The sequence below is a fragment of the Monodelphis domestica genome, chromosome 2, assembly GCF_027887165.1.
Source record: "Monodelphis domestica isolate mMonDom1 chromosome 2, mMonDom1.pri, whole genome shotgun sequence".
In the NCBI taxonomy this organism is placed as follows: Eukaryota; Metazoa; Chordata; class Mammalia; order Didelphimorphia; family Didelphidae; genus Monodelphis; species Monodelphis domestica.
Window position 1 is genome coordinate 479,947,081 of NC_077228.1, and position 144,179 is coordinate 480,091,259.

At 40.3% G+C, this 144,179-nt stretch overlaps 3 protein-coding genes and 2 long non-coding RNA genes across 9 annotated transcripts; 2 read left to right on the forward strand and 3 right to left on the reverse strand.

Annotated features, from left to right (window-relative positions):
- Nucleotides 1-34,415: 34,415 nt before the first annotated feature.
- On the forward strand, nt 34,416-42,302 carry RBM15 (RNA binding motif protein 15). The gene is made up of 2 exons (XM_056819186.1): nt 34,416-38,041; nt 41,932-42,302. The coding sequence occupies exons 1-2, from the start codon at nt 35,185-35,187 to the stop codon at nt 41,970-41,972; spliced, it is 2,898 nt and encodes a 965-aa protein (XP_056675164.1). The 5' UTR covers nt 34,416-35,184; the 3' UTR covers nt 41,973-42,302.
- An 11,423-nt stretch (nt 42,303-53,725) lies between these two features.
- On the reverse strand, nt 53,726-80,790 carry SLC16A4 (solute carrier family 16 member 4). Of its 4 annotated transcripts, none has more exons than XM_056819187.1 (10): nt 80,614-80,787; nt 79,562-79,685; nt 78,737-78,804; nt 70,525-70,657; nt 68,596-68,739; nt 68,286-68,447; nt 65,745-66,230; nt 62,486-62,697; nt 61,360-61,453; nt 53,726-54,165 (listed from the first exon to the last, which is right to left on the reverse strand). In XM_056819187.1, exons 2-10 carry the CDS (start codon nt 79,593-79,595, stop codon nt 54,011-54,013), a joined length of 1,488 nt encoding a protein of 495 aa, XP_056675165.1. In that variant the 5' UTR covers nt 79,596-79,685; nt 80,614-80,787; the 3' UTR covers nt 53,726-54,010. The 4 variants fall into 4 exon arrangements, with proteins under 4 accessions (XP_056675165.1, XP_056675166.1, XP_007485172.2 ...); XM_056819189.1 differs by having other exon boundaries at nt 54,035-54,165; nt 61,360-61,392; nt 80,614-80,790; XM_056819188.1 differs by lacking the exon at nt 78,737-78,804 and having other exon boundaries at nt 70,490-70,657; nt 80,614-80,786.
- On the forward strand, nt 61,448-63,211 carry LOC103106507 (uncharacterized). The gene is made up of 2 exons (XR_008916764.1): nt 61,448-61,745; nt 62,494-63,211. It is a non-coding gene; the product is annotated as an uncharacterized LOC103106507 (long non-coding RNA).
- Nucleotides 80,791-87,459: 6,669 nt separating the features above from the next.
- On the reverse strand, nt 87,460-101,692 carry LAMTOR5 (late endosomal/lysosomal adaptor, MAPK and MTOR activator 5). The gene is made up of 4 exons (XM_001381937.4): nt 101,152-101,692; nt 100,802-100,863; nt 89,457-89,574; nt 87,460-88,433 (listed from the first exon to the last, which is right to left on the reverse strand). The coding sequence occupies exons 1-4, from the start codon at nt 101,184-101,186 to the stop codon at nt 88,373-88,375; spliced, it is 276 nt and encodes a 91-aa protein (XP_001381974.1). The 5' UTR covers nt 101,187-101,692; the 3' UTR covers nt 87,460-88,372.
- Nucleotides 101,693-129,239: 27,547 nt separating this feature from the next.
- On the reverse strand, nt 129,240-137,194 carry LOC103106618 (uncharacterized). Of its 2 annotated transcripts, XR_463317.3 has the most exons (5): nt 136,749-137,192; nt 136,542-136,668; nt 134,246-134,872; nt 130,647-130,720; nt 129,240-129,939 (listed from the first exon to the last, which is right to left on the reverse strand). It is a non-coding gene; the product is annotated as an uncharacterized LOC103106618 (long non-coding RNA). The 2 variants fall into 2 exon arrangements; XR_008916765.1 differs by having other exon boundaries at nt 130,647-134,872; nt 136,749-137,194.
- Nucleotides 137,195-144,179: the final 6,985 nt, after the last annotated feature.

The window sequence follows — 144,179 nt, forward strand, 5'->3', positions numbered from 1 at the left end:
CTGGGTTCAAAGAGTTAGCAGACTTCTTTTCCTGAAATTCTTTCTCAAACAGAATTTTAAATATTGGATTTTTAAAAATAAAATACAATATAATCCCCTCGAAGAGGGTGTTCATCAACACCCGATTAACTCAAAATCATTGATTTATGGGGTGTATGAGTCAATTGTCAAAAGAAAAAATCAAAAACATAAAATAAAAATAAATACATGGGAAAAAATTAAACTTTGAGAGAAAAAAATTCAAAATTCAGAATCAAAATGTCAAAAACTATGTATACAAAATTTCTGAATAAAAGAATAAATTCATAATAGGCTCTTATTAGGGTCCAATTAAAGTAATTTTCTATCTTATCCCACACGATTGTAGGGGGAAAAAATTGCAGTAATGTTGTATTTACCCATTTATAAGTCAGGACTACAGGAAGTTGCCATATTTTAAAAGAGAAAAAAAGACTAGAATTTAGTGTAAAAAGGGAAATGTCATTTCCTGGTCTGATATTTTGTCATTTCTCAGGGATTGGGGAGCCAGAATAGCCAATTGTTAGGTACCTTCATAGAAAGTATTTTACAAGGAGTATAGTTCAAGGACTCCTGCATCTTAACATATGTCAAGCGCCTCAACCTTGAGTCTCACACTAGGTTCAAGTCATTTCATATTGGCATAGAAATTCATCAGTTCCACATGGATTGGTTTCCCTTTGACCTGTGTGCTCTTTTGGCACTTTTCTGGTTAAATCTGTGCTTCTATGGCACTATGTAGATAAAGTCTGTGCTCCATTTTTGATCCCCTTTCCTAGAATCAGACACAATCATAAATGACAGTCCCATAACATTTATCAATAAATGGCAGGTTTCTAAAGTGTAAAGCTTTTCAGGTATACATTTTTATGATAAGCAAATGGATGTCTTAGCTTATTGCAAAAATAAAAAATAGTTAAAAGAAAATCTTTTCAATATAATTAAATGTGCTTCAAATGCAAAAATGAGAGAAAGAAAAAAATAAAATACAGTATGGCACAAATAAAGTACAATAAAATAGTATAGATCCAACAATAGGGAATTCTTATCATAATCAAGTTAAGTACTATCAATATAGTAAATTATTCATTATCAACAGAATGTATAATCAGTCACAGAGGTACTGTATTAAAAAATCCATTTCTTCTTCTTTGCTACTATTTGGAGGGGAGACAAAACTGAAAGAGGTTAATATCAACAAAATCAATAGAGTCTAAGGGGAACCACCTTCTTCCCCATGTGGAGGGGCAGTAGTACCCTGAGTATTTTTGGATGGGCTCCATTTTTTAGATATTGTTTGGTATTTTGTTGTATATGCTCTTTTGTCTCAGTTTGAGCACTGTCATTTTCCCAGTTTCTATTTCTATAATTTTGATTTATAAAAATTTTATTCCTATAGTCATTATAGTTGTTTCTATCAGTTCTAAAGTTGTGATTTCTATGATCATTATCAGTCATTTCTATAGTTATTTCTAAAGTTATTATTTCATTTTTCCTGTAGCCAGTTCCTACAGACCATCATTATATGGCCTCTTTTTCCACAGTAAAGGCATGTTATTTATTTATCTGTGGATTCCTGTAAAGAGGTTATGGTCTCTCCATGATTTTTCAATTTTCTTTTTAACATTTCAATTTTTTTCTGTAAGTCTTCCACTGATTTACTGTTTTCCTCACATTGTTTTGTACGGCCCTTATAAATGTAGACTGCTACTTTCCTCAATTCTTCAAGGTCTATAGAGTCCCAGTTTGGGCAGCTAATTTTAAAATATTCTTTTACCACTGAGTAACAATTCTTAATGAATTGTCTACATATTTGACTAATGTCTCTTTCTCTGGTTAGATCAAAGTGTGAATCTTAAAACTGCTCAGACTGTACCTTGGAACATTTGGTTAAGGTTATTCCCTTATTGTAACAAATGAAGGTACTTAATCAGGAATGTATTGAGAACTTTACATTACTCCAAAATACTTAGGCATACCTTAGGGGAAGATAAAGTTGTAAACTCCTTACTGAACAATGAAAAGTCCCCAACTCATACTTATAGTGAGGCAAAAACCCTTAAGCTAGGTCTATTTTTAGATCTAATACAAAAGGGTGCTAAGTACCTATAAAGGTTAAATTAATCACTAAAATGTCAAGCATCTCACAAAAGGCAAGCTTAGCAAGAGGTGTGAAGTTTTAGTTTACTCAGGGAAGGCTTAACAAAAGAAGATGTGAATTAAGAATGGACAGTCCTGTGAAAAGTGTCTACTGTGATTGGTAGATGGGACAATTATGGGGAGGTGAAATAAGAGAAATTTCTCTTTAAAAGGAGGTGTCTGAACCCAGTTCAGGGGGTTGGAGTTTTTGGAGTTAGTGTGGAGCTGGTTTTCTGAACTTAGGGAGTTTGGAAGCTGAATTGAGAGACTAACTAGTCTCTCTTAAGGCTAAGGCCTAGGCCATTTGGCCTCTGTCTCTCTCCCTTCCCTTAATTCCTTCATTTGTATTAATTAAAATCTCCATAAAACCCAGCTGACTTGGGTATTCATATTTGGGAAATTTTCCCATGGCGACCACTTATTTTTTATTTAATTCAAGACTCTAAAATTATCTTTACAGTTTTGGAAATTCACAGTCTTGAAACCATATTTTTGCGGTCACAAAAGTCTCTCTCTCTCTCTCTCTCTCTCTCTCTCTATATATATATATATATATATATATATATATATTCCCCACATCAATAAAAGTCTGTCCATAAACTGAGATGGAGTCTCTTCTATTTCTTGTTTGATGCTTTCAAATTTAGGCCACGAATCTGGTCTATCAGAGCATACTCTCATGGCTGTCAATAATGCTTCTCTGGCCTGGTTTAGTTTTGTATAATCTGGTTCAACTTTGGGGTTTCAATGTGGATCTTCAGATTGCCAATAATTTGCTCCCCAACCTTGCTTCTGATTAGCCAAAGAGATGACTTTATTTTTCTCTGTCAGAAATTTTTCTAATACATTTTTGACATCTATACAAGTGGGGTTAAAAGTTTTGAATATGTTCTCCAATCTTTTTATAATTAATATTGGCTCTTTCTCAAATGAGGGAAGGTCTTCCTTGAACTTATTTAAATCCTCAGGACTGAAAGGTCTATGTTGTCTTATAGATACTAAGTTCCCATTTTTATTGAAAGTTGGAATTTCCCTTAAAGGGAACAAACTTCTATCTGAATTTTCTCGTGTTTCTGTCTCTAGGCTTCTTGCTACATTCTCAATCGGGTAGGTATGAGAAAGGGAAGGGTTGGGCATGCTGAGGGGAAGGGGTTGTTGTCCCATAGTGCCAGAAGGATGACAGGTAGGAGCAGTATGGGAAATGAATTGGGCAGGGTGGGAAGGAAGGACAAAGGAAGAAGGGTCAGTAGCTTGGGGAAAAGATGCAGAGGGGTTGGGGCACAAGGCATGGGCAGGGTGTGAAATTAGGGTGGAGGGGGTGGGGCGGTCAGTATGGGTGGGTGGAGGAATGGGTTGGATAGTAGTAAGTTGGGTGTGGGAGGGGATGCTTTGTGAACTAGGAGCCATATTGTCCAAAGCAGGGTGGGACAGAGATTCTGAAATGAGGAAGTATGGAGAAATAAGTCACTCCTATTCTGGGATGTTATTGAGTCCCTTTTAATGCTTTTCATAAAAGCTATGAGTTCCCCCATACTTTCTTGTAAAAACTCAAGCTAAGTATTTAGTTCCACATTTTGTTGAGTAGTAAAAGTAACAGTTGGTTGGTTTGACTGGGAAATGTTTTTTTTTAAGGGGAGACTGACCTGAATCTCTTATCTGATTCTCTAGCTTATGTATGGTATTTTCCAGGTTTCTCTTGGAGAAAAAGATACAATATTATAGCTCCAAAAATTAAAATCCCAATGAGGAGCAGTGTGGAGTGTAGCCATTGCCACACATACTCTGGGATTGTGAAATAGACAAAGAACAATGTTTGTCCAATTTTGGTCTTTTTACTGAAAAGCCATTTGTTCATTAATTTGGGTACTGGCTATAGCCAAGTTTTTAGGTGTTTGGGTGTGGTCCTTTTAAAAGTTTCAATCCAATTAACTCTTTTGTGTGAAAAGGTCAGAACAAGACAAGGCTAAAACTACACATAATCACTCTTTCTAGCAGGGCTACTTTTCTCCAGGTTTTTTCATAGATACTTTTTTTTAAAAATAACATTATTTTATTTGGTTATTTCCAAGCATTATTCATTGGAGACAAAGATCATTTTCTCCCACCCCCCCCCCCCCCATCCCATAGCTGACACGCGATTCCACTGGGTATCACATGTATTCTTGATTTGAACCCATTTCCATATTGTTGGTATTTGCATTTGAGTGTTCATTTAGAGTCTCTTCTCAGTCATATCCCCTCAACCCCTGTAGTTAAGCAGTTGCTTTTCCTTGGTGTTTTTACTCCTACAGTTTGTCCTCTGCTCGTGGATAGTGTTTTTTCTCCTAGATCACTGTAGATTGTTCAGGTACATTGCATTGCCACTAATGGAGAAGTCCATTATGTTTGATTGTACCACAGTGTGTCAGTCTCTGTATACAATGTTTTCCTGGTTCTGCTCCTTTCACTCTGCATCACTTCCTGGAGGTTGTTCCAGTCTCCATGGAATTTCTCCACTTTATTATTCCTTTTAGCACAATAGTATTCCATTACCAACATATACCACAATTTGTTCAGCCATTCTCCAATTGAAGGGCATCCCCTCATTTTCCAATTTTTGGCCACCACAAAGAGCGCAGCTTTGAATATTCTTGTACAAGTCTTTTTCCTTATTATCTCTTTGGGGTACAAACCCAGCAGAGCTATGGCTGGATCAAAGGGCAGACAGTCTTTTATCGCCCTTTGGGTATAGTTCCAAATTGCCCTCCAGAATGGGATCAGTTCACAACCCCACCAGCAGTGAATTAGTGTCTCTACTTTGCCACATCCCCTCCAGCATTCACTACTTTCCTCTGCTTTCATGTTAGCCAATCTGCTAGGTGTGAGGTGATACCTCAGAGTTGTTTTAATTTGCATCTCTCTGATTATAAAAGATTTAGAACACTTTCTCATGTGCTTATTAATAGTTTTGATTTCGTTAACTGAAAATTGTCTATTCATATCCCTTGCCCATTTATCAATTGGAGAATGGCTTGATTTTTTGTACAATTGATTTAGCTCTTTGTAAATTTGAGTAATGTAAACCTCAAATTTCCTTAGACTTATAAATGTTGGAAATTTCACCATTGGGATATTTCATACTTGGAAAATTTCTTACTGATAGTCTATTGGAATGGGAACCCCATTGGCATGGGAGGTTCCTTCTCTTCCCTTCTTAAGATTACTTTAGGACAGAAACCTTTTGCTGAACAATGGGAAGGACTTTGACCTATGCTTAAGCATAGAACAGGAATTTCTTTGAGTCTTGATTGATTTTAGAATTGATACAATGGAGATACTTGGAATAAATCTCCACCCTATTCAGTCCTAATAGGATTGAGTAAGGGCTGCAGCCTAGATCAAAATTTAATTATTCCAATCTCTACCATACTCAAGTTAACAGGATTTAGAAAGGGCTGTAACAAAGGAGTAAAGATTTAATCATTTGAAAAATATGACCTTCAACAGACATGTGCAAAAGCCAGAAACCTCTGGGCGGTCCTGGGTTAAGCGAGAGCCTCCATTGACAGGGAAATTGATGAAGAGTGATTGGTAGATGTGAGGACTGAGGGGAGGCAACTTGGATGGTGTCCTAAAAGATAGGAGGGTCTGGAGACTGGAGGGGTGGAGTTTTTGGTCGGTGTGGTTCCTGGGCTCTGAGAAGGCTTGCTCTGAAGGAAGCTGAAGGTGGGGGCCTCTGAGACTGTTTCTCCATTTTGGACACGTGAGTAATAGGGACTGATCTTTTTTCTTTGCCCCAGCTATCTAAGGGCTTGGGCCTTTTGGCCCAGCCTAAACAGAAGGGGTATTTAAGCCCTATTCCTTTCTCTCTATATATATATCTCTAATTCCTTTCTTGCTCCTATTGTAATTAAACTCCAAAAAAGGCTGACGGCTGACTTGAGTTTTTCATTTAGGAATTACATAGCTGATTCCTTGGCGACCTTAAATTAATATATATCAGTCTTTTGAAGTGATTCCCTTGTAACAGTAATTAAACCTTTGTCTGAGGTTTGTATGAAGATTGTTTTCCCAATTTGTTGCTTCCCTTCTGATTTTGGTTACATTGGTTTTGTTTGTACAAAAACTTTTTAATTTGATGTAATCAAAATTATTTATTTTGCATTTTGTGACTCTTTCTAAGTCTTGCTTGGTTTTAAAACCTTTCCCTTCCCAAAGGTCTGACATGTATACTATTTTGTGTTCGCCTAATTTACTTATAGTTTCCTTCTTTATGTTCAATGTGATAAACCATTTTGAATTTATCTTGGTGTAGGGTGTGAGGTGTTGATCTAAACCTAATCTTTCCCACACTGTCTTCCAACTTTCCCAGCAGTTTTTATGAAATAGTGGATTTTTGTCACAAAAGCTGGGATCTTTGGGTTTGTCATATACTGTCTTGCTGAGGTCACTTACCCCAAGTCTATTCCATTGATCTTCCTTTCTCTCTCTTAGCCAGTACCAAATTGTTTTGATGACCGCTGCTTTATAATATAGTCTGAGATCTGGGACTGCAAGGCCCCCTTCCTTTGTATTTTTTTTTCATTATTTCCCTGGATATCCTTGATCCTTTGTTCTTCCAAATGAACTTTGTTATGGTTTTTTCTAAATCAGTAAAAAAAAATTTTGGAAGTTCAATGGGTATGGCACTAAATAGATAAATAAGTTTGAGTAGGATGGTCATTTTTATTATATTGACTCGTCCTACCCATGAGCAGTTACTGTTTTTCCAATTGTTCAAGTCTAGTTTTAGTTGTGTGGAGAGTGTTTTGTAGATTCCTAAGTATTTTATTTTGTCTAAGGTGATTTTTAATTGGATTTCTCTTTCTAGTTCTTGCTGCTGAGCTGTGTTGGAAATATATAGAAATGCTGATGATTTATGCGGGTTTATATTGTATCCTGCAACTTTGCTAAAGTTGTTGATTATTTCGATTAGCTTTTTGGTTGAATCTATAGGATTCTTTAAGTAGACCATCATGTCATCTGCAAAGAGTGATAACTTGGTCTCCTCCTTGCCTATTTTAATGCCTTCAATTTCTTTTTCTTCTCTTAATTGCTACTGCTAGTGTTTCTAGTACAATGTCAAATAATAGAGGTGATAATGGGCATCCTTGTTTCACTCCTGATCTTATTGGGAATGCATCTATTTTATCCCCATTGCAGATGATATTAGCTGATGCTTTTAGATATATACTGTTTATTATTTTTAGGAATGACCCTTCTATTCCTATGCTTTCTAGTGTTTTTAATTGGAATAGGTGTTGTATTTTATCAAAGGCTTTTTCTGCGTCTATTGAAATAATCATGTGATTTTTGTTGGTTTGCTTGTTGATATGGTCAATTATGTGGATGGTTTTCCTATTATTGAACCAGCCCCGCATCCCCTGGTATAAATCCTACTTGATCATGGTGAATGACTCTTCTGATCACTTGCTGGAGTCTTTTTGCTAATATTTTTCATAGATACTTTAGAACACTTCAGTCAGTTACTATTGCCAGTGAGAATGGGCTAATTGGGTTGTTTGTTCCCTAAGGCAAGGGAGATTTAGAAACAGCTCTCCCAGCTAGGACCTTAGGGCCCTGCTGCTAAGATTAAAACAGCTGTATTCTATCTAATTTAAGGATAGAGAAGAAAAAAAATTACTTACCTCTACAGCTGATCAAAATAGACTATTAAAAGCTGACTTAGGGATAGTCACAGTAAAGAAAAATTTTAGGAAGTTAAGAAGTTTGAGGGTATTACATCACAACCGATGTGGTCAGCCAAAATATATGTTAAATTTAAAGTGTGGTTGGACTCTGAATATATATATATATGTTAATTAGGTGGTTTTATTATGTGGTCACCAGGGATTTAACTTCTAAATCCCAAAATGAATTACTAAAGTAAATGGAATTTATGGTAATTTATTTACAATATAAGGAAGATCTTAAGGAGAGAGAGAGAGAGAGAGAGAGAGAGAGAGAGAGAGAGAGAGAGAGAGAGAGAGAGAGAGAGAGAGAGAGGGAGAGTGAGGGAGAGAGAGAGGGAGAGAGAGAGAGAGAGAGAGAGAGAGAGAGAGAGAGGGAGAGAGAGAGAGAGAGAGAGAGAGAGAGAGAGAGAGAGAGAGAGAGAGAGAGAGAGAGAGAGAGAGAGAGAGAGAGAGAGAGAACGAACACTCTGGCTTCTTCTGATACCAGTTAGAAGCCCAGCCAGGGGAAGTTGGGTCTCAAGAAGTTGGGTCTTTCCTGGAGGCTTCATGCCTCCAGAAAGGCAGGGTCATTAAATCAGCTTTTCACTCACCACCGGTAACAGTCTAAAAGAAGTCTGGGTGTTGGTCTTCAGTTGCTCCTCTGAGTCAGTGCCTGAATCTCTGCATGCCTAAATGTCCAAATGTTCATCTTCCCTTCAGCTCTGAGTGATTGATCCTTCACTCCAAGCCCAGGTGACTCACTGTCCAAAACCCATCCAAATCCCTCTTCTGTATTTTTTTCCTCTTTTTAATAAAGACCTCTTTTTCTCTTGTGTTACCTCCTCTAATTTTCATGTCTACCAATCACAGCAGATGCTTTTCTCCAGGACTGTCCATTCTTTAGTTCTCACCTTCTTTCCTTAGATTATATCTTTTTTTGGGTTACTTAACTCCTCTTTTGTTAAGTTCACCCTTTTGTAGTTACTTAACACATTTTTGTGATTAATTCACCTTTTGTAGTTACTTAATACCTTTTTGTAGTTAAAATCTAGAAATAGATTGTAGCTTACAATTCTAGCTTCACTCTAAAGGAAGAGCTAAGTACCTTCATTGTTACACTCAGGAGAATACAATTTTATCTTCACAATAAAGAAAGAGCTAAGCATTTTCACTGTTACAATCAGGAGATAGCTAAATCCAGTCTTCACAAAACCTTTATCGTCCTTCTTAAAATTAATATTGTATATTGGTTCCAAGGCAGAAGAGTGGTGAGGGTTAGGCAATGGGGGTTAAGTGACTTGCCCAGGGTCATATAGCTGGAAAGTGTCTGAGGCCTTAGTCTAGGATCTCCCATCTCTAGGCCTAGCTCTCAATCCACTGAGCCATCTAGCTAGCTGCTTGCCTCCCCACCTTCTCCCCTTGAGAGTATATGCCAAATATTCTACTACTTTTCCATCCAAGTCTGGTAGAGAAATTGATTTTTTTGGCTGACTGATAAGGAAATCGAAGGCACTTCTCTTGTCACAAAACCTGCTTTACATCTCAGTGATAAGAAAAGGAAGCTTTTTAAATAATTCTCTCTAATCCTAGGGGAAGCTCTCTTTCTCCAGGGTTGTAGTGGGAAACTAAAAGTTTTGGGATCTCATTTTCCTATTCCCTGTTACATATCCATAACCAGGGGATAAAATCCTGAGTCATCATGGAAAAATAAAGGAAAAGAAGAAATAAGACCACAAGAAGACTGGTTTTTGTTTTTGTTTTTGTTTTTTAAACCCTTACCTTCCATCTTGGAGTCCATACTGTGTATTGGCTCCAAGGCAGAAGAGCAGTAAGGGCTAGGCAATGAGGGTTAAGTGACTTGCCCAGGGTCACATAGCTGGGAAGTATCTGAGACCAGATTTGAACCTAGGACCTCCCATCTCTAGGTCTGGCTCTCAATCCACTGAGCCACCCAGCTGCCCCCAAGAAGACTGGTTTTGTTCCCAGAATGCTGACCATTTCCTTCTCTAGCTGTCTTTTCTTTTGTTATTTCTGGGCTCTGTCCTATTCTGACTTTACTTCCTACTCCTCAGACCCTCTCTGGACCCAGGAGCTGTTATGAGGACCAAACCTTTACAAGGACAAGTAGCAAGGCCTTGTCCCTGCACAGGGCCACCTCACACAGAGCAAGTATTCAATATATGCCCACTTCAGGAGACAAGCAAGTTAAGCCAGGGATGTAGAGCTCATGAAGGAGCATAATGTGTGATAAGCCTGGAAGGGGAGACAATTGGATAGATTATGATGGTCTTTAAATTCAGAGCTTTAAATGGCTAGAACTGGGATACTTAAACTAGGGCTGTGAACTTGTTTAAAAAATCTTTTTAATAAATATATTTCAGTGTAATTCATTTCCTTTGTAATCTTTGGGGTTTTTGTACATTTAAGAACATTATTTTGAGAAAGGGTCCACAGACTTTTTTAGACTTCCAAAAGGGTCCCTGACACACACAAAGAAGTTAAGAATCCCTGGCCCAGAAGCAAAAGGGACCCACAAGAGCCTTTTAAGCAAGGGAATAAGATTAGACTGTGTTTTAGCCAATTATATTGGTGATGGATCTGAGAGGGAGAGGATGGGAACCAGGTGCCCAAACAGGAGGGTGTCACTATAGTCCAGGGAAGTAGAGATGAATTCCTAAATCTCAGGGCTTAGCTGAGTTGATGGAGAGAAGGGAATAGAAGTGAGAGATGTAATGGAAATAGTCCTGACAAGACTTTACAATGGATTAAGTATAGAGAGAGGATGAGACAAGGGAAAGCAAGAGGAAATGAAGCTGGTTCTTGGGTTAGGAATCTGGGTGGGTGGAAAGGTTGTGGTACCCTTACTGGAAGAGGTGTGAGTTTAGAGGGGACAATAATAAGTTCTGTTTTGGCCATGTGGCAGTTGAGAAATGAACCAGAAACATAGGCTTTAGAGATGGAAAGAATCTTAGAGACCATCTAATCCAATCTTTTCATTTGCTAAATAGGTAACCTGAGGTTCATAAGGGTGAAGTGACTTGTTCATTGTTATTATACAGGACCTATTTCTAGGATCAATAGTTCAAGCCCTTCCTGAGTAACTACTGGCTACCAAAAAGGAGTCTATAAAAAGATAAGTTCCAGATGCTATGAGCTCCCTTTCTATTTATGCCCCAGGTATAATAGAGCTATCCTTAGGTTTCAAACCCTCCAAGGACCAGAAAAATAACTCTGGCTTCCACATGGCTCCAGAAAGAACAAACTATAATTTATCTTTCTCCCTTGACAGTGGCCTAGATGCTTCCTCTCCAGGCAAAAATAATTTCTCATCATAATTATACTTGGCATTTATGTAACATTTTACTGTCACTAATTAGTTAAATCCACACTACACCCCAGTGAGGCATGTAAGCATCTAAGAATCATCAGCTCTGTTTTATAAAGGAGCAGAAGGACAAAGGGATGCAGGACAGAGCTCGGTCACATATCAATAGGTCCGTGGTCTAGTACCAATTTCTGTTTGGGTGATCTTGTCACAGACTTCTTTGGGTTTAGGAAATTCCTCATTTGTCAAACATAGGAGTTTGTCCTAAACTACTGGACATATTAACATTTTTTGTTAGGTAGTTTTCTTTCTTTTTCTTTAAAAAAACAAACAAACAAATCTTACCTTTCATCTTGGAGTCAATACTGTGTATTGGTTCTAAGGCAGAAGAGTCATAAGGACTATTATGAAGATGGGATTAACTCTCCCCTGCCCATTTTTAGATTTAATCACCAAAAACATATATACCCCACATCCTTAAGTGGGGGAGGCCTGTGACCCACATATGTGAAAGTGGGTGACAAATCAGAACCCACTGACTGCCCCCTGGGCAGTCCTAAGAAAATTTATAGACTATAATTGGTCCATGTAAAGTGGAAGGAGGTACTGGAAGTGACAAAAAGAATGGTCTTTAAAAGTGCCAATAACTTCCTGTGAAAGGTCTTGCTCCTTCAACTTGACCCTGGAGGAGCTCTGGCTGAGGACCTTGGACTGCTTCTATTTTCCCTTAGAACTACCACATGGGCTAGTAGAAAAAGCTGACTCTTTTTCCTTGGCTTTCCTGGAGATTCCTCCTGGAGGAGGCCTCCTGGCTAAAACCCTTGTTTAATTTACCTCTGGGCCCCCTTTGCTGGGGTCTCTTAAACCCTGCCTTGTTTGGACCAGGCTGGAGTATCTACTCTCTCTGATTTTCTTACTTTCACTTTCTCCTTTTGTAAATAAATTACCATAAAAATAATTTGGAATTGAATAATCATTTCTGGTGACCACCCTCTTAAATATCTTATCCAACACTCTAATTTTTAACTCCTTACACCAGGCAATGGGGGTTAAGTGACTAGCTTAAGGTCACACAGCTATGAAGTGTCTGAGGTCACACTTGAACCCAGACCCTACCATCTCTAGGTCTGGTCTTAATCCACTGAACCACCAAACTGCCCCATTTCAATATAATTGCTTTTCTTTGTTAATCCTACATATTTTATTTATTTCATGTATTTAAAGGCATCAATCATTCTGAGAAGAGCTCTCTAAGTTTTTCCAGACTGCCAGTGAGGTCCATGACACAAAAAAAGGTTAAGATTCCCTGGCCTGAATGAAATTCCAGGACCTTCCAGTGCTAAGTCTTTTAATCTCTTTGCCTTTAATGATGGCTCTAAGCTATTTCTTTGGAGCAAAGATAATGCTTTGGAAAGCTTTCAGAGTGAAAAAGACTGGGAGTCAGGAGACTCAGGTTCTATCAGGTCTTGCCTCTATCACTACCTATATGATCTAGAATAAGTTATTTCACAGTCCAATGGTAAGAACCTGTGTTCAAATTTCACCAATAATTTTTACTACCTGCATATTTGTCAAGTCATTTAACCCCCCCCCCCAGGCCTCAGTTTCCTCATCTATAAAGTAAAAATGTTTAATGAGAGGGCCCATGAGATTCCTTCTTGATCTATAATACTATGACCTTTATGGGTTTGTTTCCTTACCTATAAAATGAGAGAATTAAAAAAGATATTCTCTAAGGTTCTTTTTTATTTGAATTCTCTGATTCTAGGATTCTGTGGTGTCAACTCATACCACTAAGAAATAGGAAAGGGGAGGAAATTAACTAGTATGAGGAAAAAGATAGTGAATTCAGTATAAGGCATCAGAACAGGTCTCAGGTGTATAGCATATAACTATAGTTACAAAATGCTTTCTATACATTATCTCAACACTTCCGTAGAAGTACAAATAAAATTACAGACAAGGCTTAACTGAGGCTTAGGGAAAAGAAGGTCCCCCAGAATGACAGCTCTAGGACTCTGTCCCAGGTTGACTCAAAATCCAAAGGGCTTTTTCTACTACCACAATGGATGTTGAGTTGGAGATGACAGTAGGATATCTAAGTGGAGATGTTCTATAGGCAGTTGGATATGTTTCTCTTATTTCTCTTCATAATTGTCTGGTTGTTGTTTAATTATTTTAGTCACAACGACCTCTTCATCGTCTTGGTAAAATATTGGAGTAGTTTGCCATTTCCATCTCCAACACATTTTACAGATGAGGAAACTGAAGCAACCAGGGTTAAGAGACTTGCATTTATGTAAGATTTTCTTGTCATTAAATATCCAAGAATTGCCTGGATTTTAGAGAAACTGAGAGGTCAGGGCTGATGGGAATCATCATCAGAGAAGAAAACCTGGAAAGCACTATGGAGAGAAACTAATTCAAGAACAAGTGGGTTAAATGATGCAGGGAATCTCCAAGGTATTTGTCCTGACAAGAACAGAGGTTGCTGGACTTGGCAAGAAGTCTATATTGACTATCATTAGAACAAAAGAAATTATAAGGTGGGTTATCACCAAATTTGCAAACTTCAAAACCAGCATTTATTAGTATTTAAATTATATGACACTTTTTTTTGGAGGGGGGAGAACAGTTTTTTTATTAAGTGAATCTGGCAATATCTATAATCTACTTAGCTTTTGTGAGGATCAAATGGGAACTTGGAAATCATTTTGAAAATTAAGTCACATTTATTATTAAATATAATTTTACATGTAACATTTTATATAATGGTCATACTTCAAAATTTGCCCTCCACCAATATGTCTCTTCTATGCCTTTGTAGACATACTTTATCAGTGGCTCTGGGTGACAAAATTCTGCTGCTGCTACTGCCCAATCTTTTTCTAACCCTTATCTTTTGCCTTAGAATTGATATTTCCAAGACAGAAGAGCAGTGAGAGGCAGGAAAGGGGGGTTAAGTGACTTGCCCAGGGTCACAAAGACAGGAAGTATCTGAGGCCAGATCTGAATCCAGGACCTCCAGTCTCCAAGCCTGGGTCTCTATCTCCTGAGCCACCTAGCTGCCTTGCTGGGACACTTCTTTAAGCTCATTTAATAAGCAGACTTCAAGACTTCAAAGATTTCCGATTTCAGACAATATTTCTAGCTTGGTTAATATTAGCCAGCTAGTCTTTACATCTCCCATAAAAGAGCAGACTTAAAATCAGCATTTATTAGCACTTAAATTATATGACACCTCTTTAAAGCCCGTTTAATAAGCAGCTTCATTTTTCAAAGATTTACTATTGCCAAGACCTCTCTAGTTTAGCTAATGTTAACAAGCTTATCTTATCATTCCCCAGAGTTTGGACTTTAGGCTCAATTATATCGTACCTATCACTCTGGGATTCTATGACTATTCCTTCTATTAAAAGAGAGTGCCATTCACAATGTTGTCTGTTCACCTGGGATTCGACGATTGTTCCTTCTATTAAAAGACAGAACCACTGAAAATGTTTCTATTTGTGAATAGAGGAGTGAGGGCACTGCAGTCTTTTCCATGTGGTTTAAATAAAGCTTTGCTGATGAAGGTTGTTCCTCTCTGTGTAACCTGGTACTTGTAGCTCCATCCTTTGATCTCAAATACTGGGCCATGCAGGCATCAACTGATCCCAGTACTTTTTTTTTTGGAGGGGGGGCAAACTAAATTTCCCTTTGATGCTGCTGCCAACATTGGTAACAACCTGTCGTTAGAAAAAAGGTTTGCAGGGAAGCATCCCCAGACCCTATTGGATTTTGCATTTCCTTCCTTTCCATGAAACCTTCCAACACTCTCTATCCACTCAGCCACCTGGCTGCCCCTTAGAGTGGTTTTGCTGTTTCCTTCTCACTTTACAAATGAGGAAACTGAGGCAAACAAGGTTAGGGACTTGCTCAGGGTCACATAGCCAGGAAGTGTCTGAGGCTGGATTTGAATGCAGGAAGATGTGTTCCTGTCCCCAGGCCTGGTGACACTCTATGTTCCACTGCAGTCAGGTGGTAGAAGGGAGGTCTAGGAACAGAGGGACCCTCCTCTTCCTAGGCCAGAGAAAATGGGTGGCTTGAGTTCCTCAAGAATCATAGGACTCTATGAATCTTCCTTTTATTGGCTTCCCTCCTTCTTTGATCCCCTTTTTGCATGCCTTCTTTTGTTTCCTCCCAGGGCCCATCTTGTCCCACTGGTCCTTGGGACAAGGCAAGATCTTGGTTCCAGACCTCTTCTCCAAAGCTTAGTCCTGCCTTAAGTGTGACCCACCTTATCAGGGGTTATAATTTCTGAGACCTAGACCTGGGCCATTACAGCAGATCCCTTTCCCTGGGAGACAGATGGTAAATTCATGTATCTTCAACCTTCCTGGTTTGTCCCCCCATATGTAATATTTTTTACTTTTTTAATTTTAGACTTTTTAGTGATAACTGTTAGTTTTTATTACATCACTACACTCTCTAAGGTTAATCCTTTGATTCTCTTCCTCTTTCCTCTAGGATTTTGCTTTCTTAAAAGCTCCCCTCACACATATTTGATCTCTTCTTTCTCCCTTTGCTTCTTCCCAGTTGCTCAAGTCTCCACATTCCTAAATGAGCCCCCTTTGATCTCATTCCTCTTTCCTCCTGGCTAAAAGCTGCTTATACCTGATAGCCAAACTTCCTTACCACCCACTCTGTAACTGGCTCTTTGCAAGTGTAAAAATTAAATTTTTATCTCTAATAATAAAAATATTACATTTTATGAGGTTTATTAAATGATTATTAGAAATCAAGGAATAAAGAAGATACAACATAAAAACCATGTGCCCATTGCTAGTTAGCCATTTTCAAATTCTCCCCACCTTACCACAATCACTGCTGATGCTACATCATGCAAGAAGAAAGGACATGGGAGGCGTTACTACCAGTTAAAAACCAATAACGTCCAATAACGTGATGTTGCCAACCTGAAGACCTAGGATAGATTATAGAGAATTCTGGGAAATACCAAGGACTTCTGGGGAATGAAGACTAAGGTTCAACATCTCCATTTATACACAAGGGAATACTTTCATCACCAACTCTCCAAAAACTCTTCTCAAAGGTCACCAATGACCTCATAATCTCCAAATACCTTTGGAAGGTAGGAATTTCTTTTATGATTTTCTACAACTTTGGGCATAATTGTCCACCTTATTAATGGATATATTCTTCCTTAACTTTATTATTTTTATTTTTTGTAACCTTTACCTTCTGTCTTAGAATCGATACTCTATGTTGGTTCCAAGGTGGAAAAGTGGTAAGAGCTAGCAATGGGGGTTAAGTGATTTGCCCAGGGTCATGCAGCAAGGAAGTGTCTGAGGCTAGATTTGAATCCAGGACCTCCCATCTCCAGACCTGACTCTCTATCCACTGAGCCACCTAGCTGCCCCTTTCATTTAACTATAAGAATACCAAAATTTGCACCATCTCTTATTATTCTTTCCTTAGTTCTTAGTTCATTGGAGACCACTTAGAGACTGTACCTCAAGGTTCTGTCTGTGACCTCTTTTATTTTCCCTCTATAATCCATCCCTTGGCAAAAAATAAACTTCATCTGGTGTCCCCAAGACCAAGATCAGGTGATTGGCTATAATTAGGGAATACAGATAATGGTTACTTAGCAAAATATTTACTTGCCATCTCTAGGAAAGGAACACTGTGCCAACTCTTTTTGCCCACCTGGGTTGACTGCCAAGGAATTTCCTCTATCAACCTTTATTAATACTTGGTGAGTCAGGGAAACTCGACTTGTACTAAGCATGAATTCCACAAGCAATTCACTGCTCATTGCCCTGGTAGTCAACAAGCAATAGTAAGTGCTAAGTATAGAAGGGCAAGAGATAGTTCCTGCTCTCAAGGACCTTCTGGTCTAATGAGTGAGATAACGTCTAAGTAACTGTATAAAGACTAGCTTAGACACAGGAGAAATTAGAGATAATCAACAGAGAAAAGGACTGAGTGGCTTTCTTTTTAAACCCTTACCTTCCATCTTGGAATTAATACTGTGCATTGGATCTAAGGCAGAAGAGTGGTAAGGGCTAGGCAATGGGGGTCAAGTGACTTGCCCAGGGTCACACATCTGGGAAGTGTCTGAGGCCAGATTTGAACCTAGGACCTCCTGTCTCTAGGCCTGGTTCTCTATACACTGGGCTACCCAACTGCCCCCATTGGTTTTCTTATGGAAGATGAGATTAGAGCTGAGACTTGAAGCCAAGAAAGGCAGGAGGCAGAGATGAGGGTAAAGGCACAGTTGTTGTCCTCTGACCTGGGATTTTGAACTAAAATAAAAGACCACTTCAGCATCTCTGTCAAGGAAACTCCCAAAAAAGGGTCACAAAGAGCCTGATATGATGGAACCTACCTACAAAAAAGGGGGACCTAGTTACCCTGTCAGAATAAAGAAAGCATCAATGGCTCAAATTCCTTTTTCCAGGAGAGGTTTAATGATCACTTGGTTTCTATTTCCCTCAGAGTCTGCTTCCTCTACTACTAGTTTGCTAGCACAAGTCTCCTTGCTCTCTTCCCCAATTATAGGTTCTCTTAGGCCTACATGAGGCCCTATAAAAACCTATCATCAACCTCTGACAAAGGTTTAATTACTCATATTTATAAAGAGCTAAATCAATTGTACAAAAAATCAAGCCATTCTCCAATTGATAAATGGGCAAGGGACATGAACAGGCAGTTCTCAGATAAAGAAATGAAAACTATTAATAAGCACATGAAAAAGTGTTCTAAATCTCTTATAATCAGAGAGATGCAAATCAAAACAACTCTGAGGTATCACCTCACACCTAGCAGATTGGCTAACATGACAGCAAAGGAAAGTAATGAATGCTGGAGGGGATGTGGCAAAGTAGGGACATTAATTCATTGCTGGTGGAGTTGTGAACTGATCCAACCATTCTGGAGGGCAATTTGGAACTATGCCCAAAGGGCGACAAAAGAATATCTACCCTTTGACCCAGCCATAGCACTGCTGGGTCTGTACCCCAAAGAGATAATGGACACAAAGACTTGTACAAAAATATTCATAGCTGCGCTCTTTGTGGTGGCCAAAAACTGGAAAACGAGGGGATGCCCATCAATTGGGGAATGGCTGAACAAACTGTGGTATATGTTGGTGATGGAATACTATTGTGCTAAAAGGAATAATAAAGTGGAGGAATTCCATGGAGACTGGAACGACCTCCAGGAAGTGATGCAGAGTGAGAGGAACAGAACCAGGAGAACATTGTACACAGAGACTAATACACTGTGGTATAATCGAACGTAATGGACTTCTCCATTAGTGGCGGTGTAATGTCCCTGAACAACTTGCAGGGATCTAGGAGAAAAAAACACTATTCATAAGCAAAGGATAAACTATGGGAATGGAAACACTGAGAAAAAGCAACTGCCTGAATACAGAGGTTGAGGGGACATGACAGAGGACAGACTCTAAATGAACACTCTAATGCAAATATTATCAACATGGCAATGGGTTCAAATCAAGAAAACATGTAATGCCCAGTGGATTTATGTGTCAGCTATGGGGGGTGGGGAGAGGAAAAGAAAATGATCTATGTCTTTAATGAATAATGCTTGGAAATGATCAAATTAAAAAAAAAAAAAAACCTATCATCAGACTTCACTGGCTATAGGGAGAGGGCTCAGAATTGGGTGTCCAATTCCACCAGGGGGCACAGTGAACTGAATTCCAACATGCTCTCTGACTGCCCTTTGTTGTGGTATTGATTCTCAATGTAGCTGTCTCCCTTTACTCTGTTCTTATATGTTCCATGTTTTCTTGTATTGGGTTTTGGTATCTCCTAAATCTTCCTGAGCCTGTATAACAGCCCAATAACTAAGAATTCCCGAGTTCTTATTTTCTTGGCAGGAGATCTTCTTCCTTCAAGTTACATGCTATAATATGAAATCATCCCTTCATTATTTCTATAAATTCTTAGATTTAGGGCAAATTTTTTTGTTTTATTTTAATTTTTTGTAGTTGATCACAAGCCATTTATTCTCTTATACAAATCAGCCTCATACTCAGGACCTGGCCAAATGGTACACATACAAGTTAAGAAAGTGAGTCACATACTGCCTCCCATTTGTCTACCTACCCTAAAGCCACATCAAATAACCATTTGGTGTGTTAAGGCAAACTTCTTAAAGGAACCCTTTATGATGTTAACAGTCTGTGGAACAATCTAAATTGTTTCTATTTCTTCCCTGCATGAATATTGTACCCTTCCATTTATCTCACTAAATCTACTTCTCTGACCTTTTATTTACTATGTCAAGGTTTCTTCTATTCATTCTGAAGAATCCCAGAATTTAACAGCCAAAAGGGATTTCAGAAGTAGTCCTGGGGATTTTGTTTGTTTCAATTTTGGATTCTTAATCTCTAAAGGGTCATTGTTTAACCTTAATTCCTAGAAACAATCATCATTTCCAGAATGTCCTTCACTATCCTGCATCGTATTAGATGACAAAGTTCATTCTAGCTTAAAAAGCCCTTCCTCCGAAAACAACAAAAAGCTCTACTATCATTCAGACAAACAAATATTAAGTGCTCATAAATGTTCATATTATTACACAAGGAATGTATGATTACATACTTCTAATAAGGAGCAATCAATTTCAATGTAGATCTTTAAAATTTCATCTACCAATTAAATAGGGTGTTCTGAAATAAATACACTTAAGTTTGAGTTGATCTCACTTGGTGTTGGCTATTCTCTCATCTGCTTCAGTGACTGATTGAATCAGGAGCCATTTGGGATCTCAAAAGCCATCTCTAGGGCAATTTCTACATGAACCAGAATCTCCTCCACAGTCATACAGACTTTACTTAATTAAGAAAACAAAATATTTTTTAAAAACTTATTGTGAGAAGAGGGAAATATTACTTTCCAGGACAGGCTATGGTATTTTTGAATAGCTAAAATATTTAGAGAAGTTATTCCTTACTTGGAACCAAAATGTACATCTCTGTGACTTCCACTAATCTAATCCCTCTTTCACATGATAGCCCAAACAAATAAAGCCATCATATTTTCCATCCATTCCACCTCCAGAGGTCCTCCCTTCTCCAGGCTAAATGTCTCTTCTTCCTTTAAGTGGTCCTTGCATAGAATCTCTTCTAATCTTCTTGCCATTTTGGTTACCTTTCTCCAGACACATTTCGAGTTTCCAATATCCTTCCTAAAAAACAGTATCCAGAACTGAATAAAACAACCTCAGTAGTGATGATATTAAGTCAAAGGTAATGGGGGGAATAAAGTGCTGGACTTGGATTTAGAAAGACCTAAATTTTAATCCTGCCTCAGATCCTTTGTAGCAGTGAGACCCTGAGCAAGTCCCTTAACTTTTCTCAACCCTAGTTTCTTTCTGTGTAAAATGGAATACTAACAGCACCTGCCTCATTGGGTGTTGTTGAGGATCCAATAAGGTAATTTGTTAGTGTATTGCAAACATCAAAATGCTAAATATAGTTAGGTTCCAATTAGTGCAAATAAGGAATTCCACAAAGTGGATGCATTATTTGAACTTACACCCTTTAAAATAAACATATATATATAATATGGTCATTGGTTCTAGCTCAATGAAAAATTAAAAATGTTTTTCTCTATTAAGATAATATAACAAATAAGGGAAATCTGTTTCTGATCCGTATATTACAAAATAATCTGTAGTAAGTAAAAATTACTCAATATCTTACTAAAAGATAAAACTGCACTAATGATATCACTTTATTATTGCCACTTAAACTATATTAGCAGCAAAGACTGAACTGTCTTCACTTTCTTTAAATCTTCAAAACTTCCACTGGGAGGTGGAGAGTTTTAATCACATTTCAGAAAATTTGCATGTTCACATTTTTATACAATGCTTTAAAGGTGATACTTTTTTCCTTGAAATAGTTTTCAATAGCTAGTCTAAAATAACTTGAAAACAAGCCTTCAAAAACAGCTCTAGTCATCCATGATTTCCTTTTTGACCATCAAAGAACTGGAAGCAATTGATGGTTGTAGCCTCTGAGTTTGACTGATTCTGAGACTGATAAATCAGCACTGGTTTAATTGAGAGTTGTACTGCCCCCAAATCAAAATGCTAGGCAATCCTTGGGTGTTCTGAATCCAGATTAAGTTTCCTTTTTGTCAGAAATCTAAATTTTGGAAGGCATCTTTTCCTGGGACAAGCCTGTTTCATCTACATTAAAGATAGGTTGATCAGTGTATCCACCTTTTTAAAATGAGGGTATGGGGCAGCTGGGTGGCTCAGTGGATTGAGAGTCAGGCCCAGAGACAGGAGGTCTTGGGTTCAAATTTGATCTCAGATACTTCCTAGGTATGTGACCCTGGGCAAGTCACTTATTTACTGCTTTTCTGCATTGGAAGAATACACAGTATTGATTCTAAATAGAAAGGTAAAGGTTTAATTTTTTTTTATCAGGTTATTTAGCTACTGTGTCCTGATCTACACTGGCTGTCTCTATCGAAATTTTAACATTATATAACTGGACTTAATTTTTAAAGAGCTGGAACCCCAAGATGCTTGCAATAAAATTTTATTTATTGCTTTCTTCATTTCAGTTTTCTTTTACTGCCTTAAATAAACTTGAAGGTTTTGTTGAACAGCCGTTCTTCTACAAGGCATTAAAACCTTCTGTGTTAGAATCAATGGTCTTGGTTCTAAGGTAGAAGAGCAGTAAGGGTTTTGCAATGGAGGTTAAGTGACTTGCCCAGAGTCACATAGCTAGGAAGTATGTGAGGTCAAATTTGAACCCAGGATCTCCTGTCCCCAGGCCTGGCTTTCAATCAACTGGATTCTTTGGTCCTAATAACTACTTAGAGAAGGTCTCCTTTCTGTCACTGTCTCACTTCTATTCTTTGTTGTTGTTTGCAAACCTCAAGAGGCTGATGTAACTTTGCCTTTTATAATGTCTATATTATGTATGCATACATATAGATGTTATAAAATTTTATAATGTTCCCCACTGTAGATTCAGACACTTGTCACCTTGTTCTATTTTCACTAGTATGACCACATTCACATCATTCAATTACACCCCTTTTGTTTTTGTGCTAGCAAGTTTTCCATGTGAAGCATTCTTCCCTGTAATCATTTTTGCTAAGAGCTTATTAAAAAAAAATAAACCAGGGCTAGCTAGGCGGCTCAGTGGATGGAGAGCCAGGCCAAGGGATAGGAGGTCCTGCTTCAAATATGACCTCAGACACTTCCCAGCTCTGTGACCCTGGGCAATTCACTTAACCCCCACTGCCTAGCCCTTACTGCTTTTCTGCATTGGAAGAAGTATTGATTCTAAGATAGAAGATAAGGGTTTTAAAAATAAATTGAGTTTGTGATATACACACAAGTATAAAATGTCAAGAACATCCCCTTTACCAATCTGGGTTTTTTGTTGTTGTTTTTTTTTTTGGGGGGGGGAGCAGATTTATGAGGTCATTTGTATGAAGAACTCCCAGTGTGGAAACTACCTCCAAAACATCACTGAATAACTTCAGTAATTTCATCAATGCAGTGTCCAATCATGTCTTCAGAGAATCAATAATCATGTTCCTCCTGACTTTTAGTAGAGAGGTGATGGATAGGATCAGGATATGAAGCATACATTTTTAGGTATAATCACTGTATAATATCCTCTAAGTGAGGGCTCTATGGTGGAGGGAAGTGGGGATTTGTGAAAAATGGCAATAATATGTGTGTGTGTATAAAACATTAAAAAATCCTTTTTTTTTTTTTAAGGAACTCCCCTACAACAAAGCACAGAGTAACTTATCTGTGACTAGCTGAGAGTCATACAGCTAGAATTTGTAAGCAGCAGAACTTGAATCCTGATCTTCCAGACTCCAGGACAAGCTCTCACTATATGCTCTACACTATAATGCTTCTTGTCAAAAGTAATGTGTGTTTAGTCTACTATGATGGCTTTTAGTGATCATCGAGTCTTTTTCTAATAATACTTTCCAAAATTTTGCCAGGAATTAAAGTCAAGCTCATCGGTGTGATTAAAGCCAGAACATTTAAAATGGAACTCATATCTTGCTCTGTACTTGCTTCCAGGTTAAACTTAAGAGAGACATCAATCCCAGGGAAAAGTTGATCATTCTTCTTAGGCGCCTAATAAATGCTATGAAAAAATTGGGTTATTGCTTTCTTCCCTTAACGTGATTTCTTTGTCCAGTTGGCTGAGTGTGTAGGAAAGGTGACAATGGATTCTTTTCCTGTGATATAACATTAGAAAGTGGACTAAAAAAAATAGTTGGTCTTATGAATTAAACTCCAATATTTCAGTAGATTTGTGCTCTCTATGATGCATCCTCCAGTAGTGTAGACTGAAACCTATCCATGCCTGCCTGTTAAAAAAAAACACAATGAATGGTTCTTAACTTGTTTGTTCCTTTAGAGGCTTAAAAGATGCCAGTGAATAAAGGTGCACTTTCATTTTCAGACAACAAAATATATCCAGTGTCAAGAGAATATTCAGCTTATGGAGTGAGATGAGGTATAAAATTTAATCTACTGCTATAGGTAGGAAGTTTTTTTTTTTTCCAAATCCCTGTATGAACTCCTCCTACATCTGTTGGGAAATCAAATGATACACAGCTTCCAAGAGATATTTCACACTTCAATCATAACTGCCTTTATGCATATTGAAGATACTGTAATAATTTTTAAAATGCTGGAGTTTGTTGAGAAGGGAGCACACAGGGATTGAAAGTATGCTTTATTATTATTATATATTTGTCATGTTCCACACACATATTATTCAGAAAATTGTATATTGCTTTCTATGGAAACTAGAACTCACGAACCAGCAGGAATCATAGACCTAGTAGGAACCACACACTGTTTTTTTAATAGTTGAGGAAACTACAGCAATGGGAAGTTAAGAGAGTGGTAGAGGTCACGAGAGCAGTAAGCATCACTCATTCAGTCATCTGCATTTTTTTAAGCACCTACTATGTGCCAGGTATTGTAAATACAAAGAAATTCCAAAGACTTTTCCTGCTCTCTAGGTGCTTTCAGTCTAATGGGGAAAACAACATGTGTGGTTGGTTATGGTCATTTGCATTCAAAGAAGACCAAAATGACATCATTATGTAGAGGTCAATGTACAGCTGTCCAACTGTGTCTGATCACCTCAATATGAGCTTGGAAGAGTAGTCTCTAAATGTGCACATCTCATGTTTCTTTTGAACTGCAGTTCTGCTTTGCTCTTAGAGCACAGTACCTTCTTAGATGGAGGTATGCAAGGCTGGACAATCGTGTCATTGTCTCCCATCATAACTGATGCCAAAGGTCTTCAGAGAGACCTTAAGGGTGTCCTTATATTACTTTTTTTAGCTCTTGCCTTGTGTGAGTTCTCCAGTCTTTTAGGCAAATGTTAGTTTGGTATTTGAACAACATGGCCACCCATCAGAGTTGCCTTTCTGTGGTAGTTTGAATACTTGGCAGTTCAGCTGGAGGATGGACCTTGGTGTCCAGCACCTTATCTTGCCAGATGATCTTTAGAATCTTCCTAAAGAAATTCTAATGGCGGTGTCCTTTTTCTGGTATAGTACTGGCATACTGCTCAGATTTCAGAGGCATACTACAAGGTCAGCCCAACAGCTCTGTAGACCTTCAGTTTGGTGGGCAGCCTATTATTCCTTCTCTCCCACACTTTTCCTTGGACCCTCCAGACACTGAGCTAGCTCTGGCAATGCATACTTTGACCTCAGCATCTATGTGGACATTCCTGGAAGGTATACTGCCAAGAGCTAAGTGAGCAGAACCAGGGGAACACTGTACACAATAACAGCAATATTGTACAATGATCAACTGTGAAAGCCAACTATTCTCAGCAATACAATGATCTAAGACAATACTACAGGACTTAAGACAAAGAATGATGTCCATCTCCAGAGAAAGAACTGATGGAATCTGAATACAAATCAAAACCTTATTTTTCACTTTCATTTATTTGTTTTTGGGTTTTGATTTTATAAGTGTATTCTCTCACAACATGACCAATATGGAAATGTGTTTCTTACATGTATAACCCATATCAAATTGCTTACCATATCAGAGGAGGAAGGGAGCAATTTGAATCTTATAATTTTGGAAAATTTATGTTAAAAAGTGTTATTACATGTAATTAGGAAAATGAAATGTTAAAATGCATACTGCCAAGGTAAGTAAATATATCCATAGCATTCAAAATTTCTCCATTTGCTGTAACCAGTGGTTCCATATATAGGTATATGGTGGTGTCTGGTAGAGAACCTGTTTTCTTGGTGTTAATTGTCAGGCCAAAATTAGCACAAGCAGCTGAGAATTGATTTATATTCTATTGCATCTCAGCCTCATAGGCTATATTGATTGCATAAATAACTATGGTCAGACCTGAATATATATATATATGTATATATATATATATATTTATCATATAGATATGATAAATTGGAGATAATCCAGAGGGAAGTCAGTAGCATTAAGAGGGATCAGGAAAGGCTTCTCGCAGAAGGTGGGATTTTGTTCTGACTTGAAGGAAGCTGGGTAAGTTAAAAGTAAGAGATGGGAAGGGAGAGGGGGCAATGAAAAAAGCTAGGCCCTCCAAGTCCAAAGGCAGTTCTCTTTGCACTGTACCACACTGAAAACTGTATGTAGCATCTTTCTTCACATGAAAATATTTTCAGACTACACAGGGGTTTTTGCCAACATATAGCCTAGTATTTGGTAGGAGATTAAGCTGGGAGCCTAGCATACTGGTAGATTCAAAGTCCTAACCTTGACCTTATAAAGGAATATGTCAGATCTTTTGCTGTCTCTTAGAAAATGAGCGTATGTATATCAGATAGGTGGATAGTGTTAGGGCTGGAGTTGGGAAGACCCACGTTCATATATGGACCCAGATATTTACCAGCTATATGACATCAGGCAAGTCACTTCACCTTTATTTTCCCCAGTTTTCTCATCTGTAAAATGGGGATAATAATAGCATCTACTTCTCAGGGTTATTGTATGGATTAAATGAAATGTTTATAAAGTGCTCAGAACAATGCTCAACACATAGAAGGCATTTTTTAAACATCAGACATATTCATAACCACATAATGTGATTTCTCACAATAGACATGACCTGACCATATTTTTAAAATTTTAAAATATTGATTTCACATAGTGGCCATACACATTTGCACAGCAACATGATATGTTTTGGTAGGAATTATGTCCTTAATAAATGTTTACTGATAGAAAAAACTGTGGGAGTAGAAATATAGAAGAAAAACAACTGCTTGATCACATGGGTCGATGGAGACTTGATTGGGGACGTAGACTCTAAATGATCACCCTAGTGCAAATACTAATAATATGGAAATAGGTTTTGATCAATGACACATGTAAAACCCAGTGGAATTGTTCATTGGCTATGGAAGGTTGGTAAGAGGAGGGAAGGGAAAGATCATGATTCATGTAACTATGGAAAAATATTCTAAAGTAATTAAATTAATAAACCTTTAAAAATGTTTGCTTAACAAATGAAAAGGCATATTGGTGCTACCTGGTGCCTTAGGCACATACTGAGAAACTTAAGACGATATATTTAATGACAAGAAGGTGAAATAGATCATCTTGTTTCCCCCACTGCCACTGAATTAAGACTTTGAACCATTCTGTCTTGTTTTAAACTATTTATTTTGAGTTCTACTTTCTGCCTGCTCTTGGCATCAATCAGATACTCCCTGTTCAAAAAATATGAAGGTCCCAGGATCTTCTCTTTTCTTTCTAGCCATATCATCCACCACTCCATCAATTGGGAAATGGCTTAACAAGTTGTGGTACGTGTTGGTAATGGAACACTATTGTGCTCTAAGAAATGATAAGCAGGATGATTTCAAAAAAGCTGAAAAGATCTGTAAGAACTGATGCATAGCAAAATAAACACAACTGGGAGAACATTATACATAGTAACAGCAATATTGTATGATGATTATCAGTGAAAACTTGGCTACTCTCAGCAATGCAATGATCTGGGATAATCCTCAAAGACATGATGGGGAATGCTATCCATCTCCAGAGAAAGAACTATTGGAGTCATCTTTCCAGTGTGTTTATGGTTTTATTTTGAGGTGTACAATTAAAATTAATATCCAATAACTCTTAATTATTATATTTTATGAAATTTATTAATAATCACTCAAAGTAGAAGAAATAAAAAGAACAAAAGTAAAACCCTGAGTAAAGAAAAGTTTTCCCAGCCGCATTCATGGGAAAAGAAAGCAAGGGGTGGGGTTACACAAACTTTATCTCCAAAACATAAGGATATAACGTGAGAATGAAAGTGAGATGCTGGGATTTAGAGTCCTAGGGAGCGGATTCTAATTATACAGAGGTTTTGGTTATGTATGACTTTATTCTTACAACAATTGACTACTGTGGAAATGTTTTGTATGACAATAAAAATAAAAAAATATCTGACCCTCTGGCCTGGACAATACCTGCTTACTCTGAACACACTCCACTCTTTCTCATCCTAGGAGCTTTATTCTCAAGATTCAGTTGCCTCTACACTATGTTTAAAATGTTCTTTTTCACTTTTTCTTGCCCCAACTTCCTCATTTTGATTCTGCCTTTTGAAATTTTACCTATCCACAGCATCTAGTATTTTGCCTGGCATATAGCAGTTTTTTAACAAATGCTTATGGAACTGAACTCTTCAGGGCCCATAACAGTCAATAAAAATTCATTAAGCACCTACTATGTTCCAGACACTGTGCTCAGAGAAGGGCATATAAAGAAAGCAAAAGACAAACTTGTTCTTAAGGAGCTCACCGTCTAACAGGAGACAAGATGCAAACAACTATGTACAAACAAGATTGTGCTCTCTCCCTCCCCATATACATATAAATTTCCAATTTATCATACACACACACACACACACACACATAACATATGACAAATGAAGAACAATCAACAGAAGAAAGGTTAAATGTAGAAGGGGGATTCTGAAAAATACCAACTCCTCCATCCATTCAACAATAATTATGTATTGAATACCTATTATAAACAAGGGCACTGGAAATTCTGAGGTTATGAACTAAAGGTCTTTTCCAGCTCTGAAATTCCATGTGTCTATGAATACTTTCCTTTATCCTCCCAAATGCAAGGAATTTCTACTACTATGTATGTGAGCTCCTATAAGTTACAGTTAATTGTTTGACACTTAAATATTCTATGTTTACATATTTTTAAACAAATTGTAAAGAATGTGGAGTTGGTAGTCTTGCACAAAATCTTTTTAATGCATTTGTTTAGTTAAATGCTTTCTGGAGGGAGTGCTGGTGAATTAAAAAAAAAACCATTCTGCCTTTAACTATAATTACTTATGTATGTTATCTCTTATGCTAGATGGTAAGCGCTCTAAGGACAAGGATTATATTTTACTCATCTAAATGAGTATAAAATAATAAATTTAGATGAGTAAAATATAATCCTTGTCCTCAGAGCCATCTAGTAAAAGAGACATTTGAGAACCCTTCAAGTACATCTCAAATTTTCTGAGATTATTTTTTAACCACAAAAGAATGGGTTCTTTCAACATATATTTAGGACAATTTTGTAATAAGAAATGGACTTAACATTTCCAGAAAGAGGCAATTATACTTAGTATCAAGACAACTATTAGGATTTTCATTATGATGAACCTAGTAGATTATAAAAATTGGTTGGATACACACACATACACATATATATATATATATAGAATAGTCTTCATACATATTAATTTTAACATAGGCACCACTTCGTAGTTCATTTTGATGCATGTGTTGCTAGTGCTACTCCCCCAGGAATTAATTTTTCATGGGCATGTTGTTTTCTTCCAATCAAATGTAAGGTCTTTGAGAGCAAGACTTTGATCTTTCGTCTATCTAGCTATGTGACCAACGGCAAGTCACTTAACATCTTATCTGCTTAAGTTTCCTCATGTATAAAATGGAGATGATAGCAATTACATCACAAGGTTATTATGAGGATCATATCAAATAAGATAATTTGTAAAGTGCTTAGTACAGTTCCTGGCACATAGTAGACATTTAATACGTGTTGCTTCCCTTCCCCCACTGTGATGTTAGAGCTCATGGGGTTGTTCCGTTATTCTCAATGGAGAAAATAATTTGAGAGAGTTTTTGAAATATTTTTCCATTGTTATTTCAATTTTAATTATTCCATTTTTATCCTTGAATTCCTTTGATCTGACTTTGCTAAAATAGGATATCTTGCAATCGGTTTTAAAACCTGGCTTTACCCTCCACTGCTTCTCTCTGTAGGATGAGACAAGTGCATTTATAATCACTCATCAGTCTTAAGATTTTACAGACGAGTTTTTTGACCTTGGGCTCTAAAAAGCTACACCAGTGAAGCATAATGGCAGGATTTATCATGCTGGAAAGACTTGAACTATGGCCCTAGAAACAGGCCAATTCTATTTTATGAGGATTAAACTAGTTAATTATGGAGAGGTATATTACTAGTAGTAGGCTTGCCAGTAGGTGATAAAAAAATTTTTTTGGCCACAGCAAGCTATGAATATTATAATTTAAAATGCTAGATGCTTTTTTCTTTCTTTTCAGAGGGTTTTATGGGCAAGGTAAATTATTATCATTAATGTTTTGAATCTTTCTATTTACTTAAATTAGTTTAAAATGACAAATAATTGTGTATAACAAATGAAGACCTTTAAGAATATGCTGTAGACTATTTTAGAAACTTAATGAAATTTTAGATAAACTCCTATTGAGTTACATAATGGAATTTTTCTTTATTTGTGTGTTTACAGAGTGCCTCATAAACTGAGAAATTCTGATATATGAATATCCAGATTAATAAATAAGGTTAATTAGGAAGTGAATATAGTCTTCTTGCAAAAGAATTATTTGTAAAGTAAATCATGAACAACTTTTCAGGAGCACACCTATTATTATAGCTAACAATTATAAAACATTTTAAGGCTTGCAAAGTGGTTTGGATATGGTGTTTATTTTGACTCTCACAATAACCCTGGGGAGATAGGTGCCATTATTATCCCCATTTTACAGTTTAAAAGATTTGCCCAGGGGGCCCACAGTTAATAAATGCCCTTGGCTATTTTCAAACCCAGGTCTCCCAGACTGCAATTCCAGGCCTCTGTTCATTATGTGGGGCTGCTTCCCTATTATGTAAGATGTGCTGGCAAGCACATTCTGCTTTTGGGCACATCCTGTATTTTATTATATGCTGAACATATTTAAGTTTAAAAAAAAAGGTGCTGGAGTGGGGTTCAGTAGACCTAGCTTCTAATTTTGGCCCTGTGGTTAACTAGCTGTGTGACATTGGAGAAAGGAATTAAGGCCCAGTTAAGAAAAACTGGGTTCTGATCCTGCTTTTCCTAGCTATGCTATACCAAGTCACTTAATTTTTGATTCTCCATGAAACTTTCTGGGACCAAACATTTTCCATTTGGACCAGTGAGTTTTCATCTCAGAGCTTTTATCTCATATGAAATTACACGTTTGGAAAAAACCTTCAAAAGGTTCTAGTTTTTTAATGTCTCTGGAGTTAGAGGAGATAACATTTCATGTTCCTTTCAGGTCTCTCTCTTTCATCTGCCCTCCACCTAATCAATGAATCTTTTCTACCACAATTTTCCTCCTAATCTAGATTCTGACTAAATTCCTCTAGTAGTGGGAAACTGATTCCCTCCAGAGGCAAGTAATCATCTAATTTCCAGGCCTCAATAAATAGTAGGGTCCCTAATGAGTATTTAGCCTGATTATTTAGGTTTCATGTTAAAAAGATCTATTTCAATGATTTAACAAATTCATGTTCTTTTAATGAATGTTCTTTCCAAAAGGGAGAGCTTGTACACTTTTGTTAGTCTTCCCATAACTCTTTCATAAAGTTTACCCAACATGTCAGTGGTCTTTTAATATTCCACGAGGTATTCAGGCTTTCTATCAATAGATAGATAATAATCTCTCATTCTAATTACATGCTTAGAATCTTTCCTTTTCCACTCACATATTTCCTGAATAATATCTTGAACAGTCTTCACCAAGAGCCCACAATGAAACTTTACAGTGCTGTGCTGGTATCCATACCAGCAAAACATAAGCACTGGTGGCCACTATCAAGTTGGAAAGGTTTTTGTGAATGTAGCCCTAACTGAATCTAAGACATCATGTTGGACATGTGCACAAGGATGTCTCCCAGGCATTCCAACCTCAACATGTTCCCCATGTCCACTGAGGGCATCCCCATCTTTCCAGGAACCTCAGTTTGCAACCTGAGAGTCATTTTTCTTTCTTTTCCCCACCTCCCTCCATCTAATCCAGGACTATATCTTGCTGAGTCAACTTTCTTAACACCTCTAAAATTCATCTCTCTCTCTCTTAAAAAAACAAAACAAAACAATTCCTAGCTTCTGTCTCAGAATGGATACTAAGTACTGGTTTCAAGGCAAGAGTGGTAAAGGCTAGGCAACTAGGGTTAAGCAACCCAGAATCACACAGCTAGTTGGTATCTGAGGCTAAATTTGAACCCAGGACCTTGTTTCCAGGACTAGCTCTTTATCCACTGAACCATCTTGCTGCCTGTATCTATATCTCTTTACTCACAGTCACAGTCACTACATCATTACCTCTTGCCTTGACTATTTTAATACCTTCTTGAAGGGTCTCCTTGTTTCAGTCTCTTCCCTTTCCAATACATTCTTTCCTTGAAAAGAATCTTCCATGGTTTCTTAACTTGTAGGACAAAATACAAATTACTCAACACTTGCATTAAGAAAACCCCACAATCCACTGTACCCATGACAGTCCTCTCGTCCTCCTCCCTCCCTCTGGGATGTGTAAGCTTTTTAAAGGCAGGGAATCCCTCCCATTTTCATAGTTTTAGGATGTATTGTTGGCTTCTATCCTACTGATAATTCAGTGTTTGCTGAACTGATAGAAGTACAGTCAACAAAACAAACCAACACAATGTCTACACCAGAAAGCCTATGTCCTTTCTGTATTTCTAGTCCAGCATCTGACAAGGGATGTGGGGGGAAGCTTTTTTATCAGGCTGCTGAAGTCGTGATCTCCAGGTCTTTTTTCCAACACGCTGCCATTGACCATGTCTTCTTCAGCCTGTACTTCACAGCTGTATTTTAAAAGCCAATTATAATATATTTCTTATAAAATTTAATCTCTGTAGATTTCATCTCTCCATTACAGGGGTAGCTAGGGGACCACAGTGCACAGCAGACTGGGCCTGGGTGTCAGATAGAAATGAGCACATACCCTGCTTCACCATACTTTCTAGATGGATGACCCTGGGTAAGTCACCTAACCTGTCTGATTTAGTTTCTTCATCTGCAAAATGAGGATTATAATAGTAATTGCCTTATAGGGTTGTTGTGAAGATGAAATAAGATTATTTGTAAAATGCTTTGCAAACTTAAAGTACTTCTGAGATCTTTTTGTATCCTGTAGGCCATCAGTATGCTATTAGATAGTAAATGTCACACAGCTAGTGTCTATCTTATCTAAATTTCCTATATCTTCATGGAACTATGTTTTACAATCAGTAGATATGTAAGCCTGTGTCTACTGAATTGAACTAAATAGAATCAATATCTTCATCCAAGCTGTTGATAAAACGTTGAACAAAATATGGTCAAGGACAGAGTTCAACAAACTACTATGGTCTTCCCTTAAGACTGGCACATACTAAACAATACTTTGGATTTTCTTGTTCAATTACATGGGCACCTACCTAATTCCCAAGTAGTCTCATGTAATTCAAGTCAACATAAATTTATTCTGTGTCCATTATATGCAAGGTGTAGAGGATACAAAGAGAAAACCAAAATAATGTCTATTTTAAAGGAGCTTGCTGATTTACAGCATTATAGTTTATTTTACTGGTTTATAGCATTATCTTGGGCCAGTCTGATAACTATCAAAAAAAATAAAAGAATTAGGTTAGTTTATTATAATTTCTTAATTTGGCTCATCCATTTATTCAACACTGTGCAAAGGATTAGAAAAGGTCTGAAGATAATTCAGACATGATTCCTCTCCTTAAAGAGCTCAAAATCGATAGGGGGTAATGGTATACATCTATGAAGAGGCAATAACTATTATGCAAAAGAATGCAATAAGTGATAAAAATGTAAGAAAAGTACCAAGTGCCATGGGAGACCCAAGGATGATTTCATTTTGGATTGGTGAGATATTAACCGACTTTTATAAGTAATACTGCTAGGGCTTGTTCTGGGGAAATCCCAGGGTGGCAGTTAAGGACCTTTAGTCCTTGGTTACAAACTTTTATTTTAAACCCTTATCTTCTGTCTTAGAATGGATACTGAGTATTGGTTCCAAGGCAGAAGAGTGGTAAGGGTTAGGCAATGGAGGTTAAGTGCCTTGCTCAGGGTCACACAGTAGGGAAGCTACTTAGGCCATATTTGAACCCAGGTCCTTCTGTCTCCAGGCCTGGCTCTCAATCCTCTAAGCCACCTTACTATCCCCATATATGTTTGAAAAAATGGCTCTGATTTAAACTTCCTAATAATTTCATGTATAATAATCACCACCATTTTAAAGATGAGGTAACTGAGACTGGAAAGTAGTTTGTTCACCATCACATACCTAATCGATATTAGCGATGGAATTTGACCCCAAGTCGTTTTTATTTAAAGCTCAGCACTATATACGCTATAACATACTAATATAGTATTAGATATCATCAAGGAAGAGACTTTTGAAACTTTCCTTAAAATGCTACCGAGTTTCAACAGTCTAAGATGAGGGAAAAAGGCATGGGATTTACGATAGCATTAGGTATGTATGAAGAATATAGAAAAGATCAAATCTGGCTTCAGGATATTACAGAGGAAGAACTCAAAAGACAAAACTAGAAAGGTGAGGGGCTACCATTTACAAGGTTTCAGCAGATCAGTGCCAGGAGATCAGATTTGTGCATAAAGAAGATTCACCAGATAGTTCAAAAGAACTATCCACCTCCAAAACGAAGACAGAGGAATTCAGAGTGGTGTGCGGGGATCAGGATCGCCTCCCGGGACGCCAAAGGACGCGTGACAAGGGCCTCGGCCTGGAGCCGGCCTATTTCCGTTGGGAACTGGAGGTTCGGGAAACGACGTAAAGCGACCCTTCCTGCCCGGGTCAGGGACGTGGGGGCGGGGCGGTTGGGTCGAGAAGGCGCAGCGAGAACCCGAGAACCGGCGCAGCGGGGGGACCACGAAAGGCCCGGAACACCTTACCCAGAGACCGCGCGCCAAGGGCGGGGCCAAACGCGCTCAAAGCCCCAGGCGCTTGCAACGTCACCACGCAACCGCGCGCTCAGTTCTTCACCTTCAGTCTCCTCCTTCGGTCGCAGAGCCTTTCCCTTTAAGGTGGGAAATTGAAGGCTTCACATCTTGATTGACACGCCTTGAAGCCTATCAGGTTCCTTGTAGGCGCCCAACCAGATTTAAATTCTCTATTCAGACACCAGACGAGATGAAGGAAGAGTGAAGGAGGTGAAAGAATAGTTCCTCGCGAGATTTTCTCTTCAGCCGCGCCTCCGAAAATTGCCTTAACTGATGGTTCCACTTTCCAATTAGAGGCCAAGGGGAGGGGTTACAGACCAATGAAAAGGATGAAAAGGTGGGCTCGCTATTCTCCCCGCGCGAGATGAACCGTTACAGGACGGGCCTATTAGCCAATCAACCTCTCTAGGATTAAGGTCAGGTGACTGTTCAGCGCGGCCGGGGCGGAACTACAGACTGGCGCGAGGAACCGTTAATACAGACAACGGCAGCAGCCAATGGGATCCTTCCTCTAGGACATAGAGAATCCAATAAGAGAGGTTGGGCGGGATCCTTCGCTTGGCGCTGGGAGCTGGGAAGACGGGCAGAGGGAGCCCCCAATGACTTTGAGAAAAAGAGGCTCTCGCTGACCAATGAGGGCGGTGGGGCGGGGTCCATTGCCGCGGCGGTGTCCAAGATGGCGGCGTGGGATTCCGCTGTGTGAAACCAGCGCGGGCAGGCGAGTTACCCAGTTCCGAGGCGGCCCCGGACAGTCTTCAGCAATGAAGGGGAAAGAGCGCTCTCCCGCGAAGGCCAAGCGCTCCCGTGGCGGCGGAGAGGAGTCGAGCACCCGCGGGGAGCGGAGCAAGAAGCTCGGGGGCTCCGGCGGCAGCAACGGCAGTAGTAGCGGTAAGGCGGACAGCGGCGGCACCCGCCGGAGCCTGCATCTGGACAAGGGCAGCAGCCGGGGTGGCAGCCGCGAGTACGACACGCCGGGCGGCAGCTCCAGTAGCCGGCTGCATAGCTACAGTTCCCCGAGCACCAAGAACTCGTCGGGTGGGGGCGAGTCGCGCAGCAGCTCCCGCGGGGGCGGGGAGGCCCGCTCGGCCGCGGCCGCCCCCAGCTCCACAGGCGGCGACGGCGGCGGGGGTGGCGAGTACAAGACGCTCAAGATCAGCGAACTGGGCTCCCAGCTGAGCGACGAGGCAGTGGAGGACGGGCTGTTCCATGAGTTCAAGCGCTTTGGGGACGTGAGTGTCAAGATCAGCCGCCTTCCCGGGGGCTCGGGCGATGAGCGCGTGGCTTTTGTGAACTTCCGTCGGCCCGAGGACGCCCGGGCCGCAAAGCATGCCCGGGGCCGCCTGGTACTCTATGACCGGCCACTCAAGATTGAGGCTGTGTACGTGAACCGGCGCCGCAGCCGCTCCCCGCTGGACAAAGATGCGTACGTCCCTGCTGCTGGAGTGGTGGGTGCCACTGTGGGTGGCCACCGGCACCCTCCAGGGGGTGGTGGGCAGCGGGCGCTGTCCCCAGGGGGGGCGGCCCTGGGCTACCGAGACTACCGCTTGCAGCAGCTGGCCCTGGGCCGCCTGCCTCCTCCACCCCCACCTCCTCTGCCCCGGGAGCTGGAGCGTGAGAGAGACTATCCTTTCTATGAGCGGGTGCGCCCAGCCTACAGTCTAGAGCCCCGAGTGGGCGCTGGCGCCGGGGCAGCCCCTTTCCGAGAAGTGGATGAGCTTTCCCCTGAGGACGGGCAGCGGGCCAACCGGACTCTTTTCCTGGGCAACCTGGACATCACGGTAACTGAGAGCGACCTGCGCAGGGCCTTTGATCGGTTCGGGGTCATTACTGAGGTAGACATCAAACGGCCTACACGAGGCCAAACGAGTACCTACGGCTTTCTCAAGTTCGAGAACCTGGACATGTCCCACCGTGCCAAACTGGCCATGTCTGGCAAGGTGATAATCCGCAACCCCATTAAGATTGGTTATGGCAAGGCCACACCCACCACTCGGCTCTGGGTAGGAGGCCTGGGCCCCTGGGTGCCCCTGGCAGCCCTGGCCCGAGAATTTGACCGTTTTGGCACCATCCGCACCATCGACTACCGCAAAGGTGATAGTTGGGCCTACATCCAGTATGAAAGTCTGGATGCAGCCCACGCAGCCTGGACCCACATGCGGGGCTTTCCTTTGGGGGGGCCGGACCGCAGGTTGCGGGTGGACTTTGCGGACACGGAACACCGCTACCAGCAGCAGTACCTGCAGCCACTGCCGCTGACCCACTATGAGCTGGTGGCAGACGCCTTTGGCCACCGAGCCCCGGACCCCCTGCGGGGGGCCCGAGACCGCACCCCACCCCTGCTGTACCGGGACAGGGACAGGGACCTTTACCCGGACACAGACTGGGTGCCCCCTCCCCCACCAGTCCGAGAGCGCAGCACCCGAGCAGCTGCAGCCGCTGTGCCAGCCTATGAGCCCCTGGACAGCCTGGAGCGCAGACGGGATGGCTGGTCCTTGGAGAGGGACCGAGGGGAGAGAGACCTGCCCAGTAGCCGGGACCCACCTCGAAAGAGGAGGCTGCCCGAGGACAGCGGGGGCCGGCATGTGGATAGATCTCCAGAGAGTGAGCGCTCGCGGAAAAGACACTGCCCCCCTACGCCAGACCGCAGCCCTGAGCTGCCCAGCAGCCGAGACCGATACAACAGCGACCCTGACCGCTCCTCACGCCTTCTCCTGCTGGAAAGACCCTCCCCTGTTCGTGCAGATCGGAGGGGTAGCCTGGAGAGGGGCCAGGGGGACAAACGTGACCGCAAAAACTCAGCTTCCGTGGAGCGTGAAAGGAAGCACCGTGCCCCTGCGCCTTCGGAGGGCAAGAGCCCTCTGAAGAAAGAGGAGCGGGCGGACTCCTCCACCGCACCCAGCACCAGCAGCGCCAGCTCCAGGCTGAAATCACCACCGCAGAAGCCAGAGGCAGCTGCGGCCTCCACCCCAGCTGCTGCCCCCAAGCTGTGCCTGGCCTGGCAGGGCATGCTTCTGCTGAAAAACAGCAACTTTCCCTCCAACATGCATCTGCTGCAGGGCGACCTTCACGTGGCCAGTAGCCTTCTAGTGGAGGGCTCCACGGGGGGCAAGGTGGCCCAGCTCAAGATCACCCAGCGCCTGCGACTGGACCAGCCCAAGTTGGACGAAGTGACCCGGCGCATCAAGGTGGCCGGGCCCAATGGCTATGCCATTCTGCTTGCTGTGCCTGGCAACTCGGATAGCCGCTCCTCAGCTGTGTCCGAGGCGACCACTTCGACTCAAAGGCCACTTAGGAACCTGGTGTCCTACCTAAAGCAAAAGCAGGCCGCTGGGGTCATCAGCCTCCCTGTGGGGGGCAACAAAGACAAGGAGAACACCGGGGTCCTCCACGCCTTTCCACCCTGTGAGTTCTCCCAGCAGTTTCTGGATTCTCCTGCCAAGGCACTGGCCAAATCTGAAGAAGATTACCTGGTCATGGTCATTGTCCGTGGTGCGTCCTAAAGTCCATGTGTAGCTTGCATTTACTACTTGACATGGTTCCTAATGTGTGATGTGTTATGGGATACAGCATCAGACACAACTTTATTATTTTTTTAATTAGATGTTTATTTGTAGCTATTTCCTTCTTACATTTCTATAAACCACTTTAAAGTAGAAGTCAGGGAAGTTTAGCTGTTAGCAAAAGTAAGTGAAGGGGATCACCCTGAAAATAGCAGGCAGAATAGACCTGCTTTAACTAAAACGTCCCATTCTTTTATTTGTAACTTTTGTCCTTTATCCTCATTTTTGTAAACTTTAGTTTAAAAAAAAATCCTCTAAGTTACATACCCATATGTTTGAAAAGTCAGAATTTGGAAAACAAAAAATCCCAGCACTGGCAGGAGAAACCATATACACCTGAGAATGACTTGGCCTCTGTTGTACTTGTTAGTTGGATGATTGGTTTTGGTGTATATGTAAATAATTCTTATGCCAGAATTATTTTGTTTTATTTTGACTAAAATTTGATCAGGGAGTGCAAATGTCAGGTGGTACACTGTACAGCAGTTTAATTCTTTTAATCAGGTGTTTGAGTATTTCACTTAATATACAAAATTAATTCCCAGAAAGTATGCTTTAACGGGCATTCTAGCATCTATTCATGAGTTCTACTGTATCCCATATATGCACTTTTGGTTTGTAGCTGTGACTGTTCAGTAAATATTGAGGACTATGTTACAAACCATATATGTGTTGTGCTTACTTTAGTATGCAAGAAACAAGTAGGTGCTTTAAGAAGAAAAAAATCTAGTCAGTATAGGTGTTCGTTTTTTACTGACTTTTCAAAGAGGTGTAAAGGGGTACAATTCATACTTAGTAGTGCATACTCCAAAATTAAATGTTTGTCATCAAAGGTGGGTTTTCATTTCTGTGACCATTAAGGTTCTGGCTTCAGTAATAGAAAGAAACAGTTGTCTACAGGCTTTTAAGGTCATTGGGCATTAATGTTCCATATCTGAGTTGCAAAATTTTTGGTTGTCAATCTAGAAAATGCCTTATAAGTACCCTTTTTTAGAAGGCAGGATATCCCCAAATGATAGTGAGCAGATCTATTATATCATTGTAAGTGTTTTAAATATCGGTGATATCCATGTTCTATGAGCTTACCTGGTAGCTGACAATATTTTAAAAGTTGAATAGATTCCAGTTCTCTAAGACCTGGTTTCTTTTTTCCAGACAGCTTATTATATGTATGTAGCTGATGCCCAAATATAAATTTAAAATATCTCTTCAGAAAAAAAGTTTGCTCAATTGGATTTTGAATTTACTCTCCCAGTCCACCTTTGTGAGTTCTTTTAATTGAACATTATTTTTATTTCTGCAGGCATTTTGCTGCTCATTATGTAGCAGTTTTTCAGTGTCTTATTTATTTTTTAATATATCACTTTATCCTTGAATGTATTTTGCTTTTTTTCCTCCCTGATTGAAATGGTGATGACCTCCATTAATGCCTGTAGTACATATTAAGCTATAAATAGAAACCTTAGGAAGTTCTGGATTATGGTCACTATTATATGTTGAAAGTATTTTACTTGTCCAAAAGCCTTGTAGAGCTTGGCTGTTCTTTCTGTTATCAGTGAGGATACTGATATTTGAAATAGCACCAATAATAACCCAGAGAAACTTCATATGTTAAATTCATCATTATTTCCTTTTTAAACTATTGTATTCATTGTTTTCCATTATGGCAGGTGTCTAACGCATGTCAGCATGACCCTCATCACTGCTGTAGTATACCATCCTTTTGATTTTCTTTATACATTTGTAAAGGGAGTTTTTTGTTTTTTTTGGTCTTTTTTTTTTTGAAACTGGATAAAACTTTACACTTTGGATGACCATTGTGAAAGTAAGTGCTGGACTTTGAATTTAAGGTCCTTGCGATACCTTGGGGTGGAGGGAAGGACTTTATTATCATTAGACTTTTTGTGCTTATGTCTTTGAAAAGCAGTGATTGGGATTCATATATGCAATAGACACCTGTTTTAAAAACTGATGCATGTATGGGGTCAAAGTACAGTATATGCCTAGAAACACTTTCTTAATTGGAAATTATCTCACTCTATTTTTGTAGCCCCTTAAAATGAATTGAGAAAGCAGTTTTTGCTCTTTTGAAAAATAAGCTCCTGGCATCTAGTTTTTGCTATGATCCAAGGGGTTTTTTCAATCAAGTTGATTTGAAAGATAATAAGAATAGGCAGCCCTGTGCTTTTACTTCCTTTTTCAATGTTTAGTTGAAGTTATGGTTTTTGTTAGATCTGGTCATTTTTGCCTCCTGCTCTATTTGTGAAATAGGTTTAATAGTATTCTTGAGTGTGTAAGGTAAAGTAATTGATTATGTATAATACAGCAATTAGCTGAGTGCCATCAGTTCACAATACTGCCATCTTATCTGTGTTGTCTAACCTGTTGTACAGGTGTGTAACATCCGTAACTGTTCACTTCGTTCAGAATTTGGAAATTCTGAAAGTCTAGAATCATCTCTGTGGTGCTAAACACTATTAGCCAGAATTTTATAATTCCATTATTGGATTTTCTCTAACAACCAAATTTTCTTGATACTGGCTGTGTGCATGCAGTTGATGTTCCTAGAATTTATTAGTTCAAGTGATTTGAAAGAATATTATTTCTATAATGCAGTTAATGGCTTGGTACACATGAAAAGGAAAACATCAAGATAATTAAGTTTTTTCTTTTTAAATCAAAATTCTAAAGTTTGAGGAAAAATTGGTTCCTTAATTGTCTCAACTACTGGTCAATAACTTTACCTAATCTCTCTTATTGACTGAAACTGAAGTTCTTCCAAAGGTTATTATGATAAATTTTCAGTACCTCTTTTAAGTTAATTTACTTTGAAGCCCTTTTTTCCTACCTGGGATAGCTGAAGGAATTACCTTGCTTTCTAAGTATTAGAGCCATTCATCAGAAACTCCTAGCAGTAACAGAATGAGGAGACCACCTTAGAAGAAGGTCTTGATGACCTTTTGTGGAAAAGACATTTTGGGTATCTGTAATGAGTAAAATATCTGGGCCTATTTCTCATTTCCTAGACTGGTTTTGAGATGATATTTGCAAAGGAGTCTGCTGTGAAAGTGAGGAGCAGCTATTATATTTGACTCCTATCCTCTTGATTATAATGACATCTAAAAGGAATATTATCACAGGTAACTGTAGTAAACTGTTAAACTTGATGGAGAGTTTGTATGTAAGATATGAACAGTGTTGAAACCAAGGTTTACTGGTTATTCAACAGTTCTGTGTATGGAAATGGTTCATCTTGTCTTTTAAGTGGTAACATAGCCTATTAGATTTTAAATGGCTGTGTACCTTGACCCCTTTTCTATAATATTGGAATGACCTGTTGCTGGAAGGCTTATTATAAACAAAAATGTAAACACAGAGGTGAAAGTTTGATGACTCCAATTCATATTTCATCTTTTTTTTTTCTTTCACTTTAAGTTGCCTTCAGGAAAAATTCCATTTAAAAAAACCCAAATAATTATAAACTTTCACTTGATTTTTCTCTGTGGAAGTTTTTTTGTCCCCCCAAACCACCCTTTCCACATACACTCAGTTGAATGTAAAGGATATTTTCAGTTCTATAACCCTAAGCCTAGCTTATAAAAAAACAAAACCCAACCTGTTGTTCTACTTGTTTATATGTCTTCATGGAATGAATTCATTTCAAGGTTTGTGCCAGTGGGTATTATTGGTGCTTTTTGAAATCAAAGTGGACTAACCAGAAAGGCCTTGTAGCTTATGTTCATCTATGTATTGTAGGGAAAAAAATATGTTGTAAACATTTGTACTTATTAACCTTTTTTTCCCCCTCTGCAAGCAAAGCTGGTGGACAGCGGATGAAGATTTGGAATTCTAAGCTCTAATGGACCTTTTTGAAGAGAAGTTGTGGCTTATGTGGAATTTACATGGGCCACTTGATTGGAAGAAAGCTTATCTGTTTAGTATTTGTGCATTTTACTAAAATGGCAGCTTTAAAAAAGTTGTGTTATCTGCTATTGTGATGCCAATGCCCGTGTTTTAAGTGGAAAAAAAATGACCTCTTTGCTTTGTGCTGTGTACACAAGATTTCTGGAAAAGTAAAAGAAAACCCTTTTTATGGCTCACACAGCTTAAAAGTAGCTGTCACTCAAACGTGCGCTCACAGTTGAGCTGATTTTGTTTCATTCTAAATAAATTGTTTCTTTTGAGGAAAATGTTTTTCTGCTTGGAAGTGAATTGACGACAAACCTTTGACCCCTTTGTTTGCAGCGGAGGGGGTACTTGCTGCTGCTCAGATCTTGTATGTCTTGAGCAAGAAGCAGTTAACCATCATTTCATGTTGACAAGCCCGGTGTGTCAAATCTGAAGGATCTCTAGTGAATGTGTTACTGGGGGTCATTTGCTGCTCAATCTTCATCCTTTGGAGGGCATGGTGCTGTTTGCTGGGATGCAAGAAGCAGGGAGATCACCTTAAGCCTCAGAACATTGCACAAGTCTGGGGCTTTGCTGGTTGGAAGAGCTGGAGTTGCTGAATTTTAAGTTTTGATTTATTTTGTTCACCCAACACGTTTGGCCTTAGTTTCATTTTTAATTTGAAGAAAAAAGTTTGAAATTGCTTTGTCTTGCACTTAAAACGCTCGCACCAAATTGCCAAAAGAAAGAGAAATGCTCCGTTTGCTTTTAAATGTTAATGATGTTAATAAAGCCTTTGCTGACACATTTGAGGAGCTCCTCCGTCTCCAGGGGCTTCTCACCAGAGTTATGCAGTCATGGGTTTAGTTCTGAATGGATGAAGAGTTCCTGAGAGCTAGCGTTTGTAATTAAAACCATTCATTGGTCTCAGTGCCTTATTTGACCTCTGGTTCCACAAGCCTTGGATGATGTGCATGCACCGTGATGGTTTCGTAGGTACGAACGCACACTCAGTCCCTGTCACTCCGGTCTGTAGCACAGATTGTGAGGAAAAAAAGAGGCACCCCTAAGGAAAGAAAGGGTTTGCCTTAGTTCCTGCGTTGTCCTGTATGGGGGCTCCTGAGCTTTGGAAGGCTGCTCCCAAGTATAGGAGCACATCTCCCATGTTTGCCGCAGGAGACATCATGGCACGGGGACGACGCCAGAGCCCAAGAGGAAGCTAACCTTGCTGCACCATGTGGGCTTCAGACACCTCTTGTTGTTTGCCAGTTTTTAAAGTTAACTAGTTGCAGACGAAGACAACCTTGAATTGCAGGCTTATTTGGCTTGTGTTGAATTTTAACCTCGGATGGAAGAGCCCTAGTGCTGTCCGTCTCCATGCAGGATGTTGATTGCTAGGCAACAGGTGATTATCAACAAAGGATGCCACGATTGTATTCTGCACAAGGTGGTGTTCCCGTGGCAAACAGCTGTGTAAACTTGTAAACAGGTAAGGAGGGTTTTCAGAAGTCAAAATGCATTGTAATTTATAGGGTGAGGGTTTTTGCTCATATTCTTTGATGCATTTCTGCAGATGGAAATTCTCAGGGGCTTGTGATGCTCTGTTACTAACACCTTCCTCCACTAAAGTACCATACTACTGATTTCCATATGGGAGGTAGAATGAGAACTTTGGTAATTAATAGTATTTCCTCTCATTCTTGGAGGAGCTTCTTAAAGAATATTCACTTACAAAGACATTGGAATCTTAGCTATCAAACCTGGACTTCTGCATTTAAAAAATCCTCTGGTTTGGTCCTCTCTACATTTTAAGTGTTATCCAAGTCCTAAGTTTCCTCCCAGGACTGTGATACAGGAACCCTTATATGCCTTTGCCTAGATCTTGGGAATGGAGTGGGGGGGGGGGGGCAGGTGAGGAATATGATCTTGGACTGAATTACTTACTGTTAGCAAAGAGTAAAGCTGCTTTTTTAGAGAAATTTACTGTCCCACAAGAACCCAGGAGCATGCTTCAGTTGTCTGCTCTTGGTAAGAGACACCTACTGAATCAAAAAAAAGTTTTGCTCTCATCTATAAGCATTGAATTGATGATATTACCATCTTTCTCATTATGTGCAAGAACAATAGACTTTAAGATTAGCATAGAGGGATGAGATGGCAGGGCAAAATTAATAAGACTAGATGAAATAGATTTGCCTTCTCTTTTTAGTTAACAACTTTTTGCTATGGGAGAATTATTCTTTGGGGAGCTTAAGTTGCTCTCAATTTTTTCCCCCCAGATTCAAGTAGTAAACTTATATATAACCCTTGTCCCCAACTATCATGTGGCATTCATTGTTCAACTCCTAATACTTATTTTTGTTAATCAGAGATGTGATTATTTTGGAGTTTTACTTACTCCCCCCCCCCCCCCCCCCCCCCATGCTTCATAGAACTTGTATAGGGTGCAGGGCAATTTCATTATATCTGGTTGATTTTTTTTTTCACAGGATTGGGCAGCCTGTCTGGATAATATTTTGGCTTGTAAATAATAGTTAACCCCTATATAGTGCTTACTATATTCTAGGCACTGTGCTAAGCACTGTGCAATTATTAGTTCATTTGATTTAGGTGCCATTCCCATTTTACAGATGAGAAAGCTGAAGCAGACAGGAGTTAAGGGACTTGTCCCAAGTCACACAGCTAGTAAGTGTCTGAGGCTGATTTGAACTCAAGAAATTGGTTTGGCTTTTAGGTAATTTAAATTTAAAATTTTTGAATAGTAAAATTAAAATCATATGCACACAAGAGAAATGCTTCACAAAAGATGGTTTTCATTGAAAGTTTTGCAAAGTGATTTCTCACCCCAGTTTAAAAAATATTTTTAATTGCCATACTTGCTATTTTACGTTTTAGCAAGAGGAGATTAAATCATAGAAATCTCGTCTTCAAAATTATAGCAAATAAACACATAGCTCTTAGGGAAATTCATGCCTTACACTTATAAATTTTAAATACATTTCCAAGGTGTGTCATACAGAGAGAAACAAAATATATATATACATTTGAGGGAGTTCACATATTATGCCCAGAGAGGGAAACTTAGATTGTACGGGTGATGAATATTTTTGTTCACAGCCACCTTGAAGACTTAAGTCATAGAGGAGTTTTGATTTCAGTTAGCAGAGGGAGAGAGAGCCCATGCCTATGAAGTCATAGGGCATTGGAAGTATGAAGAACTGTTTTGGGAAAAATAGATTAAAAGATAGCTTTTTTAAAAAATGGTAACAGTGAAGCTATTTTTCTCCCACCTGTTTTTTTGGAAAGAGATTTACCATTAACCTATTAAGAATGAACTCTGATTATAAAATGAAGGCTCTTGATTTGAAGTAAATAGCCAACATTACCAATAATTATCATTTATTTAGGCTTGGGGGCTCCTATAAGAAGACCTCTGAGCACTTGTGTACCTCTGAACTGAACCAGGCTGCTGTAAAAACAGGTTGCTCAGTGAGACCACTAGGTTTTTTCCTTGCTTAGTGGTAGATCACAAGTCTAGTAAGACATCCGTGTAATAAAGTGACTTCTTCGATACAGTATAGTGAAGGTTCCTAGTTTACAGTGACAATCTTCCTGGAGAATAAGAGGAAGATGATCCATAATCATCTGCCCAGAGGAACATTCCTCTTCATCCACCCCCTTGAGGCCTTCATCTCTTAATTTTTATGCCTGATTCCACCCATCCTGTTCACCTTTTGATTCATAATTCTATTAGCCTAATAACCATCTTGTCCTAAACTTTTGGCGGCCTCTACTTGAAATCACATTCTTTTGGATCTGGAGGCTTAGAGTAGGTTCCCTGGGCCCAACTGTTCGCTAAGATGTGAATTATCAGACCTTAAGATAAAGCTATCATGTCCAAGGTGATACAACTTGGAAGATCATATATTTTTTCTTAGGTATCCGTTTTAAAATCAACTCCTGTAGTTAATGAAAATGAGTTTTGTGGAAGATGCTGGCTTTGGTGCTGTAGGAGATAAGAAGTTATCCTCCAGAAGCTCCCCCTCACATCATTGGGGAGATAGGTGACCCACGGAGGGAGAAAAGCGAAGGACCATATGAGAAATCACGCCTCAGGTGATAGAGCCGATGAGCGCGTAGACAGCCGCTCAGCGCAGATCACAGGAGGGGCAGCTCCTTCCTGACCAGGCTGATCAGGGAGGCCTGAGACAGAAGAGAGGAGGGAGCCAAGACGGGGAGACAAGCTGTCAGTTGGCTTGAACAGGAAAATAAAAGACGGAAGGGGGGCGGCTGCGGGAGAAAGCTAGTTTTTAGAAAATCAAGACTCCATTAAATGTTTGAGACGCAAGTCCACTTGGGAAGCGTGGAATGAGGGTCTCCTGAGAGGAGTTGTCTGGATGATGATGGTGCTGGGGTGCAGGAGAGAGAAGAAAGCAGAGAGCCCCACATTCTACCCTGGGGGAGCTTCTCCCTTCAAGGGGCTAGCCAAGGAGATAGAAGGAAATTGTCTCACAAGAGAACTAGGAAATGGAAAGATCACTCAAGGAGAGGGATAGTCAAGTTTAAATGATGGGGGACAACTAGGTGCCTCTGGATGGAGAGCCAGGGCTAGAGCCAGGCAGTCCTGGGTTCAAATCTGGCCTCAGACACTTCTTGGCTGTGTGACCTGGGCAAGTCACTTAACTCCCATTGCCTAGCCCTCTCCGATCTTCCACTTTGGAACCAATACTCAGTATTGATTCTAAGACGGAAGGAAGGTCAAGTTTTAGTGATGGAGGAAAGACTAGCAGATTGGGCATTTCGAAGTCATGGCTATGGAGGGTCGGGACAGGGACTGAAGCAGAGCCTGGCAGGCAGAGGCCCGCTGTGTGCCTCTCTGCCTCGACACCCGCCCTTAGTGGAGACGTGCCTGTGTCCGTTGTCGGGGGGCTTATGAGGAAGTTCCATGAGGTAGCCCAGGAGAGATTAAGCCGGCCTCTGTGGGCCAATGGCACCTAGCTAGGTCGCTCCGCACGCTCGGATGGCTGCAGGAGGAGGCCTGGAGCGAAGGTGAGTGTGCATGGATTGATGAGCCGCTCGCCGTCCTCCGTGCACTGATCGAGTCATTGGTAGAGTGCGCACAGATCTGGGCACGTGGCTTGGTGTATACAGATTCAGAAAAGGAAAGTCTCCCGCTGAGGGAGCCCCCCTTCTCCCAGGGAGTGTGGAATGGCAGGGGAGGCCGGGCCCAGGGGCTCTCTGGCCTCTTTGCCTCCACCGTCCCCTCCTGAGCATCCCCAGGCACAGGCGGTGGTGCTTGAGGAGGGTCCGGGGAGAAGGGAGGGCTGTTGGCCACACCGTGGTGGCTTGTGAGGCTGGAAAGGGCTAGGGCGGCCGTGGAGCAGCTTGTTTTGTCTTCAGCATGCCAGGAAAATGGGGGATCCAGAGACCCTTAGCACCTGCTTTAGAGATCTGCCCAGTGGATGTGGCCCAGGTAGAGCTTTTCTCGAGGATTGTTACCCAAACGGAGGCTCCCAGGCGTCCTCCGGCCTGCCTTCTGGACCTCAGGCTTATCGTTGAACCGTAGCCACCCCCACGCGAAGGCCAGCGTCCTCTGTATGACTTGGCTCCGGGGCCCTAGGCCTTTCCTTGTGAGCCCAGCGAGGCTCCTCCTTGCAGAAGGTTCCTGTCTAAGCAGTCCAGGGATAGCGTGAGTCTGTGTGGGGGCCATTTTCAAGCCCTGAATTTCTTTGGACTCCATTCTCTTCGCTCACTAACAAGCCAGGGACAGTGTTTCCCTTTTATCCCGAAAAGGAGTCTTCGTGAAATAATCCTACCTAGATTCATGGCATTTTGGAGCTGGAAGAAGTGCATAATGGGTGACTAGAATGGAAATTAAATGCCAAAGTAACTGGTTGTTGCATGTTTTCTCCGGTAGATATTGGAAGGATTTACTGTGGCATCATCCCCTCCTCTCCGAGTTTTATTTTATCTTTTCCCTGTTATAGGAAGTAACTATCACAAACCTTTTACCTTACACTCAAGGTAAGCAAATACCCAACAAACGACAATTGATGAACACTGACATAAAACTTCAGTGAGCCACAACCCATCGCATAGGAATCCTCCTCATTGAACCGGTTCTGCTATGTTCCAGAAAGATAAACTACACTTTATTTTGAGACTTTCGTCCAGTCTTGTAGCTCTCAGGTCTTCCATCGAAGCAATATTAAATTCCCCTGGCAGGGACTTTTACTAATAAGTTTTAGAAAGATTTTTTAATTTTTTTTAGCAAGAGAAGTTCAAGCAAAAAGAGTTTTCTAACTCAAAACCTCAGTTAAACAGGAAAAATAACCAGGGAACCTGAGCCTTTGTTAACTGAACTCATACGTGACTTCCTGGCCAACAACACTCTGTGGGTAGCCAACCTCCATTCCCTCTTGTTGGGGGTAACTCCTACTCTTGCAGTCAGAGAAATCATTGTTTTGCCCTTGGTTGCTTAGTGTTCCTGCAAAATTCTACAGAGCTGAAACTAAAAGTCCTTACCCTAGTTCAGTATAAGCTTTTTCTTGACTTCATTTTTATTTGTACCCTTCCATCTTAGAATCAATACTATGCATTGGTTCCAAGGCTTCTGCCTTCTGAGCAGTAAGGGCTAGGCAAAGGGGGTTAAGTGACTTGCCCAGGGTCACACAGCTAGGAAGTGTCTGAGACCAGATTTGAACCCAGGACTACTCATCTCTAGGCTTGGCTATCCACTGGGCCACCCAGTTGCCCCCATCTTGATTTCATTTTGACATAAATCATTCCACTGTTACGCCTTTTCTAATCTGTAAAATTAGGGTTAATCATGGATATGCTTTGGAAATAAACATATTTCATAGCATAAAGCTGGGGTGAGGGTCCTCGTTCTGTTTTTGTGTAACCAGTGAGCTAAGAATAGTTTTTATAAATTAAAATACAACGAAACATTATTTGCCAATGTCAAAAACTCTCTTAGCACTGTACAGAAACAGGCCGCACGCCGGACTTGGCCTTAGCAATCTGCTTTTCTGATCCTTGGAAGAGTGTGCGAGTAGTTCATTCTTGGGTTAAACCAAGAGGAGCCCACAGGGATGCTTCAAGTCTTGGCTCTTGATGACTTTGCATTACTCGAAGCCAGATTCTCGGTGCCAGAAAGATGGCGCTTTTGAGCTGACCTTGGAAACCGTCTACTTTTTCCGTGTGTATGTTGAGAGTGTGGCGCAGGCGGAAACCCTGGCTCTGCCTCCCCTGCCGGCGCCCTCCTTCGAGGGGGCTCAGGTTGGGTCCACATTGGGGATAGGACTCGCTTTCTGGGGGACCCGCCATATTGTCAGGGGCTTTTCCTGAAAAGCACTGTTTATAATAATGTCCTTATGGACATCTATTGGTTTGAACTCAGATGGAAAGTTCATTCTACAAGACCAATATGGACCTTCATGGAGTGGTTTGTGTGTCAATTGGGGAGAGGGGGATGCTTCATTTCATTTAGAGCCAAAATAGGCTCTAATGTAGCGATGGTGGCTTCCAATAGCCGAACTCCCGTCACCTTCTCTTTATGCTGTGTGCCCTTTGAGGAGTAGATGACTCTTATGTCCGTAGTCCCAGTAAATGAATTACTGTTCTATTAAGACAATGTTTTTTAAATTTTATTTTTTTTAAGACAATGTTTTTTAAAGCAAAGAAGTATCAAAGTGATCGGTTAAACATTTTTTTCTCCTCCTGGGTCTCTTTTTAGGCACTCCTGACAATGAAAAAAGTATTACAGACTTCGGAATCTGGCTGTATTAAGCAACAGCTAAAAAGATGAGTTCTCATGGCAGACTTCTGGCATGGACACTTGTCCTCCTGTTTCTCTAGAAAATAGGAACTGGGTTGGAAGTCAGAACTGCACAAAGGGAAAGGTAAGTTTCCTTTAAATTCCATATTTAAAACGCCCACCTTATGGCTGGTGGCATAATGTCTGTTTGAACCTAGGACCGTACAAGGGCTTGAAACCGGAGTGATTGTGGAGGTGTGCTTGGACAGGGGTGGAAACTGACATCCAGTCCCCCAATGACATGGAAGGGTTTAACTATGGATGCCGGCTTTCTGCCTTTCTTTTTTTTTTTTAAACCCTTACCTTCTGTCTTGGAATCAGTACTGTGTATTGGCTCCAGGGCAGAAGAGTGGTAAGGGCTAGGCAATGGGGGTCAAGTGACTTGCCCAGGGTCACCCAGCTGGGAAGTGTCTGAGGCCAAATTTGAACCCAGGACTTCCCATCTTCTAGGCCTGACTCTCCATCCACTGAGTTACCCAGCTGCCCTCGGACATGATACATCTTAAAACTCTTGAACAAGCGACATTTGGGAATCTTTCAGAGTTTGGAAATTCTTTAGCGTAAAACGACACTTTTCATCACAAAAGGCAGATGGGTCTGTGAGTTAGGTTCATCTTGCCGTCCATCAAGCCAGTCAGGTCTAAAAGTGTCGCTGGTGGTTGTGTTTGGCTTTCGCCGGCCTCGCCAGGCTTATTGCCCATGACTGCCTTCAGCCTCTGCCCCGTCTGGACACACACCATGCCGTCTCCTGCCTCCGCGCCTTTGTCCCGGCTGGTTGCCCAGTGTGGGCTCTCCTTAATCCTTTGCGCACCAGCTCCGACTTTCTCGTTTCACTAGGCCTGCCCCATCCCGGGCTGCTCACTCTCTCGTGGAGGCCTTTTTCTCCGGGTTTTCCGCCTCAGCCCTGCCCTGGTCTCTCCCCCCGGAGCCCTCTTCCTCTGAGAAGTCCCTTGGGGTGGTGGGCCAGCCCTCTGAGCTGCTTCTGTGCTTGGCGGTAGTGACTGTCTCTGGCCCTTCTCCGCCCTTCCTGTGGGCTTCAGTCTGGCCTCTCCTGCAGCCTCTCAGACAGCTGGGCGGCCGCCTCTGGCAGACATCTTTTTTCCCTCCTTGGGAGGCTGGCTCTGAGCTCCCTTCTTCCTGGCTCCGCCCTGTGCCGCCCCATGCCCTCCGCTAGGCCTGTCCACACCTGACTTCCTGCATGTTTAGTGCTCGGCCTGGCCTGATTCTCTTGTCCGATGGCTGGAGGGTAGAGACGGCCCTTTGGGTTGGCAGCTTTTCTCCCAGGGTGAGCGTCCCTTTGTGTGGCCGCGAAGTGCCCTCGTGTTTGTGGTGACTCCCCCCTCCACCCTGCCCCCCGGAGCGGGGGAGAGACCAGGGAGGAAGACTGGAGAAGAGCCATCTGGATGGGCTCCTTTGGCCAGTGTAGACGTCGGAAGGTTTGGGACAAACAAAAGAGAGGCTTCTGAGGCCAGAGGAGGCAGAGCGAGCCCGTCTGTCTGTCTCTGTCCTCCCCCCCTCTGTCTGTCTCTGTCCCCTCCCCCTCTGTCTGTCTCTGTCCCCTCCCCCTCTGTCTCTCTCTGTCCCCTCCCCCCTCTGTCTCTCTCTGTCCCCTCCCCCCTCTGTCTCTCTCTGTCCCCTCCCCCTCTGTCTCTGTCCCCTCCCTCTCTGTCTCTCTCTGTCCCCTCCCCCCTCTGTCCCTTTCCCTCTCCCAGGGGACATGGGGCAGGGCTGCCCGAGACAAGGGTCCTGGGAGGGGAGGCAGCCCAGGAAGGAATGGAGGGTGAATGCAGAGGAGGGAAGGCCTTGGGGCGGGGTGTGAGCATTCTGAGGTGCACCAGCTTCTGCCGGGTCCTACATGTCTTACCCCTTTTTATAGTGGAGGGGATGGAAGCGGATGGAGGCGGGTCTGGGCTAGGGATGCGTCTGAAGCTAGATTTGAACTCAGGTCTTCCCCGTTCCTTCCAAGGTCTGCGTGTCTGTTGAAAAGCTGTGTGAGATGGGAAGTTGGGAAGGAGAGGAGCCCCGGGGCAGAGGGGAGGGGCACCCCAGGATTGTGGTCTGGGGGCGACACCAAGGTGCTGACTGACTTCCTTCAGAGAGAGCCCTTGCTCAAAGGCGGCTCGGTGACTCTGTGGATGGAGCGCTGGGCCTGGAGTCAGAAAGACCCAAGTTCAAATTCAGCCTCCGTGACTTACTAGCTTTGGGGCTTTGGGCGAGTCCCTTCCCTGTGACTCCGTTTCTTCCTCTGTAAGAAAGGGATCCCATCCCCTCGCTCCCAGAGTCAGTCCCTGGGAGGATCAGAGGCTGATAATTGTCGCCTGGTTTGAAGTAAGAACTACTGAAGCAAAAGGAAGAAGAATCCGGGGTCTGAGGCAGGTTTTGAACCCGAGTCTTTGTGGTTTGGGGGCAGCCCCCTCTGCTAGGCTTCATCCCTCGGGCAGCAAATGGCTATTTTATTATTTCTAAGGCGCGTCTTCCCACCTGCGTGCTACTGCCAAGGGTTGGCGTGTTTTAACTTGAGCTTAGGAGAGGAAGAAGAAAAAGCTTAATCTTCCGAAGAAAAACTTTAGAGCAAGAGAAACTATTTTTCCTTTTTGAAGAAAAATACAGGCGACTGTGACACGCTTGGGGGAGTTTTACAGTGGCGTGTCTTAAAATCGAGTGGAGAAAACAATCTCGTTCAGGAGAGTCACCGTCTCGGCTCTCGGGACCACAAAGCGGCCCTTTTCCTGAGTTCTGGCCTGCGGATTCTTCCTCACCCTGCTTTTGGGGTCCCTTTGAAGCTGTTGGAAGGGCTTGGCGCTTGTTGCCTTCAAGGAGGACCCTGCTTTGTGGCCTTTTCCTTGGGCCCGAGTGACTTAGGACAGCTTTGTTGGAGAAGAGCATCGTCGTGCGCTCTAGCTTTGACCCACCGTCGTCTCCAGGAAGTTTCCTAGTGACGGGAGGGACTCGTGTTACCATCCGCAAAACAGGCACATTTGTTTCTGTCTTCTTAAGATGTCTTAAGGAAAAAGAAGGACTTTGGAGTTCTTGAGAAGAAAATGCACTGCGTAAACTCACCGGGGATTCTGCTTATTGGGGTTGATTCATTAAGTGGCAATCTTACGATAATCTTATTCATGTAAAGTAGCAAACAAAGGAGAAATGTCAGCCGCTGTTGGAAATTATATAGAGCCCCATTAGAGACGTCCTTAGTTTTTTATAAAAAGTCCTAGAGCCTGAGTTTTCCTCCTCTTTAAGCCATCCATGTGATCAAGTGCTATCCTTATTTTCTGGAGTGGATCTCATCCTTTTTTTTTAATTTTAATTTTTAAATTTTTTTTACCTTTAGAAAACTAATTACTAGATAGTAGGCTACAGTAAAATTCAATATCTATTTATATCAAATAATATTACCAAGGATCTCATCTTTTATGTGTTACTCAAGCTGGCAAAATATGTACGAATCTGAATGAAACTCAAACATTCTTTGGCTAGCTCTGCTTCCAAGCACAAAGGCCTAGTGAGGCAATCCCAGAGGGATTTCTTATCCCTGGAAAGTGATATTTCTCCTTTTAGGGAAGTTGATTCCTCCTCCAGAGCAGAAGGGTTTCTAAGGAAGAGGAGGAATAGTTCTGTCCACTACTAATTTTGTGGCAGGATTAGTGAGTGGCCACGTGGCCGAGGTACCGAGCCCCAATTTATCTCTTTCCTGAAAGCAAGCAAAACCGTCAGCCAAAAGATTTGGTCAGCAAACTTTGTTGACCCAGTGTGGCGAACCCTGAATGAGCTACGAAGCTAGGATGTGCATGCCACCCTTCTGCTTCCGGAGAAACACGACGGATTTCAAGCTAGGCTCGTGGTCCTCTTGATTAATTTTATGGGAAAATGATAGTGCTTTGCAGGAAAAAAAGGCCTTCAAATGACTTGGGAACCAATTTTAAATTTATTAAAATCTTTTTATAAGTAGATAGAAAAAAGAAAAATGGGAAACGCCAAGATGGTGTGTTTGGCTCATTCTGGGTAGATCCAATTGACCATTTGAACTTCAGGACGACTGATTTTGGAGCTGTCTTGTGGTGACAGGTCAGATTAGCCTGCTGCAACTGAACTGTCGTGGTAGAGATCACCTTTCCCTAAGGCCATTGCAGGATCTCTGGTTTCCTCCAGGCTTTAGTGATCGGAGGCTTTAGGGTGAATCTTGTTAAGCTGCTACTCCAGTGGAGTTGTCATCTCCTGCGAAGCTCGTCCCTTTACCCACTTCATGGCCAGGGGCACAAAGAACAGAGAAGCCGATGAAAGCAGAAAGCACGCTCCAGAGAAGAAGAAGGAATAGATGTAGGTCTGGGTGTAGTCATATAGCCAACCTGGAGAGAAAGAGAAATTTCTGTGAAGGAGACGTTCTTTCCAGTGATAAACTTAAGCTTGGTCAGAACTTCCCTGAAACAGCTGTGCCCTCTTTCAGGCCTACACCATAGTCTGGTTTCTGTGGGGTCTCCCATAGACTTCATCAACTCAAGCAAACCATAAGTCAGAATTTGGAGATTTAAAAAAGGGGGATTCAGTTTTGAAAATGACACACGAGTAACGTACGTGTCAGGGAAGTCAGCGTGTGGTATTTGACACCACAAAGAAAGATTCTCAGAGTTTGGCCATGTGCTCTTTCGGATTTATAGCTCAGAAGCACCAAAGATATAGAAACTTAGATGCTATACATATTTCCCTGTCCCCTGTGGCCTCTGAGAAGTCTAGAGTACTTTTGAATGGAAGTATGTTTAAAATGAACTCCACATAGATTAGAACATTCTTTTAAGAAATCTGATGTTTACCTTGGCACACAATATGACCTGTAGTTTAAAGTCTCTACCAGTGAGGTTCTTCTCTCTACTGACATAGCAGAAAGCCTGGCTGTCGCCTGTCGTCCACATTCTTGGTGGCCACCATATTCCGTTTTTTGTTGATAGTTATCTATTTGGTGGGCAGCTAGGTAGGGTGTTTCAGGGAAAGAATGCCAGACCTGGAATCAGGAAAACTTATCTTTGTGAGTTCAGATCTAAATCTGGCATGAGACACTTCCTGACCAAATGATCTGGGCAAGGCACCTCACCCTGTTTGCCTCTGTTTCCCCGTTTATAAAATTAATCAGAGAAGGAAATGGCAAACCACTCCAATATCTTTGCCAAGAAAACTCCAAATGGGCTCACGAAGAGTCAAAACATGACTAAAAAACAACAGTGAAAAAATATTTGATATGTAGAAGGAGACGTGTAGTTTATCAGGGCCCTCAAAAAAAAACATGAACAAATTCACTGTTATTGAGATCTTATAACATCTTAATTATTTGCTATTCATAAACTAGCACTCCAGTGAACTTTTAAGTAAATGGGCAACTGAAGACCATCCTAGTTATGTCTTTGGTTGCCAAAAGAAACAGATGTAGTGAATTTTGCTAGCAATAGCCTAAAAGTGGCACAGATAGGCTAAAGGCACTCATTTTATGTTTGTGGTTTTAAAAACACAGCACAATTCTATTATGTCATGAAAATATTCTGCCTTTTTTTTCATGCAGTGAGTGTATTTGGTTATGCCTCTTTTCCTTTAATTGCTTTTACTGAACCTAAAAATATGTTTTCTGTTTCAGATTTCCAGTAAAAAAAATTGCTAAATTTAAAAAACTTAAATGAAATGAGGCTATTCTTTATTCATTACTTTTTCCCCCTGCTTTGACTCCTTGCACATCAGTACAAAGAGAAAGATTACCTTGCTGTTGAAAGAACCATTTTCAACCCATTCTACAAAAGGCCCCTTCAACCGGTTGATCATGACCAAATTACAGACTATAACATTTAAAGACTTATTGATGTGGTCCCCGTCCCACCTGGTTAAGACAGAAGGTAATGGTTTAGAATTTAAAATAAATAAAAATGAAGGTGATTGGGAAGACTAAGAAAAAAGATAGAGAAAGAATTTCGTATCAGTCATTGGATAAGTATTGTTTTTCACAAGGAAGGCAGCCACGTGATACGTCTAAGTAAAGCTGAAATGTTGTGTGTGTGTGTGTGTGGCAGGTAGGTCTGGGATAGATATATTTCAGAGACTTCTGGATCTAAGAAAGGTCAAACCAAACTATGGGTGCATTTCCCCGATCTCATTTAACGACTGTCCAGCTCTGTAGATGTTGCTGCCCAGAGTAGCCGGCGGAGGAGTGCTGCCAAGTCTGCGAAACAAAGCAGTGAGATCGGTTTGGCAGATCTGTGAGGAGAACAGGGGATGCCCCTGACGCCAGTTACAGAATCTTCAGCCTTAGAGTCAGGAAGCGAGCTGCGAGCGGCCAGCAGCTTCCAGCTCCTCACTGGGAGGGGCCAGAGACACGGGCTGCAGAGTTGGATTTGGGGGTCAGAAGACGGCACGGCCATGTTTCAGACTGGGCTCTCGACGGCTGGGACTCGGATGCTGTTGTTTTAATGCTCAAGTAGAAGAACAGATTTCAGCATCGAGACGCTTTAGTCTGATAGTGAAACACGCCCCCCCCCCCCCCCCCATGTGCTGATCCAGAGTGAAGTGCTTTGAGTCCTTTTGGGGGCGTCGGCGTGCCCAGGCTCTGCAGGAGAAGTTCTCACCTCCTTTTACGAAGTCTTAAATGAGTAATCCCTTTATTAAGTTGTTAGCTGCAGATTCCCAGAGTCTGGGGCCTTGGACTGGTTCAATTTTATGGGGTTGTCGTGAATGTTGGGCTGAGCCAGCCTACACTTATTTCCCGGGGAGTCTGTTTCCTGTTCTTGTTTTCTCACCTCTTCAGCCCAAAGGGAAAAGCTTCGCACTTTCAAAGTTGCCCTTGACGCTTTCTTGGAAGGCGTCAGGCCTTTCCAAGTCCCTCGCAGCCAGCTCCCTGACCTGCCTGTGGATGGGCGACCTCCTCGTCTCCGTTGCCGTAGGGGCTGTTGCTTGTTTTCCTATCTGCTGCATTCTCCAAGCCCTTCCTAAGGCCTTAGTGGCTGGAGAGTCTCCCGTTGGGTCTCGGGGGCAGGAGCCCTGCCGGGATCTTGCCTCTGCCCTGACCTCAGGAGACCGACTAAACGTTCAGAGAAGTTCCTGATGTTTATTGGCAGCAGCCCCCCCCCCCCCCCCCACCCATAAAGGCCCCCAGAAGAGTTGTCTGTCCACGCGGGCGCCGTGGAGTTGTTCTTGGATTCGTGGACTTCAGCAGCGCCTTATAGGATTTTGATCCATTCCAAGACCGTATCTGTGTATGGAAAGTCATTTACAGCGTCCCCTTCTCCCGCTGCAGGGGCCGGTGGGTGCCTCGGGAGGCCGCCAGGGAGAAAGGATGCTGCGGCGAGCCCCTTTGGGGAGCAGGGAGAGCGGGCTCCGAAGATGAAGGACGGCACCCTAGGAGCGAATCTCTCTCCACGTTCTCTCGTTAGGATGATGGCCAGAACCTGACGGAACATCTCCGGGGGCTGGGTCAGAGCTGTGGAAGCCTGGCTGGGTGAGAGGAATGGGGGCGAGCACACGTCCTTGGGGGCCCCCCAAGGTCTGCTCTCCCGAGGAGCGGACGCTCACTTGCTGGCGTTTCGGCGGGAGTTCACACGACTTCTCTGGGCTCTCCCCACGTCCGGAAGGGTCCCTGTTTTACAGCTGAGCATCCCAAGGCCCAGAGGAGGACAGGACTTTGTCCCGCAGTACGAACCCAGCCAATGAGTGGCGCTCCAGGAATTAAAACCCGGGGCTTCTGTCCACCGAGAATCAGACCAGGGTTAGGGAACTAGCTTGCAAGTGAGAGAGTTCACGATTTCCCCGAGATGGTGGTCAGTTTGTCATAATTCCCGCGGGGGCCCGGATTCTAAGAGAGGCTGCCCGGAATTCCACTGACAGCTCGTTCAAACTCTGGGCTTCTCCTTTTAAAATACAAAAATCAAATGCTTAGAGCAGTTTCAGATCAAAATTGCACCCATCTTGCAGAAGGCAAATTGAGCAAGGTGGTCTCTGGGCCTTTTTCAGGGCTGCCCGTAGAGTGGGGCCCTCCCTCGCCCAGAGGCCTTTGGGGGCTCATCCCCCGACCAGGATGCAGCCAGCCTTCCGCTTCTGCCCCTCTGGTGCGGGGGAGCCCGCTCTCGGAGCAGCGGATTCCTCATGGCCTGTCATTCCTGGTTCTTGGTGCTTGCATGAAGTGCTGTTGGGAATTTGCGCTCAATTCGGCCTGTTCTGGCTATGGGAGCGCATGGAAGGAACTTGTATGAGAAAAGTAAAGTGCCCGCAGTACCGGCTCCTTCTGGAAGGGTTCGCCCAGCTCCGGAAATAGAGGGGCGACTTTCTTTTTTCAACCCCCACCTTCTGCCTTAGAATCAGCTCTGTGTAATTGGTTTCCAGGCAGAAGAGCGGTCAGGGCTAGGCCATGGGGGTGAAGTGACTTGTCCAGGGGAAACAACTGACTTTTGTCCTCTCTTGGCAGGTAAGTTTTAATACCAAGCTTTGATGAGAAAATGAAGCCAATTTGAGCTTTCAGCAGTTGGAGGTTTCCTAAATGCCACACAAGTGCAGGACGAGGAATTGCTGGTAAGTCATTTCCTGATTCCCTTCTTTGCTTTGTTTTTAGGATTCGATGACTCTGTTTCATAGCCTGGCCAGGTGTGTGAAACGCTTTACATTTCATTCTGGCTTTCCCAAATTCAGGAGAGACTTACTAGGAAGGTGAATAATCAGAGAGGATACAGACTGTCGGGAGGTCTGAGGGGTCACCTAGCCAGTAGGCAGCCGAGGGGCCGGGAAGGGTGTTTGGCTCCAGTCTCCACCGAGGTCCTAGGATTGACCCAGAGGCTGGGCCTGAGGAGTCCACCTCAGGGGAGCCGTCTTTGAATGGTCCTGAAACGGACTTTCATCTCACGGAAGATCTTCCTGGTGTATTTCTGAACCAAATTGACTTTGGAGGGGTTGAAAGGTTGGCTGTCGGCAATCATTTTTATGATCAACCTACGGGCCTCCCTGGGGGCATTCATGTACTTCCCATCAGTAAATTTCAGTTAAGTTTTGATTTATGATTTTAGTTAAAATTACTTTTTTACATCCATGGTGAAGAAATTAAAACATAATTTTTATAGATCCTTGAAAGCATATGTGGACACGCTCTAAAACCATATATTTTTAAATACATGTAGTTTGTTAATGTCTACAATTTCCCACACTCTCTGTTGGCCCTCATTGAATTGAGACAAGTGATAAAGAATTAACTTTTTTCTTTGTCCTATTTTACTTCCATATAGTAAAGGGGAAAATGAATATTCCGGTAAGCTGTGTTTCATTTGTGTTCTGACTTGCGATCACTGGGAAAGGGCCATCATCTGTGGATTCAAAGGGGCCTAGAGAGCCTTGAGATAGAATTTTACTTTTTATGGTTGCCATAGCAAGAAAGAGAACATTACTAGTAATATGCACTCAAGTGGAGAGAGACCCACCTTTGGCTTTGTTTCTGGTATTTTGTCATAGATAATTCTTAAGGCAGTTAAGATTTAAGACAATCTTACGATGGTCCGTACCTATAGTCAGTCAATGGTTTAATATTCCTGTGACTGGAGTAGGGATGTGGAGGCACAAATGGTGACTACTGTTCAACAAAAGTCCTCCCTGTTAATTTTATAATTTGAAAGAAGGGATGAATTAAAAGACCAAAGAGATGCCTGAGGACTCTCCTTTTCCAGCTGCCTGTAATCAGGTCAGCACTGCAGTCAATTAGCAGTCACAGTACAGGAAGAAGAGTTTAACATAATTTTGTTTTAGTTGCTGTAGTTAAAGTGAAATTAAATCTTAAGAACCCCCTAGATTCAACGATCCTTACATAAACATTTACTTTCTATAAATAACCTAATCCTTTTCCTTAATGGAAAAAAAAGATAATTTAACATTTACATGTTTTTTGTGTTGTTTATTTTTAGAAATAAAGATATCCATAGGTAATGATATGGAATTTGGAAGTTAGAACATCTCTTATGATTTCACTGCTCAGCCTCATTCTAAATATTTTCATTGAGGGCAGCTGGGTAGCTCAGTGGATTGAGAGCCAGGCCTAGAGACGGGAGGTCCTAGGTTCAAATCTGGCCTCAGACACTTCTCAGCTGTGTGATCCTGGGCAAGTCACTTAACCCCCATTGCCTAGGCCTTACTGCTCTTCTGCCAATATACAGTATTGATTCTAAGGTGAAAGGTTAGGGCCTAAAAATAAATAAATAAATAAATATTTTCATTATGTGATTCTTTGTTTTATAATTCCTTTCTTTTCTTCCTCTTTTTTATTTTTAACTTTTTCTTTAAAGAGGTCCCCTCAATTAACTACTGCTGCTTAGAATAAGCTTTCTGTATAATTTCTCTTTTGATCTTTGCCTTTTATTGAGTCTTCAATTTACAGAGTCTGAAATCTGGCTCCAGTATTAAAACTACACATGTAGAGAGGTTCAAGATCAAGTCCCTCTTTGTCTCCTATAATGGTCATGGTTGGGGAAGCATAAAAGTGAGTTTCCAGTGGCTGTATTTTTACTAGATGATTGGAAGATGCTATATTATATTGTGTATTCCTCAAACATTCACTGCAAATGGTTCCATATCCCCTCAAACTCTTACTCTCAATATGCTGATCTTGTTCAAGAACAGATAAATATTCAGGCTAGGTAAAAAAAAATGAGTATAAAGTTGGATTTTTAGTCTTGAGAAGTTAATAAAATTAAACCTGCTGTCATTCTGCTTAACTTTCCCCATTCATCAGGGCCTGCATTTACTAATGCTTTCCCTTCAAGGCTTCCCTGCAACATTTTGTTCTAATCTTATTAGTCCAGATGAAATGTTATCTACAATTTCTCATGAAGTTGTGGAATGATTAGGATAGAGAGAGACACCTTCCACATGGCCCTGCTGCTGAGGCAAGGAAGAGACTGTCTCAGTGATGGAAGAGCAATTCCCACAAGATCCCAAGAAGCTGTGACCACGAAGTTCTGAAAAGCCCTGAAATTAGGGTAATAGGACCCAAATATCTGCCCATTACAGTTGTGCCAAATTCTTTCCCCCAAAACCTATTCCCTTGAGAAGACTCAATTTAATTCAACAAGCATTTATTTAACATGTAGGCATAAGCTATACATGTATCTGTACAGTAGAGATAATGAGGATCAGGCTGAAAAATGGTCCCTGGCTTCCGTGGAGCCTCTTACATAGGGGGTGCTACATATGCACAAATAAGTGAACAAAGGAATTTGAGGAGAGAATGACCACCAACATTTGGAGAACAGCAAAGGCTCCCCATAGGAAAGGGCCCCTTGAAAAAAGCCAGGGATTTCAAGAGGTAGAAATGCAGAGCCAGCATTGCAGATGTAGGAGAATCTGTAGAAGCCTAGTGTCAGAAGATGGAGCATCAGATTTGGAGAGTAGCATGTAGACTATTTTGGCAAGTGGAGAGGGAAAAGACAAGAGAAAAAGGCAGAAATGAAACAGTTCATTTTTAGTATATTGTTGATAGAAACTTAAACAGGCATCAATATTTTCCTGGCTCTTGATTCACTTAGAAGGTAAATAATTACCTGCTATGGGTGGTCCAGCAAGAACAGCCAGTCCTGCAAAAAAGGCGGAAAATCCCAAAAACCTGTTTAATGGACAATTCCCAGCAAAATCAACCTGTCAGAATCAGAACATCTTTGTTAGAGCATGTAAAAAATTGTTTCTTACGAAATAAAAATGTGTCATCCCAAGTTTTGTGCAAAACTAAAAAAAATATTTTTTTTACACTAGGGCTTAAATGACATTTTCAGAGATGCGTGGCTCTGAGTGCTGAATGGTCACAGTCTGATTTCTGGGGTGTGTTTCATCAAAAAGAGTTGCCACCTGGAAATCCTTGAAGGAAGGGCTCACCTCCGAGGTGCCATGTCCCATTTCAGGGAGCTAATAAGCAGGTGGTCTCAAATGACTGGTAAGTAATCAACTCAGAAAAGTTGAGATTTTAGCTAGAGCGAATTTGAAGCTGCTGTAAATAACATTTTCTTGTGCTAACAGCTAGAGATACTGTCTACAGAGAGAAGCCAAGGTAATATGGGCAGGACTTCCTGAAACTGGAAAACTGGTACACAAGGACAGTCAGTACCCCTTCTTCTTCTTCTTCTTCTTTTTTTTTTTTTAACCCTTATCTACCAGAAGAGTGGTAAGGGCTAGGCAATGGGGGTCAAGTGACTTGCCCAGGGTCACACAGCTGGAAAGTGTCTGAGGCCAGATTTGAACCTAGGACCTCCCATCTCTAGGCCTGGCTCTCAATCCACTGAGCCACCCAGCTGCCCCCTAGTACCCTTTCTAACCCACCAATATCTCCTTGTCAGGGCCTACCTATACCTCTGAAGCCATAGGAGCAAAGTAGACTCAAGATGCCTCTGTGGTGGTTAAAAAAAAAACAGTTGAGGCTCTTTCAGGGATTTCCTTTTTTTCTTTAATTTCTTCCTTGCCTTACCTGGATAGAATAATTCTCTCTCATTATCTAGTCTCACCCAAGATGGATGACTGGACAGATCATTGACTGGGGTCTACTTAACTATTATAGGCCCCAGGGCAGTTTTCTCTGGCCACCAAATCAATTTCTAACCTCATTCTGTTTAGGGAGATGGAAATAAAACGTTGTCCTTCCTGGATGCTTTTTTCTAATTAATGAATGTGTCTACTCACCATTACAGGGAACACCACTGCCATATAACAGCCACAGAAAATGCCAAAGAAGATGGAATAAGTCATGAGTAGAGGAAATGTGGTGGCTAAAGGACAAAGCAGGTTAGTGATGCCACAGAGGATGAGGTAAGATTTGTAGAAGTTGTATCTCTTGATCCAGTTTTGATCAGCAGCCCATCCAGACAGTGGCTGCATGACTGTCTCTGTGATACCTGGAGAGGCATGGGAAAAAATCCACATGAAAGCCTGGACCCAATTTCCTCATCTCCTTTGAAGTGAGTGACCACCTGAAACATCTTTGCAGATAGTGTTTGGCTCAGTCTTTGGGCCAGGTGAGTAATGTAACAGCTTACTGGGCAGTGAGCCCCTGAGAACAAATTAGTTTTACTTGTTTTTCCATTCCTATCTAGCTTTCACGTAGCTGCCCTAAGCACGGCCCAATGAAATCTATTAAGAGGAACACCTCGAAATTGATCGATAGTCACTTCTCATCACCTCTAAAAGGACTCGGGGCTGCAAAATTTAGGGATGCCTCAGGATACCCATTAGCTCCCTTTAACCTAGCCTTCCCGCCCCAAAGGGATCCTCTCTGTAGAGGAAGACGCGGAAGCAGGACTCTGGGGAAACTCGTAGAACCTTCAAGTCAGTATCCTGTTGGGCTCGGGGGGGGATGTGAGATGGAAAGGCTGTTAACGTATCATTAATAAAGTTTTATAAAAAGGAAAATTGAGACTCGTTCTTAAGACCTGTTGTAAAATGTTGGTAACCTTTCATTGTTTCCTGTGAGCTCCATGTCATTGTCATTTGCAGGTACTTGGGGGTAATGGATATCTCAAGCAAGACCCTGGTAAGAAACCAGAAGTGCATTATCTTGCAGAACACTGGCTCCTTCAGTGGGATCTCCTGAGAATTGATTAGGAGGCTGAAACATAGATTGCATTTGTTTGGTTTTTCTCAGACTAGTAGAACCTCATAGGCTTTCCTCTTGAAATATTTATCCTGTTAGGAGTTTATGTAAAATCAAGGCATTCAAATCAGGAGGTTCATAGAAAGAAATCTGAATAGTATGTGGTGTTTTTTACTGTAAACTATTTCTAGTGTGGATGTAACATAGGACTTACTCGCTCTAGGAAAGCTGGTTTTTTTAAAAGCCCCAAATCTACACTTTTTATATCAGCTTCAGACAGCCATAGGTAGTAGAGGAGTCCTATCAACAGTTGACCCATTTTTGTGTGGCTCAATTGTTTATTGAAAGCCTAAATGTAAATTTACAAGATGTATGAAAAAATCAGTTCACCAAACACTTATGAAGTATCTGTTCTGTGCAAAGTACTGTGCTGGGGCACTAGGACTGCAAAGACTATTAAAAAAATAGGCTCTTTAGTCAACTAGCTTGAATTCTACCCAGGGGATACAACAGTTGCATAGATAATGAAGTAAAAGTTATTCTGAGGGTGAGAACAGTAAAACTAGGAGGCCAGTGAAAGCAGTAACAGGTAAAGGGATCAGGAAAGGGTTCCTTCTTGTAGGAGAGAGAGAAGATGAGCTGAACCTTGAAGAAAGCTAATGATACCAAGAGGCCGCATGGAGCAAAGATTCCAGCAGTAGGGAAAGCCTTGGAGCTGAGAGGTGAAAAGTTGAGCGGAGGAAGCATCAGGTCCCTTAGTAAGTGAGCTAGTTGGCCATTTATGGGGATTGTTTTTCTCTGTGAGTGTCTGTTAATCTCGTTTTGATCTTGAAATAGAACCATTATCATATAGGAGCAGCCAAAGCAGGAGGATATGGATCATCAAGATAATAATTATTATTGAATCAGCCTTGCAGATTAGAATGATCAGTCCTGCATATTCACTAATGGCTTTGGTAAATTGCCATTTCTGTATACTATTTCATATTCTAATGGGAGCACCCTAGTGATTTTGCTCCAGCAAAGAGAGTTCAGATAAGTGCTAATACAAAATGTACATGGGAAAAGGGCATTTTTAAAGCTATTATGTGCAAATAACCTTTGCTTACTGTTGGGGTTATAAATACAAAAACTAATTTGTATCTGCCCTCTAGAAGCCTACCTTCTAATAGAAAGAGAAAACCCCCAGGGAAGTGGTAGCTAGAGAGGAGTGTTTTGGTCCAAGAACTCACAGGGATAGTGAGTGGAGCCCCAGAGGAAGCATTCAGTATACCCTTGCAGAAGCAGTGCCTGGACTGATTTGATTACAGTTCCCAGAGAGACAGATGAAAAATTTATAAATGAGTAGATGAGTTATAAATGACATTTACAATAATCATAAGATCATTTAAAGTTTGCAGAGTGTCTTACATGCAGACCTGAGGTAAGTACTATAGCTGTTATCCCCCTTTACAGCTAAGGAAATAGACTTGAAGAGGTTGTGATTTGTCTGTGGTCATATAGCTAGTAAGTGATAAAAGGCCTGGGCAAATAATAAAGCAAGCCTTTGTTATGGCTGGCTTAATTGTCTTTTTTTGTTTTTTTTTAAACCCTTACTTTCCATCTTAGAATAAATACTATGTATTGGTTCTAAGGCGAAGAGTGGTCAGGGCTAGGCAATGGGAGTTAAGAGACTTGCCCAGGGTCACCCAGCTGATAAGTATCAGGCCAGATTGGAACCCAGGACCTCCCATCTCTAGGCCTGACTCTCAATCCACTGAGCCACCCAGATGCCCCCCAATTATCTTGGTTTAAGGAAAGGAACACTGGGACCTGTGGTCTTACTGGTCCCACTCTTTCACTAACCAGTCTTGAATAAATCACTGATAACAATAGGATTTCAGTTTTCTTCTTTCTAAAATAAGGGGGCTCAGATGAGAAGATGCCTGAGTAGTTTCATCTCCAAAATTCCACAATTCTATATTGGACTATCCTAAGTCAATGAGGAATCACATAATGATTCAAGGCAGAAAATATGTAGTTATAAATGGGTATTGGTAGCTAATTGAGCAGATTGCCTGGCACAGAAGCCTCAGATAAACATTGGTGAGCTTGACTAACTGGAGCTCATTATTTAATAACATGGTTTCTAGAGATCTATGTTTGGGGAAAATCTTTAGTCAGATATTGAGAACTCTATTCTAAACCATAACTTATTCTTTTGTGGCCTTCCCTTTTTCTCCTTTCTTATAAGCTTTTTTGTTAAGAAAACGACAGTTTCGTTTTTTATAGTTAAGCTTATCTTTCCTTTTAATTATAAAGTTAAGAGCCTGGAAAACAACTCCCCAAAATTAAAATCATAATTTTTCTTACCAGCCACTGAAATGAAATAAGAGGCATCCAGGGTGTCAATGCCCAGAGTTTTAGCTCTGGCGACCAGATGGAAAGTAGGGATGAAGTATGCCAACTGGCCAAATAGAAAACACCAGGTGAAGAGGTAAAATAAAGGGTTCTTAAATAGGGAGAAATCAACAAGCTGTTTGTGGATCCCCGGGACAGCATTTTTGTCATAACGTTGAGGCTCGTTGCTAAAGACCTCTTTGTCGTCTGGGCATCCTGAGATTGCCGCACTTTGACCAGTCTGTTCATCCTTACTGACTAAGCAGTTTTCAGTGGGAGGCTGCTGTCCATCATTGCTGGATAGAGCTTCCAGTTGGCTTACGGCATCTGGCCTTCTCATAGTCGGTCTGCCTTCCCCTTTGGTAGACAAGTGCTTTTCCCTTTTGTTGTTGATGGGTCGTAAGAGCATACTAGAGGGCACCAAATTTAATGAGATCGCTCCAAATATTAGAAGGGTGCCTAAATAGAAAATGCAGTTAATATTGTAGGTTTGATGAAGATTTCATTGTTAAACGTTTCGAGCTGAAATAGTCATACCCCCAAAGTTGATTTTAAAAATTCTTTGTAACTTGAAATTATAATTTGATGGTTACAAGGAACCCTGCTGGTTGCCCTTTTGGAAGAAGGGACTCTAGAAAGTGAAAGAGGGATGGAAAATGGTAATCGAAGGTGCTTAGAAATGATTTTCTCTTTTACTTCATCTCTCCCCACCAACCCCTTTTCTAGAGACCAGATAATAAAGGCCCAAAATAAGCCTCTTTTTTTTCCCCTTCCCTCAAAAGCCCAGAATAGTCAGGAATAAGGGGGGAAATTTCTACATGCTACTAATTAGGGAGTAATTCTAACTTAAAAACTTTTTAAAAAATTAAGCATATTTAAACAAAACATAAGTCATTTTATACTTTATTGTAAATTATTTTAATCTTCTTGTCATATAGTGAGAAGAGCTCAGTTTTTGGACAGAGAATCATGGTACTAGGAATATCTGTAATTGATAACTAGGTGGCTGGGGTCCTGGGAAGTGAGGGGTAGGCTTCAGGGTACCAGAAGTAAGAGGATTCAGAAGGGTAAATGGAAAGTGGCTTCAGTCATGTAAGGATTACTGAAAATTATTTAATGTGTTCTCCATTAGTGGCAAAATACATTCTTATCACACAATAGACATGTGAGAATTAGTGTAAATTGAATTGGGTAACAGGTCAGATCCTCCAGTTGGGTGAAGTATTATGACACCTGGTCCTTTAGTACTAATGTGAGAGTCATAACCAGAGAATAAAGCATGTAGGTTTGTGATCATGGCCAGATCTGTCAGAGATCTGATTTGGGGGAAGTCTTAGTTTATGCAATGCAGGTTTCATCAGAGTCATGTGTTGTGTAATAGTAACAGAGTTTCAATTTAGGAAGAATTAAGAATGCGAGACTAATATTTTTCTAAAGAGTAATTAAAAGGAAAACTTTGAGGAGAATATTTCAACTAATACTTTTGAGGTAGGAGCATATTGGAAGATCTTGACAATGTGGCATTAGTTAACAGGTTCCAGAATTTTTGGACCATATATAGAGGTGACTGCTTTTCGTCTCGTGCGTTTTGAATTATTTAGAAAGAAAACAAGCGTCTTCAAAACTCAGCTGTTTGTTTCAAAATGTTCAGACAAGAAGTGTAAAATTCACTTATCTTAATTTTGTGCAATGCTTTTAGAGATGCCAGGTACTAGGTGTTCTGTTACACTTCTCTTTGGAGAATGCTTATTGAAAAAACAGCATCACGAATGAGGCTCTTTTGCAGAGCGGGGCCTATTGAACCAGGTCCTCTGGATGTTTCAGATTGATGGATACCTTGTTTTTTACATCAGCAAATTCCCCATGAGTATTTCTTTATAACAAAGAAAAACAGTTAAGCAAAACCATGGCACATAAGAGTCTGCAGCTGACAATGTTGCTTACATTTTGTATTTGGAGTCTTATTTCCCCATGAATAAGGGGCCGTTTCCTCCTTCTCCAGGGTTGTGCTTGTGTGTATGTATCCTCTTTCTTCCATTTGTAAAATGTATGAGCAGTAATAGCTAAAATAAATGTTTGCTTACTATTTTTAAGCTTAGGATCCATTTTTTCTTTTTCCTTTATTGCCAATTATAAAGAAAAAATTATTGGAAACTATCAAATGCTCTTTTTTGCTTGGTCATTTTCACTGTTGTCTATTTCAGTTACATAGTGTTTCTCCCTGAGGAGAAACCCCTGCTAGTTAATAAGAAATTGGTAATGAACTCTAAAAGCCTCTGATGCCTGTTGGTAAGCATTGTGGATGCTTAGAGACCTATCCCATTAGGCCCATCTCTAGGGAGTAGGAAATTTCCTTGTTTACTTTAGACAGTCTTTTAAGGGCCTTTCTGCTACTCATTTCCCATTAAACTATCATCCAGCCATCAAGTCACTAAGGGAGAAAGATTGTATTAAAAAAACACATTGAGTCTTAAAAAGTTGAACGTGTCAGTAGAGAGTATTGGGGTGACTCACCTGGCCAATCATATTCATCAATCAGAATTTTTGTGAGAGGGGCCAACACAAACGTTAGCCCCATCCCTGAGCGGGCAATGGCGATTGAAAGAGCTAGTCGTTTTTTGAAATATTTAGCAATCATCAGAGGTCCTCCAATGTATAAGAGAGCAGAGCCCAAACCTAAAGAAAAGCAAAAGCAAAAACTTGGAATCGCATTCACTTCCATTGAAAACAAGCATGTGTGTAAACAAATGGTCCTCCTGAGAAGAAACTATAACTGAAGTGAATAGTTGGCTAATATCAGCAAATTGGATAGGTTTAGACTCACCTGGGAGAAGTCCCAAAGATAGACAGAGGAAGGAGATGCTTGTGGCCAAGCTGCTGATCAAATATCCAGTGGAAATAAGTAAAGCACCAAGAATGGAAGTAAACTTCTCTCCTACTTTTTCACATAATATGGCAGCCAGTGGAGCTTGGAAAAAGAGAATGAGATTTTTAAAAGAGGTTATTCTTCTAACTAAGACAGCATTAAACTTTGTAGGATAAATTAGGAATGAAAGTGCTCAGCACCATCTTTTTTTGTGATTTCTAGGATGAAGAGGAGTTTGAAGGAAAATTTAAGGCCTGTCACTTCCAAAGTGCATAGGTAGATAAAATGATACCTATGTGGGTTGTCTGGTGGTCTCAAAATCTTGGCTACCCTATTGTTTTCCAGGATGTAGATGTCATGTAGACTTGAATTTTAGGGCTCCATTTGGAGTAGGGTTGAGGGGAGGTGGATTTTATGAAGGTATTAGGAAAGATCAAGAGCAATGAGAGATGGGGAAGTAATTGAATGAGAAGAGTATTCCAGAGAGGAGATTTGCCTGAAGTGTTTTTAACAACAGCTCAAAGGAAATTAGGATTCCAGAAGGTGAATGAAGGGTTTTTTAATAATAGAGAAGTAGAGGAAATTGATAGGGATCCTAGAACATTTGTGTTTAAAAAGGAGATTACTAGTGATCAGGAGCAAAAACCTAGCTCCTCTATTTTATGGGGAAAATGAAGGCAGTCCCTTAAGCTGTCTTTTCATGAATAGAAAGTATGAACCAAGGGGATGACCAGAAGCAAAGAAAAATTTGAAGTTTGAAGAGATGCCTGAGAGGAGCAGATGGAACCTCAAGACCTTGGGGATGGAATTCCAGCCATCTTATCTTAGACTCTTGGGAGCTAGGAGGGAGAACTACTTGGCTGGGAATGTCCAAAATCTCTCAGTCCTTTGCCTGAACAGAAGAAGATCTCAATTCTCAACTGGAGCCAATCTTTGGGATAAAGATTCTCTTTTCCCTTAGCGGAACCCAGAGCTTATTTCTGAAGATTACCTAAGTCAAATCCCCAAGAGCTTTATAGGAAAGATATCTTGGGGATCTCTTCCCATTGTCCTTTTCCATTATCCTTTCAACAACTTATACCCAAATAAATTAGATATCTTGATTTATACTAGAACTTGAATCAGAGGCTATGTGTTAGGAGGAGAGCTTCAAAATCCATCATTACAAGGAGGAAGCTGAAGGAAAATCTGACTTACCCTACAGTCTAGCCAGACTGAATCCAGTGGTAACAGATCAACTTGGGGATAGAGGGTGGAAGTTTCACCTAGTATTCAATCCCCAAATAGCTGAATATTGGTTCCTTCTTTTTCAAAGTCCCCCTCACTAATACAAAAGTCAGCATTTTCTGTCCTCCCCATTTCTCTCCAATCCATCTATCATATCACGCTAGGTTCTGGTGAACTTGTAAGGTCTAGAGTAGTGAAAATTCATTTTAAACCATCAGTGATGGATGTGCTTTTCCAACAAGTTTGTTGTATTATAGCATCCAATCTGTGTCATGGATTAAAGTGGTGAGTGATAGATAAGAGAGTATAGTTGAACATATGGCATTACAAAACTAGATTTTGATTATTTGACCGGGTCTATATATATATATATATATATATATCCAGGGTTTGGAAAAAATACCCCCAGCACCCAAGGACATAATTAGTGGTTCTGGAAGCTGAGCCTGAAACTGGGCACAAGACTTAACTTTAGGCTCAAAATGGTAGGTGGATGAAGTCGCTTTCGATTTGAAAGGACTTGAAGTTGATGAGTCAGTGTGAATTATAGTAAAGATTTCTCAAGTTAAAGGCACCCTTCCCAATGTCTTCCTTTAGCCTTGGATGGCTGGCATGGGGCACCTACCTGTTGACAGAGGCCCTGAGCTGTTTGAGGAATACCTGCAATGAAGCGTAATGATGACATTAAGGATCCAATCCAACCAATCTGCTCTGAAGTGCCACCAAATTCTTCTTGAAAAACCACGAAAAAAATTGCAAAGTTCTTGGTCAGTCCCATTAGAAGCACATTTACCTAAATCAAAGCGGTTCAGATAGTTCTGGTCAGTGGCTAAGCTTAACTATGCAATCCCCAGAGGAGGTCAAACAGAGGTACTTATAAAGTGATTCAAAATTGTGCCATAAGATAGTCAAAAGAGCTAGTATATTTTATTCTGAAGAAAACATGGACAGAACAATAGTTGAAGAGTGAAAAGAGCATTCAGTCCTGGCAAAGATCCAAACTAAGCTCCCTGGGCCTCAGTTTCCTTAGGTGTAAAGTGAGGGATTCAGTTCAGATTTGCCTTCCAGGCCCATGTCCTAGGACCCTGACAGCTCAGGGGTCTACCTCCAGTTTGCTCTCAATTGTTCATTGATTTTCTTCCTTGGCGAGAAACAGTATTTCGCAGGGATGGAGTCAGAGGAGCTGCCAGTGACTAGCTGTGTGACCTGGAGCAAAGGCCTATCTGAGCCTCAGCATCCTTATCTGTAAAATGAGAGAACATACATTCCATGTTCTTTGAGATCTCTTCCAGCTCAGGATCTGGGGTATTTGAATAATTAATTCTTGCTTGTAAATTTTAAAGAAGTGACGGAGACCAGATTTGAACCTAGACCCTCCCATCTCTAGGCCTGACTCTCAATCCACTGAGCCACCCAGCTGCCCCTCCCAATTAACTTTTAAGGAAGAATGGCATTTAACCTAAAGATGATCTTGATTCATAACTCAAAGCATTGCTGGTGAAGGACTTCCTTTCCAGGAGAGATTCCACCCTTCTTCCCTAGCAGGCTTGTGTTTGCTGAGCATGATTAGGGACCTTTTAGCATTGTTTCAGCTGTTCATTCCAGCTTTATCTTTGAAGTCTTGGGCAATCACTGAGCTCTGAGAGCGAGTGGGGAGGGGAATGTATCTTATTCTCTTCTAATATGCACCTTATTCTACATCTTCATTCACCTTCATTTTCTGCACTGACAGGAGACTGGCCATGATGGCATACATGTGAAGTACCTCTGGCTTCAGGCACTATATATCAGCTTTCTTTTCAAACTTGGGTAGAGTTCCTTTCCCCATTCTCCTTTTTTTCCTGCTCTTGGGGGTAGGGAGGGGATAAACTGTATTTGTTTGTGTGCTAGATATATTCCCCCCCCCCAAAAAAAAAACCAGACTAGAAAGATAACTGTAGCCAAGGAATTAAGTGGTCATTATTCTAAATCTGTGATAATCTGATTCTTGTTACCCATAAAAGACTTATAGGGGAGTCTTCAATGATGAGGTATACAGTCTAAGTTGAGTCTTAGAAAGAAGGGAGATAATTTTATAATGTAGTGATTTCATGGGTGAAGAAGTGATGGGAAAAGGGTTATTTCCAGAATTCTAGATCTTGGATGTGATTTTCAGTGGTTCTGGGATATAGTTGTGTCTGTCCATGTTACTATAAATGGAAGACTTAACTTGAGAAATTGAAACTTTGAGAGTCATGTTTGTCACTGCTGCCCTCAAGGATTATGGCAGGGTAACAGATAGACTGATCTAAGTGCCATAATCCTAGAGAAAAGTGGGAGAGTACCCCAGAAACCAGATAGCAGGGAGAAGGAAAGGACAGTGCCATCTGATAGTCTGCCTGCCTCTTCCATGTGCAGCTCACAGCTTGCCTGTGGTGCCTCCTCTCCCAGAAGGCTGCTCCTAATCTCTTAGCTGCCAGTGTTCTGCCTCACTCCCCACAAACTACTTTCTGTTTATTTTTTATGTAGTTTGCATATCCTTAGCTGCATCCATGTTTTTCCTTAGTAAAATCTAAACTGATTGCAGGTAGGGATGGTTTTATTTGTTTGTTTTTAACCCTACCACCTTCTATTATAGAATCAGTGCTATATGTAGTTCCAAGGTAGAAGAGCAAAAAGGGATAGGCAATGAGGGTGGGTTGGGTGCTTTGCCCAGGGGCCATATAGCTGAGAAGTATCTGAGGCCAGATTTGAACCCAGGCCTGGCTTGAGTCACCTACCACCACTGTTCTTAAAGCACACTGGCTTTAATACTATGAAAACATCCCCTGTCTGTCCCAAACTTGAGCAGCCACTCCATTTTTGAGAAGTAGATCACCACTCCTATTTCCTCTTCTTCCTGTTGTTTTCTCTGGGTATTACAGAACTTCCTAACGTATCCATGGTTGGAGATGACTTTGCTTCACTGTAGGGAATCACTTATATACCCTTCTGAAGACTGCTGGTTCAGGAAACAGGTCTAGCTCAGCTTTTCCCCACCTACAACCTGCTGATTTTATGAGGCTTAGAGTATTGTCCTTATTAAAAAGTAATGAAAGCTTTCTTTCCCTAGGTGCTAAACTGTAGGCCTTTCCTTGCTCAGCTACACAAGCTAGGTCTCTGCCACAAATTTCAGCACCACCCAATTTCCTTATCACATGCCCCATGCCTCATTGAGGTCCACTCCCTCACTTGTTAACAACATTCTATTATTCTATTATTGTCCACCTCCAACCATTTCTGTAAAATGGGAGGGTTGGCCTAGATGACATCTAAGAACCAATGTTCTATGCCACCCTAGATTCTGTTAGAAAAATGAGTGTGGATAGATGGAAGAAGATCGAGTTTGAGCTAAATCTTTCTTACCAGACCTGACATTTTTCTCTCTCTCTCTGGCTGGCATGTCTACACTAGACACTTGGACCAAGGATGCTTGGCATTAACAGTCTATTAGAACTAAAGGCAGTTCTGTATTCTTGAGATGGCCTCTGGAATATGCTGACATACAAGGGCTCTCATCCCATCAAACAACCATTTGGACAAACAAAGGGTTATTTCCATTCTTTCCACCTTAGAGCCACTGAGAACAGACTTCTCTGACACCTATTGGCACCTCATGTAATTTGTTAATGAACCAGAGGAAAGGAGGGAGGGGGAAATGGGGAGAACTTTTCTTGAAGCCACCAGCCTGTACCTCTTGCCTGCTTGGGACACCTTTAGTGTTCGTGCAGTTTTGCCTTGGTTAGAAGGGTATCACTTGCCCATAATCTTGTTATATAGGGACCTGTTTATTACACTCCTGTTTTCGTCACCAAATGGAATGATCTTTAGTGATGTCAGGCTAAAACCAAAGGGTTTAGCAGGAAACTGAAATCCATGAAAGAGGAGTATCTTGCTGTCTTGGATGAGTCAGGTCATTTGGCCTGAATGACTAATATCTACTATGGCTACTAAGAGAACTGATGTGATTGCTAAATTGCTTTAGATCGTCTTTGAAGCACCATCTGGGAAAGGAGAGATCCTGCATAGCTGTCATTCACAAATCTGATAACAATGCTTGGGCTGGGGTAGGCCAGCTAATAATTACAAATCACAATTCAGATCCAAAAAAGTAATTGTGATTGTTTGAATCTAATGAAATATTTTTTAAAAAGCCCTGGGTTTTGGTTTAAAAAAAAAAAACTCAATTGAATGAGTGCAAGATGAATCAGATACAGCTAGAAGAGTTCATAAGAAAAAACTTGGAAGTTCTGTAAGTCAGGAAGGTGATAGGCCAGCCTCACAAAAGCTAATCCAGTCTTTTGGTTCATCAGTAGAAATACAGCTTCCAGAGTAAAGGGTAGGACAATCCTATGTAATCTATCCACTGCATGCAGTATTTTTCCAGGTTCTAGGGGTCACCTTTTAGGGAAGGACACTGGATACACTGGAATTGATGGGGTCCTGGATGACCAGGATGGTGAAAAGACTCACTTGTGTCATAAGAGGATGGATGGAAGAAGCTGGGGATGTTTCTCTTTAAGAAAACTTGGTGGGCACGGGAGCATTCTCTTCAAGGATTTAAGGATCTCCTTCCCTAGAATGACTACTGGCACCAAACCTTTTCTTCTCCCCTCAGGCTTCAAACTGCATACCTTCCCTAACTCTTGCAGCAGAAGACTCAGTCTCTGTCTTCACTAATGCCATTATTAGCTACTTTGTCGTGGGGCATCTATCTTGTTGGCTACATGTTGGATTAGATGGCCACTTAGTAGCTTTGAATCTTCTGTGAAAGTGAGGAGACCTGGTGAGGGCTTCCTGAACATCTTTGTCAATTCTCTCCTCCTTCCCACCCCTCACCCCCACTCAGAGGAAGAGATACTCCCTAGCCTGTAACCAAGGATTCAAATTCTGGGTGCCACATTTTAGGAAAGGTCATTAACAAAAGGTACAGAAGAGGGTGAAAAGGCTCACAACTGCCCCAAGAGAATGGGCCAAATGACCTCCCTTGGAATACATTGTCTCTTCCTTCCTCCAAGATACAGCTGCAATAGTTATCTCCCTCTCCACTGGATCTTCTCATCTCCCAATAAATATATTCAGGCTCCCTCAAACAGAATGCCTCCTTTTGGCCTGTGAATCTTAAAAACTACTCAGACTGTACCATAGATTTGGTTTAGCTATTCCCTTATTGTAACAATGGAGATACTTGGTCTAACAAGAATAAGGAATGTATTGGGAACTTTTAAAATTACTCCACCCTACTCAGTGCCTTAGGGGAAGATAAAGTTGTAAATTCCTGATTGAACAATGAAAGTCCCTAACTCGTACCATATAGTGAAACTAGAACCTTAAGCTAGGTCTATGTTTAGATCCAATACAAAAAGGTGTTAAGTACCTGTAAAGGTTATATTAATCACAAAAAGGTCAAGTAACTTACAAAAGGCAAGCTTAACAAAGAGGTGTGAAGTACTCAGAAGATATAATCTAACCAGAGAAGGTGAGAACTAAGAATGGGCAGTCCTGGAAAAAAGCATCTACTGTGATTGGTAGATGTGAAAATTTAGGGGAGGTGACATAAGAGGAAATTCTCTTTAAATGGAGGCTAAGGAACAGTTCAAAGGGAGTTCAGAGTTGAATTGAGTTAGATTCTGAATTCAGTTCAGGAGATTCAGTGGAGGACTTGAGCTTGCTTGGAGACGGTTTTGTGGTGAGTGACTGACTCCCTCTCCCTTAGGCTCAGGGCGGTCACTTTGGCCAAGGCCTTTAACTACTGCTTGGCTCAGCCTGAGCCAGAGCAGTTTAGATTAATTCTCTCTCTCTCTCTCTCTCTCTCTCTCTCTCTCTCTCTCTCTCTCTCCTTCCCTTAATTCCTTCATTTATATTAATTAAAATCTATAAATCCCCAGCTGACTTGGGTTATTTTCATATTTGGGAATTTCCCATGGTGACCACTTATTTAGATTTTGAATTAAAACACTAAAATTATCTTTACAGGCCCTTCTATTCTTTATGGCAAGCAACCAAATTTTTGTATCCCTTAGCTGCCTCTACTTCCTCACCATCAACTAACTCTTGAAATCTAACTTCTATCACTGTCATTTTACTGAAATAACTCTTGAAGGTCACTAATGATTTCCTGATGATCACATCTGAGAGCCCTTTTGAAGTCCTCAGCATCTCTGCAATCTGCAATATTGAATACTCAAATATCCCCTTAATATTTTCACTTCCCTTGGTTTCTAAAATGATCGCTCCTCAATTCAATAAAGATTTAAGTTCCTATTTTTATAAGACACCATACTAGCTTCCAGGGATACAAAGATTAAAACAACAGTCTGCCACAAAGCTCACACTGTAACAGTCGTAACAGTCGGCATGTGAACTGTTCATAGATAAGCTGATAGAATCCAGAATGAAGTCTGAGGTTATTATAGCTGGAGTGGACCTACAAGAGATTTCACACAGGGCACAGCAAGTAAGCAGAGCCTCAAAGAAAACCAAGATTTAATGAGATAAATGTCAGTAGTAAGGCTTGGCCAGGATGCAAAATGTATAAGGAAATAGAGTGAAATGATATGGGGATAGGAGTACGGTAAGTTGGGGCTAGGTTGTGAAGCCTTAGAATTCCAAGTTAAAGTTTATACTTAAAATGTTAGTACTTTTCCTGAGGGAAGGGAAGTAGATCTGTTTTACCCTGTCAAGCAGATAAAGAATCCCAGAATTGTAGAGCTCACAGTGGCTGCCTTCCAGTTCTCAGAATTTTTTTATAAAAGGGAACTCAAAGTATGGTCTCTCCAACCCCCATTTACAGTCACCTCAGCTCTCATGGCAATTTCATTTACTCCCACAGTTTAGACAAACACCTCTGCAGGTGACCCTCAGATAGACAGAATCTCTATCTCGTGCTTCTTTTTGAGCTCCAAGTCCATGAAGGATGCCTGTTGGCCAGATCAGGATATGCACTCCTGGATTGATTGCCCATAAAGCTGAGCTACAAGTCTGGCAGCTTGGGGGGACCCTGCGGTTCAGCACTGAATAATAAGAGGAAAGGAATGGACCATCGGACTTTGGGGAATTCAGTGGTGTCTGTGACCTAAACCACTTTTCATAAACCAAGTCCTGTGTGGCTCATTTGGGCCCACCTATACTAAAATGCTTTCCTGTGGCTGTCAGCTTACATTTAGTCCAGCTTTGCCATTTTGCCCCAAGTTGTTATCATTTGGACAGTCACAGCTGTACTTTTCTTTTTTTCTTTTTCTTTTTTTTTTGCCTCCTGCTGGTGATTTATAGGACAGCTAAATGAGCATCTGGAGCTACCTGCTTCCAAAAAAGCACGGTTCCTTGGACCTAGCAGCGCTTTCTGTGTTGAGGTTTTCATTTTAGCTTGGCAGCTCTGCAGCAGTGATTCTCAGTTTAACTTACTATTTCCTGGTAATTCAGTTAGGTGAGCATCAAATAGAATAGCTGCCAGGGATAGTCCTTCCGTTTTTTGGAAAAAACATTCAGGTTTACTTATGAATAAGCCAGTTCTCTTGGTTTGGCAGCCACCCTGCATATCCTTATTCCTTTCCAGGGGCAGGATTTGTTAAGTTTAGTTTAGTATTTTTTTTTAACCCTTACCTTCCTCTGAGAATCAATCTTATTTATTGGTTCCAAGGCAGAAGAGAACTAAGGGCTAGGCAATGGGGGTTAAGTGACTTGCCCAGGGTCACACCTAGGAAGTATCTGAGGTCAAATTTGAACCCAGGCCTGGATCTCTATCCACTCAGCAACCTAGCTGCTCCCCACCTTAGCTTTTTGACACAAGGCTTCCCCATCTAGTCCTTAAGCTGGTCCCCCCCAAAACTGGAAGAGGCTCCAGAAGGGCATCCCTGACCTCTGAGAGGTAGCGCCAAGACCAGTGAATGGTGTCAATCATTTGAAGATGAAGTCAGCGGGCTCTTAACGTTTTGGGTCAGCAAGAAGGTGATGATACTGTACAAACAATAAAATATCTTTGGAGAAGTTTCCCTGAGAAGTAATGCGTTTATGTTTCAAGTAGGGTATCATGTTAAGCTTTTCTTCAAGCTGTCAAGGAACATGGAGGGGGACATTCCCAAGTTTTTTGTTTTTTAGTTAGAATCCTGTAATTTATGAAGTTTAATTGTAACATCCTTCTGGGAGGGTGGGGGGCGGTCTTCCCTCTAGTAGAGAGGAAAATGAGTGAAATCTGCATTTGACACATTGTTTCTTCTAAGGACAATTTAAATTTAATCTTTAGTTCCCAAGCTTCTGGTGAGTCTCTCTTTCCTGGCCGATTTAGCAATAACCTCCTAATTGTTCTCCTTTCTAATCAGTCCTTCCTCCTTCCAGCAGATCTGACCACCACAATCCTGGCCTCTTGGAAGCTTTGGTAGATTTCCACAGCTTTTAGGCAGAAATGCAAACTCTTTTGTTTAGCATTTTAATCCCTGGCTCTGGGCTGTTTATCCAAACTGATTATAGGTTAACTTAGTCTCCTGCGGTGCCATAGCCAAAGGGACCTTATTGATGCTCCTACGCACAACATCTGTGCTCCCTCTGGCCCACAGCCTCTTCTGCTGGCTTCAGCTCAAGGCTAACTCCTCCCAAAAGTGCCTTTCCTGAGATTACAGTGACCTGAGGCCGGACCCTCATCACTGTTTGTTTTGGGTATAGCCTGGATCTCTCTGGCAGAATACAAAGTCTGGAGCCCTCCCCTTAGTGCTGGCCTGCTGAATAGATGCTTAATAAAGGCCCATTGATTGAAGATCCCACCCAAGGAAAACCTCTCCTCCTTGTGGTTCATTTCCTTTCTTTCTAACCTGAAGAGAAGCAAAGGTGACAACCCTGCAGAGGACATTCTGGTACTCACCATGGAGAATCTGCTTTGGACTTTTTTGCTTCTTAAATACATTGTGGCCTGCTTACTCTTGGGCTGAGCTAAAAAAAAAAGGTCACCATTTGGATCTGAGCATTATTTTATTTTCTAATTGTATCCTAAAGCCAGATGGAAATTCTTTGGTCCTGGGTTCAAATTTGGCCTCAGACTGACTATGTGACCTTGGGTGAGTCACTTAACTCCTACTGCCTAGCTTCTGTGTTGGATACTGAATTGAATCTGAGATGTAAGGTCGGGTTTAAAAAAAAGTTTATGCCTGTGTAGAGATCAGTTACTTTTTAACAATGGAAAAGATCAGTGATGAAAGGTCAAGTGTCCTAATAAGTTTTTTCTTAACTGGGTAGCAGATGTTGTGTGAATATTGACATCTAGTTCCAACTCACTAAGTAACTTCTCTCTTTGCCACTTCCCATAATGCTGCTGTCCTGCATGCACACTTGGGGAAGGGAGGCAGGAATAAAAATTTGCCATGGAAGTAATTTTTCAATGAATATTCTTGTGGCATCCTTTAAGTTGTTCCCAGAAAAGAACTAGCCCTACTCAATGTATGACATCTCCATGTCCCAGCTGCCAGGAAGCTGGAGTTTAGCAGTTGATCATTGGCTATTCTGGGTAATTTAAAATTCTCCTCATCTCAAAAACCAAAAAGTGAATATTTTTTTGCATTCTGGATTAAAATGAGAAACTGACCCTAGTATTTCTACCCATTGACCTTGTCTTCCCCCTCCTCTAGACTGACTTCCACATGTTTTTTCCCACTGGAGGCTAAGGAAGAAGTATAATCTCACAAATATTTACCAGGAAGAAATGAAACACTATCATCCATCCCCATCCTCCATCAGGGGGTTCAGCATTAGGATGTAACTTTGTCTCCTTCTGCATCACTATTGGTTCTACTTTTTTCTCACTTGTAAAGAGAATCCTGTAAGAAAATGGCCATTTTCTCATGAGTATTTTAAGCTTTTCTTGGACTCAAGAAAGCTTTTCAGTCCCATCCCTCTTAGCGGTACTCTGCATCCTACTCATTTAAAAAAAAAAAAAAAGCTTATCAGCTTTCTAATTTACTTGCTCTCTTTTATTTCTGAACTTATAGCATAGGTTCTGTGATCAACACTAACTTAAAGAAATAAACATTTTCTGCAGTCCTGTTCATCTTTTTGTTTGACTGACTTACCTGTAGTGGTCCCTGGAAATTGTGCTCATTTCCTTATCTGTCTATCAGTGGAGAAAGGGATTATTCAGTCAGTGGAATATTAAAAGCCTGGTCATGCAGAAAAATCCTTGACCTGTCCACTTCTTCCTTGAGGAGAATGAGCCCTGACTGGCACCATCTTGGATGAGTGAAGAGCAGAGTCCTCTGACACAGGTTCCTTTTCACACTAATCTCCCACAATCCATTTTGGCCAAACCAGTTCTCCTTTACTTTCTCATGATGTTAAGTGGCTTGGGAGATCATTGAATTAAGAACAACACCACAAAACCACCACCAACTGCCCGGAAGTGCTTCCAAGATGCAAAATGATAAGCTTCTCTCTTCTCACTTGTATCCTTAATAAAATCTAAGGGTTAGTTAGCCCTTGCTCAGCCTCTAAAAGGACTGAGGTACCTCAAGGGATCTCCAGAATGCCCTGTGTCTGTTAAAAATGATAAGGTTACAAAAGGGCCCAGTTAGCTCACTTGCACTGACAGGGAACCATTTATTGGTTCCCCACAGACCAGGATGGGTGGAGGGGCTAGTCAGATAGGACAGATGGAGGTTTGGGGCAGCATGGTAAGCTGGTGGGCTGTGGGGGGGGGGAGGGATCCTCACTGTTAATCAAATGAAACACAAAATGCCATTTTCATCTTACCTTTTGATGTGAAATCTGGTAAAGCCTGGAATAAAGCAGTTTAAGAAGAAAAGAAAATTATACCATGCTGTGGACTTTTACTCCTTTTCAGCAGCTTGCTTCAGCATACTGCAGACCACAGACCAAGAGAGCATTATAAGAGCTCTGAAAGGAACAGACAGGAAAACCAGACTTCGTTCCCAATGGACTTTACTTCCTGAAGGGAGGAGCAAGGTCTGTCATTTGATCCGAGCAAAAACTCTTCCCCCCCTGGCTTCTTAGCGTTCCTCTCTGTGCAGCCCTGAACTGTCCTGCCCTGGCCCCAAAGCTCCTTCCCTCTCCACCAGACCAAACAAAGTCCCTTTTCATCACCTGGATCTCTCCCTACAAGTCCCTTTCGATCTGTTCCAGTGCTGAGGGCTGTCTTCATTCCCTTCTGGGGCCAGGCGGAGAGTCAGCACACTGCTACACCACACTGAAATTCATCCTGTTAGGTTATCCCTGCCATTGGGTACCAGCCTCGATTGACTTGAACAAGGCTGGACAGTCTCTCTCCATCCCAGGCCCATCTTCGTCATTGGGACTCATGTGGATGACCAAACATCCTGGCCTTCAAATTTCATCAGCTTCTCCCTCCCATCCAACTCGTAGGCCCTTGTTCCAGCCCACTGTTGACTGATGACAGGATTGAAGCTGTGATCAACCTCCTCTAACTCTGAATTTCACATTGGCCGTTTCATGTTTCTATATGCTCTTTTCCCCATGGCTTTTGTGATGTTGCTTTCCATGTTCTGCTCCAGTAATAGATCCCATTCCTTGGTAGGTTCATCATCCCGATCCCTAAGCATGTCTATTCCTTTCAGGCTTATTTTCTAGATTTTTTTGCATCCCTAACACCAGATATAGTGCCTGACCCACAGAGGCCCAAGAAATGCTTACTCTTGCCCCATCTGCTTCTGGAGCGGTAGATAAGTTCTTTGCAGATAACTCCTCAGTATGTTTAGCCGTCCAGTTTGGCCCTTGCCTATTAAAGATTTCCATGGATGGCCTGCCCCAAGTCTAGTTTTGTCCAAAACTAAACGCATTATCTTTACCAATGGACCTGCCCATCCTATTTCCATTGATAGTAGTACTATTCTTCCTCATGCTTGAAAGATTAGTATCAGCTTTGCTGCCTCCTACCACTTTACTCATTCAGTTGGCCATCCAAGTCCAATGGATTCTTGCATCCAACCCCCTCACCTCTCTACTCACTCTGCCTCTATCTTAGTACATTTATTTTTAAATTAATTTATTTAGTCAATTTAGAACATTATTCCTTGGTTACAATAATCACATTATTTCCCTCCCTCCCCTCCACCCACCCTTCCCGAAGCCAACTTTCATTGGGTATTACTTGTGTCCTTGATCAGAACCTATTTCCATGTTGTTGGTGTTTGCATTAGGATGTTCATTTAGAGTCTACCTCCCCAATCATATCCCCTCGACCCATGTAATCAAGCAGTTGTTTTTCTTCTGTGTTTCTACTCCCAAGAGTTTTTCCTCTGAATGTGGATAGTGGTTTTGCTCATAGATTTCTCCAAGTTGTTCAGGATCACTGCATTGTCACTTAGTACATTAAAAAAAAAATCCATACCTCCCATCTTAGAATCAATTCCATGTACTATTTCCAAGGCAGATGAGTGGTAAGAACTAGGTGATTGGGGTTAAGTGACTTGCCCAGGCTCATACAGCTAGAAAGTTTCTGGAACCAGATTTGAACTGAGGACCTCCTGTCTTTAGGCCTGACTCTCAATCCACTGAGCTACCTAGCTGCCCCTTTAGTGTGTTTGTTTTGTGATTGCTTGTAGTAGCCCATTCTGATTTACTCCTATTTTTCCACCTCAAGTAGGCCAAGAGATGAGATTCTGGGTTTGAATCTAGTCCCTCCTAGCTGCCTTCCTTAGTACATATCTCTTACATGAAATGATAAAATAACTAGCATTTCTTACTCCAGTTGTCCCCCCCCCCCCTTCCCAGCCATCTACTAACAAAGCTGCCAAAGTAATTTCCTTAAGGTACAGCTCTGGAATCACTACTCCTCTTAAAAGCATTCATTGTTTTCTCTTTAAAGAGTTCTCTTTAAGAATGTAGATTCCATCATGAGGCTGCTCCATCTGTCTCACCAGCTTTCTTTTACCAGTCCTTTATGTAGTCTGTGCATTTGTCAAGGTAGTGTCCCAGGTTTTATCCTGAACTTAGTGATCCTCTGTATATTCATGTAACCTGTCCATGCCTAATAGGTACTCCCTCCATCTCTCAAAAACTTATCTTCCAAGATTTATCTTGGGTCATGTCCAAAATCCTTTTCCTGGTCGGTGTTATTCCTCCCCTTTTCTGAATCCTTTCTTTGCCTCCTTAACTCTCCATTGCATCCTAATTACTTGTCATTCTTCCCCTTTTAAAATGTATGGCCCTTGTGGGCATGGGCACTTTATTTTAGTAGCCCCAAGTGCTATTTCAGTAACTCATCATGGTGTGGAGGTGACTGAGTTCTTGAAGATGCTGCTAGCAGAATAAAAGTTCTAATGAGCTAATAAGGCATAATGGTATAGTCCAGTTGGGTATTAGCTTGGTTTCAGTGTGAACAGGTTCATAATCAAGTTGGCCATAGGGTGAAGAAATGTTTTGTGGTCTTATGACTCCTGGAGTGTGTCAGTGTTAAGCAGTACCCACCGTGACAAAAAGCTCAGATCCTCTGAAATATTTCCTCTTGCTTCTAATATAGCACATAAATGTTTAATTGATCTGAAGTACTCCGTTCAGTAAGTCATGTTTAACACCTAAAAAAATATCCCTTGTAACAACCCTGCGAAGTAGGTGATGCATCTAGTTGAGTTTAAGAATGTGATGCTACTAGAAGCTGGTACTTTGAAAAACCAAACAAAATAGACAAAGTACTGGTCAATCTAATTAAAAAAAGGAAAGAAGAAAAGCAAATTAACAGCATCAGAGATGAAAAGGGGGACATCACCTCCAACGAGGAGGAAATTAAGGCAATCGTTAAAAATTACTTTGCCCAATTATATAGCAATAAATATACCAATCTAGGGGATATGGACGAATATATACAAAAATACAAACTGCCTAGACTAACAGAAGAAGAAATAGAATTCTTAAATAATCCCATATCAGAAAATGAAATCCAACAGGCTGTCAAAGAACTCCCTAAGAAAAAATCCCCACGGCCAGATGGATTCACAAGTGAATTCTATCAAACATTCAAAGAAAAGTTAATCCCAATACTATACAAACTATTTGACATAATAAGCAAAGAGGGAGTTCTATCAAACTCCTTTTATGATACAAATATGGTACTGATTCCAAAACCAAGCAGGTCAAAAATGGAGAAAGAAAACTATAGACCAATCTCCCTAATGAATATAGATGCAAAAATCTTAAATAGGATACTAGCAAAAAGACTCCAGCAAGTGATCAGAAGGGTCATCCACCATGATCAAGTAGGATTTATACCAGGGATGCAAGGCTGGTTCAACATTAGGAAAACCATCCACATAATTGACCATATCAACAAGCAAACCAACAAAAATCACATGATTATTTCAATAGACGCAGAAAAAGTCTTTGATAAAATACAACACCCATTCCTATTAAAAACACTAGAAAGCATAGGAATAGAAGGGTCGTTCCTAAAAATAATAAACAGTATATATTTATATCTGCAATGGGGATAAACTAGACGCATTCCCAATAAGATCAGGAGTGAAACAAGGATGCCCATCATCACCTCTATTATTTGACATTGTACTAGAAACACTAGCAGTAGTAATTAGAGAAGATAAAGGAATTGAAGGCATCAAAATAGGCAAGGAGGAGACCAAGTTATTGCACTTTGCGGATGACATGATGGTCTACTTAAAGAATCCCAGAGATTCAACCAAAAAGCTAATTGAAATAATCAACAACTTTAGTAAAGTTGCAGGATACAAAATAAACCTGCATAAGTCATCAGCATTTCTATATATTTCCAACACAGCTCAGCAGCAAAAACTAGAAGAGAAATCCCATTCAAAATCACCTTAGACAAAATAAAATACCTAGGAATCTATCTCCCAAGACAAACACAGGAACTATATGAACACAACTACACATCACTCTCCATACAACTAAAACAAGACTTGAGCAATTGGAAAAACATTAACTGCTCATGGGTAGGACAAGCCAATATAATAAAAATGACCACCCTACCCAAACTTATTTATCTATTTAGTGCCATACCCATGGAACTTCCAAAAAATTTCTTTACTGATTTAGAAAAAAACCATAACAAAGTTTATTTGGAAGAACAAAGGATCAAGGATATCCAGGGAAATAATGAAAAAAATACAAAGGAAGGGGGCCTTGCAGTCCCAGATCTCAAACTATATTACAAAGCAGTAGTCATCAAAACAATTTGGTACTGGCTAAGAGACAGAAGGGAGGATCAGTGGAATAGACTTGGGGCAAGTGACCTCAGCAAGACAGTATATGATAAACCCAAAGATCACAGCTTTTGGGATAAAAACCCACTATTCAATAAAAACTGCTGGGAAAATTGGAAGACAGTGTGGGAGAGATTAGGTTTGGATCAACACCTCATACCCTATACCAAGATAAATCAAAATGGGTGAATGACTTGAACATGAAGAAGGAAACTATAAGTAAATTAGGCAAACACAGAATAGTATACATGTCAGACCTTTGGGAAGGGAAAGACTTTAAAACCAAGCAAGACATAGAAAGAGTCACAAAATGTAAAATAAATAATTTTGACTACATCAAATTAAAAAGTTTTTGTACAAACAAAACCAATGTAACTAAAATCAGAAGGGAAGCAACAAATTGGGAAACAATCTTCATAAAAACCTCTGACAAAGGTTTAATTACTCAAATTTACAAAAAGCTAAATCAATTGTACAAAAAAATCAAGCCATTCTCCAATTGATAAATGGGCAAGGGACATGAATAGGCAATTTTCAGTTAACGAAATCAAAACTATTAATAAGCACATAAAAAAGTGTTCTTCTAAATCTCTTATAATCAGAGAGATGCAAATCAAAACAACTCTGAGGTATCACCTCACACCTAGCAGATTGGCTAACATGACAGCAGAGGATAGTGAATGCCGGAGGGGATGTGGCAAAGTAGGGACATTAATTCATTACTGGTGGGGTTGTGAACTGATCCAACCATTCTGGAGGGCAATTTGGAACTATGCCCAAAGGGCGATAAAAGACTGTCTGCCCTTTGATCCAGCCATAGCACTGCTGGGTTTGTATCCCAAAGAGATAATAAGGAAAAAGACTTGTACAAGAATATTCATAGCTGTGCTCTTTATGGTGGCCAAAAATTGGAAAACGAGGGGATGCCCATCAATTGGGGAATGGTTGAACAAATTGTGGTATATGTTGGTGATGGAATACTATTGTGCTCAAAGGAATAATAAAGTGGAGGAATTCCATGGAGACTTGAACAACCTCCAGGAAGTGATGCAGAGCGAAAGGAGCAGAACCAGGAGAACATTGTACACAGAAACTAATACACTGTGGTATAATCAAACGTAATGGACTTCTCCATTAGGGGCGGTGTAATGTCCCTGAACAATCTGCAGGGATCTAGGAGAAAAACACTATCCACAAGCAGAGGACAAACTGTGGGAGTAAAAACACCGAGGAAAAGGAACTGCTTGACTACAGGGGTTGAGGGGACATGACTGAGGAGAGACTCTAAATGAACACTAATGCAAATACCAACAACATGGAAATGGGTTTGAATCAAGAACACATGTGATACCCAGTGGAATCACGCGTCAGCTATGGGAAAGTTGGGGGGTGGGGGGAGGAAAAGAAAATGATCTTTGTCTCAGTGAATAATGTTTGGAAACGCTCAAATGAAAAATAATTAATTAAAAAAAAACAAAAAACAAATGTGCCACTTAAAAAAAAATGTGATGCTAGCTCACTCACATTCCCTAAATTTTTTCTTTTCATTATACTCCCCAAAGGACCCACAAATATCTTAATAAGCAGGAATAATGGGCTGAATCTAACATTGTGGTATTTATTTTAGAGTGAATAGTGTATTTCCACTGAGGGGATGGATAAGAAACCTGCAGAATCAGGCAGGTCTTCTTGAGCCTGCTGTATAAATCTCATGTTCATTCAGGCAGAAACTCACCTCTACATGGATGCTTTTTTTCTTTTTTTTAAACCTTTACCTTCTGCTCTAGAATAAATATTTAGTATTGGTTCCAAAGCAGTAAGGGCTAGGCAATTTGAGTTAAGTGATTTGTCCAGTGCATGTAGCTAGGAAAAATCTTGAGGTCACATTTGAACCTAGGACCTTCTGTTTCTATGGTTCTCTATTCATTGAGCCACCTAACTGCCCCTGTGCTAGTGTTTATTAAGAATAAATATGAAATTCACCTAGAATGGAAAAATCTAACCATATAAGGATAACATGAGGATGATAGGAGTGGTGTCAATCTACAAGAGTGGCATTCCTGTCATGTGTTGGTCCTGCAGTAGAAGTGTCTGAACGTTAGACTACATCAAGAATACTGAGGTGACATTGGTTTTTCTTGTCACAGTTCAAGAACGACAGAAGTAGAAAGCAAACCAGGCTAAGACCCAAAATGTTCCAAGGCACGCATGGAGGACTTGGGACTAGTCTTCTTAGGAACCAGGCCAGTCCCCTTCAGGTATCTGGAGGACTGTCTTCTGGAAATCACTTTCAAAGAACCACCTCAACATGAAGGGAATAGAAAAGGAAGAGGGGGAACTGACTTCAGCTTCTTAAACAGAAGATGTTCCTAATAACTTGCAAACAGGCATTCAATAAATATTTATTGCATTAAAGTATATCAGAGAAATATTTCTTCCTAGTAGTGGTGGTAGTTGCTCTGGTCCTTCATTTTAACAAGATCAGACATCTTCTTGCCTGCTTATACATGGTTATGCATTAAGTACCGTTAGCTTATAGAGGGTACATTTCTTACTCACAGAAATTAAATTTAACAGAGAAAACTTAATACAAAAATACTCTTATCCAGCCTGTTCCCAATTTTTAAAATGTAGTATCCTCTGCCAGTGAAATTAAGGTTAATTAGCTATCACAACACCACTCTTATGGATAAGAAATGGGCTTTAGGAAAACTTTGGAAAGATAAGTAGTTGGAAGCATAGGCCTTATTTTTTTTAACTAAATATTTTTAAACCCTTATTCTTTGTCTTATCAATTCTAAGACAGTGCTGCTGCAAGGGCTAGGCAGTCAGGGCTAAATTATTTGCCCAAGGTCACATAGCTAGGAGGTATCTGAAGCCAGATTTGAACCTAGGTTGTCTTGACTCCAGGCCTGCAGTTCTTTTATTCACTGTGCTACTCAGCTGTCCCAATAATAGGCCTTTTAGAAAATAGAAAATGTTGATCCTATATCCTTCAGGCTGTATGATACAAACATTTTGTGCAACCTAGGAAAAGCTCAATGCTTCTTAAGCTATATTTTACTGACCATAACCAAAGTCTAGAGATACATCAACTTAGTTTTGACAAACACCTTAAGACATTACCCTTTCACTAAGTGCTTACAAAGACAATTTAAAAGTAATAAACAGAAAAAGAAGCAGGTATTATATTTAATGGATGGCCCAAGTACTGGCACTACATCATGTAGCAATATAGCAAAATGAGATGGAAAGATTGGTCTGAGTTCTACACTTGTTTGGAGAATAGATCTGAGAGGTCAAGATGCCATTTTGTGTACTGCCACTGTGATGCCATCACGTTTCTGGATCATTATATTCCTGAAAGGCAAAGCAAAAGAAATTTGATGATGTTAGACCCTTGGAACTTCCCATTTTAATAAGTATTATCAGAGAAAAATATCATCTTTTAGGATAATTTTTTTTTTCTTTGTGCTGGCTGCTCATTTCTTAGTTCAAGAGACTATCCGGTCTACATTTATACATAATGTATTATCAAGTCTATTTTAGTACCTTTAACCTCTTTTAAGTATTTAGCCTGGCTTGCCAATATGGAAACTGAGGTTTTAAATATGAATAAAATTTGTTTAAGATAATAATGGATTAACAAAACTAGTACTGAGCATAGATTAAAAACTGCCAAGCTATTTACTATTCGTGTGGTTCTAAAGCTGAGGTTATTAATCTGAGGTTCCAAGAGATCTGTGAATATAGATTTCAGGGGGATTGTCAATTTGGATGGGAAAAACATTGTGTGTCTTTACTTTCACCAACCTCTAAATTTAGCATTTCCTTCAATTATGAATATGCAGGTACAGCCAGGTGGCTCAGTGGCTAGAGCACCAGTAAGGAGGTCCTGGGTTCAAATGTGGTCTCAAGGGTTTTTTTTGTCTGTTTGTTTTTTTTTTTAATAAGGAATATAAAAAGAAAAAAAAGCCACCCTTATTCTGAGGAGTCTGTATCTATAGCCATGTTGGCAAACTTGTGACATGCATGCTGGAGGGGGCTGCTCCCCATCCGTTCTCTACACCAGCCCCTTGGCCCAGCAACCCAATGGGGGCACTTCTTCCCTCCCCCATCTGGATTAAGGTGTGAGAGTTGAAGTTTGGGTACTTGGTCTCTGAAAGGTTCAAAATCATTGATCTACAGGATTCACCAAGGTGTCAAAGGTATTCAAAAAACACAAGATTAAAAACTCCTGCTTTAAAGGAACAAGTAAAATCCCCTAAAAGACATTTGGAAATCAGTCCAGTCCTCAATGCCATGTGTGAATGAAAAATGGAGGGGCAACTCTGATTGGATAAATAATTTCAAATGAATAAACACCTAACTACATATACTTACCCATTGTCTGATTCTAGGCAGACCATAGGGATATCTGTTGGGTCGGAGGTTAGTTTAGCTGCTTGCTGGGCTAGGACAGAGATCACCCCAGCATGTTCATCAGACAGGGTTCCACGACCTGGAAGATACAGAAATCACCAAACTAAGCATCTACTATTTGGGATCAGGATGGTAATGAATATATAGAATTCCAAGAAAGTCTCGATTATCTGCCTTCCACACTAACCGCTGGCTATATCTGTACAATCATGAGTTTTTAAACTAAAAAGCCACTGGAAAACTGCCCTAAAATTTCATGACCAGTTCTGATGAAGGGAAAAATGCCATCATGAATACTATCATTCAAATCAATCCTGCATATATGTTCAGTCATGAAAAATCAACTGAAATACATGATAAATTTAGATAGATCAACTAATTTCTTGGGGGTGACTTGACTTCCTTTAACTAAACTCAACCAGACATGCCCCTTAAGTCTTTCATCAATAAGGCCAACAACAAGGACTCAGTGTATGTCCTCTCTGGAGGCAGTTTCTTTGTCTTTGTTTGAATAAACTGAATTTCCTAAGGCCAAATCCTCCTAGAGTAAGGAATGCTAAGAGAATTGGATTTTGATTGCTGCTTTATTTCAGTCTCGGGATAATGTTAAGTCTCAGATCCTACAAACCAACAGTAAGAAACAAGTTTACTTTGAAATATGTTGGCAATCACAGAAACAAACACAACCTAAAGTGCCAGGTTATCGATACCAAGGATGAAACAAAGACCAACAATGTAACACACAGGAGGGAACTGCAGTTTGGGCTCAGCACTATAAAAATGGCTGGGCCCGGAGTCTGGGGCTTGCAGGCTTTTTATACACTTGTGGTAGGGGGAGTGCACAGGAATTCCTGGGGTGGGGGGAGTGAACAGGAACTCCTGGGGCTGGGGTCCTTATCAGTTAGGGTTATTATCAAGTTCCTGGAGGGGGTGTGTGTCAGGAACTCCTGGGGTTGGGGTCCTTATCAGTTCCTAGCACATTCCAGGGTATGGTAAATGGTTCTTCATTAACTTGACTGCAGGGGCAAGGGAGTCAGGGAGAAAATAGGTTCCAGGGCTTGTCCTTTATTCCCCACTTCTTCTGTTGTACATGAGGAATCTTCCTCGTGCTACTGTATCCTCATAAGGGGATTCGGTAGGAGTCAAGAGTTTGATATTGCTGGTGAAGGACCATTAGCTGGACAGTATTAATGCGATCCTTGGCTATTAGGCGATTAAGAATGCATGGAACTAGCTCTGTATGATTAGCATAAAAGCAAAGAACAACATAGGATCCTTTCCAGTGAGGCTGGAGGTTCCCCTTCCTATACCTAGAGTAGGTATTTGGTCAGTGGCTTGGTCATCTGACTGGGGTCTGCCTGGAGACATAGAGAATGACCCTCATAAAAGATTCTTTAGTTTTAGGAAACAGACAGATGTCTGAGATGTAGCCTGATAGAATTGAGGTGTAGCCTGGAGGTGCATCTCTCTGTCCATCTTAAATCTAAAGGAGGATCAAAGGAGGACAATCATCTATAGGGGTCATTAGATGTTTTAGGCTAGGAGTCATGAGGATGTAAGGGAGCAAAGGAATTTCCCTGATAATAGTTTGCCCTAGTTTCTGGGGGTTCAATGCCCATGTCATCTCCCCCCTCTCCAAATAGCTAAGGAAAAAGGGGTAATGGTCTCAGTTTTCTGTAGCTTCTTCAGAGCCGAGAATGGTTGTATAGCTGTCCCTGCCTATTGTCAGGAGAGAGCTACTGACTAGGCAATGTCCAGGGCTTTAGGTTGGAATAGTTCCCGAGGTTACAGTGGCATCTGGGTGACTCCCAGAAGTGCTTCTACCCTAGAAGCAACTAGAGAAGTGACAAGGTTACAAATACAAGGTTCACATATCCCACAGGGGAGTAGCCAAAACTTGAACAGGGACGGAAAGGCTGTATGCACAGGGTCTTTAGGGGTGTGTCAGTGAATGCCTGGGTCCTGGGTAGGTGGGGACCTACTTGGAGATCTGAAGGATGTCTTGCGACTGCTTCCCCTGATTGGCAGACAAGACACAAGGGGGAGAGTCAGCCCCTAAGATAGAAGTGTAGAAACAAGGACTGGGGCAAAAACTAGAGCAACAGATATAAACAGAGAAAATTAATACAATAGTAATTGATATTATATATTTGCATTTGGGTATCTTAGCCAACAGACTCCATCTTCAGAAATCATCTTCTGACAGGAATAGATTCCCATTAAGAAATTGGATTCCTGAGTTAAAAGAATATCCTTTTACAAAGTACACATTAACTATTAACATCTATAAACACTTGAGTAAAAATATTTTGCAGATTAATTTCTTTACCCCAGATTCTGGGGGAAATTCAAGAAAGCTTTGAGCTATATTTCCAAGCTCAAGATCCAAACTTCAACTGTGGTAAATTAAGGCTACAAATACAAGCCATCTATGAATAAACTTCACCTACTTCTCAAAGTATGTTCCCTAACAATTTAAGAATTTTCAATTATTAACCTAATAGGTTATTTGGGGAAATGGAAACTTTAATTTTACAATTTGCATTATGTGCTGATTATGGAAACCTGTCACAAAGGAAAAGGGAGACAGGGAAAATATTTCCTCATGTCCCAAAGGTCACAGTGAGTGGCTTCATGTGCAAGCCAAGGCTGTCACTGGCTCATGCCATTGCTTCCCTCAAGGATTAGCAGCCTAGATGGTCAGGAAAGTCCAATCCAGGGTGAACCTTGTATTGTTTCCCTAAAGGATTAGCAGCCTAGATGGTCAAGAAAGTCCAGTCCAAGGTGAGCACCTTGGGTTGCCTTCTCCAAACATCTTAGGACTTTCTCCTTAGAGTACTTCATCACCACTGGATCCTAGAAGCCTTTCTGCCTTAGCAGACAAGTCTTACCCATTTCAGCTGATTTCTAAATACCTCAAAACAAGCTTTTCTGACCATATGCCCTCTCTAAGGATTCCTTAAAGCCTATGAGTCTACATTATAGCAGTTATTCTTACATATTTTGGCAATAATTAATTTATAACAATTTAGTCACAAAACCTGAACAGGAATGTTGAATTCATTAGCTCTACAGTAAATACAAATCAGGGCTAGATCATATCCTGGCCTTAGGCCATCTGAAGGAACTAAGACAAAATCAGTCAGGAATCACTTCAGGGTAACTGTTCAGAGAAATTATGGAATCATTTGTGATTTTCCAACAACACATACATTAATTTTAGAAATTATCCCTAGGTCAGGGATCCAAATATAAGAGGAGAACATCTCTCTGTTCTCTTTCACCTCTCTACGTGTCTCCTTCTCCCTCTCTCTCTTTCTTCAAAACCTCTGTTTAAAAAGCAGAGCAAGACTTCCATTCTTCCTTCACACACCTGCATACTCAAGCTTTATGGACTTTAGAGCAAAGTCCCTCTTTCTTCTGAATCCAAAACCAACTATCTTCTCTACCTTCTCTGACTTGCTTTTATTGTCATAAGTCAAACAAACATTCCGTTGGTATCACTTCAATTGCTAATCGGTAACCCAAAAGAATTCTGATTTAAAGGATTACATCATTGAAACACTGCATCTTTAGCATAGTGCTCATCAATGATAAGTTTTTGCTCATTTTAGCAGCAAGTCACATAACTCATAAAATTCTGAGCGAGCATTTTTCACATATATGCCATTTTTAACATCCTACCCACTTCCTTGGCTACTGTTTGCAACATATATCTTTATACAGATCAAAATATAATCAAAATATCAACCAACATATTCCCAAAGTTCGTGTGAAGTAACTTTTCAATTATGTATCAGTCAATTCATTTTATCATTCTGAACATGGAATGTTTGCAATACAGCTTCAAACAAGCTTCTTGGTCAGACAGGGCTGGCAACGCTTGCTTGCTTGAGCATCTTAAAACCTCCGAAATATACAATTAAAATATACTCATCTTTAAGTTCTATCACACAGTGGTAGTCAACTCTTTGAAGTCCCTATTTCAGTCCCTAAGTATCAGTGTGGAACAGTTACAAGCACTTCTTTCTCCTTCCTCTGTGCAAGGAAGGGGTTAATATCTTATGAGCAATTTATCCTAAGGCTGCTTGGCTTGATTTAGGTTTTATTGCTTAACAATCTTGTCCCATCCTTCTTTAACAAGTGAGCTTACTACAATTTAAAATTTTGAATGTATCAAACCCCCTTCATAATAATTTACTCTCAGTCGATTTTAGTTTGAACTCCACAACTTCCAAATAACTTTAAGTCCTTTAGCAGTCTTTCAGTGTGTAACCAAACTGAAGTTCAAAGCATTTACCTGTACTCCTCTCAAACTTCTGTTTAAAGTAGAATAGAACCTCCAGTTTAGTTTTCTTTTAGCTCAAAACATTGCTACATACCTGATTAAATTCCATCAACATTATTCCAATTTATAATTTGTTGTATCTATTTTACACTAGAATTCACAGTATCACTTAGTATCTCTATCCATTACTCTTATTTCTTCTGGCTTCTCCTCTTTACCATTATTATAAGTAGAGGAAAGGTACTATACTGAATTGTATTTAATTCTCATGACAAGCCCTTCTTGATTTCAGGGCTGGTCAAATTTGTCTTGTTAAGGACATATAGTTTGCATATCATATATACCCTTAACCTATTTAGGTGGAAAACTTAATTCTCTTCATAATACAAATGCATTTTGTATTAACTCATCATTACTTTCTAGCAATTTGTGTCTGAATACATGTTCATCTCTAGATCACAAATTCCTTCCTATCCATTGTGCACATTGTTTAAAAACAATTCATATAACCTTAGTCAAAGACAACACTGTTTAGAAATCACCTCTTTTGCAAAATACCAAATTCTTAGTACTTGTATTATTAAATCCCATGCATAGATTAGACACTTTAAAAACTTCTTGTGTGTCATATGATTTCTTGTTGCTAGTTCTGACAGCACATACATTAAAATAACATCTAATTTGAAGAAAACCCAAGTTTAAATTCTAGAATAAGTTCTTCTCAAGAACATAACTTTTTCTGGATGACTTTTACATCTATAAAGTAGCCAGTATAATTTCTGTCCTTATAGAATAAAACATTCCCTCTCTGTGTTAGGCTGGCTATCAATCACATTTAGACAATTCTCAAATTCATTATGTATTGCAAGATCTAACAAAACAAACTTCTAACCATGAGTTTTGTTGTGCTCAATAAAATCTGGCTAACATTTCACATTTAACTGGCAGTTACCATAATATATGAAATTACATTTGTACCATATCAAAATTATTAGCAATCCTCCCAAGTTGTATGTATTAACCCTTAGAATTAATCTGAAGTGAAAAGTGCCTCTAACTGTAGAGTAAAAATCTCCCCTTTCTACTCTGAATTTTTCTCTTTTTCTCTCCTTCGGGGGCCCATCCAAAGGAAGAAAGAGGAAGAAATCATTGAATAGATATTTGCTTTTGTCCTCTGCTGAGGATTTTTGATTGTGGGAAGTTCAATCTTGCAACTCCTCCATTTTCCTTTTTGTGAGTGTCCAATTTAAGAATACATAGAGATGAGACTGTGACAAAGACAACGATAAACAGAAATATCCCATAAGTAGGGGTGTCTCACCAGTTGTCTTTCTGTTCAGAATCAACCCTCTTCCTCCCTGTAGCAGAGGAAGAAGACAGATCTGATCAATGAACTGATGGCTTCCTGGTTTTCCCTTTTTCTTTTTTATCATCTCTGCCTGGATTTCTCAGCAGGCCCTTGCCTTAAAATCCAAACAAGAAATAGAGTTTGGAGAACTGGGAGCCTAGTGAGGGGATAAAACTAAGGAGCTTCTGTCCATATTCTGCCCTCTTTCCTGCAAAATATGTCCAATTTCCACCTGGTATTAATTTTGGTATCAAAAAGTCAATTTCCTCCAAGCTATTTAGTGCCAATTTCTTCCAATTATAAAGATCATTAGAAGAAAATGGCCAATGAGATTATGGGCCCTCGCCTTGAAGATGGAGAAATGGGTAGTCATGAGGGAGAGCAGAGTGGACCTCTGGGTTGGACTCTCCCTGTCCCATAATGTCCTGTAGAATGCAAGCAGTAGGCTGTACAAAAAGGCAATGAACACGAAAGCAGACAGGGCAATATGTAACAGACTGGACAGCCAAGGCAGACACAATAAATATGAACGTTGGATTGGATGTGCTCTTCTACTCCCCTCAAGGGGCTAGGGGTGAGTGGTCCTAAAAACAGAGCGGTGTGGCTGGGCTTCCCCTGGAGCCACACCCCCTTCCCTCCAGTGCATCCACTGGGTTTCCTACTTCTAACGGGGGGCCTCTAACCACCCCAACTTCTAACCAGGGGGCCACCAACCACCCTGAATTCCAACCAGGGTGCCTCTAACCACCCTGAATTCCAACCAGGGGGCTTCTAACCATCCCAAATAAAGTAAACTGAAATCAACTGGCCAGAATACCCTGCTTAAGGGAGTCAAGTCCAAGAGATCCTTCCCACGGCCCATCCAAGGGAGAGGGAGTTGGGGATCCTTAGGTGAAGGTAGCCAAGAGGGGTGTCACAGTCTTCATCCACATGCTTCCCAAGATTTCTGACCTACCCCCTCATGGGAAATAGGAACTATGTACTTTCCCAGTTCACACTCAGAAATAGGCGGGCAGTTCTCCAGAATGTGTAAGGCTTGGCAATAGGCCATCCTGAACAGCCCCCAGGCTGGTGACCAGTGGTTAACCACTTAGCCATATGTTGATGACTCAGGAGACCTTACCCCCTCACTCTCACACAACATTCTCCACACATTCATTCAACATCTCCAGAGGCTACTCACCGGACCCTACTGTCGTCCTCCACCAAGATGTGACATGTTCCAGATCCCACCAACCCAAGTTGCCCCAGTGACAACAGTCCCATCCCTCTGTTGGTCATACTGTTTCCTTCATGGGATCCCAGAACGAGCCCCCAAATGAAGTACCCAGTTATTGATCCCAAATATGAAACAAAGACCAACAATGTAAAACACATGAGGGAGTTTATTAAACAAACTGCAGTTTGGGCTCAGCACTATAAAAATGGCTGGGTCCTGAGTCTGGGGCTTGCAGGCTTTTTATATACTTTTGTGGTAGAGGGAATGCACAGGAATTCCTGGGGTGGGGGGAGTGAACAGGAACTCCTGGGGCTGGGGTCCTTATCAGTTCCTGGGGGGGAGGGGGTGTCAGGAACTCCTGGGGTTGGGGTCCTTATCAGTTCCTAGCACATTCCAGGGTATGGTAACTGGTTTTTCATTAACTTGACTGGAGGGGTTCTAGGGGCAAGGGGGTCAGGGAGAAAATAGGTTCCAGAGCTGGTCCTTCAAACTGTGTCTGAGACTAAGCCAGGTAAAAGACATAAGACAACAGATTATGGAGATTTATTGCTGACATGATGCCTACACAAACCAAAGGGATCCAGTGTGGTTTTATAGGACTGGAGAAGGTCTTTTGGGGACACAAAGTTAAATGTCAGAATTCAGGAATTTGAATTCTGAACAAATTGTGCAAATTAATCTAGAAAGTAACTTTATTCCTTTACTCCCCCTACCCCCATGCCTCCCCTTTTAATCTGCCTAGATAATAAATTGCATCAGTATCTCTTCCAAACAGATTTTTCATCCAATACTTTTAGCTTGAATTAAAGGCCAGACCAGCTGGGTCTATTGGCAATAAGTAACATTATCTGACTTTGTGGTTCTTTACTTGTATGATAAATGGGCGACCTCTAAATCTAATTGTTAATTGCTCACATTTACAGTACTACTATTATTTTAGTGAAAACAAATGGCATATGCTACACTAAGGCCCTTAAAAAAGTATTTAAAGACTGAACTTTCAAACAAATAAAAAGAGCATTTCTATATGCAAAGTACAAAGGGCTAAACATAAACCATAAATCTTAAACATCTTAAGAAGAGCTTGGCTTTCCTTAAGCTGTTTGTCCTGCTTGTTTGTTTTCTTCTATGCTATGCAACCTGGATTAAGTGACCACAAAGCTAGTAAATGTCTAAGGCCATATTTGTACCCAAGACCTCCAGACTCCAGGCCTGGAGCTCTATCCACTGTGCTACTTAGCTCCCCTCAATGATCTTCTTTAATAACCTGGTGTAATCTTCCTTCTCACTCACCCTCCAATTAAAAAACAAAACCAAAGAAGTATTTTTTATCTTACTGTGAATAGTTGGCCTGAAACGTTTTTTTTTTTAACCCTTCTAAGAATCAATACTGTATATTTGTTACAAGGCAGAAGAGTGGTAAAAGGCTAGACAATGAGGGTTAACGTCTGAGGACAAATTTGAATCCAGGGCTCCTATCTCTGGGCCTGACTCTTTATCCACTGAGTTACCTAGTTGAGTGTTTAAAGGTTCTAACTAAGGACTTGGTAAAGGTCTATTGTTGTCTGAAAACCATTCAAGCTCATTTGAAAGATGAACAAAGTTAGCTGCCTTTTTTTTTTTGGTTGCAGTAAATCAATTAAACATTTATTAAGCACCTATTGTATACAAGGACCTCAGCTGGGGATAGAATGAGAAAAATACAAAAATACCACCCCTGACTTCAAGGAACTTGCATTATGACAGGTACACAATACATGATAAACGAAAGGTGGAGATTAAAAAGTAAAGGTCTCCCACAGGAGTCGATACCAGAGTTGAACATTAAAGCAAGCTACAAAATTCTAAAGCAATGTTGAGGAAGTGGGGGTGGGGTATGAAGGACCTGTGCAAAAGCACAGGATGGTGTGTGAAATTTTGGAAATAGATAATATGCCAATATAGATGGGATAAAGAGTATGAAGCAGAATAGGGCAAAATAACCCAAGCTGAGGCATAGAGCTATTAGACACCACTACATATGAAAATGTAAGACAAGCAAACCACTGAACCTCTATGAATTTCAGATTGCTCAGCTGTAGAAAAGACATGTAGAGCTTGCCTCACAAGGTTGTTTGGGGCCCAAATGAAATGTCTATAATATATGTCATGTATTACTGTGGGAGGCTTTATGCTCTAAGCCAGTGAACCTTTTAGAGGGGCAGGTGATGTTGGCTCTGAGTAACCCCTCTGGCAAATGTGCCATAGGTTCGCCACCATGACTCTAAGCAATAAGGAAACCAGATTTTTGAGAAGGGCACCTGAATTAGGAAGGGCATTTTGGTAGCTAAGAAGAGAAGATAATTAGAAAGCTATTACAATAGAAAAGTCTAGACAAGAAATGAAGACCTCACCCTCAGCTACTATATTTTGGGTGAAGAAAAGAAGTAGAATCAACAAGAGTTGGCAAGTGATGGGAGGGGAGTGAGAAGGAGAGAGGAAAAGCCAAGGCTATTTAAGAGAGTTGATTTATGGGTGAAGTTCTGTTTTGAACAAATTTGAGATTTTACATCTAGGGGATATCCAGTAGGAAGCTGATAATGTATAACTGGAGTTCAGGAAAAGATCAGATCTAGAAGCACAGATTTGAAAGTCATTAGTGTAAAGATAAACTTCCAGGAGAAACACAGAAACTGGATCAAGACAGCCCTGAGTGCATAACCACATGAAAGAGGTAGGAGATGGCTGGCATTTCAGCAAAGGAAGCATCTCAAAGGATCAATACAGGAAGAACCAAGAGAGAACAATGTCAAGACAGCAAAATAAGAAGAATATATTCGGGAAGGGATGGTCAATAGTGTAAAAGCATCTAAGAAATCAAACTTCATGAAGACTTGGGAAAACCCACTGAATTCGGTAATTAAGAGATCCTTAGTGGAGGAAGCAGTCTAAGTTGAGTAGTGGGGCTGGAAACCTGATTATATGCAGTTGAGAAATGAGTGTCTGGTATTTAAAAAACAAACAAACAAACAAACAAAAAAAAAAAACAGGCCTAGAGTATAGACAATTCTCCCAGTTTGGCACAGAAAAAGGGAAGGCAACTGGTGGGGATGGCAGAGGCAAATAAACCTTTTAAGCCATGGAGCAGAAAAGCTTATTTGTGGGGGGAGGTAGGAGGGGGTGTCAGTATATAGGGAGTAGTTACCTCCCTATCCTACCCAAGTAATCTCCCAAATAATCTCTAGTTACATAACTAAATAAATCATTTCTTGTCTCCCTAAGACTAGAACCAGGGATGATTGAGGAAACAAGCTCTTAGAAGATGAGATTGAGGATGTATGTAATAGGGTTTGCCTTTTTAAGGAGGATTGTGTCTTCCTCAGACTGAAGCAAATTAGGATAGAAATAATGGGTAGAGATGTCAAAGAGTTTTAGGTGTAGAGGAAAAGAGGGTGGGGAGGGTACGGAGTCCTTATGTTGATTTTCTCAGTTAAGCTGGAAACAAGGACACTTGCGAAGAAAGGCAGTAATGGTAGTAACTGGGGAGCCTTTATAGAAAAGGTTGCTGATGATAAAAATGGGACAGAATCCAGGAAAAGTTAAAAGACTGTTTTAAGGGCCCAATTGAGATTATTTAACAAATCAGTAGAGAAACCAGTTGGAGAAACTTTTTTTCTTCCAGTAATGATCCTCTACACTAGGTTGAAGATTCATTTTCAACATCAGAAAAAGTAGCTACATAATGAAACCACTGAGTTGTTTTTTTTTTAAGTACTGGAAATTCTAGTAATAAGAATAGTTCGGAGAGACAAGGTAGTAGATAGATGTAGCTCCCTTATCCCCTTAAAACATGGAATGACATCAATGTCAAGAACACTGATCATCAGTAACAACTGTACACAGTAGGTACACCTATCAACTTCTTTCTTAAAGAACACTTCTTTGGCCAATGAGGTACTCTAAAAATCTTGTGGTCTTCTTGCTATTCTCACCTACCACATTCTATCACCTGAGTAAATGCTTTTTCAATGGTAGTTTCAGCCTAGAATGCTCTCCCTCTTCACCCCTACTCTTTCAAGGCAAACTGTATCTTCTGCAAGAGGCTTTTACCTTTCCTAGGAGGATTACCTTCCATTTAAACTGTATGGGTTTTACATCTATGGACTCGTTTACATGTTGCTGTCCCAGATTAGAATATGAGAATATGAGATTCCTGAATACACAGTACCACATTTTTGCCCCTTTCAGTATCCTCAGCGCTCAGCACAGCACCTGGGTCATATTAAGTCCTTCATAAACGTTTCATAAAAGTATCGGAAAACCAGGTGCCCCTGGTCTTCCCCCCTTTCACCTCCTAAGCAGAAAACGGCTCTTATCAGATGGGAGAAGCGCCGGTGCCGCTCCCCCCCCCCCCCCCTTAGTTGGGATAACAAAAGCTGGGTAACAAGCGCGACCTCGCATGCGCTACTTACAGCCCAGGTTCAGTCCCTGAGAATCCGTGCACAGAACACCCACGATTGACGGGTTCTTCATCCTAACACAGAGCATACACACCAACGTTAGGGGACGAATCATTCGGGGCTCAATTTAAAGCCCTTTTTTATATCAGGCTCCCCACCACGGGGCCGCGGCCAAAGCACCACAGACACAGTCCCACAACTCAAACGGCGATCGGGGACGAAAGGCACTCGAGACCGGGGCTGAGGCCAGATCCCCTCGAGCGGAAGCAGACAACACGCCGCCGCCCCTGTCCCCTCCCTCTCAGGCCGGGTCTCCAGGCTGCCACCGGCGTGCTCAACCTGCTTGTGCCCACACTACCCACGTGTCTTCTAGGTGCTGCTCCAGGGTCGCCTCCATCTCGGGTTCGAGAAGCAGATCTCAGTGCAGGCCGCTCACAGATCGTCGCATCACGTGATCCACCCCTCTACCGGGTAGTGTAATCACGTGCCTTCAGCGGCCCATCGCCACAGTTACTGGACGGAGCTGCCGAAGGGTCAAAAAGACATCAACGCGCTTTCAAAATAAGCACTTCTTTTTTTCTCATCTCACCGCTGAGTCAGTAGAATGGGCCTGGTTCAGATGCTGCGGAACCGAGCACTGTATCCATGGGGGCTTCAGCAGGCAGGGAAGGGGACGCCACCTCCAAGACTTAGGAATGCGGAGGAATATCTGCTGGTGTCGGGACCTTCGGTTGTCATGGTTACCCACACACGCAGCGCTGAGGGTGGTGGGGGAAGGGAATGGGGAGCGGTGGCACGTTGCCTTGAATCCTCCCCACCACTGTGAGAACTCCAAAGACTACGCCTTGAACTGGTGGAGGGGTGTCTAGAATGGGCTTTGACCCTGGCCAGGTGACCTTGGGGAAGTCACTTATCTGGCTCTGCCTCTGTTTTCTTCTTTCTTTAAAAAAAAAAAAAGGGAAAGGACCCACTTGTACAAAAATATTTATAAATACTGTTTTTGTGGTGGCAAAGAATTGGAAACTAAAGGGATATCCCTCAATGAGAGAATGGCTGAACAAAATGTGGGCTATAATAGTGATGGAATAGTTCTGTGCTCTAAGAAACAGTGACCAGGATGATTTCATCAAGAACTGGAAAGACCTATGTGCTTTATGCAGAGTGAAATAAGCAGAACCAGGAAAACACTGTACTCAGTAACAGCAATATTGTGGACTGGTCAAATGTGATAGACTTAGTAACTCTCAGCAATACAATGATCCAGGACAATTCTGAGGGATTTATGACAAAGAATGCTATCCACTTGTAGAGAAAGAACTATTTTCTTCTCCAAAATGACTAGAACAAGGGTTTTTCACCTTTTTTTGAGCTCTTTTTTCACCTCTAACCCTTCTTAGGTTTATGTTAAGTGTATAAACTAAGATACTCAAAACTACACAGGAAATCATGGAAAAGTAAGCAAGTATACTTAAATATATTATATATACATATATTTATGCACATACATATTTTAAAAATAAATATATTTAATATAGAAATAGAAAAAAGTGAAAAATTTTGTTCAGTCATGTCCCCCTTCATGACCCCATTTGGGATTTTTTTGGCAAAGATAATATAGTGGTTGCCATTTCCTTCTTTTTCATTTTACTGATGAAGAATTACTTGGGCAAATAAGGTTAGGTGACTTCCAGGGTCATACAAGGTTATAAGTGTTGGAGGTAAGATTTGAACTCAGGAAGGTGAGTCTTCATGACTCCAGGTCTGGCACTCTATCCACTGGGCCAACTGTCTTGAAGTCTCTCCCCCCCCCCTCCCAAGACTGAACACATTCTTTCAAATGTGTGTTCAGTCATGTCTAACTCTTCATGACTCCATGGACCATAGCACTTGAGTACTCCATGGGATTTTCTTGGCAAAGATACTGGAGTGGTTTGCCATTTCCTTTTCCAATGGTTTAAAGGTAATAGAGGTTAAGTGAACTTGCCCAGGGTCTCAAAGATAATAAGTGTCTCAGGTGAAACTTGAACTCTGGTCTTCCTGAGTTTAGGCCCAGTGCTTTATCCTGGCTGTCCCCATTCCCTGGTACTATAGTATTATCTTTAGTGACCCTAACCCCTCCATTTGACCATTAGATTTAATGATGAGATTGATTGTTGGGAGCTTTGAAGAGGAAAGTTGGAGTTGAATGGTTGAGTTAAAAGTCAAAGGCCTTTATTATTCTTCCTTCTGGGCCTTTAACCTTCCTTACCTTCTCTCCTGTTCTCCATTTCTTTGATGGCTCAAAGGAGCCTCTGCTAAATAAAAATAAATTCAGGACCAAGGACCAGAGAAGTTCACAGAAATCATGCCTTGATGTCTTGTTTATGAAGTTAAGAATTGGGTTTGAAAAAGTTCAGACTTCTTTTTTACCTTCTGTTTTTCTTTCTTACTTCCTTTTAAGTTTTGACATGTTTGGGGGGTTTTGCATTATAATAGTTTTCCAATGTTTTTCCCATGCCTCCTTGAACTTTCCCTTGTAACAAAAAAGAAGTTAGATTAAAAACTAATTCATGAATGATTTGTCTAGTAACATAAAGTAATTAGTACCCACAGACCTTTCCCCCAACTAAACATTCACACCACCAATTCTTCTCAAGGGTGAAGATGGGCAATACCCTTGAAAAGAATTCTTTCTTTTGTGTTGTTTTCATTTACCTCTTCACTCTGTCTCAAGTCATCCAAGTCTTGCCATGTTTCTCTGTGCATATAACCAGCAGTGAGATCTGAGTAAAAAAATATGAACATTTTGGTGGCTGTTTTCACACAATAAATAGTTTTCTAGAATGTTTGGATCAAAGAGGCTGGATTTTTAAAATGCCAGGTCCTTAGGAGTGACAAAAGGTAATTACAAATCTAGAGCCTAAAAGATCATTTTACCCAAGTTTTTTTCACAGATGAGGAAATTGAGTCCTGAGATATGTGATTTGCCAATAGATAGACAAGTCTGGCATTTGTTCCAAGCCTTCAGAATCCAAACCCAGTGCCACTGTATTGTACTGTACTGTAAGTATCAATTTTCCCAGAGATATACCTACCTTTACCCCTGACCTACTTTTTGAAGTTCCTTTACTTTTATAAGCGAATAACCCATTTACACATTGTTAAGGATGGATACTAGAGAGCATCTTCTAGGTGGAGGGACTACTGTTGTTTTAGAAGCTGAGATGTGCTTCATATGGATGGAAGGGAATGTGACCCCACTGTGCCACCAGAGGGCACTAAGATCATGGCCAAAACCCAATCCACTCAAAAGGAGGCTGCTGGCTTGAGAGAAATACCACCATTCTTTCAGCGAATCAGAGAATATTCCGGCTATAAGAAACCTTTGACATCATCCAATTAGTTCAACTCTCTAATTTTACCTCAAAGAGGAGAAGTCACTTGTCCAAGGTCACCAACCTGGAGAACAAAGGGCACAAGTGGAATTCTGTGGTCTGCCTTTTTTTTCTGTCAAGCACTCTTAAGATATGCTGGGCTTGTAGTGGTTAAAACATAAATTTAAGACTCTGGTCTTTGTTCTCAGGGTGCTTACACCAAAGCTGGGAAAATGGGGAAAAAAGAGAATTACATGGTAGTTGCCCAATGAATATTGAAGCTGTTAGTCCTTCCTTCATCCCATGTAATCCCCTTAAAGTTACAGATACTTAGTTTTGAGGATCAGCATCAGTTTTGTTCTCTTCCTTTTTTAAAATCACAGTTCCTCATGGCTAAACTATGAGAATATAATAAAAATGACAATACTATAAAAATTAATTTATACCTTTAATGCGACCCCAATCAAAATACCAAGAGGTTAACTTACAAAGTTTGATAAAATAATAACAAAATTCATTTAGAAAAACAAAACATCTATAATATCAAGGGAATGAAAGAATAGGGATGAAGGGGGATGGTAATTCTAGACCTTAAATTACAAAGCAGCAGTCATCAACACCATCTGGTATTGATTTTAAAAAAGAGACAAATTAATGAGAACAGACTAGAAGAGGGAGATTGAGAAACAATAGAACTCAATAATCCAATATTTGATAAATGAAAAACATAAGTTGCTAAGGGAAAAACTCCAGAACTACTGGAAAAACTGGAAAACAGTCTGGCAGAAATTAGGCTTAGACCTACACCTTACACTACACCCTACAGTTCATTCTAAATGGAGGTAGCCTTAATAAAGGTCATACTATTAAAAAATGAGAAGAGAAGCAGTACCTGTCACAGCTATGGGCAACATATAGTTTTAATCAAGAGATAGTGGCAATTTTAAAACATAAAAGAGATCATTTTGATTGCTTGAAACTGAAAAGTTTCTGTCCAGACAATATTAAATTATCTAGGATAAGGGGAAGTGGTCGAATGGGTTAAAAATCTTAGTATCAAATTTCTCTGACAAGGGTTTGGTATCCAACATATATAGGCAATCAATCAACCTATATAAGACTAATAGCCATTCTCTGGTAGAAAAATGGTCAAAATTATTTTTTTTAAATACAGTTCATGAGACCACATCTAATGTTTGTTTTTATCAGATGAAATTAGAAGATATATTCATTAAAAACAAGATAAATAGAGAGAGAAATAAGGAAAATATCTTCCCTAATATACATAGGAGACGACCTTTCTATAGATTTCTAGTGGAAGAGAGAGGAACACACATGAGAAAGGGAACATGCAGAGTCTGGACATCTAATGCTCTTAGGACATACCCAGCTGAATATTGTTCTGGTCAAGCTCCTACTTAATTGCTTTCCTGCAGAATTGAGGATGCCTTGGGCCATGGCTTGCTGAAGTCACCCAGGGCTTCTTTTGTCAGCTAAACTGCCATCTACTGGTTCTCTGCCAAGCTGCTACTGCTATTTTTGTTTGTTTCTCCAAATTGGTTTCCATATTGGAAATCAGGTTACAAGTGAATTAAGAGGAAAGTTGAGAGGAGAAAAAGAGGATATGCTTTGATGGTTTTCTCAAGGAGTTTTGTTGAGAAGAGATGAAAAGAAGAATGGGTATGGAGCTGACTAAAATGGTGGTCTTGAAGCATTTAGTTGTGTTAGAAGGTGAAGGAGGTAGGGACACTTGGAGAAGTCATGGAAGGTGGTAGGAGGAGAAACCTTGGAAAATTGCTAGAGATAGTCGTTAGCAAAAACACTGAAACTCCACTGAGGAGGTTATGGGGATAATATTAGGTATCAACAGAGCCTAAGGACTGCATCTGGGAAGATAGGGCTGAAGGAGAACTTGCTATATATTAGGAAACCCATGAGACAAGGAGGTCCTGAGCTAGTTTGTTTCAATGGTTGCTGCTGATTTACAAGGTTGTCAGCACCCATTCTGTACCTTAGAGGCAAAACCCCAGCCACCCAATTTTCAACTCTGCTAATAAGTGACTACTTAGACATCTTTGAAAGAGCACTTAATGGCCTTTCATTTCTTCATTCTCCTTGGAATCTGCAGTATTTAACCCTGTGATCTATCCCTTTCCTTTTCAATGCTTCCTTTTTCTGTTTGACTACTCCTGTCACCTTTGTTGATTTCTCTTCAACTAGTATTTATCAGATACCTATTGATATCCACAGGAATAACATATGAGAAGCTAGGAATACAGTGATGAAAAATGACAGCTTCTCCTCTCAATGATACTACTATCTTCTTTTTTAATGAGGGCACTCTCCAAAGTTGTGCTTAGACGTCTTTAATCCTTTCTCTGTTCTTTATTAACAAATCCACTTCTATGCCTTTCACAAATCTTAAGTACCAGCTTCTCTTCTGCACTCCAGAGGCACCTATCACAGTATCATAGAATCAGAGGTAGAGGGGACTTCAGTGACCTTAATCTAATCCATTAAGCAATCACCACCAAATTCCAACAAACTGAGGATTTTCACTAGCTCTCCCTCTTAGTTCCTTGGCTTCCTTCAAGTCTATGCTAACACCCTATCTTCCACGAGAAGCCTTTCCCAGTTCTCTTCAGTTTTTTTAAATAGCACTAGTTATTATAAACATTTCCCCTTTCTTAGACATCAAGTTCAAACCCAACTCTGCAATCTTCACCCCTTGCCACTTGACATCTTCTTTGGAGAGGGGATGGGTCTAATCTCTCATATGATACTTCTTCCAATATTCGAAGACAGATAATCTATTGTCCAAGTCTTTCATTCTGGAGGCTAAACTTTGACATTTCCTTCAATTGATCTTCGTATGACAGGAGCTCTAGCCATTCATCATTCTGTTTACCATTCTCTTCAACTTATATCCTTCTTAAACTATGGTGCTTAAACACAATATTCTACAAAGTTGGTTCAGCAGGATAAAGACTGAAAGTTTATTCCTGGAAGGCATACATCCCTTCAAGTAGCCTGAGGAGTCCATCACTTGAGGAGTGAAGGTTTCGCTACCTCAAGCTTCTTTGTCCCTTCCCAAATTAGTTAAACCCCACTATTATTTATGTAACTAAATGGTCTAAGCAACTACAAGGGGACAGGGGCTAGGAGGCTAGAAGGGCAGGGAGCAGAGCTCTCTTCCCAAGAGTCCACAGCTCCCCCTTTTTGAGGTTTGAAATATCTTCTTCTCTGTTGTGAGATGGTGGAAGGAATCAGATTGAAGAAAGATCAATGGTAGGGTTGGAATTAGGAACTGGATCTTCTCAGGTGTCTTCGGTGAATCCTCAGTCCCCCAAAACCTGTCCTGTCAGGTCCAACCCCAGATCAGAATCCAGAATTCCTTCAAGCTCTCCGCCAGGTGAGTTTCCTTCCCAGCAACCTTTGCTCTCCAACTGAAGTTCCCCTCCACTCCGTCCTGAAGTCAAAGTTCTAATCATCTTGCCCTGCCCTCATCTTTCACTGTCTAATGATTTCTCCCTTATCTTTCAGATGTAGGATAATTTTGAATTCAATATGACTTTACAGCAGCTAGGTGGTGCACTGGGAAGAGCATAGTGCATGGAGTCAGGAAGATAAGAATTTATATCCAGCCTCAAACACTGACTAGCTATGTGACTCTGGGCAAGTCATTTAACCCTGTTTACTTTTGTTCCTCACCTATAAAATGAGATTGAGAAGAAAAGGGAGAACCATTCTAGTATGTCTTCCAAGAAAATTCCAAATGAGGGTCACAAAGAGTTGGATGTGACTGAAAAAGACAGAACAACAACAAAAACTTTACATTTAACTCTATTAGATATAACCCAAATCTCTAGTTTGGCCCAGTCTTAGCTATCCCTCCTGCTTTTGAGTCAAAAGCAAATTTGATAGGCATACCATTTATGCTTTCATCTAAGTTATTGGGAAAACAAAACAAAATAAAAAACGTTTAACAGCACAGGCCAAACAGAGATCCCCAAGGCAATCAGTCTGCTGGAGGCCTCCTTCCAAGGACACATTAACTATCAGGCTTTTGACTTTGGCCATTTATCCAGTCCAGAAACCATCTGTATTATCATCTAACCCAATTCTCTCCATTTCCCCCCACAAGGATGCCCTGAGATAATCTATTAAATGCTTTGCTAAAATAACTACATAATTCCCTATCATTTTAAGTTTTATAAATCAACATTTATTACTCTTCTACTATGTACCAGGGAATGTATTAGAGAAGATAGATTCAAGTAAAAAGGAAGAAACAATCCCTACTCATGAGTTTACATCTTTGAAATTTTTTTTATATTATAAAGAATTTCTCCCAGAGTTTCTTTTCTCCTCCCAGAAAGCCATCCTATAATAAATAATATATTTTTAAAAATATGTAGGGGCAGCTAGGTGGTTCAGTGGATAGACGAAGTCAGACCTAGAGATGGGAGGTCTTGGATTCAAATCTAGCCTCAGAAACCTCCTAGCTAGATGACTGGGAAAATCACTTAACCACAACTATCCAGCCCTTACCATTCTTCTGCCTTGAAACTGACATTTAATATTGATTCTAATACAGAATAGAAAAGGTTTTATGAAATGTATGTTTAACTTTGAATAATCTGTTCTTTTTAAATTTTGAGTTCCAAATACCCTTCCTCTCTTTTACTCTTCCCTGTATAATTGAAAATCTGTTACCCTAAAAAAAAAAACTACATTTCCCAGGAGTCCACTGACTTCCTGACCTTGCAGACTTCCTGTAGAAAGGGGATATTGGGCAAGGACCTAAAGGGTCCCACTTCTTTACTTATGATCACAAGCTTGATGGTGGTAAGGCAGGTGTTTGAACTGCCTGATCAGCCATGGGCACATGGTCTTTATTTTCTGTTCTCTTTATTTCTTGATTTCTAATGATCATTTAATAAATCCCTTAAAATATAATATTTTATTGAGATTTAATTTTAACTTTTATAATGGTGGCAATCACTCGTTGGAGAAGAACCTCTCAATTTTTTCAGATAGCCTAGATACATTTTTAAGCCACTTTTCTCCTGCCAAGGCTTTTTGCCGACCCCTCCCACCCTTGGAAACTCTGAACTCTCTTTGGAGCTGCTGCCTTTTTCTTCAATCCCTACTTTTTGCCTGGTTGCCCTCCCTACAGGTCTGGCTGGTGGGGGAGGGGAGGGAAGAAAGAAGTTACTCTTCCAAACAGGAAGTTGATTACAAGCATGGCGTATACTATGAAAGAGCAGTGCATTGCCTATTTCAGACAGCTTCTACCATTCATGAGTGCACTGATCCTTTTACTTATCTTACCTGAGATTCAAGGGAGAAATTCATCTCCCTGCAACTCTTTGCCATTTGGGCCTGCCCAGTTTGAAATTCCTAAAACCCATGTTCTCCCTCACTATGGGAGATACCACAGTACTGACAAAAGGAATCTCAATGGATAAAAAAAGGAACTTTAAAGAGACTGGAGGTGAAATTTTTGAGCCTTTTCAGACTCCAATGTTTTATAAAAACCTCTATTTTATTGTATTTTGCTGATTGTTTTGGTTAAGATTTAATTTTGTTATTTTAAGTTCATATATTAATGTATTCAATAGTGTTCTGTTACACTGAATCATTTTAATCTACTGTGTTTTAACTATTAGATATATTCTGTTACCTTTCCACTATGGCTACTGAACAAAATATTGTAAAAGTCCACAAACAGTTTTTTTTTCCTATTTTTCATTTGTTAATTGTCACATAGATGGTGGATGGGCTCGACCTGGCTAACAATCTTTAGAGAATTTAATAAGCTAAGAATTTAATGGTGATTCTAAGGGGTCTTTAGAAATAATTTTAATTAACTAGTGGTTTCTGAATGGATGAGTTTTTAAAAAATATATATTTTAAAGAATTTTGTATTAAAGGCAGAGAAGCAGAAAGCCAAAAAGAGCTCTTGCAAAATTCTTCAGTTTAATTTACTTCCACCAGAACAATCTAGATTTCTTGGTGATGTTCTAGATCCAAATAAGTTTTACTTTGTTTAAAAATATATTTGTCAAGGTTGAAAGAGTTGCTACATCTGTAAAAATTGTGACAAATATCCATCAGTTCATAGGGGTTTTTTTTGTCATACAGCAACTTTTATGAAATATGATAGTGGGTTTCTTTGCTATTGTAATTAATTGGGCTATTGTGAATTTCGAATGTGCATTATCTACCATATTACTGTTTTATTCTGAAAATCGTTTGTACTCACACAGTGATTATGTTAAAAAGGAAATGGATCTCATTTTTTTGGTGAGAACATTTTTCTTTAACTTTTTTTATTTTGCAGTAATATAAGTTTTAAAATACATTTGCTATAATGTCAATGCATACTCAAAAAGCTTTAGACTGTAAAAACGATGTCATTGATTGTTTAAAAAAATTATGGGACTTTGCTTAATGATTCTGTCTGATTCTAGGACAAGAGAATACAAAAAGAGCCATTGCACAGTGCCAAAGAAGCACAAAGCTAAATTGCATAATGAAAATTGAACACAAGGTCAAAGAGACCAACCAATCCTGTGTGATAAGGAAATCACTTTAAAAGACTGATATATATTAATTTAAGGTTGCCAAGGAATTCAGCTATTTAATTCCTAAATGAAAACTCAAGTCAGCAGTCAACCTTTTATGGAGTTTTTAATTACAAACAGTAGGAAGAAAGGTATTACAGAGAAAGAGAGAGAGAGAGAGAGAGAGAGAGAGAGAGAGAGAGAGAGAGAGAGAGAGAGAGAGAGAGAGAGAGAGAGAGAGAGAGAGAAAGGGGAGAGAAGGGAATAGGGCTTAAATACCCACTCTGCTTAGGCTGGGCCAAAGGCCCAAGGCCTTGGATAGCCAAGGCAAAGAAAAGAGATCAATCCCTATCACTCACGTGACCAAAATGGAGAAACAGTCTGAGGACCTCCACTCCAAGCACCAGGCTCCAACAACCACCTCTCCTCCACACAGGAAGCAGGAAGCCCTCCTCAGCTGTCCTCTACCTCACTTCCTGTGTCTCACCTGTGCCAATGGTGGCTCTAGCTTAACCCAGGACCTCCCAGAGGTCTGTCCCCTTTGCACATGTCTGTTGAAGGCCATATTCTCAAATAATTAAATCTTGAGCTTTGCTGCAGCCCTTCCTAAATCTTGTTACCCTGAGTAGGGTGGAGATTGTAGTTTCCAAGACCTGATTCTGTTATTCCATGTATCTCTATTGTTATTGATCAGGAAATAGCTAAATCCTATCTTATAAAGAATGGTTTGAACAGGGTTGAGTAGTTTTAAAATTCACAATACCCCCCTGAGGCCCAAGGAAGACTAATCTCTCCAGATGGGTCTTGTAAACATACCAGCTATGAAATTACAATAGTTAGAGATAAGGGAAAAATAGGAGAGATAGAGAGAAACCAATGTTTTGCTGGGCACATTGACAAAAGCCAATTAGGGGGCAGTCCCCTTTGTCAGAAGAGTGTACATTCAAAATAAATTCAATCAACCTTCAGTTCAAGCAACCACACCCCAAGGTTCATTCTTGATCTTGATGTAATGTAGGTTTTCTGGCATCTTTCTCCAACAGTTCATTCTCTGGATTTAGGAGTTAGTAAGCTTCTTCCTTGAAGATGTTTCTCAAACAAAAAAAAACTTTTCAAAATCTTGGAATTTTATTAAAATACACCTGATGGGATTGATGAAAATTTTGAGCCAAGACAAGAAGACTTGAACTTGTTTGGGGTTTGAGGTTGTGGCTGTTTAACATGTGTTAAAGGCAGGTCTTCCTTTTCCCACATTCTACCAAATATCTCAAATTTGGCTCCTACCTGGCTCCTATAATCTAGTCCCTTTTCTGTCTTTCATGGTGTGGCAAACTTTCTATAGTCCTGGCTACTGGTTGGGTAAATGCATAATTGCTTAAATCATTTTAATTGGGCCCTGATTCAAGGGCGTATTATAGATTTATTTTCCCTTTACTTAGAATTTTTACACATAAGACTTTAATAGCCTATATTTCATCCAGAAATTATCTTTATTTATTTGGATTTTTTTGATGTTTTTGATTTCTCTTGCCAATTGATTCACATACCTCATCATTCAGTCATGCATTCCTAAGTGTTCCCTATGTTTTTCAATACCCTCTTCAGGAGGGAATGTATAATTATTATAAATTGCAAAGTTTAAATTCTTTTTGAGAGTAATTTTAGGTTAAGAAACATGCTACCTCTCCGAATCCAGAAAGTGAACTGTTTGGAGAAGGCACCGTGAAGATGCCTCCACAGACCATAAGCTGCACCAGAAGATCCAGAGTGAACTTTGGGATGTGGTGATTTGAACTGTGTGGAGTTGAGTGCATTTGTTTTGTATGTATACTCTTATGCTGAAGGGGACTGCCCCCTAACTGGCTTATTGTCAATGCACCTAGCAATCATTGGTTTTGTTCTCTTTTCCTCTTATCCTCAAATTATTGTAACTTCAAAGTTGATTATGTTTACAAGATACATTGGAGAGACCAGTTTTTCATGGATCTCAGGGGGAATGTATCTGTTACCTAATCTGTTACCCTAAAACAAGAACTACATTTCCCAGGAGCCCACTGACTTCCTGTCCTTACATACTTCCTGTAGACGGGATATTATGCAAGGACCTGAAGGGTCCCACCTCTTTCCTTCCTGTCCCAAGCTTGGTGGTAGTAAGGTGGGTGTTTGAACTGGCTGATCAGCCACGGGCACATGGTCTTTATTTTGTATCCTCTTTATTCCTTGATTTCTAATGATCATTTAATAAATCCCTTAAAGTATAATATTTTCATTATTGATATTTAATTTTAACTTTTAAATCCCCTACCCACTGAGAAGGTAAGCAAAATGAAATCGATTATACAAGTAAAATCATTCCAAACATATTTTTTGTATTATTCATATCAAGAAATAAAAAAAGGAAGAAAATAAGGAAAAAAGAAAAAGGGATGAATGTGATAAAATCTGTGTCTTTTTCATAAGAAGTGCTAAGGGGCCCAGCTAGGTGGCTCAGTGGATTGAGAGCTAGGCCCAGAGACAGGGGGTCCTGTGTTCAAATATGGCCTCAGCTATTTCCTAGCAGTGTAACCCTGAAGTCACTTAACCCCCATTGTCTAGCCCTTGTCTTCTGTCTTGGAACTAACACACAGTATTGATTCCAAGACAGAAGGTAAGGATTAAAAAAAAGTGATATGTAAGTAGATATTGGTACTTTTCCTTCCTTTTAGAACAGCTCCCCCATCTCTAAAAACAAAAACCTTGGCCTTTCACATTTCAAAGGCCTTGATGGGTAGAGTAACTCACAGTCTGTTAAATCTTGTAACCTATCACCCAATATGTCACAACCCAGTGATTCACTCGTCTTTTAAAGATGTCAAAGATGGCAATGTCTGACCAAAAGGTGGAAGTGGGGAGGGAGTTTCTTTGATTGGAGACCCTATAAATTGAATCTTTGGACTCAATACTTTGGACTCAATAATTTGTTAGGCACTCAAACCTGGGGAATGTCCCTTTCATGAAAGAATAAACTGCTGTCTTCTACTTTGTCTTCTGAGCTCCATATTTGTGAACTTCTTTCAGTGGTGGGATACACTGTCCATGACCCCGTCCCATGCAGGAAGGAAGAGAGAAAAATTATATTCAGTTTATCCTTACAGAGTTTATGAGTTCTCTCTCTAAAGGTGGATAACATTTTTTCATGATGAGCCCTTTAGCATTGTCTCAGATCATTTTTTAAAAGTTTATTTATTTAATTAATTGATTTGGAATATTTTCCCATAGTTATATGAATTATGTTCTTTCCCTCCTCTCCTCCCACCCTCCTCCTATAGCCAATAAGCAATTCCACTGGGTTTCACATTTGTCACTGATCAAGACCTATTTCCATATTATTAATATTTACATTAAAGTGATTGTTTAGAGTATACATCCCCAATCATATCCCCATCAACCCATGTGATCAAGCAGTTGTTTTTCTTCTGTGTTTCTGCTCTCACAGTTCTTCCTCTGGATGTGGATAGTGTTCTTTCTCATTAGTTCCTCCGAATTGTTCTGGATCATTGCATTGCTACTAATAGAGAAGTCCATTACATTTGATTGTGCCACAGTGTTATCAGTTTCTGTGGACAATGTTCTTCTGGTTCATATCATTGTTTTGATCAAAGTAGTTAAGTCCTTCACAGTTAATCATCATGACCACATTACTGTTACTGTGCAATAATCTCTCAGTTCCTCTCACTTTGCATCAGTTCATAAAGGTTTTGTCATGCTTTTTCTGAACACCCCCTCATCATTTCTTATAGCACAATAGTGTTCCATCACAATAATATGCCACAATTTGTTCAACCATTCTTCAACTAATGAGCAGCCCTTCAACTTCCAATCCTTTACCACCAAAAAAAAAGAGTTGCTATTTTTTTTTAACACATAGTTCCTTTTTCTTTGATCTTTTTGGAGTATAGACTGATGAGTGATATTACTGGGTCAAAGAATGTGAACAGTTTTATAGCTTTTTACCCATAGTTCTAAATTATTTTCCAGAATGATTGGACTAGTTAATAACTCCACCATCAGTTGTTTATTAGCATACCTATTTTCCCTCAAACCCTCCAGCATTTGTCATTTGTGATAGGTGCAAGGTGGTACCCCAGACTTATTTTCATTTGTTTTTCTATAATCGACAATGATTTATTTATTTGTTATTATTTTTAAAAAAACCCTCACTTTCTGTCTTAGAGCAAGGAAGAAGAATGGTAAGGACTAGGCAATGGGGGTTAAGTGACGTCACACAGTGAAGAAGTGGCTGAGACCAGATTTGAACCGGGGACCTCCTGTTTCTAGGCCTGACTCTCAATCAACCTAGTTGTCCCCATCAATAATGATTTAGAGCATTTTTTCATGACTATAAATAGCCTTGGTTTCTTCTTCTGAGATTTCCTGGGGAAGGGTTTATTTTTGTTATTAATTTGAATTAGTTCCCTATATATTTGAGAAGTGAGACCTTTATCAGAGAAACTTGCTATAAAAATTTCTTTTATATTACTTCATTGTCTATAGTACCTTTTAGCAAAATGTGATTTTCCTGATTATCTCTTCTAATTAAGTCTATTCTGTTTTTGCTTTGAGATCATGATGACCACCCCAGTGTTTTAAATTTCCACTGAACTATAATAGATTCTGCTCCAGTGCTTTATTTTAACTCTCTGTTTCAAGTGTGTCTCTTGAAAACAACATATTAGATTTTGGTTTCTAATCAGTTCTGTTATCTACTTCCATTTTATGGCTGAGTTTATCATATTAACATTCACAGTTATGATTATTGAATATTTCCCACTTTCCTGTTTTCTTAAATTTATCCTTCATCCTCTTTTAAACCTGTCTTTCCTTAAAGGTCTGTTTTGCTTTGCTTCTTACCACTGCCTCCCTTAATCCACCTTCCCTTTTATCATTCTCCCCCCACCATATCTCTTATCCCATTCCTCTCCTCTTTCCACAGTGACTCTGATAGATTTCTATACCCAGCTGAGTGTGTATGTATATTCTTCACTCTTTAAACCAGTTTTGATGAGAGATTTAAGCATTGCCCACCCCTTCACCATTTTCCCTTCCAGTGTAAAAGCTATTCCTTGAATGACTCTTTTGAGAAAAATTTCTCCATTCCACCTGGCCCTGCCCCCTTCTCCCAGTGCATCCATTTTTCTTACTCTTTTATTTCTTTGAGATCATCCCAACATAAATGACTCATGCTCATGCTCCCTGTCTATGTGAACAACTTTTAACTGCCCTAATAATGATAAAGTTCTTATGGGTTAAAAGCATCACCTTCCCATATAGTAATGCAAATAGTTTAAATATATTAAGTCTCTTATGATTTATTTTAGATTTATCTTTATATGCTTGTCTTGAATCTTGTGTTTGAATGTGAAATTTTTATTCAGTTCTATTCTTTTCATCAAAAATGCTTGAAAGTTCTCTATTTCATTAAATATCAATTCTCCTCCCTGAAGGATTCTTCTTCTTTTTTTAACCCTTATCTTCCATCTTAGAATCAATACCATGTATTGGTTTCAAGGCAGAAGAGTGGTAAGGGCTGGGCAATGAGGACTAAGTGATTTGCCCAGGGTCACACAGCTAGGAAGTACCTGAGACCAGATTTGAACCCAGTTCTTCCTGACTCCAGGCCTAGCACTCTACCCATTGTGCATCTAGATGCCCCTGATTATACTCTTTTATCTTTTTATGGATAAGTTATTCATGGTTGTAATCCTAACTCCTTTTCCTTTTGAATATCACTTTTCAGGCTCTGCTTCTTTAATGCAGAAGCTGCTAACTCTTGTATGACCCTGACGGTGGCTGAATATTTGAATTTCTTCTTACTGGATACTTCCAATATTTTCTCCTTGACCTGGTTGTTCTGGAATTTGGCTGTAATATTACTATGAGATTTTACTTGAGGATCTCTTTTGGGAGGTGATTGGTAGATTCTTTAAATTTCTGTATTTCCTTCTGGATCTATGATATCAGGGCAATTTTCCCTAATAATTTATCAAAATATGATGTCTAGTCTCTTTTTTAATCAAGACTTTTAAGTAGCCCTATGATTCTCAAATTATTTCTCTTCAATTTATTTTCCATCAGTTTTTTTCTGATATATTTAACATTTTCTATTTTTTTTATTCTTTTGACTTTGTTTTATTATTTCATTATATTTTATAGAGTCATCAACTTCTACTTGCCCAATTATAATTTGTAAGAAATTATTTCCTTCTTTGAGCTCTTATACCTCTTTTTTTCCATTTGGTCAATTCTACTTTTTAGGAAATTATTTTCTTAAATTTTGTGCCTCTTTTACCAGTAGGCCAATTCCCTGGGTGAGGTTTGTTGTTTTTTTGCTTAGGTTTTATTTGTCTCTTCTTTGGAGCAATACATTTTTCTATAATTTTATAGCATTCACTTGTGGTTATCTTGTGTTTGTTCTTTCCAGTTATATTGTTGTATGAGTTATGCATATTGTTTCCTTGGTTCTTCTTACCTCACTTAATATTAGATTGTGCAAAATTTTCCATGATTCTCTGTATTCATCATATTCATTGTTTCTTAGAACACAATAATATTCCATTACATTAATGTACCACAATTTATTTAGCCATTCCCCACTTAATGGGCATCAACTTTTTTTTCTAATTACAAAAAAGTGCTGCAATAAATATTTTGATATATATGGAAGCTTTGTTATCAATGGCCTTGTTGTATAAACACAAGTTTATATATACATATATATATATATATGTATATATAAACAAAGTTTATGGACATTTTGATCATTTTGTTTGCATAATTCCAAATTTCCAAAATAATAAAAAATAATTCATAGTTCTGTCTATTAATCAAATGAACTTAGATTCTAAGATATATATATATATATATATATATAATATCATTTGACTCTCACCATCACTCTAACTTGTGGAAACTATTATTAACTATCATTTTACTGATGAGGAAAATGAGACCTAGAGAAGTTAATTGACTGCCCAGAGTCACTAGTGCCTGGTCAGCTTAAATTAAAATCTAGGGACCTGGCCACTATGCCACCTTACTGTCTAAATTTAAAGGTAAACTACGCCTACAGTAATTCCATAAGCTACTGGTTGAGTAGCTGTTATAAAAAGGAAGTAAAGTTAGTCTCACATGATTTCTTTCTATGAAATGTCTCTATTTAGATATATCAAAAGTGCCTTAAATTCAACATGACCTAGATTTCACCCATCTATCCTTCTAAACTGACTAAGCCTTTTAAAAAAACCTTTATCTTCCATCTTAAAATCAATACTGTATATTGGTTCCAAGACAGAAGAGCCAAGACAGAAGAATGAGGGCTGTGCAATAGGGGTTAAGTAACTTGCCCAGGATCACCTAGCTGAGGTCATATTTGAACCCAGGACTTTCCATGCCCAGGGCTGTGTTAAAGTTAACTGTGGTTGGACTCTGAATATATTAATTAGGTGGCCTCCAGGGATTTAATTTCTAAAACCCAAAATGAATTACTAAAGTAAATGGAAATTATGGTAGTTTATTTATAATATTTACAATAGAAGGAAGATATTAAGGAATGAGAGAGAGAGAGAGAGAGAGAGAGAGAGAGAGAGAGAGAGAGAGAGAGAAAGAGAGAGAGAGAGAACCCTGGCTTTTTTTTTTAACCCTTACCTTCCATCTTGGAGTCAATACTGTGTATTGGCTCCAAGGTGGAAGAGTGATAAGGGCTAGGTAATGGGGGTCAAGTGACTTGCCCAGGGTCACACAGCTGGGAAGTATCTGAGGCCAGATTTGAACCTTGGACCTCTCGTCTCTAGGCCTGGCTCTCAATCCACTGAGCTACCCAACTGCCCCCAAAACCCTGGCTTCTTCTGATACCAGTTAGAATCTCTAAGCCCCAGCCAGGGGAAGTCTCAAGAAGATGGAGGCTTCATGCCTCCAGAAAGGCAGGGTCACTGTCAGCTTTTCATTCACCAATGATGACAGTCTAAAAGAAGTCTAGGTGTCTGCCTTCTGGTCACTTCTCAAGGGTCTGTCTTCCAGTCACTCCTCCAAGTCAGTGCCTGAATGAAATGAATTCCCTTCTTCCTTTTGGTCCTCTTTTTAAGGATCTTTTTCTTTTGTGTCATCTTCCCTAAATTTTCATGTCTACCAGTCACAGCAGATGCTTTTCTTCAGGACTGCCCATTCTTTAGTTCTCACCTTATTTGGTTAGATTTTCTCCAGAACTGTCCACTTTTTAGTTTTCACCTTCTCTGACTAGATTATATCTTTTTGGGTTACTTAACACCTCTTTTGTTAAATTCACCTTTTGTAGTTACTTAACACCTTTTTGTAGTTAAATCTAAAATAGATTGTTGTTTACAATTCTAGCTTCACTATAAAGGAAGAGCTAAGTACCTTCATTGTTACAATCAGGAGATTACAATTTTATCTTCACAATAAAGAAAGAGCTAAGTATCTTCATTGTTATAATCAGGAGACAGCTAAATCTAATCTTCACAGCTGCCTCTCAATCCACTGAATTACACAACTAAGTCTTAGAATTTCCCATTATCTAATAATTGATTCAGCATTTTCTTAGTCATCTAAGCTGACTTCCTTGGAGTTTTCAATGACCAAAGAAACTGGAATAGGTATAGAGAAGAATGACCTGGATGATGAAAATGTTTGAGACTAAGCCTATCAAGCATGAGAACTAGTTAAAGGACCTGGGGATATATAGTCCTGAGTGGAAAAGACTTGCTGGGGAAGGAGGAAGGAATACAAGGTAGAAATCTAGTTATTTGAAGAGATATCATATAGAAGATAGCAAAGAGAACTGGGAAATAGGTAGAAGGCTTCTGGTTTCCCATCTGCAAAAATGAAGGCTTTGGACTATGTTCCTTTTAGTAAAAAGTATAAAATTCTGTGATGCTAAATGGCAGACTTGTAGATTTCTGCTCATGAAAAAGAAAGCCCTCTCTCAAATCAACTGTTTACTGGTGAAATGAGCTATTGTGATGGGAAATGAATCTTTACATCACAAGAGAACTTCAAGTCATTTGACCATATGCCTGGGATATGTGACAGAGGTTGGCACTAAAGAAAAAGTGCCAGGATGAAGAATGTGTGAAACTGATCACCTCGACGGGGGAGGGGCCCCAAGGGTTTGGAATCTGGAGGAGGAGAAGACTCTGGCTGGTAGAGGAGTTGGGCTCTCAGTTGGGAGAAGCCAAAAAGAGAAGGTTGAAAAAGACTTTCTCCTGAGGGTTACCCATTTTTTCCTGCTGGTGACTGAAAATATTTCCCCCCAACATTTCCCAATTGAAAAGATTATTGAAAAGGAAGCCTGAGAAAGACATTTTAAATCTGTCTGACTTTACTTCAGCTCCTGTTGCCCTGAGTCTGAACTGTGGCCAAGGGGCCAAACCCAGGGTGAGTCAACCTGACTTTCTCTCAGGGAGTTCAGGCTGCCAAGGCCTGAGTTCCCCCCAAATTCAAGGAGGAAGGGAAAAGGATTTTAGATAGAGATAGGGACTCCCCTTTCCCACTTTACTTTCCCATTCTTTCCCTGCTAGTTATTCCTTTGTATTATCCTGATTGAGTGGACATTAAAATAGTGAGCTGTTCCCCAAGCTGTGAACAAGTGTTAGTGGACAGATCAAGGGGAGACCCTTTGGTCTCAAGTAGTGGAGGGGGGACAAGAGGGACAAGAGCAAATCTGGAAGAGCAGCCTTAGCTAAGGAGGGAAGGCAGAAGGGGGAAAAATCTTCAAACCCCCTCTCCTCTCTTTGAGTCAACCTTAAATATCAGCTGTCTCCCCTGAACTCCACTTTGAGAAGGGGGTTTTCCTCTCTTCTCCTCTCTATTCTGAAAGACCTTAACCTCTCGAATACAGATATTAGAGAAGAGGAGAGAATTCCTTCTAATTTTTAAGATTCTTTAATACTTATCTGTCTCCCACAACCCCAAGCTCTTATGACCTGATCCCTTCCTTCCTGAGCTCTCATATACCTTATTTCCTCCAATGCACTATGAGATCCAGTGACACTAGCCTTCTTGCTGTTCCCTGCACAGAAAACTACTTTCCAACTCCTGGTGTTTTCACTGGCTATTCTCCATACCTGGAATTCTCTCTATTCTCTGACTTTCTTTGAATCTCAGCTCTAATCCCACCTTCTTTCCTGATCCACCTCAATGCTAGTGACTACTCCCCCAACTTATCCTGCAAAAATATGGTCTATGCATAGTTATTTGCTGCTTTTGCAATGGTTCCCCCATTAGACCCAGAGTTCCTTGAGAGCTAGGACTTCTGCTTTTTTGCCTTTCTCTGGGTTTGAAGTTTTAGCTTTGCACTGGCATAATGTTTAATGAGTGCTTTTTTTTAACTAAATGACCAGCAAATCTAATCATTAGCCACATCCTATCACTTCTTCAGCTAGGTGGTGCAGTGGAAAGACCACTGGGTTGGAGTCAAGAAGACCTTATTTCAAATCCAATCTCAGACTTGCCAACTGTTACCCTGTCACTTAAACCTGTTTGTCTCCGTTTCTATAAAATGATCTAGAGATGGAAATGGCAAATGACTCCAGTATCTTTGCCAAGAAGACCCCAGATGGGGTCATGAAGAGTCAGATACAACTAAAAACTAAACAACACCAATCAATTATACATTTTGAATGGAGGGTTAGAGGATTATAGATTAGGTTTAGAGCATTTAAAGCTGTAAGAGAATCTAGAGGTCACCTACTTCAATATTCTCCTTTTGCAGAAGAGGAAAACAGAAAGACACACAATTTTAAGTTCATGGAGCTAACAATTACAAGAACTGGGATTCTAGGTCAAGTCCTCTTACTTTAAATCTGGTGCTCTTCCCACCACATCATAATTTAATTTAATCTTGTTTCCTTTTCCATCTTCAGTCAGACCTTTATTACTAGTTTTCTTTTTAAATAATATTTTAATTGATCATTCCCAAGCATTATTCATTAGAGACAAAAATAATTTTCTCCCCCCCCCCATAGCCGATGCGTGATTCCACTGGGTATCACATGTGTTCTTGATTCAAACCCATTGCCATGTTGTTAGTATTTGCATTAGAGTGTTCGTTTAGAGTCTCTCCTCTGACATGTCCCCTCAACCGCTGTAGTCAGGCAGTTGCTTTTCTTTGGTGTTTCTACTCCCACAGTTTATCCTTTGCTTATGGATAGTGTTTTTCTCCTAGATCCCTGCAGATTGTTCAGGGACATTACACCGCCCCTAATGGAGAAGTCCATTACGTTTGATTATACCACAGTGTATTAGTTTCTGTGTACAATGTTCTCCTGGTTCTGCTCCTTTCGCTCTGCATCACTTCCTGGAGGTTGTTCAAGTCTCCATGGAATTCCCCCACTTTATTATTCCTTTTAGCACAATAGTATTCCATCACCAACATATACCACAATTTGTTCAGCCATTCCCCAATTGGAGGGCATCCCCTCGTTTTCCAATTTTTGGCCACCACAAAGAGTGCTATGAATATTCTTGTATAAGTCTTTTCCCCCATTATCTCTTTGGGGTACAAACCCAGCAGTGCTATGGCTGGATCAAAGGGTAGACATTCTTTTGTCGCCCTTTGGGCATAGTTCCAAATTGCCCTCCAGAATGGTTGGATCAGTTCACAACTCCACCAGCAATGAATTTATTACTAGTTTTCTTGACTATAGTAGTAACTTCTTAATTGTTCTCCCTGCCAAAAAATTTTCTCCCCTTCTATCTGTGCTATATGACAATGTGAAGCAATTTACTTGATGCACAATTCTCACATCAATTCCTTGTGATGTCTATTAAACAAAATTCAGTTTAGTACTTTTCCACTACCTACCAAATGAAATCCACACATCTTGAAGGCATTATGGGTAAGGGGAAGCATGCTGGTTTTGGTATCCAAAGACCTTGGTTCATAGTATGACTTGACTACATATTGCTTTTATGATCTTGCGGATCATGGAACTATTTTCTCATCTATAAAATGAGAGGTTAACCTAAATGACCTCTGAGTTCCTTCTAGTTCTAAATTTATAATCCTATGAGCCTTTCATTGTGATTTTTCACTGGTCATGCCTCTAATCTGGGATATACTCTCCTCTTACCTTTTTCCTTTTAAAATCCTTTGTTTCTTTCAAGATTCAGCTCAAATAACACCTTCCATATAAAGCTTTTCTTTTTAGATGCTAGTGTTCTCCCATTTACATTGTATGTATTTGATATATTCCTATATATGCCTATTTTACACCCCAATAGGCCATAAGCTCCTTTAGGGCAGGGGCTGTTTTATTTTTATCTTTGTATTCTTATTACCTGGCTTAGTGCCTGGATCATTTATGGCTTGTCATCAGTTTGTTTTTTTCTAGTTGTGTCTGACTTTCTGTGACCCCATTTGGGGTATTCTTGGCAAAGATACTGAAGTGGTTTGCAATGTCCTTCTCCAGCTCATTTTATAGATAAAAAAAATGGAGACAAACAGGGTTAATTGATTTGCCCAGGATCATACAGCTAGTAAGTGTCCACGACCAGGTTTGAACTCATGAAGATGATTCTACCTGCTGACTCTAGGGCATCACCTTACTGACCTTTGGCATATAATAGCAGGTGATTAATAATGGCTTGCTGTTTGATTAGTAAAAATGAGTCATTATTCCTCTTGCCCCCATAGTATTCTCTACTGAACTTTATTTAGCTATTTAGTATTATACTGATTTGTGGCAATGTCATATTTCTCCTGTTGAACTATAAGCTTACTGAGTAAGTATATGCAGGGACCAAATTTTATTCATTCTGGCCTTATCTCTTAGGTTGTAATAGATGCTTGGACACAATAAATGCTCAAACTCAATACTCAAAACAAAAATTTTTGTTGAAGTGAATGGAATTAGTAGGTTCCAGGTACCTTTCAACCTTTTAGCTTAAGTACTAAAGATTTTTCCTTCAGCTGACAAAAGGGGCTTAATCCCCCAAAGTCCCCCCCCCCCACACACACACTCCAGGCAAAAACTATCATTTGTATGGTGAATTCAAGGCTTTGGGGTTTCTTCCATAGCCTTCCTTAGGGCTGAGTCCCATAAGTTAGAAAATAGAAGCAGACCATACTTAAGATGATTCAGGGCAAGCCATGGACATTGGAAGCCAGAAACCTATTTCCCATCTGGTTTACTTATTTCGCTACCCAGGAGAAATGAGATATTTTCTAGTCCAGTTCAGCCTTCATTGGTTGTTCAGTTAATGTGGCAGTTATAAATCAAAACAAAGCCCTTATGAATAAAAAGATGCTCAATTCCAGCATAAAAAAATTGTTGGCCAAGGAAAGGAAAATTGAGAAAGGCTGATAAAATACTCTCTCCTTAATTAGAGTGTCTGCATCACATATCAAATCAACCATAATGCCCAGATTTATTGGCTTGGGAAGATGTAAATGAAATAAGGGCTAGAAAATGAATGGAAAATTCATTACCTGTATTAAAATTTATCTGAGATATGGGCCTGGGCAATGATGCTTTCAGTCAATTACAGAATTTCAGCAACTTGGGAGCTTTCTTACCCTTCTCTGAACTGTTTGGTTTGTTTTTTGTTGTTGGCTTTTTTTTTTTGCCATATGCCAGTGTTGCAAGGGTGTCCCTCCCCCTGAACCCTCAATTGTGTCTAAGTTTATAGACTCTCCTGTCTTGGAACAATGTTCTGATTTCCAGTATCTCGAAATATTTTCTGGAATGTTTATATTTCAATGCCTCAGTTTCTCCATCTATGAAATTGGGACATCAGTTCTTAACTCAAAAAAAGGAGGTCCTTCAGGCAAGGAAAAAAAAATAGACCATATTTCTACAACATTTTAATGTTTCCAAACATAAGCAAAATTATATCTGATTCTTTGAATAGATGAGCAAAATCATTAAAACTTTAGCCAAGTTGCTTAAAAAGAGAATGGAGAAAAATAAAATAAAAATTAGACAAGGTAAAATCACAACAAAAAAGAAGTAAAAAAGAATAACCAGAAAACTTAACATTAAAAGAAATAGAGAATTATCTATAAAAATATAAAATGACAAAATTAACAAAATATCAAAAAGAGATCATAGAAAGTTAAATTTCAGAAAAAATTAATTGAGCCGGCTATAAAGATATAAAAAAAGAAAAACCAACAAACAGACCCTGGTCCAAATGGATTTAAGAAGAATCCCAGTATACATATAAAGCATAATTAATATCTATACTACATCAATTATTTTCAAAAATTAAGAGAGAAAAAATTTTCCAAATGGATTTTATAAGGCCACCTATTTTTATAGTTCTAATGCATAAATCAGGGAGGGATAAAATAAAGAAAAATAACTAGAGACCAACATCACAAATGAATATTAAAACATTTCTGTAAAATTCTGGCAGGTACTATGTAACTCAAAAAAAGTCACCCATTATGATCAAGTTAGATTTATATCAGGTATGCATGAATGGTTCAACATTTGGAAAACATTGAACAAAATCACACTAAAAATAAAAACCAACCAACTCTAAATAATTATGTCACTAGATACAGATAGGGTCTTTGGCAAAATATTAATTCATGATTTTAAAACTTTACAAAGCATAGGCATTGAAATACTTTTTTAATATAATAAAATGTATATATCTAAAAACCCGAACTCAAATTATATTCAGTATAACTTTCCCAATAAACAAAAAAAAAACTAACTGATACCCTTTTTCTCACTCTTTTGATACAGTTCTCAAAGAGCTAATGATAATGATAATACAAGAGACAGAAAGGGAAGGCATAAAACATTGGACAAAATGTCCTCTTTTCATGAGTATGTGATGGTTTATGAAGATCCTAGATAGTCAAATTGAAAAATAAACTGAAATAATCAAAAGCTTCAGAAAAGTAGCAGGCTACAAAATAAGCCCACAAAAATCAATAACATTCTAATACTACCAATAGTCCAAAATAACTACAAAATGAATAAGATATCTAAAAATCAAACTATGGATGTTTCTTTGTGATCCAAAGCTATATCATTATAAAATATTCTTTAATGAAATATGGAACACTTAAATGTTTTTAAATAAATTACTCATAGTGGGATTACACAAACATGATACTACCTAAATTAAATTCCTAATTTAGTGCTATCATTAATCAAACTACCAATGGTATCTCTTATAAAATTAGTCAAAATAGTAACAAAAAAACATTCAAAGGATCAAAAGGTCTAGAATATTAGGGGAAATTATGGAAAGAAGTAGGGACTCCCCAACTTCAAATTGTAAACCAATATTCATGAAACTATTTGGTGCTCATCAAAATATAGGAAAAAATCAATCAATGGGATAGACTAGATAAGAAAGAATTAAAAAAAAAAGTGAGCTCAATAAGGTAGTATTAAATAAATTTGAGGACATGTAATACTCAGTAAAGAATTCCCTATTTGACCAGAATTGCTTGGAAAACTAAAAAAGCAGTTTGGAGGAAATTATTTTTAGATCAACAACTTATACTATATATACTACAATAATTTCAACATGGATATATAACCTAAAAACTAAAAACCATACCATAAAACAATTAGAAAAGCATATAAGATACTATTTTATGATAAGAGGAGCTATTCACAACTACAAATAGGAAAATTCTTAATCAAAAAAGAGAGATGATCACATAAAAAAGATAATTTTGATTACATTAAATTAAAAAAAGGTTTTGTAAGAACAAAATTAAAATAGTTGATTGGGTGGGGTGGAGTCTTTGTGTCAAATATGGCTGGTAAGAGCTTGATATCCACATTCAATTGGCCATTAATAAAGCCAGAAATCTAATTGATCATGAAACAATAGATCTAAAGCTTAGAGGGACCTTTGGAGGCCATCTAGTCCTTAATTTTATAGATGAAGAAAATGAAGTCCAGTAAAGACATATAATTTGTCCATGATCATTTGGGGAACAAGTATCAGAGATGGAATTTGAACCCAGCTCCTCTGAATCCAAAGCCAGATCTGTTATACCGATAAGGAATTACTCAGGAAAATCAAAGGAAAATCAAAGATTCATGAAGAATGTGTGTTCTTCTACTCCAGCCTGTGGCAAGCATTTCTCCCTGGGCCTTTGTTTCTTAATCTGTAAAACTGGCCTAATTTAACTCAAGATGATTCATGAGCTTATTCTTGCTCTTTTAAGTTCTAGACTGGAATTTGGGCATCTCTTTCCTCCTTCTCTAGGGCCTATTTGTTATCTCAACAGGATTAGTACCAGGGTCAATCAGTATCATCTAGAAAATCAAGTGTGTCTTCACAGGAACATGGTGCAAGATTTCTTAGGGATCAATAACTTTATTAAATCTTTCTGTTTTCTCTCTTTCTCTCACTCTCCCCCCTCCTTCCCTCTCTCTCTTTCCGTCTCTCCCCTCCTCTCTCTCTCCCTCTCTCTCTTCTCTCTCTCTCTCTCTCTCTCTCTCTCTCTCTCTCTCTCTCTCTCTCTCTCTCTCTCTCTCTCTCTCTCTCCCCCTCCCTCCTATTCTTTTATTCATTTGCCAGAATCATCGTTATAGAGATCTGGTCATGTCACTCTTTTCCTCAAAAGTGTCTAGAAGCTCCCTTTTATATTGAGTAAATTTCACTGTCCACTCAAAATCTTTCACCACTGATCCCAGTTTGGTTTTACAAACATCTTGTATTATTTTGTTGAGTGCATTTAGTATTCCAATAAAGTTCAGTATGTGTAAGCCTACTTTTCCACCTCCATGCCTTTGCTTACCCCATTGTTCCTATGTTTGAACTCCTCTAGTCCCCTTTGCCAGTTGAGTCCCAGTCATCCACTAAAGCTTGATTCAGCTGGGCTTGGAGCACTCTCTTGTAATTCAGGGGTATCAAACTCAAATAGAAACAGGATGTTAGGATCTCTTTAGACAGCATATTAACTTAGAAAACCATAGATTAATATCTGCATTTTATTGTATTTTATTTATTTGGTTAATGATTTCCCAATTCTATTTCAATCTGTCTGGCTCACTTGGGAATGTTGTGGATTGTAGTCTAAATGTTTGACTTCTCTGTTGTAATCTCAGCTACTAGAGAGATGGAGACAGGCATATTTCTTAAATCTGGGGGTTTGAGTGTCAATAAGCTGTGCCAATTTGGTGTCTAAACTGGATTTAGTATTAATATGCCAAGCACCCTGGAGGGCTTAAGACAGGTCAAGCTGACCAGAGCAAGTCAAAACTGCTGTGCTAATCAGTAATAGGGTCAAGTTGTGAATAGCACCTGCACTTCCACATCTAGAGAGATGGGGAAATTCAGTCTTAAATGCAAAAACAAAAACACCCAGAAAACCCTCCTCTTAAATGGAACTTCTGTCCATTATGAAATTTTCATCAATCTCTCCAGACTGACTTGTGACAATCAAAAGTTCCAAGAGACTAACTTCCAGCTAAGAAAATCAATTTATTAATTAATGTAACAAATAAGCAATAAATCATTCATCTGTGTTCCTCTTGGAAATCTAAGGCAAAGACATTCCACCGTGGGAACCATTAAATATAACTTTGGGAGTTCATTATTTGGCTCTCCCCTGGATATCCCAAGACATATCTAATTTGTGAATAACCAATGAGGAAGCAATTCATCAAAACTCTCAACCCCTCCCCATCGCTTGAGTGGTGGTTGACCATCACATGCTTCATCCCATGCCCCCAGTGTCTGGAAGGAAAAATAGAGTACTGCTTGGTTAGGTGTGACCTCATGCAATGTTACTTAATGGAAGATTCAAGGACTCAGCTCCTAGCCAAAACCAGGTCTTATTTACTGGGCAAGATGAACCTCATAATCTCTCTCTTCCATATGCCTGAAGTTGAAGATTCTCCATAGTAGGACGTTCCCCAAATTCCCTAGGAACAGAGTCTGAGCCTCAATTCAGAACTCAGAAAAAAATAAACAATTGAATATATTAAAAATAAATTCTCTTCGACCTAATATTCTTCTAACTCCTCTGAACGACTTGCCCTATATTGTCACATACCCTTGTCTGTTTCATGGCCTTCCATGAAAGAGAGGAGAGAGAGATGGACATTAGACATCACATCATATCCATAAAAGATTTACCAGAGGAAGGCATTCAGCAGGTTGAAAGAATTTAAATACTTATTTTGGTGACATCATGGCTCTATTTTAGGATATGATAACATATTGTTATTTGTATTTGCAACTTACTCTCCCCTAATAGACAATAAGTATTTATTAAGGGGAAGCCAGGTGGCTCAGTGGATAGAGCTCAGAGGCCCTGGAGTCGTATCTCACCTCAGATACTTCCTAGCTGTGTGACCCTGGGCAAATCACTTAGCCTCCACTGCCTAGCCCTTACCTCTCTCTTTTGCTTTGGAACCAATTCTTAGTGTTGATTCTAAGATGGGAAGAGAAGGTTTTTTTTTTTTTTTAAGAGTTTTAAGCATTTAGCTTACTTTTAAATGGGAGAGACCACAAATAAATAAATAGACATACATATAAATGCACACATCTATGTAGACATGATATATTCCGAATAGATGGAAGGTAATAGGTTAAGGACCCCCTTTCATCTGAATTTCTCATCGGCATCTCCCCAAGCACCTAGCACAGTACTCTGGACTCAGTAGGTGCTTCCTTGCTGAATTCGCTCGAGTTCTGTGGCTTGCCGTCCAGTCTCCGGACTACATGAGCGGTCACTCTCTTTGGCTCTCAGAGCAGATGGCCTCCAAGATGGCGCAGGTCCCCCCCAGCTCTAGCACTTTGGGCTTCTCTCCGTTTACAGGCCAGCATCAGGCTGCCTCTCCCCGCTTCCTTCCCGAATGATTGAATGGAGTGTCCGTGACTCTATCAGGCACCACATATTAAATCAAATGCCACATTAATTCTAGACCATCAGCAGTCTCCCCCGCAAGAACGTCAGAGGCCAGGAGACGGATGTCTCTCTTGATATTTTCCATTGCCAAAGGGGATGTGAGAAGAAAAGAGTCCCATCTGTCAAAGGAGACCAGCCCGATCCGAAAGCAGGCTGAATTACTTGAAGGAGATAAAAGTTTATCATTCTGTGGACACGAAGATACGAGATTAAGACTAAACCTCCTTCATTATTCTGTAAAAGCACGGATCAGCAAAGAATGTGTCCAGGAGTATCAGCCGAAAGAACTCGGGCAATCGATTCATATCCCCACTTAATGAAAGATGTGGCTTGGGTCTGCAGACGGACACACACACACACACACAGAGTCAGATCCTCAGACAACAGGCTTTCCTTTCCACTCTCCCACTAAAAAATCACTAGAACCTTGAAAATAGAAATATAGCCTGGGCATCCTTGTGTAGTATACAGGGTGTCATGGGGCATCCGTGAGAGTGGAGAGAGTAGAAGGATGCCTCAGTTTTCTCATATTTTAAATGGGTCTAATTGTGTCTCTATTTGAATTGTCTGGGAGGAAGGAACGTTGTCACTCCTACAATCTGATGCAAACATAAGTTCACAATGTAAGCCTTTTCTTCTTTTCTTCCTTTTAAAAAAAGTCTTTGTGATAAGGGAAGGTTGGGGGCAGGAAGAGGGATACAAGGGGGAAATTTACTCTATCTAAAAATAAGAGATCAATAGAATGTATTTTAAAATATATTTAAAATATATAAATAAAATAAAATATATGTTAAAAATAAAATGCAAGATCCCTTTTACAACATTTATACCTTTCTGGTTAATTCAGGCAAGGACATTTCTTGTCCCCAGGGAGATTGTACCTTCCATGGGTTAGCCTAGACTTGCTGTGCAGTTCCTGGAGGCTCAAAAGGAGGGTCTGCTCTCCCTGAATCAGGGTAAACAGGCCCCTGCAGACAATGAATACTACAAGGGGAGGATAGAAAGCCCCATTATGTTTCTCAATGTCTCTGGGCAAGGACTACCTTCAATCCACAGCATGTATGTTCTTTGGAGCAATCTTGAACTCTGATGTTCTTGAGTTGTTTGTTGGTCTAGTCTAAGGAGAGACAAAATCAAGGACAGTCTTTATTATGCTGCCCAGAATCCAAGACTATGGGGGCAGCTAGGAGGTTCAGTGAATGGAGAGCCAGGCCTAGAGACAGATGGTGCTGGCCTCAGATACTTCCTATCTGTGTGACCCTGGGCAAGTCACTGAATTCCACTTGCCTAGCCTTTACCACTCATATCTTAGAACCAATACAGTATTGATTTCAAGATGGAAGGTAAGGATTAAAACAAAAGAATCTGAGGACTATGCTGTAGCTCTGAAGCTTCTATGGCTACCAGACATCCTGAAAAAAAAATATGGTGGCTACTCTAGTTGGCAAGGACTTGGACAAGTTACTTTTTGGGGAGTTGAAACCTTAGTTTCCTCATTTGTAAAATGTATGACTTTCTAAGGATTCTTCTGTGGTCCTCTAAAAGCTGCAGAGAGAAGAGGGATGTTGGTTTCAGCAAAGGAGTCCATTTAAGAGACCAAGAGGAGAAAAAAGCAAACTTCTTTGGGTCTACATTTTGCTTAAGTCTGATGTTGATGCTCTGGATGAAGGCAGAGGAAGGTGCCCACGAGTAGGTGGAACTCATCCAATCAACCCTGTCAGAGAGCAAATGCTGCCAAAGCAAAATGCTCTTCTAATACTTGTTGGCAGCAAACAAGTCTCCCAATTAATAAATACTCCTTTGGAAGTGGTGGAGATGGCTGTGATGGCCCTGGGACCATATGCAGTCTGTCCCCATGATCGACACTGGTAGCATTTACTCCTGTTTGTCGGGGAGATATTTCAGCCTTGCAGGAAGATGGAGAAATGCAATTTCCTACCTGAGGTCTCCTGCCTGTAGAATAGGAGATACATCAAAAAGTCAATGGATGAGGCCAGTTCCAGGGCCATCTTGTCTTCTAAGCTCGTGGCTATGAAGCTAGGATGGGCCAAGATGCTGCTGATCCTCTAGAGGCATAACTAACAAGACTTGTATGCCAGAAGACAATGTGAAATCCTGGGGAAACCAATTCTTACCATGATCATAAATCGACTTTTTAAAACAAGTTCAGTGGGAAATTCAGACATCACACCAGAGATACTGTGACAAGCCCACACGTCTGCTCATGCAATGGCAGTGGGGGTAGGGAAGGAGATTTGGGTGAGAAAAGGCCAGACATGAGCTCCATTGGAGCTGGCTAATGGGGAGAAAGTAGGGCACTTGGTCTTTTCCTAGTTTGACCAATTATTCCCCCTAATAAGGTGCATCCAGTAACTTCTGCATTGACGAAGGAACGAAAGTGCTATCTGCTCCAAATTTTGGCTTTCTGAAGGCAAAGCCCAATTTCCCAGTCCTAGTGATAACTCCTGTTGTCACTATGTCACTATGCTAAAAGCTGTTTGGGGATTTCCCCAAGAATCATATTGGGGGGGGGGTTCTTCCTGACAAATTTCTGCATGAGACAAATAAGTCAGTATGGTAAGAATGGACTGAGGCAGGCTTTCAGATGTGTCTCAGCACTGCCACTAAATAGCTGTGTGACCTTGGACGAGTCATGTTGTCTCCCTCAAGAGATTGTGAGATTCTTGAGGGCAAGTGTTGTTTTTTGTTTCTTTTTGTATCCTCAGTTTTTAGCATAGTGCCCAGAAACTGGACTCTCCACCGACTCCACTTTCCATCTGCCTCCCTGCTTGGTTTCAACTTCTTAGAACAAGATGCTCCCCCAACCCATGCTTCCTGGTCTTCACCACCTCCACCCTCTCCCTCCCTTACTTTGTATGTTGTTCTCTTCCACTAGATTACAAGCTGCTTGAGGGCAGGGGCTGTCTTTCTTTTATTAATTTATTATTTAAAAATAAATTATTAATTTTTATTAATATTAATATTATTTTATTAATTAAGTATCCCCAGTGTTTAGCACAGTGCCAGGCACACAGTAGAAACTGAATATTTATTATATTGAATTGGAAAAGGAAGGGACATCTCACTCCATTTAAAGGATTTAGAGATGTAGACTCTAAATGATCATCCTAGTGCAAACAAAACAATATGGAAAAAGGTCTTGATCAACGACACATGTAAAACCCAGTGGCACTGCTCATTGGCTGTGGGAGGGAGGTGGGAGGAGGGGAGGAAAAGAACATGATTCTTGTAATCATGGAAAAATATGCTAAATTAGCTAATTAAATACAATTTTTCAATAGCCCCCATAAAACAACAGCAACAAAAAAATAAAACAAAACACTTATTTTACAAATCAAAAATAAAAAAATAAAGGGATCCAGAGAGCAGGATTGAGAGTTAGACCTGGAGACAGGAGGTCCTGGGTTCAAATCTGAGCTCAGACATTTCCTAGTTGTATGACCCTGGGCAAGTCACTTAACCCCCATTGCCTAGCCCTCCTTGCTCTTCTGCCTTGGAACCAATTCACAGTATGAATTCTGAGATGGAAGGTAAGGGGTTTAAAAAAAAAGTTAGCATCTATGCGAAGGTGAGGAGTTTTTGCCTGAAGGAACTTGATGAGATTTATATAGCAGGCTCAAGGCAGGGCTGCCTGGTTCTTCAAGCTCTCTTCCATCCTCTCTGTGGAAATTTGCTGTGTTTCCTGGGATGCTTGCTTTACCATCGCCAGGGGTCTCTGGGGGTAGTGAGTGGCTCGCCTCTCTTACCTGCTCATCACTCATCCCCCAGATAGAACGGCTCCAGGTTTTACCTCCTCTGCTTTTCTTGCTACTTAGATCCTACTCTGTAGGGGTAATAAGGGGTAGTCAAGTCAGCCAACAAAGATAAATGCTCCCTAAGTGCTAAAGGTAAAAGCACCGCCCTCAGGAAGTTCACATTCTTCTTTTTGAGTTTTTAAGACTATCTTTATTTTATTCCAATAACAAATTTCCACATAAGTTTTCCAAAGTCCCATGATTCATGTCGTCTCCCTCCTCTCTTCCCTCCCCAATCCCAGAGTTGACAAGCAATTCACTCTGGGTTATACATGTATTATCAGGCAAAACATATTGGGAGTTCACATTCTAATGGGGGAGACCAGCATACAAGCTATCCACAAGGTTAACAGAAAGTAATTTCCAAGAGAAGGTCCTCCATCAGGGCAAGGGCACCAGGTGAGGCATCTTTGCTGAATGGTACTTCAAGGGCTCCAGGAAAGCAGATGGGGAGGGAACAGAGGGAAGCATGGTGGGCATGGAGACAGCCAGAGAAAGGGAAGAGAGGAGGGAGGCAGAAAGTCCGGTGTTAGGAATGGAAAGAAGGCCAGGGAGAGAATAAGACAAGAAAGAGCCAATGTTGTGAAGGAAGGGACTAATACTAGGGAAAAACACAGCCACGTTAGGCTAGGCCACCCTCCAGAGATCTCAGAGACTCCTATTTGGTTCCTAAGGCCAAAGGACACCAAAAGGTGGTCATGGAATGTTAGAAATGGAAAGGGTATTAGAGATCATGGATGGCAAGGAGCACATTGGGTATAGGGTCAGGTGGGACCTCGATTCAGGTCCTGGCCCCAATATTTACTAGCTGGGATGAAGTGACTTACCTTCTTTCTAAGATCTGGTTTCCTCTGTAAAAGAGAGATGGTGATATTTTACTGCAGTGTGAGCGAGGACACAAACTCCAGAGGTGTTTATCAGCCAACTGGAAGGTGATGTGAAGATGCTTAAAATCCCCACTCTTTCCATGCTGCAACTTCTCTGCCAGACCTGGAGTTCAAATCCAGCCTCAGATGCTTCTTAGATGTCTGTTCATGGGCAAATCACTTAAGCCATTTGCCTGTTTCCTCAATCGTAAAATAGGGATAATAAAGGCACCTACCTTGAAGGACAACAGCATTATTTGGAGGCTCAAATGAGATAAAACTATAAAAAGTGCTTTAGCATAGTGCTTGCCAGCCAGGGTAGTCACTAAATAAATGCTTTTTCTCTTCCCCTCTAAATCGGGAGCACACCTGTCCCCCATCCACGATCTCCCAGCATTCCCCTATTTTGCCCTTTGCCATTACTGTATAAAGTCCCTGTTTTTCGGTTGTTCAGTTGTATCTGACTCTTGGTGAACCATCCAAGGTTTTCTTGACAGGTCCTGGAGTGGTTTTCCATTTATCATTTGCACTCTTTCAACAGCTTCCCAATAGGATGCTCCACCTCAGTCTATCTTTTCAAAAAGGCACCTGCCAAGAAGGAAAAGAAAAGGATGATGCCTAAGGATGAGAACAACTCTGACCAAAATAGGGATGTCCAAAGAGACCCTAAGCAGGAAATTGTAGATGGTGTTGAAGATGCCAAATGAATTGTTCAGTTTTGATTAGTCTATGAATGTACACCTTGAAACACTTTTATAATCAAGTTTTATAAAAATGTAGAATTTCAGAGGCCAAAATTATTTTCCTGAATTGAGATCCAACCATGGCACTAGGCCTACTCCAATGGATTCCCTTCTCACCCTAGGATGATATATAAAAATCCTGTTTGGGGGCATCTCAGTGGCTCAGTAGATAGAGAGCCAGGCTTGGAAAGAAGTCCTGGGTTCAAATATGACCTCAGAAACTTCCTACTTTGACCCTGGCCATGTCATTTGACCCCAATTGCCTAGTCCTTACTGTTCTTCTGCCTTGGAAGCAATACTTAATATCAGTTCTAAGACAGAAAATAAGGGTTTAAAAAATTCTTTAATAATGAACTGGAGGAATTCCATGTAAACTGCAACAACCTCCAGGAATTGATGCAGAGTGAAAGGAGCAGAACCAGGAGAACAATGTACACAGAGACTGATACACTGTGGTACAATTGAATGTAATGGACTTCTCCATTAGTGGCAATGCAGTGATCCTGAACAACTTGGAGGGACATATGAGAAAGAACACTATCCACATCCAGAGAAAGAACTGTGGGAGTAGAAACACAGAAGAAAAACAACTGCTTGATTACATGGGTTGATGGGGATATGATTGGAGATGTAGACTCTAAATGAATATCCTAGTGCAAATATTAATAATATGGAAATAGGTCTTGATCACACATGTAAAAACTAGTGGGATTGCTTGTTGGCTATGGGGGTTAGGGAAAGAATATGAATCCTGTAGCCATGGAAAAATATTCTAAATTAATTAATTAAATAAAAATTTCCAAATTAAAAAATAAATTCTTTGGTATTTAACACCATTCACAATCTAACCTCTTTTTACCTTTTCTTTTTCTTTCTTTTTAAGCCCTTACCTTCCATCTTGGAATCAATACTGTGTATTGGTTCCAAGGCAGAAGAGTGGTAAGGGTCAGGCAATGGGGGTCAAGTGATTTGCCCAGGGTCACACAGATAGAAAGTGTCTGAGTCGGATTTGAACCCAGGACCTCCCATGTCTAGGCCTAGCTCTCAATCCACTGAGCTACCCAGTTGCCCCTCTACCTTTTCATTCTTTTTTTTTTTAAACCCTTACCTTCCATCTTGGAGTCAATACTGTGTATTGGCTCCAAGGCAGAACAGTGGTAAGGGCTAGGCAATGGGGGTCAAGTGACTTGCCCAGGGTCACACAGCTGGGAAGTGTCTGAGGTCAGATTTGAACCTAGGACCTCCCATCTCTAGGCCTGGCTCTCAATCCACTGAGCTACCCCTACCTTTTCATTCTTAATACACATTAATCACTGCCTTCCCTGTACTCACCTATCCAGCCAGACATACTTTCTTTTATTTTTTAATTAATTAATTAAGATTTATTTGTTTATTTAATTTATTTATCTATTAAGCACTTACTACGTCAGGCACTGTGCTAAGCACCAAGGATACAAGGAAAGGAACTAAAACAAAAACAAGATCAAAATATCCAAATGTGACTAGAGCCTTACGGTATATCAACCATGGAGCAGAATCAGATAAAGAAGACGACTTGATTTTCTGTTGAAAACTTTCTGCCCAGTTGGAATTGGAGACAACTGACTTGTGCTTGTTTTTGCATTGTAGATATTGTATAATCTACACAAAGAGAAACATGTTAAAACATATTTGTATGTTGTGTATCTTTCAAAAAAGAAAACCTTAAAAAAGAAATTTACCTGTTTTACTAACTTCAACAGATCCCTGTCAGTCTTTCTTGTCTCTTCACCCCAGGGTAGGCTTACCTACCCTGGGATTCCACACATTGAGGGTACTGAAAGGACAGATGATACAAGTTTTCCTTCTTGCTGGTTTCTTCCAAAACCTTCATCTTAAGGATGCCCAGGTCAGCCATGTCTGAATCTTTCTCTCCTTCTCCATTCCTAATTAGCCTCCTTTTGCAAGTAATCTCCCCCCATTAGAATGCTAGCTCCTTGAGGGCAGGGTTTTCTTTATGCTTGAATTTGTATTCCTATTGCTTAATAAATGCTTGTTGATTTGACATCAAATGAAATAATTAGTAACTAATTATTCATAAATTCACTGTTTTCCTTTGAAAAATGAGCCACATTCAAATTGCTCTCACTAAATATTCCAAATATTTTAATTTTAATTACATATTTTATTTAAACATTTTTAAATTTATTTTATTTATTGACAATATAAAACCCTTTTGCTCACATTAAAATGTTAATATTTTGTTCTGAATTAAAATATTTTCTAATGTATTAGCATTTTAGTGAGAACAAAAAAGGTTTGTATCATGATAAAAATAATTTAAAGTTTTAAAACTATAATTTATACTATTATATTGAGAGCAATGTTTGAATATACTTCATTATTTAATGGAGGAAAAAAATCTCTGTGTGAGTCCTGGAAGACAGAACAGACTTATAAATGATAATTGTTTATTAGTAAATAGTTGTTTATTAACTTATTAGTAACAAATTGCAAATCTATTAATGTTTTAGTGAGATCAAAAGGTTTTTGTTACACTGTTAATAAAAGTTTTTGAAATGAGTTTATTTCATCTATCTCCTTTAACAAATTTCTTTTTTGTCTTTTTTATAAGGTAAGTAATATTAGAATGGGAATCCATATATTAACAGGATCATAAGTGTAAGATGCATATAATTTATGTTATAGATAACATATAAATAAATGTTACCTATAACACGTATACATTTTTTAAAACTGAGGGCATATGATCACAAAAGTTTGGAGAAAATGTCTCTACTACCTACTTCATTTTAGCAATATCCTATGAGAAAGGGGGGGGGGGCGGCAGCTAGTTGGTGATGGAGACAAGAATTCTGGGCCTGGACTCAAGAAGACCTGAGTTCAAAACTGGCTTTAGATATTTCCTAGCTATGGGACCCCAGGCATATTACTTACACCCCTTGCCTAGCCCTTCCCATTCTTCATAGTGTTGATTCTAAGGTGGACGGTAAGGGTTTAAAAAGAATAGAAAACATGTTTCATTATGCTCCTAATGAAACAAATAATATTGTTACTCCCTGTTCATTCATGCTCCCTACCAGAATATTCCCTTCAAAGAAATAAATTGACCATTTCTGCAAATGAGCATCCAGTCCCTTGTGTCAGTGGTGTCCAATTCTTCTCATCTCCATTTGGGGTTTTCTTGGCCAAGAAAGTGGAGTGGTTTGCCATTTCCTTCTTCAGCTCATTTAGAGAGGAGAAATTGAGGCAAACAGGGTTAAGTGACTCACCTAGGGACACACAGCTGGTATCCGAGGCTGTATTTGAACTCATGAAGATGAGTCTTCCTCATCCAGAGCCCAGAGCTCTAGCCACTGAGCAACCTCACAGCCCTATCTACCTTCTTCCTCCCTACTTACTGCTCACGATCTCCTTGCCGACAGGTAGGAGCCAAGCTTCCCCATCAGACTCCTTGATGTCATAATTGGTTGCCAGATTGATCAGTTCTGATGTCTTGTTGGTTTCCCTTTACATGAGAGTGTGAATTATTGCCCTGACATGATTTATTTGCCTCCTCATCCGTTCACATGAGTCTCCCCAAGTTTCTCTGGATCTTCTCATAGTCCTCATTTCTCATGGCACAATAACATTGAATCACATGGATATGCCATCGTTTATCCAGGCATTCCTCAAATGATAGGCACCCGTTTTCATTTTCTAGCTCTTTATGGGGACAAAAAATTGCTACTGTAAATATTTTGGGGTATCCATACAATATATGAAAGGGCTAGCTGGCCCGCTGGATAAAGCACTAGACCTGCAATCAGGAAGACCCGAGTTCAAATTTAATCCCAGAGACTACATTGCCTTAATAGGTGGGGGCTGGGGCAGACAGGGGGAGAAAAAAGCAGTGGGCTTATGAGCCACCAGAGAAAGGGAAGACAATGGCAATTTTAAACAAACAAAAAACCTCCCATAGGGACTGGTCTTCAACTGGGCAAGTTGATGAATTAGACTCTAATTGAATCGCTGAGAGGCAACTCTGGGAACTCAGAAACATGAACAAAGCTGGGGGTTCTCAGGAGCAGAATTTCCCCCAGTCCTGAGCATATGCTGATTGTCCCACTGACATTTCCCACTAGGCAAGGGAACATTTTTAATAGACTTGTCCCATTTGGGTTGTTGGGTTGTGTGTATTTCTTCTCCCCCAGCTACATTGCAAGTTCCTAGTAGCTAGAGGCTGTAATACACATTGCTTAAGTGTACATTTGGGGGCTTCGATTTAAATTTAAGAAAGAAGGGGAAGCAAGAGATGGCTGCGCCTGAAGGCAGGAGATGGGGATGGGAGGAAAATGTGGATGGGCTCTGCTTAATAAAAGTGACCAAAGCTTTCCCAGTTGTTGCTGGGCCCATTCCACCTTCAAGGAAACCTTTCTTGTGGCCCTAGTCCTTGAGTAATGGACAGTTGGGAGAATGGAGGGGTGGTCAGTGAGAGAGGAAAAGGTTCCCTTTAATAGAACAGGGTCTATCCAATGGAAAGAGCCAGATTCAGGATTCCTGGTGCTACTGCTGCTCATTAAAACATTCCCCAAAGTGATAAATGGGGAGCTGAAAATTGGAAGGTTTTCCAGGGTGGGAGAGCAGCAGACTCCCCAATTTTCAGGAGTTTTTTGGAGAAGCTCCTGCCCTAATTCCTCTGCTCCAAACAAAGGCAAATCTGGTTATAAATTTTGTGGGTGGAAAAAAGGTGGGGTAAGAGGAGGGAAGGAAAGAACGAACTGACCAATTCTCATGAAGTTCCCCAATCTGCCTCTTAGAGAATTATTCCTTAATGGAAAAAAGCCTTGCCTAGACAGCCTCTCTAAATACACTTGGTGAATTAAGAGGCTGGATGCTCTCTAAGGCCCCTTCCAGGTCGAAATCCTATTTTAGCAGCAAGTTGACCAGTACAGATTTATCACCCAATAAGAGGACGAGGGATGACTCTATTCCCTTAAGCAGCTTCTGTTTATTGTCTAGTTAAATCAACCCTGGCTGGAAAAAAATACAGTCTCCATCCCTGCAAGTCCCTTGGCTCGATGCATGGTACATGGTGTGGGGTGGAAGAGATTTTCTGCTTTGGTTTTTGATAGATGACGTATGTAAACTGTCATTAAACTGTCATTTCTTCAAAGCGTTTGTGCAGCTTTGCTTATAGGAATGATTAAGGGGCACAGGAATTCTAGGGCCTTTTCCCAAGGCCCAGAAACTTTATGGCAACTTACAGTCCATCCACTCTAGCCCCAGCATATCTTTTGGTTACACCACAGCAAATTTAGTGGGATGACAAAGTCAGTTACAATTTGTCTTTTCATGTTGGCATATGACTTCAGGCTTCTAGTCTGAGGCCAGGAAAGTAGCTTGTGTTTTGCTGTAGGTGGACAGAAAGAACAAAATTATTTTTAGGGGGGCCAGAGAAGGAATAACATAGAGAATAACTTAGACCTCCAATCCCCGACAAAAAATAGTCACTCTGTTGGCTAGCCTGGTGGGCTGTTTGTTTCCGTATTTATTATGTGGATTTGTCAATTGATCGGCATGAGTGTTAGGGGTACCAAGATAATAACAGTAATGGATATTTACAGAGTGCATTGAGGTTTGCAAAGTACTCTGTATACATGATCTATTTTTTAAAAATTGTATCTTCATTTTATTCCAATAACAAATTTCCACATAAGTTTTCCCAATGTTGCAAGATTCATGTTATCTCCCTTCCCTCTTCCCTCCCTCCTCCTGGAGTTCACAAGCTATTCCACTGGGTTTTATCTGCAATATCACTCCAGCATCATAAATCTCCCGTGAGGTGCGTCTTCAAGATATTTTACAGATGAAGAAAACTGAGGCCCAGATTTGAAGACATCCCAAGGTTGCTGAGATAGCAAATGTTATCCAACCTGGGTCTTTGAGCCTCCTGTCCCAGCACTTTGTCAGTACTATGAGTAATTTACAATAGATGATGTAATAGGAAGAGGCTGTGTAATGCAAACGTTAGAATGATAGACAGGAGCATGTGACAGAGAGTCACATGGGAGCCTAAGGGTTAAGATCTGGGTAAAGATTCTAAGGTCCCAACAGTCTTGGCACTTCTCTCCTGAAAGACCTTGGATGGGAGGTTTGACAACAGGCTTCTGGCTTTTGGAGATACCAGCTGAAGAGAGGAATCATTTGAGCTGGGGCAGCTAGAACAGAGGATTGAGGACACACTTCTCCACTGGACCTGTTTTGGACAGTTACCATCTGAAGATCCTGGCCCATTTGATTGGACTCCACTTGTGAGATTTGGTGTTGGGGAAACATTGTTTTAGCTTAGATAAGTTAGGTTAAGATGGTTTATTGAAACCAGGGTTTAAGATAAATTGTAATAATTCTCCTTACCCCTTTTCCTTCTTCCCTTTCCCAAAAAATAAAACTGATTTTTATATGTTTCCTTTTTGTTCATTTCCCTACCAAATCCCACTACAACAAGGAACAATGGAGAGAATACCAGGCTTGGAGTCAGAAGACCTCAGTTCAAACCCAGCCTCAGACACTAGCTGTGTGACCCTGGGCAAGTTACTTAATCCTCTTTGCCTCAGTTTCCTCATCTGTCAAATGAGCTGGAGAAGGAAATAGCAAACTATTCCAGTATCTTTGCCAAGAAAATCCCAAATGGAGTCACCAAGAGTTGGACGTGATTTAGCAACAAGAGAGATAGAATAAGTAGACAGATAACCAATAAATACTTGAGAGAGAGAGAGAGACAGAGAGAGAGAGAGACAGAGAGACAGAAAGACAGAGAGAGAGAAAGAGAGAGACAGAGACAGAGAGAGAAGAGAGAGAGACACAGAGAGACAGAGAGAGACAGAGAGAGAGGCAGAGAGAGAGAGAGAGAGAGAGGAGGAGAGAGAGAAGAGAGAGACAGACAGACAGAGACAGAGAGAGAGACAGAGACAGAGACAGAGAGAGAGAGAGGAAGAGAGAGAGAGGAGGAGAGAGAGAGAGAAGAGAGAGAGAGAGACAGAGAGACAGACAGAGACACAGAGAGAGGAAGAGAGAGAGAGAGAGAGAAGAGACAGAGAGACAGAGAGACAGAGAGAGACAGAGAGACAGAGACAGAGACAGAGAGAGAGAGAAATGGTATGAGAAGTCTGAGAAGAGGACTTTTTTTTAAACCCTTACCTTCCATCTTGGAATCAATACTGTGTATTGGTTTTAAGGCAGAAGAGTGGTAAGGGCTAGGCAATGGGGGTCAAGTGACTTGCCCAGGGTCAGAGGTGTCTGAGGCCAGGACCTCTTGTCTCTAGACCTGGTTAAGAGGGGCATTTCAAGGGAAGACTTTGTATGACCTTGGATAAGTCATAATCTCTCTGGGTCTTGGTTTTTTATTCTAAAAAAATAAGAAGTTGGAGTAGATCAGTTATTACTCCTGGCTCTAAATTCTACGATTTAAAGATACAGCATCTTAAATTCATATGGCATTTTACTTTTCAATATATTTTTACATTATAGAATCAATAATAATTTAGAATTGGGCCTTAAGAGCTACCTAGACCAGCCTCCTGAGGGATGAAACTGACTTTGCTCAAGGTCTCAGAGGCAGTGAGTCAGTCGGGATTTGAACACAGTACCTCTTTACTGTACTCCCAACTGACCCAATGGGTAAGGGAAGGTTTCAAAGGGTAAAAATGTTTGTATTTTATTCAGTAGATAATGGAGAGCCATTGAAAGCTGTTTAGCAGGGAGTGATTTTGTCAGACTTAATCATCTGAAGATTACTAGTAAGGCACTGCCCACCTAAGGTTAACACTCTTCTGTTTACAAACAGGAAAGTCCAGGATATAGCCAATGAAGCTTTGCTGTAGTTATTGCAATGCCCACCCAGAGACACAACACTTCATGCTTCTCATAACTTGCCTCTTTGCTGAGCTCTAGTCTGGTATCGCCACAATACCTGCTGGTCAAAACCCACTCAAGGGTTGCCCTGGCACCTCAAATTCACTAGGTTCCAACCCAAACTCATCCTCTTCCTTTTTAAGCCGCCCCCTTCTCTGTTTCTGTTGAGAGCACCACCATCTCCTGGATACCCAAGCTCAAGACCTCCATTTTCTTTAATTCCTCCCTTTCTTTCATCCCTTAAATCAAAGCAATTGTATTTTTTATTTAATTTTTAATTTTGCCATGGTTACATGATTCATATTTTCTCCCTCCCGTCATCCCTTTCCCCTCCTGGAGTTGACAAGCAATTCCAGTGGTATATATGTTATACCAGTGTGTGTGTGTGTGTGTGTGTGTGTGTGTGTGTGTGTGTGTATGTGTATATATATATATATATATATATATATATATATATATATATATATATATATATATATATATATAATTTATTTAACTGAACTCCTGGCTATTAGCAGATCTGATCCTGTTGCTATAGGTGAAGTAAGAGACTTCTAATCTTGTATATATATATATATATATATATATATATATATATAATCACTTGGACTCATTTCCATATTATTCATTTTTGTAATAAACTTTTAAAGCCCAAATCCCAAACCGCATATCCATATAAACAAGTGATAAATCACGTGTTTCCTTCTGGATTTCTCCCCCCACAGTTCTTTTAGAGAATACATTTTGTAACCATTTCTTCTTCTCTACCCAAATCATCATCCTCTTAATTAGGTTCAGCTCCCTGCAATGGTCTCTTAACAAGCTTCTCTGCCTCCACGAGTCTCCTCCTTCTCCAGTCTATTCTTCACACATTGTCAAAATAATTTGACTTTACGGATGTGACATGACCATGTCACTCACTCGAAATCTCTTCTGTGGCTGCCTACTGCTAGTACTGCAAATGACTAACTCCTTTGCCTGGTAGGGAAGACCTTCCACAATCTGGATCCAATCCACATTTCCAGTCCTTTTCCATATTATTCCTTGTTGTACATCTTATGATCCAGCCTAACTACTACACTCCCAGCTATTAGCAGATCTGATCCTGTTGCTGTAGGTGTAATAAGAGACTTCTAATCTTGTATAAGTAACACCAAGATTCTTCTTGCTTTGTGTTGCTAGTGGCTAAGCAGAGAGAGCCTTCCGCTTCTCAGAAAGGGAGATTAAAACTTATGGTTTCTTATTAATAATATGGAATA

Excerpts from the sequence above, each read along its gene's own strand:
- RBM15 (XM_056819186.1), top strand. The coding sequence starts at position 35,185 with ATGAGGGCGGTGGGGCGGGGTCCATTGCCGCGGCGGTGTCCAAGATGG. Across the intron at positions 38,042-41,931 it reads GGTCATGGTCATTGTCCGTG|CTGGTGGACAGCGGATGAAG; the intron begins GTGCGTCCTAAA and ends CTGCAAGCAAAG.
- LAMTOR5 (XM_001381937.4), bottom strand. The coding sequence starts at position 101,186 with ATGGAGGCGACCCTGGAGCAGCACCTAGAAGACAC. Across the intron at positions 100,864-101,151 it reads GAGCAGCACCTAGAAGACAC|GATGAAGAACCCGTCAATCG; the intron begins GTGGGTAGTGTG and ends GCTCTGTGTTAG. Across the intron at positions 88,434-89,456 it reads TGCCTAGAATCAGACAATGG|GAATATAATGATCCAGAAAC; the intron begins GTAAGTATATGT and ends TTTGCCTTTCAG.
- SLC16A4 (XM_056819187.1), bottom strand. The coding sequence starts at position 79,595 with ATGGGGATGGATGATAGTGTTTCATTTCTTCCTG. Across the intron at positions 66,231-68,285 it reads TGATGAATATGATTGGCCAG|GCACCCTTCTAATATTTGGA; the intron begins GTGAGTCACCCC and ends TTTTCTATTTAG. Across the intron at positions 54,166-61,359 it reads TGCTGGACCACCCATAGCAG|GTTGGCTATATGACTACACC; the intron begins GTAATTATTTAC and ends CTTTCTCTCCAG.